General features: G+C 33.6%; 1 protein-coding gene across 1 annotated transcript; it reads right to left on the reverse strand.

The window, feature by feature from the left end:
• Positions 1 to 4,116: 4,116 nt before the first annotated feature.
• LOC129219939 (alkaline phosphatase-like) lies at positions 4,117 to 115,346 on the reverse strand. Its single transcript, XM_054854254.1, has 9 exons — positions 115,218 to 115,346; positions 46,154 to 46,374; positions 39,097 to 39,271; positions 22,313 to 22,506; positions 19,644 to 19,860; positions 18,418 to 18,558; positions 11,016 to 11,207; positions 5,034 to 5,156; positions 4,117 to 4,466 (listed from the first exon to the last, which is right to left on the reverse strand). Exons 1-9 carry the CDS (start codon positions 115,291 to 115,293, stop codon positions 4,117 to 4,119), a joined length of 1,689 nt encoding a protein of 562 aa, XP_054710229.1. The 5' UTR covers positions 115,294 to 115,346.
• Positions 115,347 to 134,240: the final 18,894 nt, after the last annotated feature.

Genomic DNA, 134,240 nt, shown 5'->3' on the forward strand with positions numbered 1-134,240 from the left:
CCGTTTTACAGCCGGAAATGGACAAGTCTATGATTTTTTACCGATTTCAGCTTTTGCAGAAGCAGAGTCTCATTCAAATGAGCGGAATACGCGCATCAAATTTTTACTTTTCCCTCTTATTCACATAGATTCGTCTTATCTGGACGCTTGAAAATTCCATGCAATCCGTGGTTGGACAGTAAGCAGACCTATGATTTATTGCAGCAAAAGCAATGGTTTTTAACTAAATTGCATATACACCCAAACCTGTTTTTGTGCGGTGAAAAGGGACCACATAAAAAATCGCATTAAAAAAAACGTTCGTTTTAAACATAACTTCGTCCCCAAGATAACTTTGTCCGTTTCATAAAAATTACGTCAATTGAGTCCCAATCAAATTGCAATGTTCATATACCTCACAAAAAAAAATCGCACAAAAAAAAAGAAAAAAAAAATCACACAGAAACAGGTTTGGGTGTAATCATTTCTAACAAACACTTTATCATTTATGGCTCAGCTGCAGTGGTGTCGGACTGACGTTCCAACTACGCTATGTTGTTTGTTTAATAACTATAATTTATTTTACGACCTAAGCGGGAGTTGTTCATTTAATCAAAATGAAAAGTTTTTGATATCATAATTAAAAAGTATTATTTAAGTGAATAAACTTTATTTTTACAATCTAGAAATATGTATCCGAACAAACAGAAAATCCGGATAAGCGACAGCCGGATAGACGAGGTTCTGCTTCATATACATATATACAGAGATCGGCAAAAATAGTAAAATCTTGGGAGTCAGTAATAAATCTTAAGCTCCGGAGAACTTATTGATCATAGTTTATAGGATAATTCAGTGTGGCTTCACTTCTGAACGATTTTTGTTTTGAAAGTCGCCAAGGCCTTTAGTTTAGTTTCCCGGGAGAATATAGCAATGGTAAATGTATGCGTGATGAATTTTGCGACTTTGAACCTTAAAGCACCCAAATAGTTATAGATGCCGTAAATTTAATTTTTTTAAATATCAAATTAAAAATTCAATAATAAGAAAAAAAAAGATTTTATTTTCTGAATAATATAACATGCAATATTTAACAACATCAACAGTGAAATGTAAAATGTACATTGTGCAATGAAAAGTAGAACACAATCAAATTTTAAAAACTTAACAATGAAATTTACATAAACTAATAAAAAACAAGACATTAATACAAAATTGAATGTTGAAATATTTACACGATAAAAAGTAACAGTAAAAACTGGTTCGCTTCATTATCCGAGTGTTCCGAAAGCCATCGATCGAAGAAATGAAAGATTCACTAATTCCAGGTGTTAACATATCTATGATGAATCAATTACATTTTTTTCTTTTCAAGGTTGTTCCATGCAATATGAGAAAAAAAAGTTACAATTTATTTTTTTTATTAGCTTTTATTATACTTGCCTCGTCATTGGTTGGTGGGGTAAGCCTTTTTAATCGTTACCAAAAACGAAGGATGAACAATAAGTTAATTGTTAATATAGGTAACAAATTAAGTTCTAAGCGGAACTTCAGCAAGCGTAGATTAATGGATTTTTGAGATTTTTAAACTTTTCAAATAATACAGGTTTTCGAAGGTTTTCTTGATCACGTCTTCAACTAAAAAGTGTTTTTAAAACCATATACTTGTCTTACCCTATACTTGTTCAAAAACAGGTAACTTGTACTTTTGAAACTTGATTTAACTTCAGATTGCCCAGTAATAAGTAATAATGCAACTTGTGTAATAATTACACAGCTGTGAAGAGTATTGTAATTTGAAGTATAACAGTCCTTACAATTTTGAATGATATTTTTTGCCTTAATAAAATTAACTTTGTTCTGTCTTATATAATTAAAAACTGAGCGTATGTATCTATGTATGTCCAAGTAACTTCTCCCGAAAGCCAATGACCATCGAGTCAGGTATCGATGGATTCGTAATCTTCCCGTCTTCATGTTTGGCTATTTAACATAATCCTCCGATAATAATTAGCGGAGATATCATTTAAAAACTATTAATTATGACTCTTAGATTTCAAAATCAAATCCCTATTTTTCGAAGGCTTTCCTCCATTCAAATTATTATTCAGTGGTTTATCTCAACTTTCCGTAACAATGCTTTTATTAAAATTTGTAGTTGTAGGTGAAGAAAATCGTTAAATGAAGGATTAGTTGCCATTTGTTTTCTCGAATATAAACAAAAAAAAATTTTTATTTTTGTTTTGAGGCTTTTCCTGCAATCGGGGGTTTTAAATGTTTACTTTTTGGTTATTTTCTCGCAATCTACCGCAAAATTTTTCTGATTTTTTTTTTTTTGCTTCAAGCCTGATTGTTGAACACGCGTCACTAGACATAACTATTATTTTCGAGGTGCACCGTGCAAAGCCGGGCAACGCAGCTAGTTTGTGATATAATATTTGATTTTGTAGAGAAACATTTTGCGATGGATATTGCAGATTGGTCTTTTCGTTACAAAAGAAATCCACCTCTGGAAAAGGATTATTTGATACTAAAAAAAAAACTAACTTGTGTTCATGATGAAATTAAGACATTATTAAACTCTATATTTAAGGAATAAACATAATATCAAGTTCTAGATACTCCTGAGTTGAAAAGATATTAAATGTGTCCAAAAGTGAGAATTATCCTATCTTGAAAATGAAACTTTTGTACATTGAAAAGTTTACGATTTGCTGTTTTACTTTTTCTGTTATTATTTTGGGTTGGAAACTTCGAAAAGTTTTGAATATTTCATAACGCACCATTCAAAAAGCAGCTATATTTTCGACAGCTACTTTTGCGTTCTAACAAAAGTAATTCTCTGGACGGGACAGCTTTTTCAGAACGAACCTGATACGATAGCTTGGACGCTATGTTTCTTTCATAAAACAAGTGGTGCATTTAAAAAGAAGCATAATATATCACAATTTTTGTCATTCACTTCTTAATTACGGAATAAAAACTTGCATAGATGATTCTAAGAGTAGAAAATATAATAGAAAATATAAACTTCAATACCCCCAAGATTGCAAAAGAAAAAGAAATGAAATAAATGTACATGACTTTAAAAAATTGAAATCACTCCTAAACATTTTTTAAAATACTAAACTAGTTTCTCGTGAAATGTTCTTATCCTATTGACATAATCTGCACAGATTGTTGTGGACAGCCTTGGATATGTAGTTCAACATAGCTTTAATTTTATAAGGATATTCTTCAGTTTGTAAAGATTGTCTTTACTGTATTAACAAAAGTATGTTAAGTGATAGATAATTTAAAATTGATTTAATTGAGTGTTTTTATTCAATCATTATGTATTTTTCACAATTTCTTTTAAATCCCCGAAAGTGCTTCCGTTTGTGATATTTAGCATCGAGTTTCTAAAAGTTTTGAACCATAAAGTTTAATGCCAAATCCACAGCGTATAGGCTTGAGAACACAAGTTTTAGACCTTAATTAAGTCGAACTCGAGTCCCTTACAGGACATGTATGTTGTTGATCAGTATAGCACTTCTTCTGATTGTACCTTAATGGTTCGACATCCACTTTAAGATTCTCACAACAATTCTTAGAGACTTCATAATTAACCAAAAAACTAACTTGAAGTTACATTAAACATACTTAAAATCGTAAGCTAATTTCATACCAATTTCCCTGCATTTTGTGATTAGTGTACACTTAAATTCAAGAAATTTTTCGTAGAAAAAACCACTACTGCATCGTCTTTTAGGAAAATCTTTGAAAAGTTCAACACTGTTTCGAAAATAGAGCTCGTTTTGATCTAATAGATTTCTGAGTTATCGATATGATCTAACTACATTATTTTTTTGAATTGCTTTTCCATTAAGATGTCCAGTTCAACAATTAACATCACACATCTATTTCGTCTGCCAGACAGTTTCCCATCCGACAAGCTTTTCCCCGAAACGCATATTTTAATCTTCAGTCTTTTTATTTACAGATGAAACCGCTTTCAGATGTTTTTACACATCTGTGCAATTGAGCTGTCTTACTGAAAAATGAGACAAGTTTGATTTACGGCAACATGCCCATAATGTATAAAAGATTCCTTGATATCAACGACATCTCGCCGTTTTCTAGAGAACTGTCTTAATGTCATGTCGTCCTGAGACAAAACACTAGAGAGAACCAAGTCCATGACCACCAGAAGAAAAATGGCCAAGAGCTTCTTAAATGAAGAACATCTGAACTGCTTTTTTCTGTACGAGGTGAAGGACATTCTACCAGTTGTCTGTGATATGTGGACAGTTGTCTCCTCCTGTCGCAACCGTCTCTTGTGGGTCCGATGCAGGCAGCGAATGCAAGAGCATGGGGTACATAAGTTTGTTCGAAGACTCCACGAAATAGGTGAGCCATTGGACCTTGGGCATACACGGGTACGTCCTCACCTCCATGGGAAGCCCAGCGACGGGGAATCGCTGCCTGTTGAATGTAGTTCTTGTCGGCTGTCCAGAAGAAAAAAAATTAGAGAATATAAGAATTATACCTAGTACAGTGAAACCTGTGTAAGTTGATCACTTACGGTGCACCACTTTAGTGGTCAACTTAAACAGGTGGTCAACTTATAGAGGTTGAATTATATGCTATAGATCTAGTTCTGTGCCTGAAAACGGTGGTCAACTTAGACAGGTGGTCAACCAACAAGGGTGGTCAACTTTACAGGTTTCACTGTATACAGTTCAACTTGACTATAGTAGTATACACTTCAACTTGACTATAGTGCCATCGTTTATAGGGAAAACTCTCTACATATAAACTTAATGCAACTTTGTTACTCCGTTACTATATGTTTTAACGTCAAAAACTTTCAGTAACCTTCATTCACACATAAACAGTTATGATTATTTTCTACAACAAGATTACTAAAAACTAATCAGGGAAAAAAGTTTTTTATTTATTTTTTTAATGTGGTTTATGGCTAGTGAACGGAAACAAAATGGCATTAGTAGAAATCAACTGTATTCGATATCGTTCGTGAATTTAATACTAATTTTTCATATTTTTCTACTTACCACTGTTAATTCCAGTAAGATTCTCCCTTCCGCCCGGGAATTGATGATTGTAACCAGGTCCATTGGTGTATAGTAGGGTTGTGTATGGCATGTTGTCCACATCTGATGGCTTTTCGTCCACACCTACATTTAAATATAAACATCAAAAATATCCATGTATCAAAGGTCTTCAGCCTCTACCAAAACAAAAAAAGAAAAGAACCTATAGCTCCTAGCCTACTCCTGGAAAATTAAGAAAACCTTAAATCTGAAAAGGACTCCTTTTACATTCATAAAAATTTAAATAATCTTTGCAATGAGTCTTTTGCTGTTCCGCATTTTTCTCCAATCTTATTCAATCTTACATGTTAGAATACGTCATATTTTGCCTCAGCACTCGCTGATAGCTGATTGGTCAATGTTTTTCCGGTTACGCAATTTAAACTTTCCCACTGACCTTGATTCATCCATTTGTACATTTCGCACTGAGGAAGGAGGCTATTGCCTCCGAAACATGTCTGCGTTTTTATAAAGTTTTTATCTTTTCTGTGCTTTTAAACGTTGTTTCATTTTTATCCAAATATATAGACTATTGATAAATAATACTATTCATGTTGAAGTTTAATATAAGTACTAAAATGTCATTACCATTCACTGTGTTTAATCAGAATTTCTGTATTTACTTGTCTGTCTAGACAGTGAAGTAACTAAAATGTATCTCTACAGTAGATTCAAATAATGCTGTAAGTAACCTGATTTGAAATCAGGTTCCTTTTTTGCTTGATCTCTACTAATAATAAAGCTGAAAGTCTGTCAGTATTTCTATCCGGATTTCTGTCTGGATCTCTGTGACGCGCATAGCACCTAGACTGTTCGGCCGATTTTCATGAAATTTGGTACAAAGTTAGTTTGTAGCATGGGAGTGTGCACCTCGAAGCGATTTTTCGAAAATTCGATTTTGTTCTTTTTATATTCCATTTTTCAGAACATTTTCCGGAGCAAAATTGTTTTAAGATGGATGAGTAAATTACGAAATTATCATGACGTGGAATCTTAACATGGGAAGAGCGAATGAATATAGCCAATTGGCGAGAAATTCATCATCCATTATTTGTAACTATAAAGGCAAACTAAATGATCTTTTGATTTTATACTACGGGCAAAGTCGTGCGGGTACCACAAGTTGCATACATAAATATGTTTCTTACATAGTTAAAACTTGTCCCCCAGCATTTTGCGTCATCGCCAGCCAACACTTATTACAGGCTCACGATCAGATTTGCGACTGGAAGCTCAAATCACCTTCAGTTTTAGAAGCAGCTATCATAACTTTGTTAGTAAAATACGAATTGGGTGTGTAGAAATTTCTATGCTTCCTGATTAGGTGTATGTAATATCAAAGTAAATAGTAAAAAATAAAATTGTCATTACCATTCTTACTCATAATGAGTTACTTTCAACACTATCGTGCTTTTTTCCCCCTTTTTATGCTTATAACAAGCGGACCGTTGTTCAAAATGTGTAAAATTTGAACGAAGCAAGTATTTTATTTTGGATTAAAGCGATATTTTATGTCTCGTTAGGCGAAATACGTTAAAATGTCATTACTAATTTATAGAAAATGTCATTACTAATTTATGGAAGGCAACATTTATAAACATGTGGATGGGGAAGATAGACTGAGGATAAATTCATATATAAGTGCATTATTTATTATTTTTAAGGTGCTTTTTCTTTTGGAAGTCAATTTTTTAAACCACGGGTGTTTTACTCCATAAAATTTATCGAAACTCATTTAAAAGATAAGTTGATTAGTAATTTTAAAATGTTTCAATACTATGGCAATTTTTATCTATTTCTTTTGATTTTGGATAATAAATTCAATGAAGTATTGGTTGTTGTATTGAATCATTAACCTATTATATATAGGAACTTTATTGACTCGGAAACTTTTCTGACGTTAATCCAATAGAAGTATGAGAGCCAAATTTAAAGCTCGCCATAGATTTATGGATTGTTTGGCAATAGAAAAGCTAATGCTTTAGCTTATACTCGGATTCACCAAATAATTCAACTCTCGATCAGACACCTGAACTACACACTGAAAAATAATATGTGTAACCGAAATCCATAAAATCGGTGGCAGCTTACTGCTCTGGAATAACTTAATTGATATAACTGGTGTAAATTTATACATCGCTGTTGGAAGGTTACACCATGGTAATGTAACTATAGCGTTAAGTCACACTTATTTCTGAGTAACGTTACACCAGAATTTTTTGTATGCTTAGAGAAAAATTGCTTAAAATGTTGCACATTATAGCAAAAATTAAGCTTTTATCTGACTTTCTTTGAACGAGTATTCATTTTAATTGTAAACTTATACTTCATGTTAACTATTCGACGGTTTAAATTATCAAGATATTCTAAATGATTAAGTAATTTTTTCTATACGTTTTAAATTTCATTCAATACTTATCAATTTCATGCTTTTGTACAACCAATACATACCACTTATTACTTCCTTTTACAAAAAAGGAAGTATTGTATTCGCAAAAAAAATTTCACTCAAAAATCGACCTTAATTTCCATTTTACTCACCCCAGAATGAATATTGAGTTTTTTTTTTCGACTCGACCACACGTGATAAGCGCCTAAGAACGTATAGACACGCGAAATATCCATAATGACGATTCCCGAGTTAATTACAACGAATTTTCTCGTGACGTCTGTATGTACGTATGTGCGTATGTATGTCGCATAACTCAAGAACGGTAAGACCTAAAAAGTTGAAATTTGGTACTTAGACTCCTAGTAAGGTCTACTTATGCACCTCCGCTTTTGGTTGCATTCGAGGGCTTCTAAAGGGGTCTTTTGCTCCTTTTTGGGGGGAAATCACTGTTAATTTCGATGTAAACTCAAGTGGTGTTATAATTTAGCGGACACTTGGCGATATATCGCCAGTCTTTTGGTCGCCAAGTTTTGTCGCCTACTTGGCGACAAATTTGGCGTTTTGTTTTTAAATCTGTTTCAATTTGGCCACTGTTGGTGATATTTAGAAAGTAAAGTATTGAATCACATTAAAATTGCCAGCAATGGGAAAATGACATTAAATTGGAGTAAAAAGAAGTCATATGATTCACACATCAGCTCGTTTTCTTAAATTTAATGCAAAAACAAGACATTTATATTGCACTGAAAGAGAAAATATCACCTTCTGTCCGAAACCACAACGCACGTCTCACAGAGAATTCGCAGAGCAACCGTTTTCAGTTTGGCCAGTTTTCGTTTCGCTAATGAGAGTTTACCAGCTCAGTGGCGATGATGGTCTTTATGCATAAGCTTGAAATTCTACACAAACTATAGTTCCTTCAACAATTTGAGTCTTTAAAACAATGATTCTACACACTTCAGAATTCATGAAACGTTACACCCGTTAATACTGGTACCCTGACAAAAAAAATTTTACTGTGCAGATAGAAGACATCTTGTTGGCTTCAACCGGTGGTTTAGCTAGCTGACTGCAGATGGAATCGTTTCACTAATACGGGTGTTAAGCGCGGGATTAATGGGCACATTCAATTCTAACAGAATTCTATCGAATCAAATACGTTTAATTGTATCTACCAATAGCGGAGCCAGAAATTTCTACTGCCTCACCCAGAAGGAAATTTCTCGCTACGCTTCTGATAAATAGAATTCGATCGAATGGGACAAATCGAGTTGTATGAGCGTCTAAGTATGGTACAGGGATCTGAGTATCATCAGTGTCTGCCCAAAAAACTGACACATTTTATGCCAAGCCCTGTGTAAAAGTTGCTAAAAATTATGCAAGGTTGAATCTGTATCTAATGAGTTTATATGTGGGTGTTACTGTTGCTAATTAATATTAAAAAAACCTTTTGAAAACTTTTTCTCTTAAAAAACTACGAACTTTTCATTCATTGATCGAATTATCCTAATATTGAATATTTTGTGAAAAAACATTTGAACTTAACTTGCGGATATCTTTACTTTACTACGCATATTTTAAATCCAATCAATTTAGTATTGTTAAGAGTATCAAAAGTACTTTTTGTAAGTTCATAAAACATTTAAAAATGGTGCATTTCTTGTAAGCAAGGAACATTCAGAACGTTATCGGTAAAATTATCCTTTTAACCTTTTGAGCTATAAAATGGTCTTGGATACATACATACATGTTGACTATACTTCATAAAAAAATACTCTTATTCCCAAATTTATGTTCACTCTGAGCATGAAGAGCAACTACTTCGATTTTTCGAAGAAATTATGTAAATGCAGAGTGACGGAAATGAGAAAATGAATGTAAGAAAAAAACCCCACTTTTATAGGTACAGAAATACGTTCGTTGCCCTTTTCAAATTAGGCAAATCATTTTTGACTTTAAGAACATTCATTTCTGCTTCAATTTCAGTTTTAGCTTTTATTCTCTTTTTTATTCATTAAGTTGGAAAATTGTTGCATATTTTCAAAAAATCGACTTGGCACGAGTTTAAAATAAATAATGCATATTTCTTAAAGTTGTAAATACGATGCGAGGCTTTTGTTCAATGGAAAAACACTTAGCATATTTCTAGAGGAGACTCAAACTTGCAAGAAGAAACAAAATTTCACTTTGAAAACTCTTAGTTATATTTTAGTCATATTTTAAAGTTAATACTTAACAAGCGTATACAGTGCTTCCTCTCAACGAAAATAAAAGTAAGAATTATTACAAAATTACAAATAAACACTTAGGTTTGTATATCTTTTGTTTTTACTTAACCATAATCTATACGAAAGATAATTTGACTGTAATGTTTTTTTTTTTTTTTTTTGTCTACGTTACTGTCTAAGGCTGATATTGTTAGTTACGTTACTGCTGTATGGTTCATGTCATTATTACGATGCCTAAATTATACTTAAGTGATTTTTTGAAGCATTTTCCCTATTATTAAACTATTGTTACCTAACCCATGGCCCAAAGGTCATATTTGGCCCATAAAGTTGACTTTCCGTTGTTGTGTCCAATGCTACGAATCAAAAACTATTTTCTGAAAATTTCTAAAACAACCGATCATTTGCATTAGGTATTGACAACTAGTGTAGCAAATGTGAAGCCAAACAGTCGGAAACTAGAACCTATAGAAACTTTGCGCTAATAAAATAAGCATGTAGTAAATTAACAACAATTCTTGATCTATAAATTTCCTTTACTTGTTTTCTCCTATTATTCAATAAAAACGTACATATTTGCAAATTTTGCGTGTGTCCCGGCAAGAAAGATTCTTCATCGAGTAAGGTATGCTCCTCATATACGAGTAAACGAAAAAAAGGTAAGGCACCACTGATTTAAACGAGATTTTTTTTTCTTCAACAGTTCATTTAATTGTTGGGTCAAGTTTAACCACTTTACGGATTTGCACGTAACGTACACGGGCGTTCTTGTATCTCGCGTTATTTTATTTCTAATGCACGTCTAAGTTCTGATCGAGTAAAAATAGATCAGGTAGATTTTGATTGAATTTTTTTACCATAGATTTAACAACTATTCACCGTTTTTCTTGTGTAAATCACGGTTTGTGTGTGTGTGTGTAAGTATATAAGTAAGTAAGAGTAAGTAAGTACGTAAGTAAAGAAATTCTTTTGTGGGAAAAGTTATTTATCCATGTTGCACGCCAGACGTAATTTTGGCCATTTTAAGCTTCTAAATATGAAAATTCGATTTAATTTAATTTTAATATTTTAAAATTCAGAAGAAACATGCTTGAAGTTATTTTTACTTTGTTTGTACAATATTTTTTCTCTTTTTTTGATGCTTCCTCTCCTCCCCCCCCCCCCTCCCCACAACTGAAATCAGAAAACTAACTTAGACTATACCTCGAAATTCATTTTTTGTCCAAAAAAAATCGATTGAAGTTTGCCAGTTTTTCCGAAAACATCTTCATTGCTTTATTCATAGCACTTCTTAATATTTCTTTACAGAAAAACAGTATTTACCTAGTATAGGATTTCCCCTTTTAGGATATCCTCCAAATGCAAATACGTGAGAGTGATCAGCAGTGACTACCACTAGGGTATCATCACGACGAGTCATTTCAAGGGCACTGACCACAGCTTCTTCTAAAGCAAGGGTGTCTACGAGAGCTCGATGTGCATTATTGAAGTGATGTGAATGATCAATTCTCCCACCTGTAAAAAAAATGCATTTGGTTTAAAACAGAGTATAGCAATTAAATATGCAATTGTTCATTTTTCTAAATAATAATAATAACAATAATAAATAACTTGATTTTTGACACCTTGAATTCAAATTTAAGGTTCATGGGTGCAAAGGGACACTATTTACTTGTGGATATTAACCGTCACAGAGGGTAAAGTAGCGGCCTTAAATCCAGCTCAATAACACATGCATTTTTTCGGCGTAAGAACTCTTATTTCGACTTTTAAAAAAATTATAAGTCTTCTGAAATTTTTTACTTAGAAATGTAAAAGACTGATGGACGATGCATTTGATTCGAAATACTTTCTTTCTAATGGTATTTTTCTGGTTTTAAACTTCTTGGATCTCATCAGAAAATAGGTGAAAACTAGCATTCTCGTTTTATTTCTCTCTCATTTACTTGACTGTGCGGGTGCGACGCAAAGGAGGGTAATGTGTTTATAAGTCTATGTATATATGTCTGTTCCAATGTGGCGTTCTGCAGGCTGAACGCCTTGGCCAATTTTGGTAATTCTTACGTCAATCGATTTGTCCAAACCATGAGAGTGTCATTAAACACATGACAGTAATCAAAATTCACCATATCGAACAGAATTATAAACAGTCGGGGCCCATTAAAATTTTACGGGGTTCTTTGAATCAGAAAGGAATGGGCCTCGACTGTTGATCCTTCTATTCTGCTTTTGAATTTATGATGTCTTATCTGTGTACGGTTATAAAACTATTTCAACGGTGTAGTTATTCAGTAGCACTTAATAACATTCTAAACTACTGGGCTTATACATTTTTCTTTTTAGTTTTTTTGGTTTTTACGCAGTCGGGTTTTTTTTTTTCATTTAATATTTTTTTTATTTTTAGCATTACTCACCTAATCCTAAGTCTGCGTAAGTCCTACTCATGTTCATCATGTGTATAAAGTCTAGTGATCAATAAATGAAACATATTTCTATAGCACTTCCAGCACAAAATACAAAATCAAAATATCCACAAACGAAAGGTTAAATGGACCGTTGCCATACCGTGGGAAATGTGTATTTTCGACTCCACTTCTGATTGCATTGTGTTTTATGTTGGAATTATTTCTTACTGAAATTCAAACAGTAAAAATTGTTTCTTTTCGCATTTTCATCATGGCATATGTATCTTGAAACCGTATAAAACGGAAATAAGAGAGAGAAATAAAAAAAAAAACAGCCCAACAAACTTATAGTTTAAGGGGTTTTCCCTCCACCCTCCCCCTTTTTTTAAGAAACAAGAAGTATCAAAGACTTTCGAAAGCTGTTGATTGCAAAAAATGTAGTAAAGAAAGCTATTTTATAAAGCAGTGTATGTTTTAACGTGACACATGAAGTTATTCTTCTGGCACACAAAAAAAGAAAACTTTCCTTGAAAAATGTTATACATCAAAGATTTCAAATTGATTTTTCTTTTACCAGAAAAAAATTTAATTAAAGTTCTGAATTATTTCTAGCAAAAAATAAAGCGTGGATGATATTCAGTTCTAATTCTTTGTAAAAACCAACGTTCAAATTTTTTGGCTTTTTTTTTTTTTTTTTGCTTGAAAGAAATTCAAATTTAATTAGATATTTTTTTTGAATTTCGTCGGTGTTTCTATGGTTAAATCCTAATAGTTAAATAGTTAATTTTTTTATTACTTTACCCTTTTTCATCCCTAACTTCAGTAGCAATTAAAATTCAGGCATTACTTTTTAAATAGTAATGCTTTGAATTAGGTTTCAGTGATATTTCCATTGAATTTTTTAAACATTTCCATTTTTTTTTTTTTTTTTTTTGTGTTCACACAAACGAAAAACATTTTTTTGTGACATTTCACTAAGATGTTTCTGTGAAACGTTTTTATGGTCTGCTTGCGGCATTAACAGCTGCTAATGTCTTTAGTACAGTTCGAAAATTAAAGCCTGCTTGCGATTACAAAACTTATGAATACAAATTGAACGTCAAAATCCGAACGCCAAAAAACCAAAACATAAAAAAATTCCGAACGCATTCCACTTAAGTTTTGATAAACTGTTCGACAGTAACTATGGAATAGAAACATTTCGTGTGCTTTATTTGTGTGAAGTCTGTGTAATTTTCAGAAGTTAATTCTTTTTTTTTTTAAAGATATTTGTTTAACTTTTTCGAAGCCCTTTATTAAGAAAAACTACATTTAGGAACGTTGTAATCATATTTTTCTATGTAGTTTTATTAAAAATTAATATTGAACGAGCATTCATAAAAATACATTTGCATATATATCTATATATATAAAAATGGAGTTTGGTAAATTTGTTCCCTAAGATCTCAGAAACTACCCTGCAGATTTGGCTGAAACTTTCACCGTTTGTTCAGTTTGGTACTGGGAAGGTTTATAGACCAGTTCGAAAAAAATCCGATTGATAGTTCCCTTTTTATTCCAATTTTAGTCCCAATTTTCGCATTAATGCCCCAATATGGGGTGGAAAAAGACGTGCACATATTAACATTATATGTCCATCGAAAGTGCCAATTTTTCTGCTGAAGATAGCATCTGTTCGAAGTTTCTAAGTCGTATAAAAAACGAGTTATGAGCTTTTTTGTTCCCTGTTCGAAGGCTTTCATCAACCCAAGTCATTATTTAGTGTGTCATCTCAACTCCCAGTTCACAGCTAGAATTGTTGAATATTTTTGTGTTTCGTCTGACTGTTTGAGGCTTTTCTCAAGCCAAATCTTAAAGTAACGTTTTTTCTTCAAGATTGGCTATTAACAACTAGATTTGACTAATTATTTTCCATTTAAACGGAACTTTAGTGCATTATTATTATTATTTTTTTTTTTTTTTGTTTTTTTTTTTTTTTTTTTTTTTTTTTTTTTTTTTGTGCTGATTGGACACTTAATCATTATCCAATCTAACAGCAGAAACCTCGCCAAAATTTATGCAGAAAGATTTCAGTAGCGGATGCATTTGGCAGTTTTTTCAACTGTCGCGGTTTTTGAAGCCAAAGACTACGTAATAATGTTTGTCAGCTTTCACCATGTAAACAAAATATCGCCAATCAAAGAATCTTTAAAAACTTTTTTTACTCTAAATTAATCCAGCACACAACTAAATTAGGCAAATCCATAAACAGCACAAAAACTCCCATTATTGTAGCTTTGTGCACAAAGTCAAACCATCGCCAAATTTTACTACTTATTTTGAAAACATTACGGTGAAATTGGTTAGCGCCATTTTATGGTGACCAAAAGTATCTTAGCATATGGCGACAATATCTCTTTAACAAAAATTAGTAACATACCGTTTTACAAAGTTAGGAGGGGGAGCATTATCCAAGGTATCCCAAAACGATTCCCGCAAATTCGGTAATATTTTAAATAGCACCAAGAACCCACAATAATTAAGATTTTCCAAAATAACTAAAGCAAGTTTAAGGGGATCACGTGCGCGCGGCTACATTTTTTTAAACATTCCGTTCTTCAATAGACATACAGAGAAGTTAAGACTCAATGTAAAAAAAAAAAAAAATAAGTATTAACTGATAAATCTTTTTAAACATTTGAAGTTTAATTTCATATTTTGGAAATTCTTCAAATTTGTATATGCTTAAATTTCGTGTTTTCGTTTCTAAATGAATACTATTTTGCTCTTTTTACTTACTGCTATTTTAGTTTTATCAGCAAGGAAGAAGCTAGATTTTTAATAACGTCAAAAATGTGTGTTTTAAATTCTTCTGCTTAAAACAGAAAACAAATGCAGGTAACAATTGTTTTTCATAATTATTACTAACCCAGGCAACGCCGGGTATTTTTGCTAGTATATATATATATTTTAATTTTGCTATCACTTGTCTAATTCGCAAAACCATATTTAAAATCTTCAAAAACGCTATAAAGTACTATTTTTAAACTGAATGAGAATAAAAATAATCACCAAATCAACGTCCTGACTTTCGTGTAGGGCATACACCACCAATTTTGTGGGCATGTTGAAAATCAAAGTTTTTATCGCTCATCCCAGCCTCATTTGTAAAATTTTTGGCAATTTAGTTCATAGATATTTGAAAAAAAAAATCGTAAATAATAAAGAACTGCTGCTTGAATTAACATTTTGACACACGCCCTAGATAACAAAATAGAGACAAATTCTTTAAGTTTCATAACAGTAAATAATAATATTGAAGTGAGAAAATTTGACGCAAAAACTCATTTCGAGAACAATGCAATAAAAGTTTAAACTGCAAAAAAAAAAAAAAATAAATAAATAAATAAAAATAAATAACGTTAATTATTCATATTAAAAGATCAATCTCTCCGTTTCTAATGAACGCAGAGACAAAAATTGGCCAAACATGTTAAGCTACGCAATTGATTAGTCTAATAAATTAATTTAACAAAAACAGCCATTTTAACTTGTTTACACGTAATACACCTAGTACATTTCAGTAGAACCTCGTTTATCTGTCCTTCGTTTATCCGCATATCCGGATCAAATTTGTAGATGTTAAAAACAAAATTATGTTCACACAGATATGAACATAAGACAGTAAGAATATAACTATAAGTACGTTAAACATTCGCTTTTTATTTTGATTAAAAGGGAAGCTTCTACATAGCTTGTGCTATAAATTATAGTATCTTACTACCGCTGAAACACTTCTGATGTTAAGAACGGAAAATAAAGCAATCAAGGGGGGGGGGGGGGGCAATACGTCGTTGAAACAGAAGATCGGAGACCAATTTTTTGGTAAGAAATGATGTGAGAATGTATTTTGTAATTTCTCGTCAGTAGTTCTATAGAATTGCTGATACGACATCACATATACATGCATGTATGTATAGAGCTGCAAATAACTGCCCCATAGCCTGAGGGCAGAATTGCAAACAAAAATACTGAACAACTCTAACTGAATTTTCTTGCAGTTCTACGCTGTTTTGTTACAAAATAATTTTATCCCATTAACGATAATTCTGCTTATTTAAGAATTTGCTTTGTTAATTACCCATACAACACGGATTATCCGGATTTTTAACGATCTGGATTACCATTGGTCCTCGTTAATCCGGATAAACGAGGTTGTACACGAGCTCTTTACGGAATGCAGACAATTCTAAATGTAAATATTTTTCGTTTTTTTCTTTGTGTTCTGCAAACGACAAAACTTAATTTTTGTTAAATTTTGTTAAGAAACGTAATGACATATTTTATCTTTATGTACTGTATTACTGTATTGTATGTTATGTGCAGATAGATTGCATATGGTTTTTTTTCGCCCACTACTTTTTGCAGACACTAAATCCCCCCCCCCCCAACCAACCTCTTATTTTTATTTTTTAATCTTACCTTTTAAGACATTTAGGGATTTCATGTTGGCGAAACGACGAGAACTGGGGGAAAATGAAATTTTGCAACGGAAAAATGATGAAAACTATTTTTACTTATTTAAATCGTGTGTGTCTTTCACTTTAATTTTTATTCTTTCTTTTAGTGACTAAAAATATCATATTTTCAGACGGCAAGTAAATATTACGAAAGGTTTAAATACATGCATCGTTAACTGTCTTATTTAGGGAACTTTTTATAACGGGGACGTTGATGAGAAATCGGTGGCAGGATTGTCAGATTTTGAAACAGAAAAATACTAAACTTCCTTTGAAAAAATGCTACAAAATACTACATAAACAAAATACTATAAAATACTGCGCCATCTAGTGGAAACAAGAAGAGCGAAAAATATCAGTACACTGGCATCTTAATAACGATTTGTTTTCGTATTTACATTATATATATATATATATATATATATATATATATATATATATATATATATATATATATATATATATATATATATATATATATATATATATATATATATATATATATAATATATATAATATAAATAATATATATCTAGGGTGCTCGGGCAAAAGAGTATAAGTCAAAAATACTGAATTTTAAGGGGAGCTGTTTTTCCACAGCTTTCCTTCTAGATTTCAGAAGTAGACCACTCCATCAGGTGTTTGTTTATTTTCACAATGTTTACTACACATTTACTATCTGAACCGCAATGAAAGATAAGGTCCATATAGTATAAATATGAAATAACCTGATTTTACTCAATTTTTGACTTATACTCTTTTTCCCGAGCACTCTAGATATATATATATATATATATTTAATCATTCGTTTCATTTTTGTAAAAATAGTGTTGGCGAACTGGGAGATTAACCCAATACAATTTTCCATAATTTGAGGAATTTCTCAGTGGGAAGGAACTTTTAGTGTCGGCGAAACAGGAGGTAAATCGTATTATCGAATGACTAAATATTTTCCTAAACGGCATTTTCTGGGTGATTTTCGAACGACCAAACATTTTTAAATTCTAAACTTCCATTGGTCCCCTTTATTTTAGTTTGTGAACTCCCCATCAGTTGTTCTAAATCGCTAAATGTTTTCGCCTCTAGCCGGAGTTCCTGTGAACTACAAACTAAAAAAAAATGCTCTTTATGGCATCTAAAACATGCAGTTTCACCCATAATAAAATTATCAGTTTAAAATAGTTGCAGCAGAGATAGAGGCAGGGACCTTCCGGGAGAAGGTGAATTACCATTACACTGGTAGCTAACTTTAAATTTAGCTTGCAGCGAACAGTCCGGAAACATAGGTTGGCTTGATAACGGGAAGGAAATGTAAAAACATGGTTTAAATTAGCTTAAAGTTACCGTGCTATGGCCGAAGTGTCGACAGTGAACTTCTAAAAGAAGCTGAGATTACCTTTACGCTGGTAGCTACATTAAGACTAAGCAAATGTTTTAGTAAGGCGATTACTTACATTGTAGTTAAGCAGTTATAATTTCATTATTATCCTGATTAAAAAAATCCGGAACCTGCAATATGAATAACTCGAAAATTTCAAATTTATTATTTTTAGTTAAATATAACGAGTTGAGTGATGTAACAAGTGAATCCATGTGCTAAAAAACAACACGAGTAAATGTTCAATAAATGACATTTTTTCTTTTAATGTGAAAATATGACATGCTTCAAGTCAGCAAATATTGGGTATAATTTTCTCAAAAAAGAACATGTCTCCTATAAGTTTATCTATTTTAATTATTTTCCAACCTAAAATCTGTGTCCATAATTTACATCAGCAACGAGTTTATATCGTGATTTTTGGTATTTCGTGCAATTCCTACCTTCTACCATAAGGAAATATCCTCTGGGATTTTTCTTCAGTATTTGAATAGCTTTTCTGGTCATCTCCGACAGAGAGGGCTCGCCTTCCGGTCCCTTCTCTCGATCAGACTCATAAGCCATGTGACCGGCGCTAAACAGTCCTGCAATAAATCATTATATGAGGGTTGTAAAATATGTAATGACAACATAGGTATCAAATAATTGTTAATGAACTTACGAGTTTAATAACATTACATTTTTTCTGAATATTCTTTTCAACACATCTTAAATGAGCATATGTCTAGTACCTCATCCGGCAATGAACAATTACTGAAGTTTTAACAACTACTAAATTCATATCGTTTTTCCATCATTTGTTTGCCGCATATACTCGTTTTTCTTTAAATAGAAATTAGAACTAAAATTCTCCCCAAAAAAAAGCATCTACTTGCCCTACACCCCCTTAAGGTATTCAAATTTATATGAGTTAGCCTTCAAGGCGGCTAGATTAGCCGTCTGCAGCACCGATCTAAACTTCGCCGCCTATGGCGAATAGGTGTACAACTTCAGCAGCCTCAAGTTCGCCGCCTAATGGCGAGTTGGTGTACAACTTCGGCGGCTTCGTCCCCTACTTTCCTCCTGAAGCATCTTAAGTTAGTAAAAGAAATAAAATTGACATTTTTGGAACTTTAATTGTATTTCTCCAAAGAAAATAATAAAATCGCATCAAAAATTTACCTAACCCACTTTCGCACAAACCAGGTACTATTGGTAAGCGTCCAGATTTACTTACTCCATTTTAACTCGAAACCGGCATTGGCTAGCAGCCAGGTGCACATGAACAGTTGAAACGTTGCTGAAGATTGACGTTTTTATCAATATCTCCGAATAAAGTTGTATAAAGATGCAACCTGACTATAAATAATCGTCTTAAAATTTTGAATCCTTTTGTACCTCTTTCAATTGACCATTTGGGGCGAGGCCTCCTAAGTACACCGCCGTAGGCGAAACGCACGTTGATGTACCCAGTTTTTTGAAGGAACGGAGTTGTAAACCAATCCGTCACAGACGGCAAGGCCGAGGCTGGTGCCGCTGGTGGCTTATCTATTCGCCTTGGTGGTTAGTAACGCCATTAAAATGTGAAAGAAGCAGTTAAAAATCGAGAAATTGTGTATCAAAAGTTACTCTGAATGACTAGTCAAAAACAAAATAAAAAGGTATAAAGAACAGAAAAGAGCTTTTCTACCTAATAAATAGTCCACTTTAGCCGAATCGAGCTTGTCCATTTCTTTCTTTTTAGAAACGTGTTTGTAAGAAAGTCCCCGATTTTTCTTGTCTCTTTGCCACTCAGCAATGAGGTTGCGGCCATCCTCTCGCCTACCTCCTCCTCCACCCTCTCCGCCCTTAGAATCTTCCTCTGCAGATCGAGGTAGGAAATGCCTCCAGCCACCACCAAGGATAACCTAACACGAGAGGGCAAAAATAAAAGAATATATTTAAGCCCCTCAATATGTAGTAAATAAACGAAATTTTAATTACTGGAAACAAATAAAGTGTAGCAGTTAAAACATTTTGATTTATGTTTTGCTTAAAGTGTTCAAACTGACTGAACTTGCATGCACCAGGCCAGGGGCGGCATTTCAGCATTTCGTTTGGGGGGTCGAGTTTCTTGAACATGAATTTCCTCAGAACGGTATGAAATACATATTGGTTAACAAGAACTGATAATTAAATGGTTTTAATGTTACGAATAATTAGGTTTGAAAGAACAATTAAAATTTTTTCGACCGAAGCTTTAAATTTATTTTGTTATAAAGTTATCTCACAAAATATCTCGGTACTAGTTTTTATTTTTTAGTAAAGTTTTAATCTGCTATTTTTGGAGTCAGGAAGAACAGAAAATTTTGTAACTATAGTTAATCAATATCCAATGACTTAATTTATTGCCAGTATAGCTAAAGAGGAAGGTCTTGCTTTGCTTCATTGCGCTTCGAAGGCAATTCTGAGACACGAAAGTCAAAATTGGTTGACGTTCAGTTCTCCTACAACTTTCTGGTTGTGTGCGTAGTTTTTTACACCGCTGAAGAGGCTCTATTATTGTAGCCTTAAAATAGCTATATGCTGTATTTTCGTGTAAATTTGTGCTTTATTTACGTCGGTTTTTCAATTTAACCACGAAAGTCATCTTTCAAATGACTGACCTGATTGAAACAGTCAAAAAACAATGGAAGCAAGAAAGTTATGTCAAAAAAAGACATTTCCTTTAGATTACTCTCTTTAAAATAACCAAGAAAGCTTTTTAAATAGGCTAGTATTTATTTTGTGTCATTAAAAAGTATAATCACAATTCACAAAACAATTCCTCTTTCCTCATGCTATTATTTATATGTGTAATATTTTCTTTTTCGCTTTCTATAACCGACCTACATAATATTGAAGTTAAGACCAATAATAAATATGTCTCATTAAATCCTGTCTCAATTTCTTGAGAAACTGAATTGATCAGTTTATTCAAAATATTGGTTTAATATTTTGACTAAAACTTCATCTGGGTTTTGTCACCTCTTCCACATTGGCATACATTAAAAACTGTTACGAAAAGTTCTGTCACAAAGTTCCACATCTGGTTCAAGTGTGCATTAATGCGAAAATTACTAAGAGTTTCAATTGTCAATCCAAGAATTAAGATTAGCGAATTAAAATTTTTATGATAGAGTGTAGCATTTATCAAAAAAACGCTCCGCAGTATAAATAAAGTAAACAAAAAATTCAGACAAAGGCATACATATTAAAATGACATCAAATTTTTTATCAATGAAAAGGTCGCTTTCCAGTAATTCTTCCATGGGGCTTTTATAACTCTTGAAGACCATCTTGTGTCACTCAGAGATTGTCAAGTAAAGAGCCTCAAGATACATTTGTTGATGTGAAAGTATTTTTTGATGTGAGATGTTTTTCAAAAATAGCATATCTTTACAAAAAGTTTCCATGAAAGCATATGATACACCGGGTTGCTAAAATGTGTTTCTAGTACATGGCATCAATGAACACTTACTAGCTGAACATTAAGTTATAATATGAGCATAAAAATTTATGTAAAATGACATGGAATTAACGCGTAAAAATTGCACAGTCTCTACACTGTACGGGCATCTCATACGAGATGTACCATCATAACATGATTACTCAATTTTGAAATATTTAACCCATATGAAGAGATTACTTCTTTAGTTAAGGCAAACACTTATCCTCCATCAGTTTTTTCTGTTCTGAAAATTCAGGCAAATGATTTTCTAAGTTATCTAAATTGAATTTTACCATTTTATATTATTCTTAGTGAAAAATTTGGGGGTGAAACCGCCCCCTCTCGCACCCGCTATTTGCCGCCCCTGCACCAGGCTCAACTACAACTACTTTACTAACTCCAAATATACGCCTGCAGAAATGGATGTTCCGCCCGACGGTTTTTTTTTTTAATTTAATTTTTTTTTACCAATAGTAAACATAATAGCAGAAAATAATGTACCTTGTAGAAAAAAACCCAATAACCTCGTTAATTACTTCTCTACGTGAATTTAAGAGTTGAAGCCAGCACAAAATGTAAAAGGTAGGAAAACTTTTAGAACATTATATGTTAAAAAATCAGTATTTTCAACAAGCTTTTCACTGTCGTATAAAAAGCTTGAGGCGAGAAAGAGGTAACCCCACTCCAAAGTCACTGGTTTAGGGCAAAACATGGCGAAAAGACGTTTTTCGGGCTTCGTGCAGTAGTCATCTGGTTCTTTGTAACCAACAAATCAACATATGCGTAATATTGATTTTTTATTTTACTTTTTACATTGAATGTTATTCCACATAAAATTTTCATGACTGGATATCAGACACAATAAATATATAGCGAATTTATAATCTTACGTTCAAATTCTTTCCCGGATTGTCTTCAACTAATTGTCTGGCGATGTCTTTGCAGTCCTCTTTGTTGCTCTCTGCCTGAAGATCCTTGGGGAGTTTATCATCACTCTCCCAATACCTGTTGGGTGTGTGGGCGTAAAGGGCGGCTGGGGTCGCGTGCGTCACACGTGTCGTCGTCACGAGGCCTGTAGATTTACCTGAAGAAAGAATTTTTTGTGCTTTCTTCATTGTACATACACTTGTTTTTTTTTATGTTAAGTTCTGTTGTGTTTGAAAAAGGTATTATGCATTAATACAGTTTTTGAGGAAGGGCAATTTTTACCTTATTTGTCCTTAATTTTAGTCTTTTTGAGGTTTATCCGCATTTTTTGCTATCCGCGGCACTTGTCCTATCCATTGCCGCAGATAATAGGGAGCTTACTGTATAAAAAGAAATGCTGTCACGTAGAAATACCCAAGAAGTTTCGATTCCAATTGTTTTTTCAGTTGTAAGTTTTTGCAAACATAATAAAACTACATCTGAACATTCTGCGCATAGATAAAGGGTGTTTTTTTACAGCTATAGAACTTTAAGTTGGCAACACTTTCTGATATGTGTGCCATTTTGATAGCTGTCACTTATTTTGTGTTCAGTTCGGTTTGCCATGTCATCATGAATAGACAACCAGGCGGTGCAACATGCCACACAGCGCGTGTCACAATTGATTTATTGAAAGAATTGGTCTTCACCGATAAACCACAGACGATTGACGCCTTGAAAGAGAACATTCGCCACCTTATTACTGACATACGGCCTCTATTGCTGCAAAAAGTGAGAAAATTGGACTTTCCAATTGGACTTTCTCCGAGCCAGCCGATCTGGCTATATGCCAGAAACCATATTTAAATAAAAATGGCAAAGAATCATCTTTCAAATAAAGCAACATTCATGGCAATTAACAACATTAATCTGTGTTTTATTTGAACCTAAAGTTCTCTACTTCTAAAAAAAACTTCCTTTATATAATTTCAAGTCAGGTGATGATGACCTGACATTTTTTTCATTCAAATACTGGAATATCAATTGGTCTTAAAATACGATGTTGTTAAATCGAATAAAAAGTTATGAACTTTTATAAGAAATATTTTTTATGTATTTATGAAAATATTACAAGGTAAAATAGCGATACTTATTGGAGAAAAAATCACATATGATCCGTAATTTTATGTGCAGAGGCCTAATTTTTTTTCACCCAGACAAGAAGTAATGGATGCTTTGAAGACATCAGTTTAACAGCAACTTTCGTCTAGAGATATTTATTCTCCCTCTTATGAATTATGGAAGAAACTCAGAAAAAAATGTATTCTTATGTGAAAAGATTGGCATTATAGAGAAAAAAATAAGCAAAATGACAGTGTAAATTGCTTTTCTGAAGCGATAAAAAGTTCATATTTTAAAGTAACATGTCGTCCATAATATTGATTTCGCAAAAGTGGAACTCCAAGTGCTTGAAAAAAAGGGTAAAAGAATGAAAAATAAAGCCGATGTTCTTATCGTGATGTTCCATTTCCATTTCTTTCGAATGCTTTTCCATGTCCAATTGGATATTTATTTGAATATTTTAACAGTTGCCATCATTATTTTTATAGAAATTCTTCATTAAAAAATGGTACATTGCAATGATTTGTTCCGGTTTATCTTTTGCTGAAGATTTTTACCGTAAATATGCAGTGCGAAAGATGCCAGTGAAAGTTGAAATATCTTGAAGTTTATTTTTTTTATAAGGTGAACATCGTTACTTTTTAGAAACACAAAAATCTGTCAGCTTTCGCGCTCTTTACATTTTAAACAGAAATGCATCAAAAGAAATAGTAGATAAAAATTCATACAAATCCTATTACTATGCATTTTTACAAAATTGTCAACGAATAGTTTGTCTTTACTGCTTACTTATACATATTTATTTGATATTTCTTCAGCATTCACGTTAGTTATAACGCTCCGTCACGAAAAAAAAAACACAGCCACTGATTAAAAGGCTCCAACAACGCGTTGGCATCTGTCAATCAAGTGTGACGTAGAAGAAACCATTTCATTACCTCTAAAATGTTTAAGAAAGAAAGGACATTTGCTTTACTTATAAGTTCTGCGACATTTTGGCGATATGAATGAATCCCCCCCCCCTGCAAGTTTTATGAAAGAAAAAATTGTACATGTGTTATATTGTACGATAAAAAGTTTATCGTCTGCATCAGATATTTTGTTACGTTGTTGTATTCTTTTCATTGAGATTGCAGCAAATATCTTGAGCGGCAAAACTTAATTTTAATTTAGAGTTTATCGATAGTTATTATTAATATAATAAAAAGCAATATTTTGATGATTAATGTATAATACAACAAGTTGAATTTATAACTCGTAACATGTTTTCATTTTGTAGTTGATTATGAGTGAAATGATCATCTTGCGGCAATAACTGCTCTCAATTGGTAAAATAATAATAATAATAATAAATAAATAAACTATTGCCTTAGAGATATTTCAAGACACCCTATTTTTTCCATCCATTTCATTTTTCGCTATCTAATGTTCTGTCATGAGTTTACATTCTTCTAACAGGGCACATCATGGTCGAATTATATTTGACTGAGCACAAGTAACTATATCATAACGTGATCATTGGTGGTTGGCATACCATTCAATTAACAATCGATTCTTGTCCCGATCAAACTTTTTCCCCGCCATTTTCTTCCAGTCACGTTAACTAAATCATATCCGATTCATCAATCTGATACCAAATTCGTCATGCGATTGAGTCGAAACGGATTATGAAGTTGTTTCGAGCCGAAATAAATTCGTTCTGATCACAAGCCAGCAACATTTTTTGACTTTGTGACAGCGGGGGTTAGATTGTGCATTATAGATTGTAGCACAAATATAAATCATAGGACTGTGTTTTTAAGCCAATGGTTGGTTTGAAATGTGCTACAGCTCTACCTTATCTTTCGCTTCCCGTAGTTTAATTTCTTTACAATGGTGTTGGCGCATATGATGTTGCATCATCTAACTCCGGGATTGCATAAAGTCACCCCATTTGCAAGGTTGTGACATTTTTATGTCCAGATTTACATTTTATTGCCGGCATTTTACACTTATTGCCTTTTGATATCTGCAGGGAAATCCCGTTACAGCGAACTTCAAGGGACTGCAAATTTTGTTCGCTGTATCGGGAATTTTGTTGTAATGGAATTCCAGCAATGTAATGGAAGTTAAATCGAGGCTGAAGATTAATTTCGCTGAAGCGGATATTTCGTTGTATTGGTATTCGTTGCAACGAAATTCCACTGTACATAATATAAAGAAACATTATGTATCATAATATAAAGTATCAATTTTCCATTTGAAAAAATGCTCTTCAACAGCAATGATTTGCATATTTTGCGGGTGTAACTGTGCGGTCACACCCGGAACACGAAAAATCATTCATTTTTAAATACAAAGATTTTTTTTTTTAGAAAGTTGACACTTTATACAGTATAATACATAACAGTTCTTTTCACACAAATATGTGAAAATTAAAAACCAAAGTTTGTTTAGTTTAACGTTAGAACTTGACAATTATGAACTACATTATTTTCACATGTAATTCATGTGTTGCTTACAATAATTCAAGCATTTCATGCTTATTTTCAAGAATAGTGATGATGTTACAAGAACACTATTTGCTACTTTTATTTCAACTCAACTATAATTGAGGCAAACCTTAGCTGTCAGCATTGTGAATGCTATCTACGCAGATCATAATCACAACAATCATTACGATATTTCCAGGACAGGTTTGCCCCAACTACAGTTCTAGTAAAGCTCTAAATCGTAGAATCAATTAATGACACGTCCGCCATCTTGGGGTGGCTAAACGATGCTTTCTTCTATGTCTGCTATGGTGAAATAGTGTGTTTTGCTTCTTAATCGTGTTTTGTTTTATTATCTCCATGTTAATCCACAAGCAAGATGCACCACATTCAAGAAGCAAAACAAGCTACTTTACAATAGCAGACATTAAGACAATAGCAGGTATATATACGAGCCGACGCATCAGCCATTTTGGATCGGAGCGCGTGTTTGAGTGGTTGTCATTCTGGAGAGTTATCGCGTTTGATGATTGTTCACTGTGAGCAATTATTAGCGGCACACGTGATTAGTTTATTAAATAAAATATTATTTTCGGCAAATTTGGTGAAATCCAAAATTTGCTCTGGTAACCCTAACAGTGCAACAATGAAAAATCCGATCCAAAATGGCTAAACTTATGCTGATGCGTCGGCCTATCTATATAGCGGTTCTAGCAGACATAAAGCAAAAAAGAATAAACTATTGCATTTAGAGTTATTTCAAGAAACCCTATTTTTCCGCCGATCTTCATTTTTCCGATGCTACCTGATCTTCGATCTTCCTTTTTCTATGTTTTCACGACAGGTTTGACTCTATTATAGTTCTAGAGCAGCTCTAAATTTGTAGAATAAAGTAGCGACATGTTCACCACACTGGGGCTAAACGATGCTTTCTTTTATGTCTGCTGTGGTGAAGTTGTGCGCATCGTTTCTTGATTGTGGTTTCTTATTGACTTCATGTAATGGAGTCAATAAGAAGCCCCAAGCAAGAAGCACAACATTTAAGAAGCAAAAACGCTACTTCATCATAGCAGACGTAAAAGAAAGCAAAACAATTGGCAAAAAAGAATAAACTATTGCCTTAGAGTTATTTTAAGAAACCTTGTTTTTCTCATCCGATCTTAATTTTCGCTACCTGATTCTCGATCTTCATTTTTCAAAGTTTCCAGGACAGGTTTGCCCCTACTGTAGTTCTAGTAAAACCCTAAATCGTAGAATAAAGTAGGGACACGTCTGCCATCTTGGGGCTAAACGATTTTTTCTATTACTGCTATGGTGAAGTAGCTTGTTTTGCTTTTTAATTTGGTTTCTTATTATCTACATGTTTGTCCACAAACAAGAAGCACATTCAAGAAGCTAAACATGCTACCTCGTCATAGCAGACATAAAAGAAAGCAAACAGAAGAATAAACTATTGCCTTAAAGTTATTTGAAGAAATCCTGTTTTTCCCATCAGTAATTTTTCATTATTCAAAACCAGGACGCAAGAATGGAACTCTAGAAGTGCGTATGTAACAGTGAAATTTTCTAGTTACTGGTCCATTGGACCAGTAACTTATTTTTCTAAGTTTCTATCCCTATTTAGTAACTGTTTGCTCTTGTAATGAATGTAGTCAAGAAAACTAGGGTTTACTTAAAAGTATTATATTTAACTTAGCGTATGTACAGTAAATTAAATTAAAATAACATTATAAATAAAATTGAAACCGTTCTTGGTTTTATGAAAGTACTGCAACATGCAGTGTAATGGACGAGTGTCCAATGTGGTTAAGATACATCAGGTAGGAATTTTTTCTTCTCATGGAGCTTAGCCGTTTTATGTCTACAGGCACCTGTGCTGCCCTCTGCGGACAGCGCATTTGCATATTGGCGCAGACATACTCCCACCCTATCAGGAATTGAGTCCTGATAGGGACTTGAGTCCTGATACATAGGAATAGGAGATAGTTTGCAGATCGGTCTCTGGAAGATCCCTTTAGCTGTCTTTACTGTTGCAACGCGGACCAGGTCGTCCGCTCCCGGGTGAACTTCAAGAACCCTAGCCAAGGGCCACAAACCAGGTGATGAGGCTTCTTTCACTAACACAATATCGTTGACTTGAATGTTGGCATGAGGGGTGGTCCACTTTTGACGACTCTGCAGTGATGAGAAGTACTCCTTTGACCACTGCTTCCAGAAGCCTTTGCGGAGATTCTGGATAAGTTCCCACTTTCCTTTGAAGCTATGTTCGTTCAGGTTTGCTGGATCCGGAATTGAACTTATCACATCACCTGTAAGGAAATGCGAAGGAGTCAAAGCATTTATAGAGTCGGTATCATTGACGTCAACACATATGATTGGACGTGAATTCAGAAGTGCTTCAATTTGAGTAGTTAATGTAGTTAGCTCTTCGAAGGTTAGAGCTGTTTCTCCTATAACTCGTTTGAGGTGAAACTTTACAGATCGAATTCCTACTTCCCAAATTCCTCCAAAATGAGGGGCAGAAGGAGGAATGAAATGCCATTCAATTGAGAACTGTGTCAAGAAATCAACGACAGGATCCGAGCTAAGAGCGTTGAGCCAGGATTGTTCTATCTCATTCAATTTTCGATGAGCTCCATGAAAATTAGTGGCGTTGTCGCTGTATATGTGGCGAGGGGTGCCACGGCGAGCACTAAAGCGTCGCAAAGCAGCGATGAAAGCTTCTGTTGTCAGATCGCTTACTACTTCGATGTGTACTGCCTTAGTGGACAGGCAAATGAAAAGTGCAATGTAACCTTTCGTAACTTTAGCACCTCGACCTTTACTAAATTTTATAGAAACAGGTCCGGCGTAATCTATTCCAGAATGAAAGAAAGCTCTTTCTAAAGTCACTCGTGGTTTAGGCAGATTGCCCATGAGTTGTGAACTGTTACTAGTTTTGAATCTATGACATTTTATGCATTGATTAACACATTTGTTGATCAATCTTTTTCCTCCTATTATCCAATATGATTGCCTTAATATATGAGATAATAAGGTAGGACCAGCATGCAAATAAGCTACGTGTTTTTCGCGAATTAACAGTTCACTAAATCTGTGTTGTGATGGGTTAATGATAGGATGTTTCCTGTTCATGGGTAAGTCGGCGTTCTGTAACCGACCTCCCACCCGTAAGAGACCGTTTCCGTCTATGAATGGGAAAAGGGACCGCAAAGGACTGCGTCTTTTCAGTGGCTTTTGAAGCCGAATGCATTTTTTCTCTTCAGAAAAATGTGTGTCTTGAACCCAGTGAATGAGTTTTTCTTCTGCAGCCCTTGTTTCTGCAGAAGTGAGTGAACCGAGGGTATTGCAAGAAGCAATATTGAATACGATTCTTTTTTTACAAAGATTAATAAATCTGTAGCAATATGCCAAGATGCGAATAATTTTCGATAATGATGAATATTTTTCTAGACGAACGAATAGGTCATTTGTTGAACTAGCATGAAAGTTAAACATTGGATTTGATTTTTCCTCAGCTTTAACTGCGCTAACAACGTCTGTAGAATGTAATTCAGCCGTAGGCCAATGCATTTGATTTGAATGTAGCCACTGCGGGCCATGCCACCACAGATCGCAATTTGGTAGACATTTAGGGTCGATACCACGTGAAGCGATGTCTGAAGGGTTCTCTCTGGAGGATACGAAATTCCAGTGAGCTGGGGGTAGAACTTCTATTATTTCAGAAATTCTATTTGCGACAAAAGTCTTCCACTTACGTGGATGAGAAGATAGCCATGAAAGAACTACCTTTGAATCTGTCCATGCGAAAACGCGAAGATTGAAATTCTTCAACGAGTTAAGAACAGTGATAAATAATTTTGATAACAAGTGCGCGGCACATAATTCCAGTCTAGGAATGGAGATTTGCTTGAGTGGAGCAACCTTAGTTTTAGCAACCAACAGTGAAACTGTTGTGGACCCGTCGACAGTTTGACGACAGTAAATCACAGCCGCGTATGCTAGTGATGACGCGTCTGCAAAACCATGTAATTCAATTTCGCATTCTGAATCAATGGTGACACTTCTAGGAATAGTGATATCATTTATTTCGTTGAATGATGCCTGAAACTTTAACCATTCGGTTTCCATTAACTTCGGAATGGGTGAATCCCAATCCCCCTTTATAAGCCACAACTTTTGATAGAATATTTTGATTGTAACTACACAAGGTGCAAGTAATCCCAAAGGATCGAAAATACGTGCAGACTCCGATAGAATCCGTCTTTTAGTGTAGGGTGGTGAAAGTGATAAATTAACCTTGAATGCAAATGTATCATTTGTTGAATTCCAAAATAAACCTAACACTTTAGAACTAACGTGTGCATCACGATTGATTTCAAAGCTTGTTTCCGAGGAACATTGCTCGGGAAATTCTTCAAGGAATTTGGAAGAATTTGAATTCCATTTTCTCAAGTTAAATCGGTAGGATTGTAAAATTGACGCAATATTTTTGCAAATTGAAATTGCGTCTGAAAAATTACTCGAACCTGACAAAAGATCATCCATATATACGTCTTCTTGTAAAATGCGTGATATTTTAGGATTAGGTGTATCAAGAGCAATTTGTTTGATACATCTGGTAGCTAGGAATGAGGCGGAAGCTAAACCGTACGTTACAGTTTTTAACCTGTACGTTTGTATTTTATCTTCGGCATTGTATCGCCAAACAATTTGTTGATAAGGTTGATCTTCGTCCGATACTAAAATTTGACGGTACATTTTCTCAATGTCCGCAGTGAAAACTATTTTTGGAAATCTGAAGTTTAGCAATATTTCAAAAATATCTCGTTGTAATTTGGGACCCACTCCTAAAATTGAATTTAGCGAAGTTCCGTTTGAAGTTTTACAAGATGCGTCAAAAACTACGCGTAATTTTGTAGTGGTACTAGATGGCTTGAAAACAGCGTGATGAGGCAAAAAACACTGTTCATTTTTTAGAAGAATATCTGAATTCTTTGTTAAAGGCGACATGTGACCTGAATCTTCGTAGTTGAGCATAAATTCTTTATAATGTTTTTCGAATTCCGGATTGAATTTGAATTTTCGTTCCATGGCATAAAGTCGTGAAATAGCCGCGGGTTTTGAATCACCTAACTCGGCTTTCGACTTCAAAAACGGTAACTTCACAACAGGGTTGAATCTGGAACTTAAATTGACTTCAACACAGCCTTTAGTTAAACCAATTTTAGAACCTGAAAGACCAGTGATAGGGAAACGTGCATTTTTTCTTTTTAATCCCAAAGAATTTAAACAGGAGTTGGATAGGAGCGTAGTCATGCTTCCCGAGTCACACAAAATTCTTAAGGTTCTCGATTCCCCGCTAGCATCTTTGACAAAAACACAAGCTGTAGGTAATAACGCAAATGCAGCTCTAACGGCATTCACATATACGCTTTTTTCGTTTCGTGTTGGGATATCAGTTTGTTGTACACTAGAGTTTATTTGCGGAAAGTTTTGACTTGAACCTTTCGAATAAAATGCATTCGAGAAAACATTCTTTTGCTCATAACTTTCATGCAGAAGTGAATGATGTTTACGTTTGCAAAAATGACATGAATAAGAAGAATTGCATGATTGAATATCCGAATGCTTGTTAGATAAACAATTAAAGCACAATTTGAATTTATTCACGAATTGCTTGCGTTCTTTTACACTCATTTCTTTAAATTTCGGACATTTTGACAAATAAGAGAAGTGTCCTTACATTTTATACATCTATTAGATGCACTATTTTTATTACTTTTGGATGAATTTCTAATTTCATTGCATTCGATTGAATTGCATAATTCTAAAGATACACATTTATTATTTAGAAACTCCAGAAACATTTCAAATGTAGGAAATTCTTCCTTAGTTGTATGTTTCGCCCATTCTTCCCGTGTCTTGCTATCCAATTTTTGTAATAAAATATAAATTAGCCAAATATCTCTAGAATCTGCTTTAGAATCTATAGATTTTAGACCTCTGATATCTTCGTCAGAAGTATCAGTGAGATTGCGCAAATTAGCACAGTTAGCGTTAACAATATCTGGTTGATCCATGAAAGTTTTAATTAAAGAAGAAATTATTTGTTTCTTATTATCATAGCGAGCTAACAGTTTATCCCAAGCTTCAGTATAACCAGTTTCCGATATAGGAATATGCTTGATTGTACTAGCTGGTTCAAAACACAAAAGCCCTTTAAGATATTGAAATTTTTGAATGTTTGAAAGCCTATTATTTTTATGCACTAATGAAAGATATAAATCTTTGAATGAAGGCCAGTCTTGATATTGACCAGTAAAAGATTCAATGTTTAACTTGGGTAGCTTAAAATTATTACTTATTGAATTACCTATAGGCATACTATCATTATTTTCAATTTGCACTGGATTTAAATTCACAGATACATTTTCAAGAGCTTTTTGTAGCTTGACTTTGGTTGCATAATACGTTTCTTCGAACTGTTCGATTTCCGAAAGTTCTTCCGGCAATTCTGAATCAGCTTTGTTAAATTCAATGAATATAGTTTCTAATCTTTCAAGTTTGTTTCTTAAATCAAATTTATCAAATATTTGTCCTTCGTCATTAATGAAGTTGGTTATTCTAGTCAGAGCCGCTTTGGCCCGTCCACGAAGCATTTTAACGGCTTTTTCATCAGTGCCGTGTTGAATTTGTGAAGTTTTATCTTCAGCACTATTGCCGGTCATTTTGAATGACGAATGGTAACCAAAGTCAAACTATTTGATTGAAAAGATATACTTATCTTTGAATTCTTTAAATGTTGAATCCTCGTGTAGAATCCATATGATCTCGCCTGGTGCCTCCAAATGTTTGCTCTTGTAATGAATGTAGTCAAGAAAACTAGGGTTTACTTAAAAGTATTATATTTAACTTAGCGTATGTACAGTAAATTAAATTAAAATAACATCCACTATAATATTAAAATCTGTTCGCGTCTGTCTGTCTGTCTGTCTGAAGATCGATCTTCTGGAGAACCACTGCGAATCGGGAGTCAAACGAGATACCGATCAATTCCAAATTTTCCAAAGAAAACAATAGAACCAATCTTGTAATTGTACGACTTTAATTGGCGGAGATATTAATTAAAACGTTAATTAACATAACGTTATTCAGGAATTTTTATTTCTTTCCTGTTCCCATTTTGCATATGGGTAAGCAAATAAAATTCTAAAAATTGTTTTAAAAAAGATTTTTTTTGGCTGCTGTCCAAATCTTAAAACAACGTTTCCATCTAGAATTTCATTTTTAATTAGTTTAAAATTGGTTGCTCTAATCGGACATTTATCGTCTGTCCTTTCTTATTTTTTCACATTCAACGTTCTTAACTTTTTTCAGCATATGAAAAGTGTTTCTTTAGTAATGTTTATTGATTGTAGTGTAAGTTTATCATTCACCGGCCTCATATTTTGACACATTTAGGATGTGTGACTAATTATGTTTATTTTGTTGGACTTTTTACCGTCACATGGGTGAGTTTTCGAATTTCCAATAAATCTCTTTTTCCTTCCTATTTCGATTTTTGCAATACAGTTTGTATCGTGAAAAGAACACGTTAAATTAAGATTGTTTGGATTTCTTTAAGTGAAACAGAGTTGAACAAAAAAGATTGTTTTTAAGGATTTTAACTAAAGCTTAATTTGAATCTGATGGCTTGATATTAAATTAATGCTTATTGGTATTTAATAAGTCTTGGTGCTTTAGTTTCACGTAATCAACAAAAAAAGTGTGTGTCATTCTATGTAAAAAGCCGATTGTAATTGTACATAAATATTTCAGATATATTCTATCAGATTTAATTCAGTTTAAAGTGAGCACATATTATTTTTGAGAATGCATATATTTTCATCTTTTGTGCTGATTGAAAATACTCATAAGTTGTATTATTGATAAATATGATTAATGTTAAAGAGGTTTTTTCCAAAAATATGCTCTACTGGTGTTTTGCAAACCTTGCATTACGCGTAATTATTTACTCCTTAGCGCTATAGAAACTGATGTTAGAATAATACAAAAACATCAATTGAACAGCTCTTTCATTTTTTAAGTAGCCCGTGCAACGCCGGGCACGCAGGCTAGTTATAAATAAAATTGAAACCGTTCTTGGTTTTATGAAAGTACTGCAACATGCAGTGTAATGGACGAGTGTCCAATGTGGTTAAGATACATCAGGTAGGAATTTTTTCTTCTCATGGAGCTTAGCCGTTTTATGTCTACAGTCACCTGTGCTGCCCTCTGCGGACAGCGCATTTGCATATTGGCGCAGACAGTAACAAAGCAAGCTGAATTCAGGAATTTTCAAAAGAAAAAATCTTTATTTTTCGTTGTCTGATCTTCGATCTTCGTTTTTCGAAGTTTCCAGGACAGTTGTCCCAAATATAGTTCTGGTAAAACCTTAAATCGTAGAATAAAGTAGGGACACGTCCGCCATCTTGGAGCTAAACGATTCTTTATTCTATGTCTGCTATGGTGAAGTAGCGTATTTTGCTTCTTAATGGGGTAGTTTCCTTCAGTCAAAAGTACTGCTTTTAGTCATTGAAATGGATAGAATGAGCAAAAAAAAAAAAAAAAAAATTACATGGACCCAGAAAATACTTTCATTTTTCCAACAGTTATTCTTTAATTAATTTTTTAAAATGTCCGATTTTTCAAACAAGGCGTGGTCTTTATGATGTCACAAATGATGCAATTTGGCGCATCTTTCTACTACGTTTCCACGTTATGATAATCAAGCAGCGAATTAAAATTGCGCTCTACGCTTGCTATCAACCATCTCGTTGCCAATACACGTTGAGTAAAGATGCGAATAAAATATTTTGTTCTGTGAATGGCAACATTGAATGGCATTTCATCATTTGTGATGTCACACGACAGAAGTGTAAACAATGAAAGCGCAACGATTTAAGTAATTTTTTTAAAATATTAAACTTAAATAAATTATTTTAAAATGGTCAGATCCTATGTTTTTAAGCATGCTCTTTCAGAAAAAAAAATACTTTTAAAATTTCGGAAACGATCCCATTGTGGTTTTTTATTATCTTCATGTTAATCCACAAGCAAGAAGCACCATATTCAAGAAGCATTCATGCTACTTCACCATATCAGACATAAAAGAAAGCATCGTGTAGCTCCAAGATGGCGGACGTTTCGCTACTGAAGCTACGTTCTTGAGCTTTAAGTTCTAGCATCTTTGTCGCTTTTACAAACTTTTTATTTCTTTCATTCTTGGTTATTTTTGTTTGGATACAGCAGTAATACTCGAAAAAACCAATTGCGAGTTAAAGTTGCACTACATTCTTCATTATGGGAGTCTCTGAGAATAAGCAAATTAAATATACTTGTAAATTTTCTTAATTAAATTAGGCGTGCGAATAAATTATAGCACAAACAAATCTTACGCAAATTGCGGGTGGAACACCGTTAATATATGTGTAGTTCAGCTGTAATTTCAATTGTTTTCATTCAAAACGAACGACATTGAATTCAAAAGCAACAATTTAGTTTCTATCGAGCACATTTGTATACGATCCAACTCATTTATTTCTCTTTGTGTTCGGTTTTCTATTGATTTATTTCTATTATTTGAAAGATACGACAAATTAAGAAGCACTACATTGAAACAACACACATAATTTCAAAGTGTAATGTAAATTCCTCATTTTCTATACTTGCATTTTTCATCTTTGCCCTCATAAATAACAAACTCATAAGTAACTAGATTCTTTAATTGAAATATTAATTAAATGAACTGTGTTCTCTATGTTAATACATCATTCATACCGAAAATATTCATTTATGCTCTTGTTTATTAAATGGTTTTAATCATGTGGTCCACGATTAAAAAATGGTTTCGTTTAGAATATTTGATTCGAGAAACTGTTCTTATGTGTTGTTCAACTAATAAATTATCTATTCCTAGCAAAATTTCTCTCAATTTATTGTAATTTTTCATCGTGCAAAATGCTAGTAACTTAATTGGTTTTAAAACTAATTAATCTATTGTTGCAAATGGTAAAATATCACAAACTAATACTGAATGAACACAAGTTCACATTAGGGTAATTGCAATAGAAAATAAATTTAAAAGGGAAGAAATTATGAATTGTTATTTTAAAAAATGACAGAAAACGACATTGAAAAATGTAAGCATGGACTGTTGCGTCTGTTGCCGCTTAGCGTTACCATTTTCTCCAAAATAATGCATTTACGTACACATTTTTGCATTTCATGTTTTAAATCTATATTTTAAACCCGTTTAATTAAACTAAGTATTTTTAACAACTGTTTGTCTTGAAGAAAAAAAAAGTTACGATTGTTTACTGAATGTGTAGTTCTAAGAAACATTTACTAAAATGGAAGCTAGTACGAATTTAAGTAAGATATATTACACTAAACGGTTTTGTATAAATTGCTTGAAATTTCATTAGAAGGAAGGAAAAATAACGTAAACGTTCAAACAATATCAAATCAATTTAAAAGTGAGCAGGTGCTACCTATAGATAGCTTCTTCCTCAGTATTAACGCATTCACTGATCCAGAAAATGAAAAATAAATTAAATTATTTTCTTTTACAATATTCAAATGTATTTCTGTTTTGTGCTTTGAAATTATTACTTTTGTACTGCACTAGTGATGTAAAATACCCGGGTATTTATTTTTAGGGGTAAATACCCAGGGTATATACCCGGGTAAATACCCAAAATGGGTAAATACCCGGGTATTTATTTCAAAAATTTATATTCAACTAAAATACTTTTCTGTATGTATTCCATTATGTATATATACAACCAATCATATACAAAACAATAAATTTTTGCCCAAAAATTGTATTTTGATCACATATTTAAAGAATTATTGTGTGAAACAGCTTAACAATCTAATATGATATTCACATTAAATGTGTTGGATATGCCTAATCAACGTTGATAGCCAAATTTCAGATATGAAAAGCCATTCTACAAAAAGAAAAAAAGCTTAACTGGTTACAAAAAAAAAAGCAAACATCAATTTTTTAAGGTCCTAGTCTTTTATAACCCAGTAATATGTCCCTGCATGACATCAAAATGTAACGAAATGTCGCTCAATTTATTATTACTATTTATTTACCTATATCTTATGCAGAAATTTTCTCCAAACTTAGTTCAATTGTTCAGGTGTATTCTGTATCACACACACACACACACACACACACACACACACACACACACACACACACACATATATATATATATATATATATATATATATATATATATATATATATATATATATATATATATATATATATATATACACGTAATATACATAAACACTTAAAATTCATTTAAAATTTTTAATCTTTTATTTTAGGGTTTACGTTTAAAAAAGAAACTAGTCACCTTTTAATACTACCTAAAATTTTTTTGCAAAATGCGTAATTACTAGGGGATTTACCCTGCCTTCGGATAAATACCCAAAAAAATATTTACCTTCCCACCCTACAGGGGAACAAATGTAAATGAGCAAGGCAACAGAAAAAAAAAATTTGTTTTTTTTTTTTGCTTATTAATGTGAAAACTGTTTCTATATTTTCCATGTTATCACTTAAATATCAATTTAAAAAAATAACACCATAGTGTCTTAATAACTTCTCAGTTTATTCTTCCAAACATCCCTCATGCTTCCTTTTTTTCATTTTGAATATGACTAACCTAGATTGTAATTTTGAAATCCTGAAGTTCATAATGAATTGCTTATACTTCTCCAATTATGATATTGAAAAGAAAGATTCTTTGGTTCACGATACGTTTCTTTCATGATTTCATCAAGTCTTTCAATAAAAAATATTATAAACTGTGTAATACATATGTATATATCAGTTTTACCAATTATTTCATATTTAGATTTTTAAAAAAAATTCTCATTAACTTTTTTGCATTTTTTATAAAATACCCAGTTTTTGGGTATTTACCCAGGCCTTGGGTAAATACCCGGGTAAATACCCAAAAAATATTTACCTACCCGCTGGGTATTTACCCGATCCACATCACTATACTGCACTGAATTTTTAATCGCTTTTCAGCAGAAGAATAAATCTTACTTTTAAACTGGCTATGGTACTTAAGTGGCATGATACTAAAAATGCAAAAACGAAAATTTCAAAACCATGAAAATAAAACTATCAATGATATGCACATTAGCAATAAATCATTTACCAAAATTGTGCTCTTATTACAGACTAAGATTGATACAATCGTAGAGCTGGTACGGAAGTGTCATCAGTTTAACTTAACTCTTGCTTGCCACGTTAAATAACGTTAAAGTTGCCCGCAGAAAACTTACAGCTGAAAGATTTTTTTTTTTTTTTTTTTTTGTCTCACAGTATGTTTCTTTCTGAGCATTTTTACAGTGAACTGAGCCCAGAAAATCTCATAAAACACTACTGAGCGATTAATTTTTAAACAATTCTTGGATATATGGGCTGGGAACGAGCGCTAGCACAAAATAAACCGTATGATCGGAAATAGTGTAGTATTGTTGTCTCCAAAAACTTGCAATTTGGCCCAAGAGTGAAAAAGGTTGGAGACCCCTGCTTTAAACAATATCACTTTTAAAAAGAATTTTGGCGCGAAAAAACATTTGATGATATCATATCTGAGCAAAAATTAAATTCCAAACATAGATTTAAAAGCACGCAGGTTTTGAAGTTAAATAATCTAAGAACACATATTACTTTGTTGAAAATATATTATTAGTGTAACGGTAGTAACATTTCGTTCCTACTTTTGAGCGATTTGAAAAATATAAAAGCAATATAATCCTTCAAGAATAAAACTATATCTAATTACTATAAAACTCAAATTGAGTTTTGAGTGCGAATATTGAGTTTTGGGTTTTGAAAAGTTTTGTTTTAAGTTTTGAAAACTCAATTTGAGTCCTTAGAATACTACTATATATAATTACTATAAAATTCAAATTGAGTTTTAAGTGCGAATTCGTAATCAAATATTTTTTTTAAGTTTCATTTCGAAGTTTTTACTTAAGAACCACCAGATATATGTTGTCTAAATTAAATTAACAAGGGAAAAGCATCTTTCAAAAAGAATGCAAATTTCATCTAAATTTCTAATAACTACTTAGCTTATGGTTCTTACCTTCTGCTTGAGCCCATTCAGCTAAACTCGGTACTCTAGATCCAAGACTACTGTCACACCTATTGTAGACCCCACCATCGTCCAAACCAACGGTCTCGAATCGGCCTTTAACACCACACAGCAGTGCAGTTGCACATGCTCCGCTTTCTCCTACTTGGCTGTCTACATTGTAAGTCTTGATGAAAGAAAAATGTTTCAAAGTTAAGAAGAGTAGCAAATGTTCTTCCAGCATCAAAATACACAATTAAAAAATATATGTTCGTTAAAAATTTACACGATACTTAGGTTACATTTTAAACAGGAAGCATTCAGTTAATGTAAAATGGTGGTTATCAAGGATAGGACGTTTGTTTGTTGTTTGACTGAAGAATAGCCATTTCCAGTCTATACTCTTAATAGTTATTACAACTATGAGGGAATTCAACGATGTGTGGAAACATCTTGTAAGCCGGCACTTTTAAAAATTATGATTAAATCTATAACACAGTCACTTTCCAAAATGAACAACAGGAAACCAGTAAGTAAAAGAGAGCAGAAAGCAGAGGAAACTTTACAAAACTGGTAGAGATTTAATAAGTATGTAATGAAGAACTGTATTTTGAAAAAAAGTTCAATCTAAATTGAACCCTAAAAAAAAAAAAAACCTTTTTACGCAATTGTGAAAAATGTGTGTGATTAAAAAATGGTCAGCAGCAAAAGTTGGATCATCGTAAATGGGGTCGTTTCCAAAATTTTAAAAGATTTTTTTTTTCTGAAAGAACATGCTTTAAAACATAGGATCTGATCATTTTTTAAACAATTCATTCAAGTTTAATATTTTTTAAAAAAATACTTAAATCGTTGCGCTTTTATTGTTTACACTTTTATCGTGTGACATCACAAATGATGAAATGCCATTCAATGTTGCCATTCACAGAACAAAACATTTAATTCGCATATTTATTCACGTGTATTGGCAACGATATGGTTGATAGCAAGCGTAGAGCGCAATTTTAATTCGCTGCTTGATTATCATAACGTGGAAATGCAGTAGAAAGATGCGCTAAATTGCATCATTTGTGACGTCATAAAGACCACGCCTTGTTTGAAAAATCGGACATTTCAAAAAATTAATTTTAAAAAAACTGTTGGGAAAATGAAAGTATTTTCTGGGTCCATGTAATTTTTTTGCTGATTCTATGCATTTCAACAACTAAAAGTAGTACTTTTGACTGAAGGAAACCACCCCATTCTAGAAAAAGATAAGTTTTGTATTATTGCACCAAGCAGCTGGGAAAAAAAGAATTTGGATGCAACTTCAGGATAAATATCACTGTTATTTTAGAGAATGCCGTTGGTGTGAAAAGGAATTTAAGGACAAGCTAAAGGGACGCATCACACCATCAATTTAAGATAAGCCAGCGAAGATGGGACGGCACAAAGCAATAGCTGGCATAGGACTGAACATATAAGGCAACTTTGAGAGCAATGTCAGTTTTATTTCAGAAAATATTATTCGAGTTGAAGTATTTATTCTAATGAGAATTATTAGGAAATGTTTTTCGTTTTCAAATGAACTGTTTTATGGACTATTGTCCTTATGGGAAAAAGAAGTTTTAGGGACTGCTGTCTTCATTCTGATGGGGATTTTTAACTTGCCTGTCGCCATTGTTAAGGAACTGTTTTCTTCACCATGTTGAAATTATTGAGGTTCTTGTTTATTCGTAATGAATAATAACTTCCATGAATAGTAAACAAAAAAGAAAAATATTCCACTCCCAAATTATTTGCTTCAAGCATCATCAGTAATGTTTGTGTTTCTTGGTCAACTTCTAAATGATTTGTATAAACTACTATGGGTTATTCTACAATTTTTGTTCAAAGTTGTACTTATTCTTTTCCCAGGTGTCAGAGAAATTCCTAATTCAGAAATAGCTCAATTCAACAGAAAGAAATTATGTGGGAGAAAATCCTCATATAAAAATAAAATAAGCACCCACGCCCATTTTTCAGGTCACAAAATCTCAAATAATTCGACTATCTCGCTTTCAGTTACATCACCCAAAGCAAACATTGCCGTCCAATAAATCGGATTTTCATTTAAACTTAAAAACCTTTTCATACAAACAAACGCAACAAATCACTAACGTCATTAGAAACAAATACAAATGAAAAAAAAACTTTATTCCTTCACTTTATCTTCATATATAACGAAACAAGAAAGATTCAGGAAACAAACAGCCATGAGAAATAGAAGTGGGAACTACTGTTCCATTGATAAATATCACTCCACTCACGCGTTTAGAATCAGTAAATAGCCTTTAGTTTCAAATACCTCTTTTAACGTTTTAATCCAACATCGTTCCTCGGATATTCTGAAAGAGACTTAATGTATCCCCAGCGTTCCATGATCGAGGCTACGTTTGTTAAGCAGAGCATTTGTTTAGAAACTGGTTGCCAGAAAATGGCGCTTCTGCTCCAAAGGGATGCATTAAGGAGAGAGAATGCTGACGAATATAGTTGAGATGCTTGGGGCACAGCCAAGAGTTATAAATTCACACTTTTTAACGCGCCCAGTTTATTACATTTGAATTTCAGAGTGACTATGCTTTTGACTGTGGTGGTAAGGTTTGAAGTTGGTTTTTAATATCGTGGTACTCGTGAAATTCTAAAACGAGTACTCAAGAAGGTTGGATTATGTATAATACTAGTGGTACCCGCACGGCTTTGGCTGTAGTAGAAAATTAAAAGGTCATTTGGTTCGCCTGTATATTTACTAATAATGGATGATGAATTTGGCGTCAATATGTTTGCTTGCCCATGTTACGGTTTCACGTTATGATAATTTCGTAATTTATTTGTCCACGTTGTGTTAATTTGCTCAGTAAAATTTTCTTAAAATTGGAATAGAAAAAGAACAAAATCGAATTTTCAAAAAATCGCTTCGAGGGGCACACTCCCATGCTACAAACTAAATTTGTACCAAATTTCATGAAAATCGGCCGATCGGTCTAGGCTCTATGCACGTCACAGATATCCTTACAGAGAGAGATCCAGACATCCAGATAGAGAGAGATCCAGACATCCAGATAGAGAGAGATCCAGACATCCAGATAGAGAGAGATCCAGACAGAGAGAGATCCAGACATCCAGACAGAGAGAGAGATACAGACATCCAGGCAGAGAGAGAGAGATCCAGACATCCACACAGAGAGAGAGATCTAGACATCCAGACAGACAGAGAGAGAGAGATCCAGACATCCAGACAGAGAGAGATCCAGACAGACTTTCAGCTCTTTTATTTGTAAAGATGTAGAAAAATGGCTTGAGTTTTCAAATGGAGAGAATAATAAAGAATTTTCGTATGTATCTATAGTAATTTGAAGCATAAAAACAAGTAAAGGTTCAAGTTTAAGATAGAAATTACATACGAGTGTTTTCAAAGTAGATTCCCTCTTAAGGTGAAAGAAAATGAGCAAAGTTACAGATATAATAGAAATGTCTTCCTGTGATGCAGCTGTTTTTGCAGATTCGATTAATAAGACTTTAAAGTTTTAAATACTAGAGTCAATTCAATAGTCCAGTGCCCATGCTTGGGATAATACCCTAACTTGGGACTTTATGACCAATTTTGTTTAGAGGGCTAGTACACCTGTCAGTACGCCACCAGTAAGATATAAACGGTGTTATGGGATAAATGAATCGTTATCTTACCCCTAGCTGCAGTACTGTAGCTGGGGTGGTGTCTGACTGACACTTCAAATATTCCATGTTGATTGTTAGATGACTAAATTTATTGCACGCCCCATGCAGGTGTTGTACATTTAGTCAAAATCAAGAGAGAATATTTTGCGCATTTATCGTTCCATTCTGGGAATTTAATTTTGAATTATTATTTAAGTGAATATACATTTTTACAAATTAAACCTGGATAAGCGAGGTTCTACACTGCATTAATAATTAGCGGTACCCGCCCGGTCTTGCCCGTGGTAGAAAATTAAGTCATTTAGTTCGCTTGTATTATATATTTACAGGTAACTTCTCTTATGCGTTCAATAATATTTTTTTAAAGCTCTCTACATATATTCGGTAGATTTGAAAATTTAACTTTAGTTGATTAGGCTCTATTTCGTCAGCAACTTAATTTTATCGAGAAAAATGCGAACGAGGACAGAATTATGATTGCATATACTTATTATACTCATTTACGATTGTCACTGAATTTTCCTCATCACTGTGGGCATCAAATTTTCCGAAATATCCCTGAGTTGTCGTCAAACGCTCACCATTCACGACATCGCTTCTGTCTTAGTACACTGCTCAAAACAATTAAAGGATATTGTAAGTCTTACACAAAAAATGTATTAGCAAATATTTTTTGCATAGAATCGAAGAAGGGAGTCACAAATACAAAATTTTCTAAATTTCAAACATCGCAGTATGTAAATTTTGAGTTTGACGTCGAAGACGACGTTTTAGTGGCAGCGAATGAGATTTCGCTCTTAACTTATTGAAAGACAATGCAGAAAAGATTGATCGACATTCAGTAGGGGCGTTGTTACGATGAGTGCGATGCCTCAACGAACTCATTTAACGGAATCAGAAGCTTCTAATGTGGTTGACAATCTAGACGGGAGCCAAACACAAGCCGAAGCAGCAGAAGCTATTGGAGTATTGCGAAATATGATTTCTAGGGTATGGAAACATTTTTTAAGGACTGGGGCATTCCAAGGTATTTTTGACATTTATGTAGAGTCCGTAACGTGACCTTTTTTGCCATAACTTTTTAATTTACCGTTTGATTTGCAAATTATTTTAATTTGAGCTGGTGTGTTGGTAGGAAAACATCAAAATAAAATAATATGCTAATCAAACAGTAAATTAAGAAGTTATGGCAAAAAAGGTCACATTACGGACTCTACATAAATGTCAAAAATACTGTGGAATGCCCCGACTGGAAATGCTCGTCGAAGATCAGGGCAAGGTCGCTGACGGTCAATAACACTCAATGAAGGCCATTATCTAGCTTTAACGGCTCGAAGGCACCGAAGTATGAATGCCACTTCACTACGACAACACCTTCATTCGAGCACTGGCACTACAATTTCGATAAAAACTGTCCGAAATTGCCTTCACGCTGTACGTCTGTAATGCTCGTCTACCAATGGTGTGTGTCACATTAGCTGCGAGTCAATCGTCGCGCTGCAGGGAGTGGGTAACAGAGCATCTGAGTTGGAGAAGAAATGAATGGAGCAATATTCTTTTCTCTGACAACTCCCGTTCTTGTCTTCATCCTGATAATGGCGTATTTTTATCTGGAGGGAGTGTGTCACTAGAAGCAATCCAGCGTTCGTGCACGAAAGTGTCAGATTTGGTGGTGGTGGTGCGATGGTATGTGCTAACATCTCCATTGATGGGCGCACCGATCTGTATGTCATTCCGAAAGGAACTCTGACCGATCGTCAATGTAGGTATGAGATCCTCAGACCTAGTGTAGTCCCTTACCCTGCAGCAATTCAAGGTGACTTCATGTTAATGGACGACAATTGCAGACCACATCGTTCTAACTTGATAAATGATATCCTTTTGGAGGAAGGAATCATACGAATGGATTAGCCAGCATGTTATCCAGATATGAACCCAATAGAGCATGTTTGGGACATTCTAGGCAAAGAGTTTCTGGACGCCTACCACCTTCACAAACTCTCCAAGAACTGGAAAGCGCTCTTCAGGAGGAGTGGGGCAGAATACCCCACCCCCTCATAATTAGCCTTATTGATTTGATGCATTAGAGGTGTTTTACATTGCTGGCCGTCCGGGGTTACCATACCCCTACTAAAAGCGATTTTTTTTAAGGAAACCCCCCTTTTTATTTGTTTTTCTCATTTGCAAAAAGTGCGTTTTTTTTTTTTTTTACTTTTTTACCCAAAAGTTTAAAAGAAAGTATTTTTTTTCTGCCAAACAAATGTAATTTCTGTCTCACATAGTTTACTACAACTGTCGATAATGTATCAATTATCCAAAAAGTTCTCCAGGCTCAAGATCAACCGAAAACCTTATAATATCCTTTAATTGTTTTGAGCAGTGTACTTCTGCGATCATACTAAGAATGAAAGCAGAAATTTTACTTTCGTCGAGCCATAATTAGCATACTTTTTAGATTTAGGAATTTCAAAAACGTTTGTTTTGCTTATTGAACTTTAATTTATTTGAATTGTTTGGTTATATGTAAATACAATGTTTGATATTAATACATTCAATTAGTAATACATCAAACATAAACCGTAAACTATATTAAATTTAAACTGAAACTAACTTAGATTAAAAATGGTTTCATTATTTGAAAAGAAATATTAAAGCTATGAATAAAAATCAGCAGTAATAAACCGATGCCAACCAATGAAAAAAATTCCAAGTTTATAAATAATTAAACTACACACATTTCATTAAATGCATCAAAGTAAGACAAAGGACTTTTTTTCTTTAAAGGAAAAAAAAAACAAATTAAAACAAGTTTTGCTGCTTATAGAACTCACCAGAAGACTTGCTAAAGTTTTAACACTTTATTGTTCAAAAGGCAAAATGAAGCACTTTTCCGAAATTTATCATTTCAAAATGATCATTGCAAATTGGTTTATTAGGCATAATTTATTTTAATGATTTACAGAACATATTTAAAACATTACAGTTGAGAAAAAAAAAGCAGACGACTTTTATTAATCAGTGATTTATAAAGACTTGGAACTTGCCGAAATTTTAAGATACTTGCCAAATTTAGAGTCTTGGAGGGAAATTGAAAGCGCCATGGGATTTCACCGTGTGCATCTGTCAAAACATCCATCTGCAAAGCATGTGAAGGAAGTCTTCATTACTCACCGAAACTCGCTAAATTTGGCGACTTTCCTCAAAATTTTGGCGTACTTTAAGAACATAAATTTTGATAACGGGGACACGAGGGCAAATAATCCATGCATCCAGAAACATGTTTAACTATGTTCTTGCAAACGCTACTAACCATGTTTTTTTCTTATTATTACACTATCGTACGGTTTCCTGGTAAGGCTCATGTCTATCTTACCTTCGCAAGGGCCACATGTTGGAAAGCTTCAAAGGCCAATCGGTTTTCCTCTCCAGTCTTCCCGTCCATCTGACCACGTAGAATGCGTGCGGTCGTGACGGTGGTTAGGCCCATCCCATCGCCGATGAAGAGTATTATGTTACGGGCCACTGCTGTGTTCTCAGAGTCTCGTAGGTTTCGCATCAGATGGGCCTTCGCCTGCTCGTACCAATATTTCCGATCTGTAACGAAAGGAAACAGCTAACGACAAATCATCTTTCGGAATATGGGGAAAACAGGATTTCTTTTGTTAAAGTTTGATGATCAAATATTTTAATTGAACAAATCCAATGCTGAAAGGCACCAATTAACAAAGAAACCCTTACTACGTTGGATTTGTTCCGATGAATTCATCGTCTCTGTTAAGAAGAGCTCTGTCTTTGAGACTCCATTAACTCCTTGAGAAAGGGAATTAATATTTTGGCGCAGTTGAGTCGGAAGCGACTGTTACCAAAATGCTGACTAATTATCTTGGTAGTGTGTAGACTCTTTATCACGTATAGAATTGTACTTTAAGCACTTGTTTTGGTGTATATATATAATCTATAGATATCTAGGGGAGACTGGGGAAACTTGATGCCTAGGGATACATGATACCATAGCCAAAAATGTACCAAAATCTTTAAGTCGAGATTTAAAACCTGACAATTATATTAAAGTTTTCTTGTACATAAAAACTGGAAACATTTTTTTTTTCAGCCATTTTGTTTTAGCTTAAAAACTGATCGTGTGAATGTGTCAATGGAAACTTTTTTTTAAGAAAGCATTCCGAAGTTTACGTTATCCGTTAAATACAACTTTTAAATTCCGAAGTGTAATGTGAAAGTATAGACAGTCTTTAATAATTGAGACATTTTTAGTAAATTGACACTGATTGTTAATAATAGAACAAATATGTTTGTAAAAATCGCATATTAGGGATACTTGATCCCTTCGTTTAGAGGGATACATGATCCTAGGGGTCAAGTATCAATATGACAATATAAACACAATAAAAACTGATGTTTACTTCGTTGACATTAACTTTAAACATTCAAAACCACGTTAACATAATAAAATTTTTCATAGTTTGAGTAATAGATTTAGCATATTTATTAGGGTCTGGTGGGGTAAAGTGGTCATAAAATCGTAGGTTTTCAACTTATGTGAATAATAGATACAATAAATTCTTTAAACATTTAAACTTTTTTTTGTTTTTATTTTACATTGCATTATTAAAGAACACAGTACATTGAGTTTTAGGAAAATAAATATTGATTTAAGTAGTTTTACAACACTCTCTTTTCCCTTTGTATTTATGACCACTTTACCCCATGGGTTGGGAGAAAGTGGTCATAGCATGGGGTAAAGTGGTCAAAGTTAAAAATAGATGCAAATCCATCATAAACAAATCTAATATTTGTATATGTCGGATATTTTTATAGTTACAAGTACATGCACAAGCATATGTGTTTATACACGAGTATATACGTAACGTGTAAACATTAGTAAACAGTTTCATATATAAGTAGATACATGTATGCATCAGATACATGCATGCACGTGCCTAAAGTAAATACGTGTATACACGAGTATATAAGCATGCATACGTGATTACCTACAGGAGTGTATACGTGTCTACACGAGTATTTACGTGTCGCATGTATATACGTGTCACGTGTACGTACGGGTACATACGCGTGTAAACGAATATCATATGAGTGAATGCACTTGTACCTCGAGTACATACGTGCTTACCTGAGTATATACATGTACAGTAGACGTATACACGCGTATATAAGTGTACATATACACATATATGGGTATCACGAGTTAATTCGTGGATATATATATACACAATACAATATATATATATACTTCACTATATATATATATATATATATATATATATATATATATATATATATATATATTGTGAAGCACGAGTATATAGGTATGTATACGTGCAAACACAATTATATACCTGTATAGACGTCTAAGGAGTGTGAAAGGGTAGGATAAGAAGCAAAGAATTATAAGGAATTTACGTTCGCTGACGCGCTACATGCACACAAAGCCAGAAACTGATGGATGCAAACAAAACACAATTTTGTTACACAAAGATGATTTTACCCAACATTTTAGTTTTTAAGAAATATTTAGGGCAGTTGTTAAAAGTTACGGCCTTGTAGTAGCTCTAATACAAGCATCACAACAAAGGCGCAGCGACAGTTGAAACTTTATCAAAAGTCTCGTTATTGCAACAGAGTGCTTTGTGATTGCGATGCACATGTATTACAGCTGCTGGCCGCAAATTTCATCAATCGCTTTAAAACTTTCTTGAGACCTAAAATGTTGTGTAAAATTTTCTTTGTGTAATATATAAATTTGTGACTTGTTTTGCATCCATCAGTTTATGGCTTTGTGTGCATGTAGTGCGTCAGCATTGTGTTTGTGACCATATGTTCCTTATGATTCTTGCTTCTCATCATTCCCTCTTATACATTTTAATAATTTGCCCAAAAGTTTAAACTCATCCTGTTTACTTGTATATCATATATTTGTATGTGTCTACTCGAGTACGTATGCGTATATTCGTGTCTACCTGAGCATATAAGTGTTTATACATATACGAGTATAAGTAAGTATATGTGTGTATAGTCGAATGTATACCTGTATAGATTAAAAATACTTTCAGATACTCATATACGTATTTATTGGTGCATTTATGTAAATACGTCTACTTATATACGTGCCTACACGAGTATATGTGTATGCATAAATACACTCATAAATTTAACCCCGTTTACTGTAAAAACAATACATATAAAGTGACATTACTATTTAATTTATATCTGCCTTATATTTAACAATTAAGTGGCATTAGAAGAACAATATTGTTAAGCCTAATATTATGACCACTTTACCCCATCTTACTTAAATTGTTCTAAAAAATTATCTAAAAGAGATTCAGATAACTGCTAATGAGTAAGAGTTCTTGAAACATGTAGGAAGCTTCCTATGCAGTCAATATGCTCATAATTCTAGAAAACAAAATTTCCCAAGGAAGTTAAATGAGGTGTTTAGATTTAAAAACTTTTGATATTCACACAAAATATTTTTTTTTCACGAAATAAATTTTGCCAATTGTAAAATTTTGTATTCAAAATTTAGTTCATAACTGTCCTACTCTATAATAAAATTTTCACATTCATTCGAACATTTATTTATAAGCTATAGTAATTTATTTGACGAATGACTACTTTACCCCATTGACCATTTCCCCCCCCCCAGACCCTACTACAGTAAATATGCTAAATAATTAAAATATCAGTTCGCACTTGTAACCCACATAACACCTCAAACATCTAAAATTAAACTAACTCCACTGATAAATTATGTTCTGATCTGCCCGATAAGCTTGAACAAGTTGAAATAGATGTCAAATCTTTGTATGAAAAAAAAAATGATTTTGTTATAGTTAAATTTACAACATCAAAGTGAGTTTCCCATTATGTAGACCCATTAACGGATATGATGCAAAGTTTGATTTATAGAGTTTAAAAAAAGTTTTCTCTGAAGAGAAAATGTAATATGCTTAATCAATCTATTTTTCCTGAAAAATTGACAAAATATGTTAAGTTGCACACATCCAGTTGGGTTGAGCGGAACTTTAAGAACTACAACAAACGAATTGTTTGCATTTGACTTTTCAGGTTCTGAACACATATAAGCTAAGCTTTCTTTTTTATAAGTACACTGATACTTACATTTTTCTTCCCTCTTTTAAATATTAATTAAATTGATGACACTCTTAATTTTATTATTGCAGTACAAGAAGCAAATAAGATGATTTTCGGGCTTGTCATCCTATTTTTTTTTTTTTTTTTTTTGTAATTTTACATTTATTACGCTACTTTAAAAAAATTTTTAGTTTTATTTATAAAATATAGTATTTTGTTCACAATGTATTTGATAATAAGTAACTGATCAAAAACATCATAAGTTCATGAAAGTTGTGTACATTTTTTTTTATAAATTTCTAGTGAGGTTTCAAACCATGTTATTTTGTGTTCACATTATTATAACCTTAAAAAAAAGTTAGAAATTGTGTTATTTTTTAGAAACATTAAGTAGAAAACTAAAATCCATAAAAAAAATTGCCGATCTAATGAAAAGTCTATGTCTTTTCTCAGTGGGATCAAGTATCCCACATGAAGAGATCATGTATCCCTTGATGTGGGAATACATGATTCTTTTATGAAATTTTTTAAAAAAAAAAGCTTTTACCAAAACTATCTGCTTAATTTCAACTAAAAAAATACTGTCAGATAGAGGAAAATATTACCTTTGTTCACGTACTTTAAAAAAAAAAAAAACTGATAATTTGCAGCAGAGAAAGAAAATTGAAAGTTGGGATCAAGTATCTCCAGTTTCCCCTATACCATTATTTTTCCTCGTATCTGAAACATCACAAAACTGTTACATTTATGTAAAAAATGTCTCAAATGTTTACGTTTTACCTTCATAACTGATGTGAAAAGCAGTAGTATGACCAAAAGTTTTGGGACACTTTCAAAAATTCACATTTTACGGATTTTTCGAGAAATAAAAGATCAATTGCTGTGTAGTTTTTTCACATTAAAAGTATACTATAGCTATCATTTTCCAATAACAATTAAGTCTGCTATTCATTTAGGGGACCAAAAAAAATTGAGGAAATAAAAAAGTTTTTTGATCCTTTTTCATTGTAAATAGCTAGGAATGAGCTATCAAGTTCAGAAATAAGTTCAAAACCTATCTGGAATTTATTTATATATTTTCGTGAAAGTATCTCTTATACCAACGGAAAAATAAGCATTTCTTTCAAAAATGTAAATTTATTTTAAAGGTTTTCGGCTCATATCACGCAGAGTTTTCCGTCAAATGTTACTTAACATTTAGAATATTTGACAGTATATTAGAGAAACATAATAATAAAATTTAAGTTCAAATATTGAAAATTTAATGAAATATGAGTGTTTAAAGCAAATGATTTTTCACTGCGCATGAGGGAAAGATAGCAATTTATAACCTTCATAATCGAAAGCCCAGTTATATCCTACATCTCATTAAAAAAATCCACCCTGATATCTTTAAAAGTTATCAGCGACCTAATGAGCTGAATTTTAATAATTCTTGGATAGGCGACGAATGATAAAGGGTCGTTCGCAACGTTGCAGAGTTATTCATGATAAGAACGGATTATTTGCGAACGATCCCTCACGATTTGTCGTCTAGCCAAGAATTATTAAAATTCTGCTCATTAGATCGCTGATAACTTTTTAGATTTTAAAGATACTAGGTGGAATTTTTTATGAGATGTAGGATATGTCTGGGCTTCTGATTATGAAAGTTATAAATTGCTATCTTTCGTGCGTGCGTAGTGAAAAACTAATTGCTTTAAACATTCATTTTTCATTAAATTTTCAGTATTTTAACTTTTAAATTTAATTATTATGTTTTTCTAATATGCTGTCAAATATTCTGAAAGTTTAGTAACGTTTAACGGAAAACTCTGCGTGATATGAGCCGAAATCCTTCAAAAAAATTGCATGTTTGAAAGAAATGCTTAGATATTCGTCGGTATAAGAGATACTTTCACGAAAATATTAAAATAAATCCTAGATAGGTTTTTAACTTATTTCTGAAATTTATAGTTTATTCCTAGCTATTCACAATGAAAAATGATCAAAAATCTTTTTTGTTTAATCAATTTGTTTTTCGTCCCCTAAATGAATAGTAGACTTAATTTTTGTCGGAAAATGGCGGCTGGAGTATACCTTTTATGTGAAAAAAATTACAGAGCAATTGGTCTTTTATTTCTCAAGAAATCCGTAAAAATGTGAATTTTTGAAAGTATCCCAATATTTTTGGTCATATAGTGTATCATGTATATAAATATCTCAACAAAAACAACCCTGTCGTAAAAATTTCCCGCCAAGAAAACCTTTTACATTTCCGCACAAAAAGAAGGCCTTCATCCTAAACCCCAAAACAGTCAGCCTTAAAAGTTATGATATCTTGTTTGCCCGCCAAGTATCTGCCAAACTATCTTCCTCCTTGTTCTCCTCCTTCATCACATCTACTTCCGTAAAAAACCTCCTCCCACTAGTGATGGGCATAATCGAGATCTTTTGATAATCGAGATCTCGGGAATCGAGTACTTCTGATAATCGAGTGATTGATAATCGAGATCTTTTCAAGTCGATCACTCGAGTGATTGATAATCGAGATCTTTTGAATTCGAGAACTCGAGCAATTGACTTCTCGAGATCTTTGGAATCGAGTACTCGAGCGATTGACTTCTCGAGATCTTTGGAATCGAGTACTCGAGCGATTGACTTCTCGAGATCTTTTGAATCGAGTACTCGAGCAATGGACTTCTCGAGATCTTTTAAATCGAGATCTCGAGATTGTTTTAAATCGAGATCTCGAGATGTTTTAAATCGAGCTCTCGAGATGTTTTTAATCGAGATCTCGAGATGTTTCAAATCGAGATCTCGAGACGTTTAAATCGAGTACTCAAGTAGTTCATTTTCTGAGCTTTTCCAGAATTGAGTAGACTGCTACAGGGGCGCCCCACTATAAGGGGGAGGGGGCATGATGCGGCCTGCGCCATTGGCCGATTTTTTCAGAGTGTTTTTTATCTCATTTTCGGGTGGGGTGGGGGCATGGCGCAGCCTGTGCCATTAAAATTTTTAGGGCTGGGTTTTTGAGAGGGTTCTTTAAATCTTATTTTCAGGAGGGGTCAGGGGGTCCATGGCGCTGCCTGCGAAACCGAAATTTCTATAAAAGTGGTTTTTTGAGAGGGTTTTTTAAATCGCATTTTGGGAGGGGGGGAGCTCTTTCTAGACGGATGCTCCGTAACATTTGAGAGGGTGCACCATCGCCTTGCAAAGGGGGGGGGGGATACCTTTGATTTTTGGAACAGTTGAATTCCCGAGTTGGTATTGGCAGGGGTGCGCTCGAAATAGGAATGTGCCATCAAGCCTATCATTTAGGGGTATAATAAGGGGCGATCCCTCCTGGCTTTTAGAAGTTATTGTACTCATATAAATGAAATTCTTACTCTTATTCGGCATAATATGCAACTCGTAGGATACTCTTTAATCCCTCCTCCTCTCTTGTAAAGTTCGAAATAACGGGCCTGCCCCCCTCCCCCAATTCCTTGAAAAAATCTAGTTTTTACGTTTCAGTGGGTCTAGTTTTTTTTTTTTTTTTTTTTTTTTTTTTTGTTGTTTTCCGATAAAATGAACAGATACACACTTGCCCCCCTACCCTCCGGAAAAGTTCGAAACGCAAGACTGTTTTAGGGGGGTCAATTTGATAGATTTTAGTCTTCATTTAGGGGTCGCAATCCTTGGGGGATGCTGGTTCGACGAGATTCCCTGTTAGCTTGTCAGAAACTAGGAGTTCGGCATTTGGGCGACTCGGCTCGGACTAGTATAAACTTTTATAGGTTTATTGGTAGCGGCTAGAAAACTGGCAATGTGCCCTTGACTGTTGATAGCCCTCAGGGGACGCTCCGTAGCGATTGAAATGGTATCACCCCCCCCCCCCTCCCCCTTTCATTTCAATTTCTGTAACGGATTGATTTCTCGATTTTTTTTTTACATTCATTTTGAGTGATTTATTCGAACGGTCATGTATTTAAACTAATGATTCTCCAGATATCACGTGGTTATTTCAGATGGTTTCGGGCACTCAAACACAAAGTTAATAATGTAAACAAGTGGGGGAATCGTTGCTCTCTCTGAGCAAAAGGACTCATTTATTCTTATTTATTGCTTTGCTTTTTTTATGTTCTTGTTATTAGTGGAATTATATTTATCTGACTGATACATGTGGAGGGCGGGTAAAATATTTCTGGCTGCGTTTTCAGCAGATTGGGATTCCCGGCGCATTGAAAGTTATAAGTGTGGCTTGAATTGCATTGAAGTTCATGATTATTTTTTTTCTTTCTTGATTCGCTCTTTGTTATTTTTCTTTTTCATTCGCTGACTTGGGAAATATGTAATAACAGTATAAAAGTGTAGGGAGTAAAGTTGAAATATTTCTGAGTGCATTAAAAAGAAATATGGAAGTTTGTCGTGTGGAATTAATATTAGCTTCCACTCTTTGGCCCATTTTTTTAAAAATAAAAATAACATTTTATACAGATTTTTTTTTCTTTCAAATTCCATACGTAAGATATTTATGACTTTTGTGCGTAGCATTTATTTTCGCGTGCGTAGTTGAATTTAAATGTTTTTCTTGTTTTACTCGCTTCTGTTTAAGTCATATTCCTTATATTTTCAATGTGATATTCCTTATATTTTCATAAATGTTGATTAGTATATTATTCACTCAACTTAAAAATTTGGAGTCAATTGATGTGCTGATTTTATGAGATTGAATAGTATCAATCGATATTGGTATTGAATAGTATCAATCGATTGAATAGTATCAACTTTACAATTGAATGATTATTGTAAAGTTGAGGCAAAACTGCTGAAAATGCTTTGGCTCGCGACGGTCCATTTCGGAACTTAGTTTCATAGCTGCGCTTGGATTTTCCGTGCGTTGGTCCTCAAAAAGGTTTAAATTGATTACCAACTTTCTCTAAAAAGCAGATTACGTATCCGGTTTTCAAATCATCCGAGACGCTCGATAACCGAACATTCGACAACAAGCAATATATTAAAGAAGGATCCCCCACGATTGAGAGGGCAGAGGGGGAGGGGGGGTTCATGGCGCAGTCCATGCCATTGAAGTTTTGAAGAGGGGGGTTCTCCGTAGCATTTGAGACATGAATGTCATCGCCAGGGGGGGGGGGGGGGCACCACTGCATTTTAAACACATTGCGTTTAAACGTTTCACGAACGTTTTAACATGACTGTCACAGCGTTAACAATCATTTTAAAACCTTTATCTCAACAAAGTGTGCTCTCTGAGTAACCCCATTCGGAAAAAAGCACTTGAGAAGCTATTATTTGATTCTGAAACTTTAGAGAATGACAGGGGTGTCCGTCCGTCTCTGTGAGCAATGGCACGCATCTTATGAAAATTTCTCCCTCCCCCCTCCCCCTAAGAAACAATAATCCGAAAAAGACCTAAGACCACCTTAAATTTTCAATTACACTACTGGTTACTTACTGGTTCAATATATTTTTAAGTTTAACAATTCTCAAGTTTAAACCTGCTAGTGTCGCCCAAAGACCCACCCATATTATCATTATCCCTCACTTTTTAATAAAAATTGTGCATATTTGATCTTAATAATTGTCAAGTTCAAAACAGTATGGAAAGTGTTTCTCTACCCTTTGTTTCAAGATTTCACTACCGGATCACTAAAGGGCCGGATACAGAAAACCATTTTGGGGGAGGGGAGAGGGAGCTCATGTTGAAGAAAGCCCCCACCCTCACGCCCATGAACGAAATTCCCGTTTTTGGTACGAAAAATGTCTGAATCTATTTGGGAGTCAATAAAAAGCACCAAATCGGTCAGGAATAAGGCACCTGATTGGCAATGAAACGAAGTAGTAGTTCAAATATTTACTTTGAAAAATAATTAATGAGCTGAAAAGATACTGTCATCGTTGACATTTTATGCATGAAGTGTTTGAACACAATATGTACGGATACTGTTGTCGACGGTTTAGGGTGGAGGGACATGACCCCCATGATTTTCCCGTTGTATCCGCCACTCACACAACACATACCCCACCATAAATCCGCTCATATGATAATTAACAATTTTCGTTCGAAAAATATCGTTTAATTATTAAGGAATCTCTCAATTATCGAAAATTCGACGCCAAACATTCAACTATAACCCCATTCGAATAAAGCAAGCGAAAAGCATTCATTGTATTTTAAAATCATTCCAAATCTATCCATCTCAAGAGCGAAGGCGCACCACCTATGAAGCTCTTCCCCAAGAGCAATACCCCCAAATGAGACAAAATCCCCTATAAATTACAATCCCGCAGTTTGCATCAAAACTCCCCCCTCCCACCCCCTTCCCTCTTATTTGCACCCATAGGAAGGAATTACACAAGAAGTAAACCACTTGTTTTATTAAGGAATAAGTAAATACCTTAGTGCCGAGAAGTAACATGAAATAACAAACGTTTTGTATCCCAAATATACAGAGTACTGCTGAAACGTGCTTTGGAGTTTTTAAGGTACCCTTTTTTGAACAAAATAGTAAGCTTTTGCGTGCAAGGAGCCATTCATTAGTTACGTAAGGATGATTTTGGCATTTTTTGACCCCCCTCCCACCATGTAAAAGTATGTAAGATTTTTCAAACTGCTCCCCCTATTCTTAGGTAAGATTGATTCCATTCCGTTTTTCAAAACAATAAAATAACGAATCTAACATCACTGGGAATCGAAATTAAATTCACTATTATTAAATTAATCCTTTTTGTGTTATGAAATATTTACTAAAAAATTGGAATCTAGACTGAATGTTTTTTTCGACATTTTTTTTTTTTTTTTTTTTTTGTGTATGATGCGATAATTATTAAAAATAAAACATGCTATGCATAGTGCGATTCTTTTATCATGTTTTACACGGTTAATTCTTCGTAAAACAAATAAAAAACAGCTCATCCTAATAAGTTTTTTATTTTCCAAACGCAAATAAAATATATAATTCCCGTCAAACCACTTGACTGCACAATTTCAAATGTAAAACATCAACTTGGAAAATATTGCGTGAGAATGGGTTTGAAGTCCCCCTCCCTCTCGGGACCCTTACGTAATTAATGAATGGTACCTAAAGACATCCAGTAATGTCCTTACATCCACAATCTCACTATTTTGCGTTGAAAAAGGGTTCCTTGAAACCCCGAAACACGTGTCTGCAGTAATCTGTATAGTTGGGCTCTAAAACGTTTGTTGTTGCCTGTTACACCTGTATCATTACCTAATGGTATAGTCGAAGGTGGACGTAAGGGGAAAGACTTCCCTCAGGTTTTCAACTTAAGTATTCCACCTTTTTACCTGAAATATAATTTTAATTTTAATGCCTCTCAAGTTGGAACCTTATTAGCGCACCCACTTCCACCAAACATATCATTACACTACCAAAGCATCCCAAATAATCATTTGATAATCAAGCATTCGACAGCATACATTCAATTATAACACTATTCGAATGAAACATCATTAACTTTTCAAAGCTAGCCCTCTGACCCCCCTAAATGACGGATCCGCCCCTGCAACTGAAACTCTTCAGAAGCAGAGGTGCTGACCCGCCCTGAGGACAAGGGCACCCCCCTCAATATCGCATAGACCACCCCACCGCCAAAAAAAGCGAAAAATATCCCTCAAACTCCCCCCCCCCCTCAAAAAGGACATTCCCTAAAAAAGATTAACGTCCATTGAGAATTTCAATGGCGCAGTCTGCGCTATGACCCACCTCCCCTGTGGGCACCTCAGCTCAACCCGTCACTCCAAATTTTTCTGGGGAAAGGGTTAAAGGGTCTCAATGCATATCTTTTCGGAAGGCAACAAAAACCATGACCATTCATAAATAAAATCATTAACTTTTCAAAGCCAGCCCTCTGACCCCCTAAATGACGGATCCACCCCTGCAATTGAATCACTTCAGAAGCAGGGGTGCCCCCTGAGGTCAAGGGCGCACCCCCTCAATATCACAGAGCACCCCCGAAAAATAAGAAAAATACCCCTTAAAACACCCCTTCCCCCTAAAAATGTCAATGGCGCAGTCTGCGCCACGATCCCCACCTTCCAAGGTGGGCACCCCTGTCAGAAGTCAACTATATTGAAAGGTTCATTCGATTCTCAAATCGATCAAAAATTACACTGCTCGAGTGATTGAGATCTCGAGAACTCAATATCTCGAGAACTCAACATCTCGAGAACTCAACATCTCGAGAACTCAACATCTCGAGAAGTTCAAAGCGAGAACTCGAGCAGTTGATCGCTCGAGCACTCGGAAAGGACAAACGAGAACTCGAGCAGTTGATCGCTCGAGTGATAATCGAGAACTCGAGAAGTTCATCGCTCGAGAACTCGAAAAGTGATAATCGAGAACTCGAGAAGTTCATCGCTCGAGAACTCGAAAAGTGATAATCGAGTACTCGAGAAGTTCATCGCTCGAGAACTCGAGAAGTGATAATCGAGAACTCGAGATACGATAATCGAGAACTCGTGGTAATCGAGTTCTCGAATGATCTTGAATAATCGAGTGATTCGATTATGAGAACTCGATTATGCTCATCACTACCTCCCACCTTCAACTCTACAGAAATATGGATAGATCCTTTAAATTGTTTATCCTATTTGGCGAAAAGCTTTTCAAAGTGAAGTGGTTGCTTGGTGAGCAAAAAGCTTCCTGCCTGTGCGAAATTTCAGCTTGATTCGTCTTTTCGTCTGGGCTGTAGCCCTGTCAAAGAAAGCGAAAATTCTTTTGAACAGCGATTTCCTAACTTGAATTCTACCTCCCTTCTGATTGTGCTGGGGTTTGTATTTTGGTTTATGTCGTCCGAGGCCACTAGAGACTGATTATACAAAAAATCAACTCCGGTGGTCTTCATGGGGCTTAGATATACAGGCGTGAAAAATCCAAAAACCCCAACTTCTTCTGTCGTGTAAACTGTTCCTTAGTCGCTTTTTTCTTTCATCTTTCTTGACGGTGAATTTGCTTTTGTTGGCTGCTGACGTTTAGTTCTCTTGGCGGCCGGGACGCTCCCGCGTCCCGTGATCTAAATTCATTGTTTAAAACTCTTATTGCTCCTTCTTGCATGCTGCATATCAAATTAAAACATTGTTTTCTTTCTTTTTTTTTTTGAAAACACTATTTTAATATTTATTTATTTATGTATTTTTTTTTTTTGACTATACCGACGCACTTTCTTTTTGTTCTTTATTCGTCAAAAGCACAAAATAACTCACAAATGTATTTTAATTATTGAACTATGAACTTATTGTTTTACCCTTCCGTAGCAGATTCCTTCTTTTTATTCACTTTGTGACTATAAATGGATCGCGACTCGCATAATTTATTGCCAGTGTTTGAAACGAATCTCAAAAGGCTTTACTGGAGCTTCTGAGAACAAGTTTCATCATTTGTGAGAAATGAAATTAATGAAATCTAAATTATTGTGGGAAAGAATCGGGTCCCTGCTAATAAATAGTATTGTCTGGCTTTTTTCTCATGTAAAACTAGTTTTACCTTTTCATTTATTTTTTTTTTCTTTCTTTCTTTTTTTTTTTTTTTTTTTTGTCAGTTTCTTTTGATTGGATATTCTTTGTACTTGCGTACATAGACTTCTCTTTCAAATCTATCTCAAGTAATTCAACTAACAACGCTCCATACTCTTCTACTCTACACTCACACAAAAAAAAAAAAAGAAGGAAGAAGAAACTTGGCAAAAAATACAGTATCTCTCAAATGGTTCAGAAAAATTCCTTGATAAAAATGGCGTTCCAAAGAAAGCCCTTAAAGTACACAAGAATTCCAAAGCACGGTTCTGAAACTGGTCTTTTCTTATATCCCCATAATCGGATGAAATAAATCAAACGTGGGTGACAAAAATAGTTTCAACTTTACGGCTGAGTCTAAGAATATTGCTTCGCTATTTTTCAACATTACTTGGGGCAAATTTTCTTTTCAGGACTTGACACATGGCTGTGAATTCTTTTTCAGATAAAATGCCCATAACCACCAACGTATGAAACTTCAGACGGACCTCGGGAAACGGGTTACATAAAATGTTTTGAAAATCATCATATGTTTTATTTTATAAAACTAAGCAGTTATTATATACGTTTGGAAAAGCACTAATATTTACCTTAATTTTCGTTTACGGTATTCAAACATTTACTTTGAAATGGAACTGGGAATATGTTTGCTGGCGTTAAATTCATATTTCAACGCTTATGTATGAATGAAGCAAAAAGGAAAATACATTTTTTTCTCTCTCTTTTTTCATATGTGCGACAAGCAAAAGAAAGTATTGGATTTTAACAATTTTTTGTACTTCAAATTTCGACGAGTTCACAAATCTTGAGATGTACTGAATCCGTTTTGAAAATTTTTGAAAAATGTCTGTTTACGTGCATGCATGTACTATGTGAACGATATACGTAAAAAAACTGCATTTTCTTAGGATTTTTCTTTCAATAGTGGCATTTTCTCCCTAGCCATTAGAATTTTACCTTCAACCATAACAAAATATTTTTCTTACTTCCTAAAATATTTCTCTTGTTTACTAACTTTTTTATGTTAGTTATAAGAAACTCTCTCAAAAGGATTTTTTCCTTTTAGTTTAGGATTTTTCCCTTGTTCATTACATTCTTTTTCTTATATCATTAGACTGTTTTTCTTAGTTTTGCGATTGATCTCTCTTAGTTTAACAGAATTCTCATTTAATTCAAAGCATTTCCCCCTCTCATTAATTTCGTTTCCTCTCGCTATCCATTAGAATTTTCCCTGATAATCGAAGGAATTACATCTACCTTTTATTATTATTGATTTTGATTTTTTTTTTTTTTTTTGAAAATTTACACATACAAACAATACAAACATATGCGAACATATACAAACTATGAGAAATAATTATAAGCATTTCTATCTTTAAACTTAAGAGAAAGAAGTTAGCCCCTTTCAATGGCGGATACAAACTACAAATTCCCATAAGGGGGACGAAAAAAGATCATTAAATTGGCCAGCAATTAGGCAACTGAGAGGGCATAAACGTTGCACATACTAATCCGGTGAGAAGTTTTAAAAAAGCAGCATTTCAAAAAATGACTTTTAAAAATATTTAGTGGAATAAAAATATTACTGAAATCGTTCACATTTTCTTCATATAGTGTTTGAACAGAATGTGGAAGGATAATATAATCGACATTTTAGTGGGGAGGGGGGGCATGACTCCCATAACCCTCCCCTAGTATCCGCCCTTAGCCTCCTTAATAGCTTCAATGATCCCTTCCAATGCAACTAAGCAACCTTTTCCTTTTCATTTTAGTTCATCTTTCTTTTTAATAGGTGATAAAACTGCACCATACGTCACGAAGGTAAGTTTCGACGAGCTTCTGTCACAAATGTATGGCAACATCGTGAGCCAAAAAAAAAAAAAAAAAACGAGCTGATGTGTGCATCACATGACTTCCTTTTACTCCTATTTTAATGTCATTTTTCCATTACTGGCAATTTTAATGTGATTCAATAGTTTACTCTCTAAATAATACCACCAGTGGCCAAATTTAAACAAGATTTAAAAAAAAAAAAAATTAATCACAAAACTTGTCACTAACTTGGCGACAAAACTTGGCGACCAAAACACTGGCGATATATCGCCGAGTGTCCGACAAATTATAACACCATTTGAGTATAAATCGAAATTAACAATGATTTCCCCCCAAAAGGGGCAAAAGACTCCTTTAAAAACACCCGAATGCAACCAAAAGGGGAGGTGCACAACTAGGCTCCACTAGGAGTCTACGTACCAAATTGCAACTTTCTAGGACTTACTGTTCTTGAGTTATGCAACATACATACGCACATCCGCACATACATACATACATACATACGTACATACGGACGTCACGAGAAAAGTCGTTGTAATTCACTCGGGGAATAGCAAAATGGATATTTCGGGTGTTTATACGTTCTTAGGCACTTATCCGCGTGTGGTCAGGTTGAAAAAAAACTCAACATTAGTTCGGGGGTGAGCAAAATGGAAATTAAGACCGAATTTTGAGTGAAAATGTTTTCGCGAATACAATAATTCTTTTTTTTGTGAAAGGAAGTAAAAAAAGAAAAAAGAATAGGTATCGGTAGATATAAAACCAAGTTAAGGAATTATATGATTTGGTACTTATTTTGGATTCAAAACGTTAATTCAAACTGAAAAACCTACTAGCGAGAAAATCCAAATATCTCTGCTTCTCTTCCATCCAATGTGAAATATTGTACACTCAACTATTAAAAATGTAGCTGGAAAAATGAATAAATTAAATGAGTAAAAGAATATTTTTCTGAAACTCTATTTTACGATGGTGCTTTCATCTAACAAAACACTCCTCAGAAACTAGCCCCGAGCAAACCGTTCCCCACTTCTAATCTAAATTGCATGTCTTCATCATTTTTAAACATTGCTCCCGGATGGAGGAACATATTTAATGGATTTTCTAAGTTCTGCGGTTTGAATTTGAAAACGCTGCGAACACCCAATCGAAGAGCACGATAGTTAAAATACTACAGTTGCAGTTAACAGTAACTCACTTAAAAAATTAGATTCTTTTTTCCCCGAGATCTACGAGTTTAGCGAAAGATAACGAAGGTAATTTGCAGAATTTTTCGTCTAGGAGTAATACATGAAAAAGAATTTCGCGTGAATAGGAAACGAAATTATCAACTTCGAGTGAAATGCTCAGTTTCGTGACTTCAACGGAAAAGCACAATAATGTCAGTTTTAAGTGATTGAACAAAATTACTTTGAACTAAAGTGCATTTATCAGAAATAGAAATCTTGTTTTATGCTGGGGACCTGTGTTTTGAGATAAAATTGCCAAGGAAATAATAATTCTGAAACATAAGCGAATTTTGAATCTAAAAGCAAGTATGCAACATAAATTTTATATTTTAAAAAAGGTGGATTTTTTGTGTAAAAGTTATGCGTTTGCAGTGAAACCAGAATGTGAATATAGAATAAAAATCTTAACGGTAATAAAAATAAATTTAATGGATTTTGTCTTAAAAAAAGAAAGAAAACTATATAAATTAACGTTGCTGTACAACTAAACTGTTCCTTTTATTTTTTTTACAATAATTTTGCTATTGTTTATGCTTATAGTGTGCTTGTTATAAGGCACTTAAACTTGGGTAAACCATCTATGACTAACCTAAAATTCTTAAACTTATATTATTTAAATGTAGGGGAAGCAAGGGCACATAGGAACACGATTAAACTCTAGGAACACATAGGGGCACCGGCGCATGGGAACATTTTTTAAACTCTACAAACGGATAAACCGGGACCGGATAAACGAGGATCTACTGTACTGACATAGCCTGTGACGTGAAATATTAAGGCTTCTTCTGCGAAGAACACGAAATCAACTTTTTCAAATCCATTTGCATCAATGAATGTCTTTACCTTTGCCATCGACACTAACTTAATCATTTAATTTGGTAGGAAGCCTTTAGTTATTGAAAAATATGAATACAATAAGAGTAAAACTGAAATTTCTTGAGAGCTCTGTGAGAAATTTCACATAATAAATCTATCTGTGACGTCAGTTTTCTGAGACCCTTTGAATTCGGGCTCAGCATTTTGTTTTTCTCCTCGTCTGTTTTGTGCTGTCCCAATAGAAATGGCCATCCTTCTGTCTCCAATATTACAGTTCTCCGAAAACTAGATATTTATACAATCGAGTCCGCTTAGTGGAAGAACCTATTTTCCACGAAAAGTATTTTAATAAGCGGGGTATTCCATTAAACGGGGTTAAAAGAATAGACATCAACGGTTTGGTACACTAAAAAGGTATCACATTAAGCGGGATATTCTCTTAACCGATATTCTAATAAGCGGACTTGACTGTAGAAAGGTTTTCGTCTTGTTGGGTGTAGAAATACTCGGAAATTATTATTGAAAGCCTCAACAGGGCCTTTAAGCGAATGAGTTGGAATCTCTGGGTCTGATAACCGGGTTGGATGTGATATAGTAGTTCTGCCTTGGCTCTGCCTTGGGTGGTAACACTGCTTAATTTGGTTCAATATTAAAACTTCTATGACAAAAAAAGAAGTCAACAACAAGACAAACTAAAAGCTACGTAAAGTGTCAATGAACAGAGAATAGCAAAATAGAAATGGTGTGTCATACCGAAAAGCGTAGTGCTGCCAGAAAAAAAACCTTACTGTTAAGATTAATAATATTTTAAAATGAAATATTAATAACCGGTTGCGTTACCTTCTGGATCACTCTGCTTACGTTCGACAACCTCGACCGGTTGCTACTGGTTGGTTGATCACGTGACAGCTAATGATCATGTGCTTCAATCAACCAATCAACAGCTTAAAACGATAACTGGTGCATTAACCGGTAGATCATAGAACGCTGCGGTTACTAACCGGTTAGTCAAAGATTGACCGATTAAGTTCGTCGAACGCAGCCTCTGTATACCCCTCCCCTTTTGGGTACAGGACTTACAACCCTAAGTGGAATCCGAACAACTTAGACGTAATCAAAAAAAAAAAAAAAATGCTATACCGATGGTCTTGCTAGAAGATTCCTGTTCTTGACGTGGAAGTCTAATATTGGAATAATAGGTGGTTTATATTATTGTATTTTTTTACTAAGAAAAGTGTTACTTTAAATAAATAGTTTTTTATCTAGCAATAAGAACTGGCAGAACTAAAAACATTAGCACTACTTACGTAAGTGATGAAAGGAAATATACAGTGGCTCCCAAAAGTGTTCGTACACCTACGACTTTCACAGAAATAGGACCCTCTCCATTGGTTAGAATTAATATTTTGGAATAGGTATTTAATTATTTGATCTTTGATCAATTTTCAACAAAACTACATGACAATTTTTTAAAAAATATTAAAACTTAATTTTTAAAAAATCAAAAACCAAAAAGTGCCGGAAATTTTATGTCACAAAAGTCTTCGTACACTTTAAAAAAATCTATATATTATTGAATAATCTAACTTTTTATTAAGTTACTGTTTAGTAGAATATCATGCAATATCAACAACACCTTTTAAACGTCTTGGAATAGATTTCATTCTTTTTTCATTCCTTTTTTTTTTTTTTTTTTGCGTAATTTCAGAGTAAGTGTTCAACCACACTTTCAGTCTTACTTTTTCTCGCTCTATTTTCGTTTCAAAGCCTAATTTTCGTAATGAAGCCTCCAGATATCTCTAAATATGTTACATTAAGTTCAAATCTGGAGATTGAAGGGGTATTTTCTAAACTTAAGGATAATTTTTGAGGCACTAGACGCAAACGTTGAAAACCGTGTGCTTCATATCGTTATCTTGATAAAAAACAAAGTTGTTTCCCGTAACCACATTTTTGGCTAAGTGTTTAAAATTGGTTTTTAAAACATTTAAACAAACAGTATGATTCATTATTTCATCAACAAATTCCAAACTGCCAAGTCCTAATGCTGATATGCACCCTCACACAAAAACACCTTCACCGTCCTGAGTAACTGGTCCAACTAACTTCTTAAGATTAAGTTCCTAATTTTTCCTTCTGCTTACAATTATACAACAATTTAGCCAAAAATGTTGAATTTATTTTTATCTGAAAGTAAGTTGTAATTCTCAAACGTTTTGAGCTTATTTATCATTGATTTTGCGACGGAAAACGTAAGCTTTCTGTTTTTCGCACGGCCAAGAAAATTTCTGCGGAAAGAGGTCCCATTTAATTCAGCTAATCAGAGAACTTGGCGAACAATTTTAGGGGAAAATTAAATGTAAAAATTTTTATTAAACTGTGCAGAAACTTTTACAGCACTCAAATGTGTATTTCTCATAAATTTTTAATTGTAAATCTCCGATCACGCTTTGTCAACTTTGCCGGTTGACCTTTTCTTACCCTATTTTCGGTCTGATTCTTTTCTTTAAAGCATTTTATCATGCACTTTACTATAGAATGGAGTAAAATAACTAATTTAGAGACATTTCAAACCAAATTAGCGCTACTGTGAGGAAAAAAATTCAAATTTCGAATGGTGTTTGTGGTTTTTTACGAATACCAGCCATTTAAAAATAATAAGCACAATATTAAGGAATAAATAAACAAAAAATTCAAGCCAAATGGTTTTTAAGGGTCAACACAATGCAAAAAAATTTAAAAAAACGACATATGATAATTTTAACAACGAATTTATTCAAAAATATTTGAGTGTACGATGACTTTTGTGGCGTATTATTTCTCTGTCTTTTCGTTTTTTGACTCATTTCAGAAAGAAGATCCGTCAATATTTTTTTAAAAACTGCAAGGTTTTATTTAGAATGACATAGGAATGATGTAAAAAAATATTGGACTTCATATTCGAATTCAGTTTTGCGTTATTTTGGTTTTACTAAAAAATTTCTAAGTGTACGAACACTTTTGGGAGCCACTGTAACTCAGCAATTTGTACAAATACTTATAATAGAGCACGCATAATTTGTCAGTAGGTAGTTTTTCATTTGCAACATAATCTTTTAAGATTACGATGTGTGTTCCTGTGTGTGTAAAACATCTCACAACAAATATGAAGTCCGCTAACGATCACGAAAAACGTAAGCATCTAACCCGCATTACAAAACCATGCTTGAAACACATGAAGTTTGAATGCATCCATCGAAAATTTAAATTTAATGCTGTAAGCTCACTAACTAAGTGTATGTTCAAAGTAAATTGTCAAGAACTAGGGTAACTGACAAAAGTAAAAAGTCATTTCAACAGATTTACTTTAATGTGACTGTTTCGAATTAGTTAATACATTACTCATTTTTTGTACGAAAAATGGTGTTTTGAATTCGTACATTTTTTTTCGTTTTGAAAGCTATAATAAATCGTACATTTACTTGTATAGATTTTTAGAACCAAACATCTATTTTTTTCTGATTAATAGACCACAGTTATATCTTAATGTAGCCTTTAACTTTTGCATTATTTTAATAACATTCCATTTTTAAAAATTTTTTATTTAAATTCAAACAATAATGTAATTTAGCCCTTATATACTTATAGGGCTAAATTAGTACGTACTTCTAAAAGTTTAAACTTATAGAAGGAATCCGTAAATTTACATACACTAGAAAATCGCCCGTCAAGGTATGAAGAGTGAAAATTGCTTCTACATTTGAACGAAGTCATTGCTTGTTTAGTGATATTTTGATAATTGAAATTGTAACCCTAACTCCAGTGAAGGAACCCTAAACTACAGTAGGTAGCGTTCATTGTTGACCAATTTTCCGTTCATTCACTCACCTGAAATGACAGAGTCTTACCAGTAAAACTGTTAAGTTACCGGATCCAGTTCAGTCTTCTCACAATAAAGCCTTTCCCTGCATGTTAAACATTACCAAAACATGTTATCAAATTATCGTACCGTGGCGCGAGTTTCATTGCTGATGACATCAGCAGTGTTACTCGATCAGTGGCTATTATATATGAGAATGTCAAATAAGAGTTTAAACGTATGCAGTTACTTCATTCCATTCTATTCATTTTTTTTTTCTAAAATGTTCTACGCCATAACTATCCTGCACGACAATGCAAAATCACAGTGAAGATAAACCGCTTTCCAGCAATGAATTGAGTTATTCGGGTCTTAATAGAATTTTTGCAATGGGGTTGTTTCATTCAGTCAAAAGTAGTACTTTTTGTCACGGAAATTGATAGAATAAGCAAAAAAATAACATGGACCCAGAAAATACTTTCATTTTCCAACAGTTATTTTTTAATTAATTTTTTAAAATGTCCGATTCTTCAAACAAGGCGTGGTCTTTTTGACGTCACAAATGATGCACTGTGACGCATCTTTCTACTGCATTTCCACGTTATGATAATCAAGAAGAGAATTACAATTGCGTTCTACGCTTGCTATCAACCATATCGTAGTCAATACACGTGAGTAAAGATGCGAATTAAATATTTTGGACCGTGAATGGCAACACTGAAAGGCATTTCATCATTTGTGATGTCATCGGCAAAAGCGTTAAACGATGAAAGAGCACCGATTTAAGTAATTGTTTTAAAATATTAAACTGAAAGAAATTATTTAAAAAATGGTCAGATTCTATGTTTTTAAGCATGCTCTTTCAGAAAAAAATACTTTTAAAATTTTGGAAACGACCCCATTCTTTAAAACTAACATAAGATTAACACAAGAAAAACGGCAAAATCGTGTTTGAATGTGTTTTTATTCCACCTGAAACAAAAGAACTTTAATACAGATGGAATAAATGTGCGTGATTTACAGTAAGAAAATAATAGAAATTGGAAAAGCAAAATAGTCTTTTATTTTAAGAGCCCCTTAGTGCATTTCTTTATTTACTTTTTGAGCCCACTCAAGACATTTTATCTTAAACTGAGCAATGAGATTTTTTATTTATCTCAAACGTTATTATTATAACTTAAGAAAAATGAAAGCATAAATTTATTTTACAAAAGTGCGTATGTTGAATATAGAAAGTAGTTCTTAGGACGAGGGCAAAATGAAGGAGATAGATATATGGATTGCTTTTTGCAATCGAAGACGAGAAAGTTTTAACTTTGTTTTGTTTATTTATTTATCAGATTAATCGTTTTGATAATGTGACGTATGCATATCCATCAACTAGTGTTCAGTAGTAAAAATATCATTTAAGTAACTTTTTGTTGAAACTCGGTGGCGTAGCTAGGGTGGGGAGGAGTTGGAGATCCGCCCCACGCGGCACTTTTTTGGGCGGCAATTTCACACTTTTGATTGAAAAAATTCCATGCATTTTCCTAATAAAGAAATCAAACGTTTCATCTGAAAACTGGAGGCAAAAAAAAGGCCTTTGAATTGTTAAGTTTTAGTTCGACTATGATAATAAAATTTTTCTAATACAAAACATAAGTTTTTCTTGCGGACATCTCCGCATTATTCTTTGTTTTTTCTTTTCCTTCCTCTGAATCTACAAACTGAGGGAGGCTGCAGTGTAAACTCAACGGACCTAAGGTTTTTTTTTTTCACTGTTTAAGTTTACTGTAGGGGAGGAAACAATAAATTTCATAACCTTTCTTTATATGATTAATCTACCACTTAATATTGAGAAAGTGCTTGGAAACCACCTTATTAAAAATAAATATGATTTTTTAAAAGGAAAGTGATCAAACAAAAGTAAGACAAGAAAAGTCTCAAATGGAAAGCAAATTCTTGCTCAATTTTGGACTAACAATATCTATTTAAACAATTAATTTGATTGTTCCTTGATTAATAAATTTTTGTTAAAACAAAATGCATTTTATGAACATTTTATAAAAGCACTTATTCACATCTCAAATAATATTTTCTGTTAATATTACTGTTTAATATCAACAAAATTCCTTTAAACAATGAATTTCACATTTAGTTATTCATTTTAATGGAAAATTTTGAATCACTAAAATGTTTAGGCAAAGCCTTTTACATTCACATCAAAAGTAATAATTTTCGATGCACAACATTTCCTTCTCATAAATCACAGTATGGTTAATCGAATGTATACTGCCTCTTTATCTCATCGTCCTCTGTCAGTAAAGAAGAGAATCATCCAAATCTGGTAATATAGCAGCACCGGATCTTAGTACGTTTTGCTTGTAACCTGGGCGGCAACTTCTGAGTTTGTCAACATTAAGTGATTCGAAGTAGGGATCGAAAGAGAGTCATAACTCCCTCTGAGAAACCAAAAAGGCCCTATAATTGTGTTTCTAAAACTTCAAATTTTGAAAATTTTCGTGGCAAAGACCCGACCTTTACCCTCCTTCCAATGGTCACAAAGCTTAAAATATATAATCAAGACTTCAGTTTTGAAAACTTTCCGGGGGAAAGCTACTTACTAGCTCTTTATCACTTATCTTGGGCCGAACATAGCATAAAATAGTATTTTTTTGGGACTCCCTTTTCAAGTCCCCTCCCCCTTCGCAGCCAATGTTTACAAAGAAATCTTTAAAATGTGCTTTCAGGCCGGTGAATTCTGACACCTTCCCATACAATAAAAATGAAGACAGTTGCGTTGTTAAAGCCTCAAATGTCACATTTTTCGGGTGAAGCAACCGAATCTTCCTATCCCTTAACGTCACCAAACAGCCCCAAAATGCAGTTTTAGGCCTTCAATCTCAAAGCATTTCCATTTAAAACTTCAGTGTCAACAAAATCTTTAGGGCAGTACAATTTTGACCGGTTTGACCCTTCTTGTAACGTGATTAAAGATGGTGCAAAATGTGTGTTTAGGACATCAAGTTCAAACTTTAAAATTCCCATCTCATCTAATATCTTCAAAAATCGCATAAATATGGATTGTTGAAACTTCAACTACAGAAAAATTCAAAGAAAGAGGCTCCAAATGTCCACGCAGTCATCCAATGTTAAGAGCTGGCTCAAAATTTCGTTTTCAGAAAGTTCTGAAGGAAGTCTGTGAAGCCTTTTTTTCCCCTCAATGATGAAGAGCCTAAAATGAAAAAATTCGAGAAAGATTTCGGGCGGGAAACCCCCCATCTGACCTCTTTCTCTTTCACTACGTTTTCTGTCAGACAACAGTTAAAATCGTGTTTCTAGAACGTCATTTTCGAATGGTTTCCAGGGGACAAGGAAGAACCATCTGGCTTCCCAACATTTTTAGAAACATTCAGCCACTATCTAACACCCACCAAAGATAGCCGATTGAGTTTTTAAAACTTCGGCATCGAAAAATGTCCAGAGAACTCCCCAAAAATTCCCAATTTTCTTTTTACGTCATTAAAGATAGACAAAAAGAACATAAAAAAGAAAACATTAATGGCATTTGGATTAACAACTAAAATTAAAAATTTTAAAAAACCTCGACTGGGTCACAAATGTAGAATCAAGATGGAAAATTGAAAATCCTTTCAAAAGCCTTATACTATTAATATCAATTACAATTATTTTATCTGTTAACAATTAGAAATTGGCAACAGATGAAAACTTAAAACCACTGCTTTTAATTTCCTTTTCGGCCAACAATGAATTCGGTTACTAATTGCTGAAAAAAGGCATAGCCGTAATTAAAATCAGCTTTAAAAAGCGTTATAACTCAAATCCTATGTAACATGGAAGTTCTAAACACATTCTAGCAAACGCAGAAAAAAATACTCTTTATTTTGGTAGCAAATTAAAAAAAAATTAAATATATTTTCTCTACCAAAATCGTGGAAAACCTTTCAGAGATTTTTAATTAATATCTTCTTTAACTAGGGTCAACCAAAGACACAACCTAGCTAAGAATACTCTCGATCAACTAACTCTCCTTTCGAACAAAAAAAAGTTTTTCAAAATCAGTCCATCCGTTTAGGCGCTAGAGCGCCACTGACAGATACACACACACACACACACAGACACACAGAGAGAGAGAGAGAGAGAGAGACGTCAAACTTATAACCCCTTCCTTTGTGTGTCGGGGGTTAAAAGTAGATTTTAATATGGAAAATATTTCGAGAGGAAAATCCAATGGGAAGCCCTCACACCACTAAATACAGCCTACACATTTGAGTTTTTCACAATCTAGTCAAAAAACTTTCCGAACAGCGTCCCCGAACCTTCCAAAATCTCTTCACGCATCCAAAGATATACTAAATTCCTTTTTTAACACTCAATTTCAAAAAAATTACTTGAAAAATCCCCACTCCTAACGGCACCAAAGGAAGCCTAAGACTGCTTTTTTTCCTCAAAATTAATCTAGAGGGAGCTTTAAGCCTCTTTTCTATTAGCGTTACTGAAATTTCGAACTTTGACTTAACTTTTGGAATTTTTCGGTGGGGAAAAAGAAACTTTTTTTTCCCTGCAAGAAAAATATGAGGGGGAAAAAATAGAAGCTTCCTTTCTGCTTAACTAAGTTCTTATTTTTACTTTAAATACTTTTTACCCTTTAATGTATAAGCTATTTCTCATCAAAAGGGCGTGTCAAATTGAGGAGCCGTCCCGGGCGACAGAAAGTGTAGTTACGCCATTGTTCAAACTATGTTTTATTGAATCTAACATATGGTGTCATTTTGAAAAAATACAGTTAAAAATTTAACTATTTACTCGTAAAATATTATTGCAAACTTAAATATTTAATGTAAAAATCTTCATACTCTAAAATCATAAGATTTTCAAACATTTGCTGTAAAACAGTTTTCACGGCACATGTACTAGATATGCGCAAAACCAACTTTCAGTTGATTTAAAGACGCGAAAAAAAAGAAAAAAATTGATTAAAAGGCAGTTAATTAATATTTAACAAGACTACGACGATTTAAACGATTTAACGACGATTTAAACGAATCTACTTTCTAGTATCTGATCAATATTTTCAAAATTAGCTAAAATCCCAAGTTATTTCAAACATTATTTCTTAATATTTTAAGCTAATTTCTGGAAATCAAATAATGGGTCTCGCTCATCTAAAGAATTAAATGCGTAAAAAATAAATAAATAAACAAACTAAGTAGCAGCACTTTTTATACAAAGCAGATTTTTTTTCATAAAAAAACCTTTAACCGCTTTTAAAAATAAAAGAATTAATATTAAATGCTCATTCAAATAAATACATCATAGTAAAAAAAATCGTTTGTTTTTTACTCTGCTGCCAAAAAATAATTTTGAAAATGACTTAATGTACTTTCAAAAATAAATAAAAACAATAAAATGTCAACTTTTAGAAATAAGTTTCATTGTCAAAAAAAAAAAAAAAAAAATTCTGTGAATATCTTTTTATCTTTTTTTAGAAACATTAAGTACTCCAAATTTCTCCGCCAAAAACTTTAGAGTAAAAATACAATTAAATCATATTTTTAAAAAAATAAGTGTTTCACAGTAAAACCTAATGGCTGCGGAGTCGGAGTCAATCTGATTTTGGAACAAAAGGGTCCAGGTTCGAGAATCGAAAGTATTTAATTCAGACTCGGAGTTGGAATCCGTCATTTTCCCTTAAAGTCCGCAACTCTGCCAATGTTTACGGATTCGGAGTTGGACTAATTTTTGGATACAGGAGTCGGAGTCAAATTCCCAAGAGTCGGAGTCAGTTATTTTTTCTCAGTGTATAAATATTTGCCAAAGCTACGAAATCAAAGTCAAAGTCAGGGAGTCGGAGCCCCGACTAATTTTCAGGCAGAGCAGTCGGTGTCGGAGTGAATGCCTCAAATTTCTCGGAGTCGGAGTCAGGAGTAGGTCATCAAGAGCTTTTTCCAACAAAGTTTCTTTGAAGTAAATCTGCCTTTAAGTTCGGAATCTGTATTGACTTTCAGTTTCCCCGTAGGCGCTAATGTTAAGAGATTTTAATCTTTTTTCAAATCAAAAAGATATTTTCGAGACATGTTCTTCATCAAGAGCTTTTTCCTACGAAATTTGTAAGAAGCCACTCAAAGTTTAAGATTTATTTTTGCCTTGAATTTCCCCGTAGGTGCTTTTGTTAAGTCCTTTTGAACTGTTCAAAACCAAACGAAAAACATTTTCAAATCTAAAAGTGAAATATGGGAATGAGGCGTCCTTGCCGAAATCTTTCGAACAAAAAATAATTTGCTCAAATCGGACTTTTCACTCAAAAGTTATTAGGGGAGGGGGGCAGACAGACAGACCGACAGACATTTTCCCCATCTCAATACCCTACTTTACAATTTTTTATTTTTTCGGTATTTATTTCATTTTTTTATTTATTTTTGACTATTTTTTGCTTTTCGCAATATGTTTAAGACGCATTAAGCCTTCTTTCATGCTTTTATCTGCCTTTTTCTGAGAAAGTAGGAAATAAGTTTTGACTCATTGGTGGAAACACAGTTTATAAAAATTTGATTAATAAATTCTATCAAAGGTTTTTTGTTTTTTTCCTTAAATATTTTTTAAATTATATTTAAATTTCAACCATGACAATAAAAAATGCATTCCATATGTTATTTCAAACCCATGCATGTGTATTTTCAACTTTTTGCCCCCCAAAAAAAAACCTTTGATCAGCTTTTCCGACAACAGATGGTCTTATTGTTTTCTCAAAAATTAGTCTTTCTTTTTTATTTATTTATTTTTTATTTTTTTAATTTAATTTTTGTAAATTTATTTTTTCATTTTTATTTTTTTTTTGAGCAATTACGATTTCTTATTGTTCCCATTTGACTGTTTTGAATTCCTATGATTTTATTTTCCCACCAGCACCCTCTGCCAGCACCACCGTCGACCGGCTCCTCACGATGCTGCTCCTCTTGCGAAAACCGTCTCCAGGTTGCGTCCATATCCTACACACACACGCATGCACATACACATACACACACTCATGACTGCGCACAGACACAAACACACACTCCTACACACACACATACACATACATACACTCATGCCTGCACACAGACACTAACACATATGCCTACATACACACACACACGAACGCCTACACACACGCGTAAACACACAGCACTGCATACACAACACGCACACACATGCATACATACACCCACACGCACCCACACACATGCGCCTACACAAACACACACGCGCATTCATACACACTCACGCTCGTGATTGCGAAAAACATAATTTGAATTCAAGATGCCAAAAATTCAAATTAATATGTATTTTTCATTTATTTGAAGTTAACTGTTGCTTTTGGGTATTGTATTTTCATTTATAATTTTCATGTAGTTGAATACCGCTAGAACAGGGACGCGAAAGACGTTAAGAAGTGAGAAAATGATTTGAACCTTTATAGCATTGAGACCATACATCAACGATGGAAGTAGAGCAATCTCTAGGATTATTAGTGTGAGAATGGTGGTTAATATAGAATCCCCCCCCCCTCTATCTTGTCATTAATTCCTTCTCATGTTGGCAGTTAGATTCCGCCTTGTGGAAAAAGCAGCACGCTCTCCGGTGTTTATAACATCGCTATGATTTGGAGCTGTTTTTTTTGGTTCTCTTAAATGGGGTCGTTTCCGAAATTTTAAAAGTTTTTTTTTTTTTTTGAAAGAGCATGCTTAAAAACATAGGATCTGACCATTTTTTAAATAATTTGTTTAAGTTTGATATTTTTAAAAAAAAATATTTAAATCGGCGTCTTTTGTATTTTACGCTTCCGCCGATGACATCGCAAATGATGAAATGCCATTCAATGTTGCCATTCACCGTGCGAAATATTTAATTTGCATTTTTAATCACGTGTATTGGCAACGATATGGTTGATAGAAAAGCGTAGAGCGCAATTTTAAATCGCTTCTTGATTTACCATAACGTGGAAACGCGGAAGAAAGATGCGTCAAATAGAATCATTTATGGGGTCATCAAGACCACGCCTTGCTTGAAAAAATTGACGTTTTAAAAAAATAATTGAAAAATAACTGTTGAGAAAATAAAAGAATTTTCTGGGTCCTTTTTTTTTTTTTTTTTTGCTTATTCTATCAATTTTAGTGACTAAAAGTACTACCTTTGACTGAAGGAAACAACCCCATTTGTGCTCCTTTACGTTTACACGTAAATTTGGTAATGCTTCGTACGTAATGTTTTAATAAATTTTGCGAAGTTTACATCTGGTAATTTGCCTTGGCTACTCAACTATGACCCCGAGCATTTACAAGATTAGTATCAGTTGAAAGTCATACTACATTAAAATTGACCAAGCTAAAAAGGAACCCCCGAACAAAAATTGCAGCCTTCAAAGTCCGTTATCAGCCATCAAATAGCAGATCGATCCCGTGCTAATCTGTTTAAAATTCTTATTATAAATCTTGCAGTTTTCTTGTTGATTTAGCATAGCTGGGAAAGGAAAATGACGAATCCAAAAAGCAATATATGTTTCAGAAATAACGAAGTTTATAAATTACTTAAATACATTTTAAGGAATACATCAAAATTTCATTCTCAATCATAGAACATGAACTACATGAAACAAAGAAATTTCACTACGGTAAAGTTTTCGGCTCTAAAAATATATTTGCGTTTTCAAACAACTTTCTCTAAATTTATTTAAATTGATTTTTCTCCATTTCATCAGTTTCCTAACTTTCACGATTCATTTCAATATGCTTTTGCAGTTTTTATTTATACTTATTTTTTTATCCATTTTTTAATTTTCTTTATTTATTTACTAGAAAGTCAAGGTATGACGGGTGAAAATTGTTTCTGCATTTGAACGAAGCCATTTCCTGTTTGGTGATATTTTGATAGTTGAAATTGTAACCCTAACTCCAGTGGATGAACCCTAAACTCCAGTAGGTAACGATCATTATTGACCGTTTTTTCGTTTCTTGATTCCCCTGAAATGAGAGTTTTACCAGTAAAACAGTTAAGTTACCGGATCGAGTTCAGCCTTGTCACAATAAATCCTTTCCCCGCATGTTAAACATAACTAAAACATATTATCAAATTATCATTCCCTGGCTCGAGTTTCATTGTTGAAACACGCGGGTTACTCGATCATCGGCTATTATTTATATAAGGATTTATTATTTATTTAATAATTTTTTAAGTTGACTGTTGCTTCCGGGTACTATACTTTTATTCATTCATTTCTTTTTTTTTTTTCATTTATTTTGTATCAATAGCAAATAACTATAAACATTTAATTTGGAGTAAGATTTTATTTATAACTTTAGCTATGGCAGATAATATGTTTAAGCTTGTATGTTAAAGTAGTTAAAAGTTTTAAAACATCTGAGTTTTTTCAACACAACTACTAATTAATTTGCAATAAGTCAACACTAATGATATTTTATACGTTTTCATTATGTTCAGAACAAAGTTCGTTACATTTAGAATTTTACACATTTCTTATTTTTTTTTACAAATTAAACTCTTAGTTCAATGTTTTGAAAAAAATCCTATCATTTGAATTTTTCCATTCATTTTAAAAAAAGGAATTATAAATCAGATCTTAAGAAAGTTACAGAAACAGAACCATAGAACTTTAGCCAGAGCCATTTTTCAACCTTTGTGGGGTATGATAACGTTCATTCGCAGTAGTAAATTGAAGAAAGCATAGACCACTGTCGTGCGTATCGCTTCAAGTGTTTTATTCGAACACATAACCTCATTCTGTCTTTTTATGCTCAAATGATTAAGAGTGGGTACAAGCAAAAACTCATGTGGCACCTTGCGAGAATTTGCTGGAGCCGATTTTTCATTTCTTTTTTTACTCTAAATACTTCTTTTGCCCCTTTTTTTATCGAAATTATTTTTTCTTCTACTTCGTTTTTTTTTTTTTTTTTTCTTTTAATGAATTATTTTTTGTGCGAAGATTTTCAACATAAATATAACTTGTGAAAGTTTCGAGGTACAGAAAGGTATATAACTATTGTTCTAATACTTTGATCGTCAAAATGCGCATTATGTGCAGTTGATTTTAAATCGACTGCACATGTACTCTGCGTTAAACAATAAAATACTGTAAAATAGGGTGGTTAGAAAAAATCGATTTCTTGATTTCAGAATCGCGTTACCTCTCAAAAATTTTAGTCTATTGCCCTCAATTGGGAAAAAATAATAAAAAAATTCTAAGTTGACATCTTCAGTTCGCGTACGCTGAAAATTTGAAAAAAATATGCTAAAGATTGAATTTTTTAAAAAATAATAATATTAGTTTGTTCATGTTTTTTACGAAACAAGCCATAAAATGTCAATATATAGCGTAGTTTGAACCTAAAAAAATATTTTATAGCTTTTACATAGAATCTTTCTTTTGCGCATACGCCTTAAATTGGGCTAAAATCTACTGCCCAATCTAAGGTGAGTGCGCAAACTAAAGATCTTATGTAAAAGGTATAAAATATTTTTTAGGTTCAAATAACGCTATATACTGACAATTTATGGCTGTTGCATTATGAAAAAAAATTACTATTTTCTAAAAATTTCAATTTTTAACATATTTTTCAAATTTTCAGCCTTATGTGCGAATTGAAGATGACAACTTGGATTTTTTTTAATATTTTTCCCCAATGGAGGATACCAAACTACAACTTTTGAGAGCTAACGCGATTCTAGAAAAAAGAAATCGGTTTTTTCGAACCACCCTACTGTAAAAGCACTAATTTTTGAGAGCTGTAGTTTTCACGAAAATGGTAATATCGGTGATTTTGCGAATTATATCTGAACACAACCAAAAGTTGAAGAAAAAAAACATTTCACGAGGCTCAAATTTTCTCGATAGCGATGGGCTCGCAACAATTATTGCCTTCCGAAAATAAGTGCTTCTAGGGTAGTTCATTTTTATCTGCGTAACTCGGTGTTTGCGCACTATAGAAAATAAGAAGTCCTCTTAACTTCGTAACGTGGGCCAAATTGACCAAAGATGTTATTTTTGGTTAGTTTAATAGGGTAAAAACAGCGTAATAAGTAAAATATTTGCGTGAATGTGTCTCTGAAAAAATATTTACGGAAATGAAGTATGCATTTTGAAGCGGAACAGAAAGCTTTGTTTAGTTTAACACAAGGCTTTATGTTGTTTAATTATGCTTCTAAGAGATTTAAACTTTGTTTTGGAGAAGAGATTAGAAATTTACCTGTATTTAATCTCTTTAGAGGTTTTAGTAGCATATTTTAAGATCCCGTGCTCTGGATACATCTCACATATTCTCTGGGTCTTGGCAAATACATAAACTAGGATTTGTTTAATTGTTTACGGAGACATATATTTGCTTTAGGTAACAAATAACCAAACTTAAGATATAAAATTAAATTTTTAGGCTTGGGGTTGAAGAAGGTATTTCTTAATAGTTTCTTACTCTAATCTTTACGGCAGATAAAGACAAAAAGCCGTGGAGTTAAACAAAGATTTAGAGGAACAGAGATTTTCGAAAATCAATGTACTAATATTTTCTCGTTTGTTGCCAGAAAAAAGCTTGGTAAATAATGAATGTTCCCAGCAAACGTTCGAAGGGTTAGTAAAGGTTCAAATTTTGTTGATTACACTTCTTTGAGAACGTATTTAATTAAGATTAGTTAGAGCGGTTTTAAATGTTTATTTCAATATGCCAAGTGGATACAAGGAAAAGTGAAATAGTTAATTTTGTTCACTTATTTATCCATGTATTAAATCATTTATGTATTCATTCACTAATTCATTAGATTAAGTTCTTTCATTTATTTATTTACTTTTTTATTCATTTATTCACTTAGTTTCTTATTTATTCAGTTTCTCATTCATTTATTCACTTATTTTCTTATTTATTCACTTTCTTATTCATTTATTCATTTATTTTTTTTAATTTATTCACTTTTTTTCACTTATTCACTTATTTTCTTATTAATTTACTTTATTCTTATCTAATCACTCATTCATTATTTCTCATTAATTAATTTACTTATTCGTTTATTGTTTCATTATTTATTCATTTTTACATTCATAGTCTTATTTACTCATTCACATGGACAAGAATAACTTTAATAATCAAGTAGAAGGTATTTCATAAGGTACTTTGTTTCATGAAAAGGAAACGAAATTTTGGCACTTTTAAGGTAAAAATTTACTGCCATAAACGAAAAATATAATTTCATTTCTAGTTTTATTATAAAATACATTGTTCTTTCAGTACGTACGGCATTTTTAAAAGCAAATTTCCATTTTTTTATTTTAAAAAAGGTAAGGTATCTGAACTATTTTATTAATTTTAATTTTAACAACAATCTTACTAACACACCTTGCCCGAGTGTTGATTAACACCACATTTCTCCCAGACAAGAAAAACTCTCTGCATAGACATAAAAAAGCGCATCATCCCCCTCCGAAGTACAAACAGGCAATAGTTTTTTAACAGGACTAAAACTGACTAGTTCATTTTTACCTACTAGCTTTCCTGACACTGTTTGCAATAAGAGTTTAACATTATCGACTTTTATATTAATTAAATCAAATAATAAAATAGTAATTTAATTACACTATAAGTTCTTTGCAAAATGAGTGTAATAAATAAAACATAATACATTTATTGGAGCGTTTTTTAAAATATGAATATGATTAATGAACAAGTATTGAAAATGCCCAATGATTACAATGGAAATCTTCCCTACGAGTCGTTTGTTGAATTGCCCAGTGATTCGTAATGGCCTCTCAAATGCATTTCATCGGAAAACTTCGCATTCAATTTAAGCTTTCGTTAATGAACTCTTAATCCTGGAAGCCCTTTCGAGCGTAAAATAGAGAGAGAGATGTTTATAAAAATATTTCACAACTCGAAGTTTGTTAACGAATTGATTTGTTTTGCGCCATTTCCATCAGGAGGAAGCTTATTGAGATATGCACTTCGTTCACCGATGTGTTAAATTTATCTCGACTCGCCGATTTCATAATAAAAAGTAATTCCATAATAATATGTTATCATTTTGTAAGTACAGTTCGTGAGAATTTGTAAGTGTAAAAAACGCTTATGATTTGTTTCTATTTTTAACAACGCTAAGAGAAGTAAGAATGATTTATTTTGCGATGACTGTACAATTCAAGACAAAGCTTCTTGGCGAATTTGCCTTATCGCGAAGGAATTATTGATTTGTAAATCACTTTTGATTGCTTCGTTTTAGCTGCAAATGTTCGTTGGCCTAACACAAAGATTGCACCTACTTGCCGTACACACACACACACACACACACACACACACACACACACACATATATATATATATATATATATATATATATATATATATATATATATATATATTTATTTATTTATTTATTTATTTATTTATTTATTTAATAGCAATATAAGGATTGAACGAAAAAATGAAAAAAATCCCAAAATACCCTGGGGCCTCAACAGGGGGTACTCCTCAAGGGTAGGGAAAAGGGTTTTCTTTCGGGAGTACCCCCTGATGAGGCCCCAGGGTATTTTGGGATTTTTTCATTTTTTCGTTCAATCCTTATATTGCTATCAAATTTGTTGTCTACCAGTATCATAGAGCCGCCTACGGCGCCTATTGAACTGAGTAGTGAAGTTCATTTTGGTTGACTTGCCCAGATTATAAATACAGTATATGATAGTGTTTCTCTCTCTCTCTCTATCTGTCTGTCTGTCTATATATATATATATATATATATATATATATATATATATATATAATCGTTTGTTATTTAACCTCACTATTCAAAAGATTTTCATTGGACAAAATATTTCTACATAAAAAAATACAATCGAATTTTTTGAGAAGAAAGCAGATAAAACCTTCAAAAATAGGTATTTCAAATTTTATTAGTCTGTTTGTCGTTGTGATTCAATAATCCATCTTTTACTCAGAAAACTTCAAGGTTTTCAGATCATTGAACCACATTGCTAACTGTAGTGGTATTTAACCCATCCGTCTTAAATAAGTACGTAAACAGGCCCGACGAAAGGTCATGCCTGCCTAGTCGGAAACTATCGGCACGACCCTTGAGTGGGCCCACCCCTTAATCGGAGTCGTATAAGTTTTATTAGTTTTAAGTGGGAGGGGGTTCCGGCGATGAAACTGACAAGGAGCCCCCTTTGACTCTCGGCGGCCCTGTAAGTAACGCAATGAAAAATACTATTACATAGTTTCTGATTTGCTATAAATTATTTGATTCTCTTTTGGTTACGATTAGAGAGCTTGTTCAGTTTTATTAATGGCAACTTCAATTTGTTTATGTTTCGTTGACTCAGATTTATTTAAATTCCAATTGTTATCTTTCTCTTTAAGTTACCAAGTCATCTGCGAACAAGCACTATTGGATATCTACCAACATTTTTTTTAAAGTTGGTACAAATAAAATTGTGCGTATGGATGTGGATTTGTGATATTCAGGCGAATCTACAGTACTTCCATACTTTAAATTTGGTGTAATATTATTTTGGACCCTGTGGACCAGCACCCCAAATCGATTTTTTTTAACTTTTGAATTTTTTTTTCTAACTCCTATTTTTCAGCCAAAACTTTGTATATATTGGGATGGGGGGGGGGGGGCAGAACAAATTCTTTAAGAATATACAATATATATATATATATATATATATATATATATATATATGTGTGTGTGTGTGTGTGTGTGTGTGTGTGTGTGTGTGTGTGTGTGTGTGTGTGTGTGTGTGTGTGTGTGTGTGTGTGCGTGTGTGTGTGTGTGTGTGTATGTGGTGCCCAACTTTTTCTTTGACTTTCTTATTAAAAAAATCCTCACGGGCAAGAGCGCATATAAAGTTTCAAAATATTTTTTAAATATTAAAATAAGAGAATTGCATGGGTTTTACAGAATTCAGTTTCTAAATATTTGGCTTCAAATTTGTAACGTTGTGACTAATCTTGGTTTCCGATTCTTAACATTGAACAAAGCAACGTGCCAAATGGATCATATTCGAGGGACGCATACGAGGGCGGATTCAGACATGTTTCAAGAAGGGGGTGGTTGATTTAATCTTTTTAATCTTGGTAATATTGTTCAGTTTGTACTTAGTATTAATATTTTACATCATGTTTTGATAGAATTATGCTAATTGTTTAATTACTTAACATTAAAGATTGAATGTGTTCTTTTTTGCTTGAACTAGGTGGATATGTGTTTTTTTTTTTGCATGCATCAACTCGGTTGGAATATGTTCTTTTTCGCCTGGACAATGTTTGCTCAATTTATTTAATAACCCCGCTCCCAATTGACAACATAACATACAGCCTAGTAGTTTCAAAATCAAACCTAATCTCTTGCAATAGCTTCAAATATCACTAGCTGGTGATTTAAAGCCGATGTTGAAACACTCTACAAAACATAAACTTTTTTACTTGATGTTACATCAACAAGTTGTTATACAAGTTGTTGTACAAGTTGATGAATGTTACATCAACAAAGTTGTTGTAAAACTTGAAATGTTTTGTAATATTGAAATTAGAATGCAAATAAATTCTCTTCGATTTTTTGCAATTATAATGACTTTCTCGTCCTTTCAGCTTTGTCAAAAACTCTCGAACAGAAATTTTTTCCATAGAAATTTTCTACTAGTTCGATCACAACCACGACTCACCTCAGACTTTGATTTGTAATCAACTTTTTAGCTATATTAACTTCAACTTAGAGGTTTCAATTGAGTAAGATGCATAAGACACTTTTTACACACTAGAATTACTTTTCCGTTATTGTTGAAAGCGCCATAGTTAAAATTGAATTCATGTAGCATTGTATGAGTCACGTGACCAAACTACAGCTTCCCATTGGCTGAAGTCGATCTTTTCTTGTTTGCTTGAGACACATGTACGTACGAGTATGTGTTCTTTAATGCACAGAACGTCAATTTTCAAAGCTCTAAAGTAATAGGATATGATTTTTTGAGATGAAACCAACTACACTGACGTATAGGAATGAAACTGACAAATAAAAATCAGTCTTTAACTCAATTTCATTTTTTTGTGGATCTGTTTGCTTTTGCATGACAGCTCCTCAAATAATAATAATAGCAATAATAAAAATTTATACCACATTCATAATTTATGCACCTTATCATTTAAGTTTGTGTTATGCAAATGTTCGTGAAAAATTTGTTTTTATGAAAATTTCTCTGGTGTAAAAGTATTGTATTCACCTGCGTTCTCGACTCTAAATTTCTCAGGTTCAATAAATTTTAAGTAATGAAGGCTTTTTTTTTTTTTCATTGCATATATAAAGTGAATAAATAACTTTTGAGAATGTCAATAATTTCAAAAAGGGATTGGGGCAACAGTTATTTATGCTTAAGTCTTTTGATTTGGATTAACTTTAAAATTGCAATGATTATTCAAGACAAGGAATTAGTTTTACACTGCGAGAATTAAAAAGAAAATCAACCCCCTTCATCGATGAGAATTAATGAGCCGTTTAAATTATCGAGTTTTCTTTTGCTAAGATAAAACTACTAAAGATACATTTATATTCAGCCTCCAGTACCTATAAATATTAATAAGTATACTTATAGAAGTTTTATTTATCTGTTACGGGAATTATCGTTTGCTTAAGGCTTGAAACAGAAAGTAAAAATGGTTTAGTAATAGGCTCAATAGTTTAGAATATGTGAGTATAAGATACTGCTCAAGAATATGAAGAGTAGAATATGAGAGCTAAGATACTGCTCAAAGAGACCGAATAGACTCGACAAATGCAAAAAATCTTAACAATTGCGTAAATCTTACCTAATAGGTGCATAATTTTACCTAATATGTGTCTTCATGATGGATTTGTTCCAGTTGCGTATTTGATATTAAAGGGTTCTATATGTAAAATTTATATTAGGATTGTCTAATCCTTTGAAGTTTTCTTTGAACAGTTCAATTTTAAAACTAAAACTTTAACCGATCAGTTAAAACTAGGGAAAATCGTCCTGCTTTTCATAAAGCAATATAAGAAAATATTTCACTTAATGTTCAATATCCAATTAACATGAAGCACGTGTTATCATATCCAAAACCATCAGTAAAAGCTACAACACTGCAATTAGGTAAATAATTAAAAATGGCATGAAGTGCTGAAAACAACATCCGTAGTGCATAGAATTGGAACTATGTAAAAAAAAATTTATAATGATTAAATGAAGAAATTAAGCAATTTAAGGGTCGTCCACAAAGGATATGCCGCTTTGAAGGGGGAGGGCGGTTCGCAAAATTGTGCCAGTTAGTGAAAAGAGGGAAGAAAGAGGTAACAAGAACAATAACATCACATTTTTTTTACAACAATATGCTCATAAAAACAGCGTGACACGTGAAAAAGGGAGGGAAGGGGTAGTAAGTGAAGTGTGTCATCATTTATAGAAAACCACTTAACAAAAACCTAGGATTATTTTCCCCACACTTCTTCAATGTTTGCATTGGAGAATGGATAACTTTCTTAGAGCTGGAATAAGTAAATGGAGGGACTAGTCCAATCATTGGCTTAGCAAAATCTGAGGCAAAGATCCCAAGTCATGTGACTCAACAACGACGAGGTTGGCATGTTTTTCGAGAAGCTAGCGAAAGAAACCGGATTTCTTCCAATGCTTTTCTTTAAAATCTACCACGTGACTTGAGGTATCTGCTTCACGAATGAAAGTCTTCACTCTCTCCATTTTATCTCTTCTCAATGGTAACTTTTATCCAAGAACCAAACATCTGAATCCTTAACGTCAAAATCGTAGCTATGTCCTGTTGCTTTAGAAGTCATTGCTCGTTATTGTATTTAAACGAATGTACTGTTAAAATTACAGGTTGCATTTGGCACCTTTCAAGGGTGAAAAGCTTGTTCACCAGCAGCACCTTATACCGTGCTGAAATTGCACCCTTAACACGGGTGATAAACTGGCACCCTTCACCCAGCGTGCACCGCTGTGAAAAATGGAAACCTATGGCCGACCATTGGCACCCTGTTTCCCGTTGCTGATGGGTGCATATTTTGATACAATTGTGTACATTATTATTTATTGTTTTGAGTTATAAAAAAACTAAGTCTAAGTTTCCACATTGAATAGTTCTGAAAATGATTAAAAGTTGTATTTTAAGGTATTTGATCACATTTTAACTTTCCAACATGGTTTAGAAGTGTTCATAACTTTAATTTGTCTGTTCGTGCACTAATTTTCGTACATCAACTTGGATTACTCAATAATTTTAATACGTTATTCACATTTACTGGAGCACGATCGTACGGAAAATGAAGATCGTAGATATTTTTTAATTATTTACCGGAACAACCAGAAATATTCAATTATATTGCTATCATGGAAAAAGAAAATCGTTTCATAAACATTCAAAATTTTAATCAAGAGTAAATAACATATTAACACGTACGTTTTTCTGCTTCGACATTTGAATATCAGTATAGAGGATAAATAAGCACTTTTTTTCAATTGAAGTCTTTCGACAAATTAAAAGCTAAAACAAATTCTAACGATCTATTCATTCTTACTCTTACTAGAGTGACGAAAAAAGCTCAGTCATTCGCTTCAAGCAATAACGCTGACTTGAGATAATAAATAAAAAAATCGAGACGGAGAAGGAATTTCTTTTTCGTGCTCTTCTGTTTTATTTATACGCAGCACAGTTAGAATTTTTGTTCACTTACTTCTTGCATCACATTGTTAAAATTAAATATCTTTGTTAAAAACCCACAAGATCCCTGACAATATACAGGCAAGTAAAACCACATATTTAAAATTAAGAGTTGAGTTAACTTTTCAAATATCCTCTAATTTAAGCGTTTTGATTATTAAATGTTACTTATCCAGTACTGATAGCTATTTTTAAGTAAAATTTATGCATGATAGAAATAGCAAATGTGCATAACGGCAAACTGAAGAATCAAAGTACTTTGAAACACTTTTAAATATGTTCGGAAGACTTCAAAGCTACACTATGATGAAATGCCTGTACTTACGCAAAATTTTGAAGAGTAATCGCAGAAGTGTTTAGTTTGAATCCAAATTCTTACTTCATTCAATGCGGAAGTGTATCTCGTAGATACTTGCTTCGTCCGCCATTGATTGTGGTTATACTATGTCAGAGCGCATGCGCCAATGTGTCACCCTTGCATTTAGGAGGTACTCTTCACATTTACTAGCTCCATTCACCTTTATCACATTTCCTAGCCTCAATTGCACCCTATGGCACCGTGTTTTCACCTCAGGGAGCCAAATGGGTTTCCAAAAGCACCTGTAGTTTTGACAGTGTGGATATGAAGGGAAACTTTTCCTAAACGTGTAAATAAATATCTGAATTTTCCTTGCAGATACATTATGCTAAAAAATATAGTCATAATACAAATATTGGTGAATGTCGGATCTAATGTTTGAAGAAAATATCCAACTTTCTTCAGTTTTTATAATTATAATCTGTTAATATTATTTAAAATGTTATATATTAATATTATAAATATTTATAATCCCAGAAAAAGTTCAAAGAAATGATAACAAAAGTCAAATTGCACATAATGTTTTGTTCAGTTTTCAATAATTTACTTTAAGTGCCTAAAATGAGAGTAATTTTCCGTTTAACCACTGACCATTAATAAAAATATTGCATCATCAACATTTTAGATTTCCAAGGATGTTCAAGTTTGTGATAATGTTATTGTTACAAAGGTTCCATTAATGGTGAAAAGGTTGCGGAATGCTTAAGGGCACTATGCTATGGAGGGGGGGGGGACCTAAACAGTTTTTTAATGCCTCAAAAAAAAGTCTTATTCAATGAATAGAAATATAGCTGCATAAAACGAATAGCAACAGTTTTTAATTTTTCATCAACTTTTTTGCATTAATGTTTAATTTTTCATTAACTAAATAACACATGTCTGATGCTTCATGATAAATATTGGTTAGATTTATCTAAAAAAAATTCATTAATTAAGCAGAATTTCATTTCACAAAGTAAACAGATGAAAATATAACTTTTTAATTTAAATGAAAGTTTTTTAGCTCCGTTGTAACGTAGCTATTAAAAGACTAATTACTAATTCGATAGAATTGCTGATCCGTAAATTAAATGATTCTAAATGTATCGCTTTTTTTAACTGAGGATATTTTTAATTATGGAAAATGTCTATATATAAAACTATATTTTAAACTCTTTTCACAAATTTTACCTTGTTCTTTTAAAAATTGATGAATACATACTCGCGTATTTTTGTTAATTTTAAAGCAAAAACTGTATTTTAGTAAAATACCAAAAAAACCTTACAAGGTATTTGCAAAACAAAATGCTCCTTGCTAATTTAGCAGTCTTGTTTCTTACACATTATTCTTATAAATAATAAAAAAAATTTCTATGCTAAGTTTCCCATTTAATACCTCTAAAAGAAAAAAAAAATTTTTTTTTTAAAGAATTTCAAAAAAAAAAAAAAAAATATATATATATATATATATATATATATATATATATATATATATATATATATATATATATATTAAAACGAAGTAAATGGTCTGGAACATTTTTTTTTCCTCAAAGCTAAAAATTTTTTTTTTTCTGCATTCGATAGTTTTGTTTGCCTTTCCAGTCAAGAGCACCCTCATACGGAAAAATGTTCCAATCGGCAGTCATGTGGGGAGGAGAATGGGAGCCATTCTGCTCTTTTAATGCCCCGATTAACAAAAAGGAATCGATTCCAAGAGTATCGGCTTAGTGATTTTGTTTTTACCTCGCTTCGTCGCTTGACAGTTCGAAATTTTTACGATACTTATAAGTTATTTTGTTTACTTTTATTTGTCTTCGCTCGTTCTTGCTTATTTATCTTTTGGTTTCCAGAGTTTGTATTTTTTTTCATGCCCTATCTCATTCCTTTTATCTTTAACGCAAGCAATTGTAAGAAGAATACAGTTATAAAACTGGATTTAAAGTAGTATAAATAACAGAATTTTTTAAAAAATACTAAGCACTTTTCATAATGCACTCAAAATAACTTTTCTGGATCAGAAAGGACAATTTAAGTATTCCTGTAGTTTTCAGTTATTTCAAGAAAAAGACTTCACAAACGAAGAAAATTGCTGCTCAAGTCACGTAGAGAATGTTTTGTCATTATCTAGTTTTCAATCATAAATTTGAGTGTTGAAACATGCATTTTTTTCTTAATGGGAAAGTTTGGTTTGAAATGACTTGAGCGCACTTTACTTCGTCTGTGAAGTCTTTTTCTTGAAATAATTGAAAACTACAGGAATATTTAAATTGTCCTTTCTGACCCCGAAAAGTTATTTTGAGTGCATTATGAAAAGTGCTTAGTATATTTTAAAAAAAATCTGTTATTTTAAGTTTTCCGTTTTCAAAAAAAAATTTTTAGCGCTATTAATTTTTTAGCGTTAAGTTGTACCTTAAGATTAAACAAATCATTTAATGAAATTCTGAAGTCTGTAAGTGGTTTAGTTGCTGAGATATAAGCAAAAGAATGATTTACAACATATAAGTAATTTGGGATAAAGATCCTAATACGTCTCTTTACTTAGCCCGTTATCGATTATTGGCATAGATGCATAGATGAGGATAAAAACCCTAAGAAAACAACGACAGTGAATAAATTTCGTTCTTGGCTCCAGAGAAGCTTTGATTCAAAATTTTTCATTATGATTACTATTAACATTACACTTGCAAGACAACAAAATTTGTAACAATGGGTTTTTATGCTTAAACATTTAATGGGGAAATTACATGAAATTTGCTGTTTTCCATTCTAACTGAAATTATAATTTTATTTTAGAATTTTAATTTTTCAGCGGTAAGTTTTACCTTAAGATTAAACAAATTATTTAGTGAAATCCCGAAGTCTCTAAGTGGTCTAGTTGCTGAAATATAAGCAAAAGCAGACCTCAGATTACTCCGTGACAATCAGGCCATGTATAATAAAAGTGCTTAAAAAGAGACCAGTTAACCGTACTAATGAAAAAAGCTTGCAGCACACACACATATTACATGTGTAAATACACAGGGTGTTCCGTTTTAACCTGCTAGACCTTTATTTTCGCAACCGTTAGTCCTAGATGTATACTTTCAATTGCAAAATTGTTCAAAATCAGATGCAGAGTTAAGATATTGAAAGTTTGAAGCAACAATAAAATCGAGTAAAAAAATACAAAATTTAACTTTTTATACGGGCCCTAGGTCTTCTAAGTAACATTTAGAGAAATAATCTCCATTGAAAACTCTTACTGCCACAGAAAAAAAAAATGACATTTGTGGGACCAAAACTCAAGGACATATTGCAGTTCAAAGTTTTAAGGGACCATACAGAAGATGAGATTGAAACTCATCGCCCTTTCAGATGAATGATAGGTCGTTAAAGTAAGAAAAACAAGGTATTTATATTTTTCATTGCTATTCAAAAATAAATGCAAATCGGAAGCCTAGATGTATCCTACATCTAATAAAAAAAATTCACCTTGATATCTTTAAAATCTAAAACGTTATCAGTGATATAATGAGCCGAATTTTAATAATTTTTGGCGAGACGACGAATCGTGAGGGGTCGTTGGCAAATAATCCGTTATTTTCATGAATCACTCTGCAACGATAGTAGGATAGTGTTGTCAGTTTGCGAACGACCCATTAGCATTCGTCACCTATCCAAGAATTATAGAAATTCGGCTCATTAAATCGCTGAAAACTTTTTTCATTTTAAAGATGTTAAGGTGGAATATTTTTTATGAGTTGAAGGATATATCTGAGCTTTGGATTATAAGCATTATAAATTGCTATCGTTCGCGCATGCGCAAGTAAAAATTAATTGCTTTAAACTTTCATATTTCATTAAATTTTCAATATTTTAACTTCAAATTTTATTATTATGTTTCTCTAATTTGCTGTCAAATATTCTGAAAGTTTTGTAACGTTTGACGGAACATTTACATTTTTGAAAGAAAGGCTTATATCTCCGTGAGTATAAGACATACTTTCATGAAAATATAAAAATAAATGTTTGAGAGATTTTTAACTTATTTCTGAAATTTATAGTTTATTTCCAGCTATTTACAATGAAAAATGATCAAAAACCTTTTTTTGTTTCCTGAATTTATTGCTGGTCCCCTAAGTGAATAGCAGAGTTAATGGTTATTGGAAAATGACAGCTATAGTATACTTTTTATTTGAAAAAAAATACAGAGCAATTGATCTTTCATCTCTCGCGAAATCTGTAAAAGTGTGAATTTTTGTAAGTGTCCCGATACTTTTGGTCAAATGGGGGACAGGGTGTTCCGTTTTAACCTGCAAGACCTTTATTTTCGCAACCGTTAGTCCTAGGTGCATACTTCCAATGGCAAAAATGTTCAAAATCAGATGCAGAGTTAAGATATTGAAAGTTTGAAGCAAAAATAAAAACGAGTCAAAAAAATACGAAATTTAACTTTTTATACGGGCCCTAGGTCTCCTAACTAATATTTAGAGAAATAATCTCCATTGAAAACCATTACTGACACAAAAAACTTGACGTGTGTGCGACCAAAACTGAAGGAGATATTCGAGTTTAAAGTTTTAAGGGACCATACAGAAGATGAGATAGGAACTTATCGCCCTTTCAGAGGAATGTCAGATTGTCGAAGTAAAATAAATATTTATATTTTTCATTGCTATTCCAAAATAAATGCAAATGTTATGCCATGATACGCAAAAGCACACAACAAAACCTCGAACAATTTGAAAAATCACACTTTATGCACACACATAATTTTAAACCCTTGTTGACCGCTATATTTTCCGTGAGTATAAGTTGATCGCGAGTGTAAAGTGGTCTAAGTCACAAAACGCTGCGTTTCATAGCTCGGTGAATATTGGTCGTATTAATGTCAAACTTTTTCTTTTGGAATGATTTTTCAAGAGATTATTTCCCTACGCATAAGTTAGGGGACCTGGGGCCCGTATAAAAAGTTAAATTTTGTATTTTTTGACTAATTTTTATCTTTACTTCAAACTTTCAATATTTAAACTCTGCATCCAATTTTGAACGTTTTTGCAACTGGAAGTATGCATCTATGACTAACGGTTGCGAAAAAAGGTCTTGCAGGTTAAAACGGAACACCCTGTATATACATATGTGTGTGTGTGTGTGTGTGTGTGTGTGTGTGCGCGCGCGCGCGCACGTGCACTACGGAGAGTCTCGTCAATGTCACCAAGTTGACTTATCGGTTTGGCATCTCATTTTGAAATGCCAGACAAATTTTTATGATCTCTGTAAGTTGACGTCAAATAATTATTAGTTTATGACGTTACTTCCTCTGCATTATTTCTGTTTTAGGCTAAATTTTACCATCATCTCAACAAAACAAGGTGAACTTCAAAATCTGGAAATATATTCAGAGTATCAGCAATTATCGATACTCTTTTGTGTGAGTGGTTTTTTAAAATAAAATATCTGATTTGTTATTGTTTAGGGGTTAAGCATAAAAACATCAGGGAGGACCAAATTCATAACTAAGTGTTTATAGTAATCTTCTACATGACAAATAAAACAAGTTGAAACCTGTAGCTTTGAATTTGTAACCCTGTTGGAGAGAAATTTGTAAGACAAAAAATAAGAGCACTTTTCTCCGAGTAATATCATCTAACAATGATGATTTCCTACGGAATTCAGTCATTAGCTATGTGAACATGTTGAACTATACATGAAAATTACCATTATTTCGTTTATGCATTAAGAAAAATAAAACTATCTCTCATTTTCAGTTTCTAGTTGTCATGGGTTATGGCATTATAAACTTTTTCCCCGCGTTGCTTCTGTAACACATAAGATTTGCAGAAGCAACGTGAAGGAAAAGCTCATAGTGCCGTAACCATGACAACCAGACAACTAGAAGGGGGGAAAGAGTGGAGGAAAGTGGGAAAGATATCAGGCCTTGACAAGCCGATTCTCGTTACATAGACTGCAGTCTTCACTCACAAATAGCTTAGTTTGAAAAATCACCATAAAAGTGAAGATGCAGTTTTTTTACCATTCACCCCTCACTGTAGCTAATCCTAAATCTTTTTCTACGTAGTGTTTGATAATTACTTACCGTTTTCAAAAAAACTGAAATAATTGAAAAAACTCCTTACTTTCTATAAACTGCTATTACGAACCTATGATCACATCAATTTTACTATTCTTAATGCTCCCCGAAAATTAGAACATAAAATAATTTAGGAACTTATGCGTCTAAATTTTATTTTGTCATTAGCTATGTGGTCATTATGTACAATATACAAGAAAAAGTTACCATTCTTTCGTTTATTCATTAAGGAAGACAAAATTATCGCTCGAGGACGGCTATTCATCCAATGGAAAATCGATACTTAATCTAGCTGGACGCAAATAAGTTTCTAGACAAATGGAGTCGCCGGTACTCTCTTTTTTATTTTTAGAGATCAAACCCTACCTAAGGGACTTTAAGGATTACTTAAACTATTCCCATTGTCTTCCATTTGCATTTGTAGCAAAATCATTCAATCCAACTTTGATACCCCATTTCTCTATTTTTCACTGCCTTGCTCGTAGTTTTACTGTTACATTATTTATTAACAAAACAAAAAAAAACCTCCTTTTGTACTTTCAGTGGCGTTCCCAGCAAGGGTGTCACACGGGATGGAAATCTGTGCTGACACCCCCTCCCCCTCCCAAAAAGAAAATAATAAAACACTTTTAATTATTTATGTAAACATGTACCGTGTACGGGAACTTACATTTAAAAGATAAGAATAAATCAGGAGCGCAGCGAAAGTGGTCCTAGATGCATGTGTAATTGACCCCTTCCCGTCCGATTGTGTTCCATTTTCATTGAAATTTTATAGGATAGAGATAAATTTTATATATATTTAGGAGAAAAGTTCAAAATTATAATATTCAAATTTTCATTAACTCTAATATCCGAATTTGGTGTCATCTCCCAGAAGGTGGCAACCGGGATCACCCTTCTAGGTTGACGCCTCTGAGTACGACTGTATAGTTGTCCATATTTACGAAATAATAATCGTAAAAACCAGTGGCGAATCCAGGGGGCGGCTATGAGGCTGCAGCCGCCCCCAGACCAGAACTAAATTTGTTCTTAATGTAAAATATTAATAAACAAGATATGCTTTCTTATATTTATCATTTTATTAGTTTTCACTTAAGTTGAAGCACGAATTTGCTATAGGAACGGAGATGTTAGTTTTCCGACATTTTCCTTTCGAATTTCGGAAATTTTGTCCTACCTGCGCCAAGAATTTATTTGTTTAATCTTAGGAGAAGAAAGACACAAACTGCAGATCTTATTACTACTTGTTTTTTTTCCTCTCCCTCTCTCTCTCACTTTAACTGTTTCTTACTTTTTTTTACTTCTTAGCTCACGATTTTTCAGGTTTTCTTTCTTATATTTATATTTTACACTACCTGCTTCTCGGATGCGCCTTTTTTCTTCCTTTTTTTTTTTTTTTTTGCATAATTAACGAAAATTGAAATTTTTGCCTTCAAATTGCTTAGCCATGGTGTCTAAAATGCACAACCTATTTCTTTCTTTCTTTCTTTCTTTCTTTTTTTTTTTTTTTTTTTTTTTGATACTGACACTTAAATTTTAAAACTTTACACCACTGAATATCAAATTTTAGATACTTTCAAGTGTGACTCAGAGAATATCATTAGCCATTAATACCTCTTGATAAGCAAATAATTATGACATAGATTTTTTAAAAAATGCCTTCGTTTACATCACTGATCTTTGGTCAAAGAGACATAAATTTTTAATGATCTCAGTCGCCCCCAAAACAAAATCCTGGATTCGCCACTGGTAAACACTGTTCGAAACAAACTAGCTACCTGGTTCAAATTTATCCATCGACTTACAGTAACTTTGAAATTTTTTAACGGAGTGTGAAATAAATTGTTTTAATGATATCAGTACAAACATAGAATTTCTAACTGTTTTAAAATTTCCCATTTTTACTTCAAAGTATCATTTTATTTCTGTAAATTGAAATTTGAATAGATTGTTACGATACAGGGGACGAAAGATTTCAGTAACTTCAAATTAACAGTCGAAATTCGTTTCCAAACAATTACAGTAAAACTTCGTTTATCAGGATCTCCAGTTATCCGGATTAAATTTGTCGAATTAAAAAAAAAGTTTGCATTTACTTTGATAATTTTAAATCAAGAACGGTACTGCAAAAAACGCCAAATATTCGGTTTTTCATTTTGGTTATACGTACAATTCCAGCATTGGACGTTCAATAAAGTATAGTACTAATCTGACAAACTACATGGCATCAGAGTCCGACACCACTGCAGCTGAACTTTAAATGACAAAATATTTGTTAGAAATGATACTGCGTCCTTTTATTACAAAGCACTGGTTTTTGCTGTAATAAAAGATGAATTGGCTCATTTTAGATTTTTTTTTGCTTAGTACCTATTTTATCCGGATTTTCGCTTATAACTTTTGCGTTACATTTACTAGTTTTTGTAATCTTAGTGTACAATAGTTCAAGTTTGAAATTTGATTTTATTAATTATGAAATTTTCATGATACGTCAGTATTGGTAATAATTTTTACGTGCGACCATTTACTAGTTGTGTAAATTATCATGTTCAAGTTTTGGAGCAAGAAAGAGCATTAAATTCAGACTTTAAATCGATCACCATTACATTTTCCCACGTTTATACATGTGCCGCTATTGTTGCCAATGAGCGATATTTTCCCTTTATGAAAAAATAACTTGTAACCGTTTCAGGAATATTTTAAGGTAAATTGTGCAAATTTACCGTTACCAAAATTAATCGAAAGTTAAAATTTAAACTTCCTAAGCCCAAAAGGAGGAAGTCGTAACACCAGACGACAACCCACAAAAAGCGCCTCCAGGGCCCTTTCTAAATTTCCTGAAATCCTGACTTTTTTTTTTTTTTTTTTTCTTTTCGTATTTGAGCCAACATCGTCGTTGAGGGGAAGAAATGGAGCACCAATCTCTGCAGGCAAGTTGAAGATGTTCCAGAAAATGAGTCTGTCAACGGGGAGAATGGAGTGAAGGAACTGTTCACCCCTTGGACTATATTTAAAGCGAAATGGGAATCGGTCTCCGCGCTCTTCAAAGCAATCAATACGTTCCCGGAGGCCTCGCAAATTTTACGGCTTGTTCACTCAAAAACTTGAAGATAAAGTTCCCCTTTTTAAATTCAGTTTAACATTTTCATATAATTCCAAAATGTAAGTACAGTGAAACCCCGATTTTACGTCCCCCGAATCTACGTTTTCCCCACATTTCGCATTTTTTTCATCATGTCTCAGTTTTTCCGTATACTAATAATGTTAATTTTACCCGGATGGAAAGGTTTTTTTTTTTTTTTTTTTGGAATTTCCCGCATTTTACATTTTTACTAGAACGTAAACAAAGAAAAAAAGCATTTTTGAATTTTCAAAATTAATTTGAATTTTGAAATTTTGAATTTAAACTATGTTTTTCGCAATCACAAGTTGCGATAGGACCCTACTCATTGGTTACTACCCCGCTCACTTGTTTCTAGAAAGGGCTCCTGTTCTTCCAAGCCTGACGACACGAATATTGCCCATTCTGCAAGTTCCTTATATCTTACTTCATGTGCGCCGGAGAGCTGCGCATTTCACATCATTTACATAACTCAGTGATGTACGTCTACTCTAAAATTTGCATAAATTTCTGAACACTCCTTCTTGATGTTTCATTTTCAATGTCGAGCAGTGTATATTAAAATAGCATCATAATAGCACGGCAAAGTAACGCAATTGCATAAATTAAAAGATCTTACGTAAGTCCTTAAAAGTTCACTCAACAGATGGAGAATCCTTCTAAAGAAAGCATAAATTACAAAATATCCAAATGCCGTAAAAAGGAACCAATACGAGGAATCGCCTTGCTTCACACCTCTAGAGTGGACGGAACGTTTTGAGAATCCGCCAGCAGTACCAAATTCCAAATCCCACTACAGTGTTCACGGGTCACACAGGCTCAACCTTCTAACCATTCATTTCGCTGTCTGGCCCAATTCAACTTGCGCATAAGACCTCTACTTCCGCCATAGAAGAATTCCGGCAGAAGACACAGGGCTTATTAGCTTAAGCAATATCGGGACCTCACACTTTTAGCTACCAGCTCACCAAAGGATCATCTTTTCATCCACCGCTGGCCGTTATCAAACGTTATATGAGCAGAACGTGGAGTGGCAGTTTCGTGCTACGCACGCAAGGCGATGTCTTGTGCGTATAATTCCCCTTCAAACTCCTTCGTACTGCCTTATATTATTTTTCTTCATTTCCAACTGTTGCCATTACGCCTTTGGGCAGCACATTTTAAGTTTGCATCAAACAACCCACAAATAGTGAAAGACTATTTTCTCTCTCATTAAGAGCGGGGTAAAAAATTTGCAAAGTATTGCAATCGTACAAGATGCTGCATTTACTTTCAATTCAATGACCAAAAACTAATCTACTATAACGGACTATTTTCAACCTTAACTCTCGGATTCGCTCTTAAATCTGTTAAAATGATCCAAAATGATACGTAATGTTCATTTCGTAAAATTTGTATTTTATACCTTTTAAAAAAGTCATCTTTACTTTAATGTTTCATTTGAATTTTGCTTTCCATGGTGTTGGATTTGGGTTTTTTCTATGGTTATGGTTTGGGTTTTGCTTTCCGATTTATCGCAAGTTTCGCCAACATTTCGAATCCCCCCACCCCTTTGCATGTACTACATCAAAAGGTATGACTGAAACTGAAAAACAGGGAGTAAAATTTTTTGTCGGTGAAACTGGAGACCCATCGTATTTCCCGCATTTTACGTGATCCCGTATTTTACGTATTTTTAACCCAGTCCCTTGAAAAACAAAATTCGGGTTTTCACTGCATTATGAGACAGTAAATAAATTTTTAATTTTTAATTGGGGTTGTAAATACCTTACTTATTCGCATTTAATCATCGTTTAATAAGCAAATTTTCAAATGGGGGTTCATAAAAATCATGTGTGGTTTTGCGTCATTGAGGAAAATTGAGCATTAAAGATACACATAAATTCAGGCTATTCTAAACAACGGCACCTCTTCTAACTACTACAAAATTCAAACAGACATTTAGCATGTCATTTTCAATTGTTTGATTCATAAATTAGTTTTTAAAAAACTTACAGATATTTTAAATTAAAATTCCTTTTTTCTTCCAGAATCTGTAAAGTAGGCATTTTGCCCATAAATTTTAACTTATTTTGTGAAAAATCTTTATGTTATTGAGAAAAATTCATGCCATATTTGAAACTGACGCAACAAGTTTTATAAAAGTTAGTACTCATTGCCATACCCAGGATTGCCCAGGCGTAGCCAGGATTCCCGTTAGGGGGGGGGGGGGGGCAAGCATAGGTGCAACAATATAGTGGTTTTTATTTGCCATTATATTTTTGCACCTTAGTGCACACTTCGGAAGTTGCTTGAAATTCTAGTCCTCCTCTGCTCCTAAAGAAACATTTTATGCTTTTTGTGTTCAGATGAGGAACGAAAATGCGGTTGCGTGACTCTCTCCCGGAATTTTTTGAAATTGACGTCTTTTAATTGCAATTTCAAATTATCTTGGGTGACATTTGGAAAGAGAGTGGAAGTCAGAGGTTCTCTTCTGGAGAGGGGTAGTTGTCTCACTCCCATTGCCATACAATCACTTTTTTATGACCCGAATTTTGCAGACCTGTGTTATCAACTCGCACAGAAGTAGAAGTTTCTTATAGTTGTTGAACACAGGAATACAATTTGAATTTCTAACATACAAATTGTTGTGCAATTGTTTAAACCAACTGGCCATTGAAAAGTATTTACTGTCAATGCTTACATTTATAAAAAATCAATTGTGGATTTTTTTTCTTGAATCATTTGGGAGCATATTTATTTTTAAACAACCTAGCTTTATTATGCACGAGTATTAAAAATGGAAAACTTACAGAAAAGCATAAAAGGTTTGGATAAACAACGCCAGAGAAAACTCCTTCATCCATACATCTATTGTGAATGATACAAAATATGTAGCACGATCGCGAATGTCATCTAATGGATGACAGTGATGAATAACTTCCGGGGATCACGTTTCTGACAACGTAACACCAGACACAATCATCTCGATGTGTACAAGAAGTTTTCTTTTTCTATATCCTTTTTCATCTCTACTGCTCTTCATTTCTTGTTTCTTTTTCTTTCTTTTTTTTTTTATGGTACCGAAAAGAGACATTTCGTTCAATAACATTTCTTTCTTATTATTTTATTTCCGCATCTATTCTGTATAACTTGTTCTTTTACTTGAAAATGCGGATGCATGTATTTTGTAACAAATGCAATATATAGTATAACAAATACTCGTTTTCTCTGCTCCAAAGCCAATATGTTTTCTTATCTTTATTGGTACAAGTATTTTAGTACTACCTTTTATTTCTTCAACCCACAATTGCGGACATTTTTTACTGTAAAAATTTTTGATCTTTGATGATTGCTTTGTGTATCTTAATTAAAAAATATTTCGATTCATTAATGCATTTTTCGTATGATTTTTAGAAAGAATAAAAAAAATCTGAAAAGAGGGATTAAAATGTATGTAACATTATAACTTTTAAAAGCATGGAATACTCAACTATAGTCGAGACCAACCTAACCTAGAATCTTCGTAAATAAAAAAAACATACGTTTCAAAAAGATTAAAAACACTATTTTAAAACTTTGCTGCAGTTTTAATTAATAATTTTAATGGCTGAAAATTTAATTTATTAGAAGATTTTATTTATTTTTTGTAATTAATTTGTATACCTTTTTCACAGATTTTTTAGATGCTTCTAGCATTTCTTTTCATTTTTAGCCATGTTTTCTCTTTATATTAAAAAAAAAAAGTAAGATCAAAGAAAATTTTGAAAGGAAGTATGTGGCGGGCCTGCGTCCAGGAGACCCCATAGCACCTACAGTCTTGAAATTTTGTACAAAATTACTTCGAGTCCCGTTGGTTGGCACCTGGGTTTTTTTTTTTTTAATTCGAATTAGTTTTTTTTTTTTTTTTTTTGTAATTGATTTTTTATGCTTAAATTTCGCGTAAGTTGCCTATTATTGCCTATTAAAGGGGTGAAAAATTACTTGCACATATTAATACTATATATATCGTTGTAAAGAGTAGAATTTTCTGCGTTTTGCGCAATTTGATTCAATGCTCTAACTTAAATACGGTGGGAGTTTTTTGCGGTTTTAGCTCCAACTTTTTTAGGCTTAGCTAAAATTTAGGCACTGTTTTCTTCATTAAATCTATCAGTAAAAAGTGAAGGATTTGTCGCACTGTTTTCTTTTTTACACCACTGGAAAGAGCGGCTTTTTTTATTTCAGATCCAACTCGACCTGTGGTCGAAAAACTTAACTTCTCTCTCCAAAGAAAAAAAGCTACAAACAGTTTTAATCAAGTTCGAACAATCTCATTTTCATTCAAATTATTGATGTTTCCTTTCGCGTTGCCATAGTTACGTCTTTTCGATTCGTTTGTTTCTTCTTTCTTATTCACAAATTTTAAGGGTTTCGATTTTAACGGAAAATATTAGGCTCAACTCAATTCAAGCCCCGAGCTAAGGAGCAAAATATATTACTAGAGACAACGAATATGAAGGCGACTTTTCAAACATACACAGCTGCAGTTTTGCAATGCTCAGGAGCTTTTTAGCCTTTATCGCTCTTCAAGTTGCTATAAATTATTATGAAACCCGGGGAAGGAGTGCTTTTTGTTCTAAAGGGAACATAATGCGTTTCTTAAACTGTTTCCTTCTAATTGACGATTTAAATTTTTTGGAATCAAATAAGTTTGTGAAGCAATCTTCGGGGGTTGGTGAGCGTAAGCGAGCAGCAGGCAGAGCCCCCTAAGTATTTAAAATGAAGCATATTTTCATAAATACATGCAATACACCAACAGTTATTTCGTCTAGAGACAGCAGTTTCGTCCCTGTTCTAGACTCATCAGTCTGGAATAATGAATAACTGAGCAAGAGGATGATGTTATCTCATTAAAACTGAGAGCGTCAACAAACTGGTAGATAAAGTAATTGCATCTCTCTAGTGAGAGTCCGCAGATATGGTGCGGTTTAATTTCATAATTGAAAGCAAGTCTTGGGTATTAAGCAGTAAATTACCGCCTCTAAGATAGGGCTAAGGCCCAAAACTACGTTCAATATACCAGACAGCCCGGTTGTCCCATCCAAAGTTTAATCTTTGTTTTGGACTCATCAGTCTAAAATAGTGAATAACCAAGCTGGAGGCAGATGTCTTCTCATAAAAGCTGATAGTGCCAACAAACTAAATTATTTTTGTCTCACCAGTGAGAGCTCGCAGCTATGAATGTAAAAGCCGGGCTATCTGTATACTGCATGTCTACCTTAGGCTCTGTTTTCTTAATATACTTTTTACGTTATTTCATATGACTTTGATTATTCAAGCACGGTAAAGTAAAAGTGTTTCGAGATTGCTTCCACTTTCTAGGCATCAAATTGGCTCTTCACTAAAGTCCACAATTATGAATATACTGATATGCTGTACAAAAGGCATTTAGAGACTTATGTTTATTTTTGAAAAAGCGCAAAACTTCTCAAAAACCCTGAAACTCATTTTCTAAAATGGGAGTTTTAATTCGCACCGTTGTTTCTCTCATCGCAAAAAAAACCTCAAATAATTTTGGCTGTTTGAATTTTTTGTCAAATTAAATTGAAAATTAAATTAAACGGAAAAAAATAATGTAAAAACAAAGCCTGTTTTAAATGACAACCGCCACTGCCAGTACTGTAGGAAATAATCCTTAACGAAGGCAAAAATATATTTTTCTTCATCACTCAAGAAAAATATTAAATATTCATTGTCATAAAAAATGACACAAGCATGCAAAAGGGAATTTTGACACAATGGCAGACTTCTGTCTGTTCAATGTCAACAATCACCACTTTCAGCCAAATTAAAAGTATTCAATTGTTTCATTTGAAACAAAAGACCGAAGATTACTTATAAAATAGCAGCGGCGAATAAAAATAACGTGTGGTATAAAAAGGTGAATGTTAAAACAAAAGATTGCGCTTTGTTTTAAAAATTTATACTTCTTTCACTCCAAATCACGGAGTCATCCTCTTTGTATTAACTTCTTTTGTTTCAACTATGAATGAAAAAAAGATATTTAAGTATGCTTTTTGTTAGAAATCTTTTTTTTTAATTTTCGACGCTAGATTTTAAATGAAACAATAGTATTTTGACAGTGTAACGATCAAGTTTTTTTAAAGAAACATTAGATTTTTCTTTAGAAAGATGACATGACTAGTTAAAGTAATTTTAAAATGCGAAAAAAAATAAAATCCAATCCTTTGTAACAGTTTTGCAGTTGTTAAATAAATTTAACTTTTTCATTAAAAAAACCCTTTTTTCATTTATTTATTGCTTAGTGTGGTGAGGGATAAACTATTTTATAGTTATTTGTAGGTTTGAGCATCATTCAAACAAAGATAAGAATATGTTAAAGTGTAACATCCGTGTAATAATGATTTAAAGTTTTAAAAAATGCACAAAAACGCTTAAAGATTTATGGTAATTAAAGCAAAAGTGAAAGAGGTAATTAATTTGTAACTTTTAATGTAAGAAAAAATAGTTAATTTCTCTTTTTAAATTTAAGATCAAATAAGAAAAAACGTTTCTACATTATATTACTTATGATATGATATAAAAAATTTATAACGTATATATCTCTGTCAAAAAAATGTATCGTAAATATATTTTTTATAAGAGTGTGTATTTTAAAACGTAAAACTTACAAAGTTAAACGTAAACGTAATTGAAAAACTGTCGACTATATAAAAAATTGATCAATCCAATGGAACATTTTTATTTCTTTCTTTCTTTCTTTCTTTCTTTTTTTTTTTTTTTTTTTTTTGTCGTTTCTATCTTTCGTGTGTAAAAGTAAATTTTAGGAGTTTTGATTTTGATTAATCTTGTTAAATAGAAAAAAACTAAAGATAATATTAGGTAACTTCACAACGAATTTTTTTTTTAGTTTAATCGAAATTATATAAAAGTTTGATCATTAATTTGCCGCCTCAATCGTCTTAGTAACATAAGTTTCAAGTAGTTTCCTGTGTCCTACTGGCCGGATGCGGCCTCTCGAAATTTCATGCGTAGACAGGTAAAGACAAGCAAAAAACTTGGCAAGCCATGGTATAAATTTTGATGCAATGTTTTTGATATTTCCGTTTAGGACTTGACAGAGTTTTCGTTACTATTTTCGAAATCAATATCAGTTCAGTTTTGACCTGAAAAGGAAAGTTGTTGTTTTTTTTTTTTCTTTTTTTTTTATACTTTACTCAGTTTTACTTTGCGTCTCATGATATATGGTTTTCAATTTTCTTGTAATGGAACCAAAGAGGGGGGAAAAGCTCGAGTATTGTCCGTTTTTCACGAGAAGCCCCTTGACTTCTCCCTTGTCACGTGGTATCCGATGATTCTATTTAGCTGTTTTCGGCAGCAGGTATTTTCGGATCATAGCATTTTGTTGTAAAAGCAGCAGTTTTTAAAATGTAAGAATAACTTAAATGACAACAGACAAGTGAAGCAAGTGATGTAAAGGACACTAAAACTTTTTGCACATTAAAATGCACGCCCAAGTTAAAGCTGTCTGGATGTCTCCTTTAGAAGCGCGTGGACTGCTTACCGATCACCCCCGCGTAAAATGGAACTCTGCGTTCGAGGAGGCGTGGCGAAGTTCCTTCTCGTGAAAAACGGACAATACCGTTTGTTTCTAGTAACTTACGTTTTTTATTATCCGGTTAGCTACAAAAACACCTAACGCAACACGTTGCAGTTCTTGAATTGAACTAGTCTAAGTGCGGGAAATACATAGCTGGAACATGCTTGCAAAAAGTTCTAGGTACCATTGAACATTACTTTAAGGATTAGCGGTAAGCTACATTTTCGATAGTATTATTTAATACCTGAGCAAATCATCAAAACTGTTTTTTGGACTTCTCATTTTTATACTGCCCACGCTGAAATTGCTACTAAATTTTTATGTTTTCACGTGTAGCATTTCTTTTCATGCGTTATGAGGTGAAATATTCAAGGGGTGAATGTATGGGGTGAAATATTTCAAGTTTTCAGATTTTTACAAAAATCAAATTTACTATACATGCTTAAGGTGGAAGGATTACCACAGCATTTTTATCTTAAGCAACTGAAATGTATAGATTTAGCCAAGGAATTCCCCAGATTTGTTCCTTCCACTTTTTAGTTCAAAGAGGCATTCAAAATTCGTTTTAGAACTTCAATTTCGTAATAACTCCGGGGGAATGCTTCGAAACTTCCTTCTCGTAACATCATCGAATGTCGTCAAAAATTGCGCTTTTTGAAACTTCAGCTTCGAATAATTGGTAACAGAAAGTCACTGACCTCCATTCTTTCCCCTCACACTACCTGAGATGTCTACAATCGTGTCTTTAAGTCTTAAATTTTACGAAATTCTTGAGGGAGAGGAAGACTTCCAAATTTATCTTCTTTCCATTACCAAAGATCGTCTAAAATTACTTTCTTGAAACTTGAATTCCAAAAAGTTTCCATGAAGAAGATTTGGGCCCCATTTCTTCCCTTAATGATGGCCACCAGTTGTGTTTTAAAACTTCGGAATACTTAACTGTGTGGAGTACCTCAAGGGAGTGGTGATCGCCACAATCGCCCCTCCCTTATATCCCTCCTTGTAACTCAGCAAAAATGTTTGAGATTCTATTCGGTCAAAACTTAAGAAAAAGAATGAGATTTTTTCTTTTATTTTTTTTTTCGATTGTTTTTTACCTGGCAGTGCAAAGCTCTAGTAAGAAACGGGCAACCATGAGTGTATGAGTGGCATTCAAATTACATCTAACGCGTACGTTTCTTCCAAAAACGTCAAAGAAAAAGTCTTTCACAAAAAGTCAAAACAAAAGTCGAAATTTCCCCTACCTGACAACGTTATTAGTTTTTTTAAACGGCAATTGAATTTTTGTTTAATATTCCTAAGAATTTGTTAACCTTAGGTTGTTTCGACCTTTGAGTAAGAGAAAAAGCTTTTTTAGTTACCGTTTGGCAGGAAATTCAGATGGAAAAACATTGCAATATTATGGATTTACATATTTAGCAATAGGATATCTTAGTTTAACGATTAACTGAGTTATAGTCGTCAGTACACTTTTCTTTTTCTATTTTAAGCGACGTGTTACACAAAATTCATGGGTCGGCTTTTTGGAAAAATTCAGTGCGCAGAGTTTATGAGTTGAGATGTTTTTTGTCTATCCTGTAAAACTTTAAAAAAATAATAATAATAACTTGAATTTTGACATTTTGAATTCAAAATATGTTTTTCGCAATCACGAGTGTGTGGGGGGTGTGTGTGTTTATGTGTAGGGGGTACGAAACGGGGAACCCCGCTCTGCTATGCCATCTAGGGCTTCCAGAGAACGGACCTTTCGGCCGGGGCCCCCCTACCCGTAAGGGAACGAGAACTAAACCACTTACGACTCTAGACACCGTGGACCCAGGTACGGACCTGACTCCGGTGGTGCCCATTGCCTACTCACTGTCCCACTCGATAGCCGTTGGGCAGATACAAATCTGCTCACACGCAAGGCATGTGTGTTTGTGTCTGCGTGTAGGTATGAGTGTTTGTGTGGGGGGGGGGGATGTTTATGTGTGTAGGCATATGTATTTGTGTCTGTGTGCAGGCATGAGTGTGTCGGTAGTTGTGTATAGGTGTGTGTGTGTAGGTGTCTGTATGTGTGTGTATGGGTTTGAGTGTGTGTATGTGTTTGTGTATGTGTGTGTAGGTGTGTACGTGTATGTGTGTATGCATGTAAGTGTAGGATATTGACGCAACCTGGAGACTTTGCTCGCTAGAGAAGCAGCATCGTGAGGCAGCCAGTCGACGGTGGTGCTGCAGAGGGTGCTGGTGGGAAAATAAAAGGATAGCACATCAAAACAGTCAAATGAAAGCAATAAGCAATCGTGATTGCTAAAAAAAAAGAATTAAGTTCTTTTTGATTCTAAACGCCTCACTTGCTCTTTTTAAGTATTTGGCAGTTGGCAGTTTTAGGTTTTAAGCACCAATAAACATATGATGCAAAAAACTGCTTAACTTTTCCGAAAAAGCATTTGAAGAACATAAATATCGGAGCTCTTTTTATTCTTTGATGAACAAATATTCAAGAATAATTAACTTACATTCATTTCTTCAAAATGGTCACAAATACCCAATTCCAGACCCATTCGCAACCTTTTTAATTATTGATAGAAGCAATCAAGATACATATTTTTGACGCGACATAAAAACAAAGAAATTATAACTTACTTTTTTATTGCATAATTAAAAGTTTTTTTTTTCCCGGCAGTCATTAATTTCCATAATCTTTTCAACTTAAAACTATTTGGGTCTACCTGAACATAATCTCCCCTAGAGCTCTCATTTCCCTCATTTAATTCTTTTTGGTGTTTTTGTTCCTATTTTACGCACACAAAAACTGTTCTCATTAAAATTTTGTTACTTCAAAACATTAGCTTTTAAAAAAAAAGTAACAGAGCGGGGGCTTTTTTTATTAGCGTTGCTCATCAGCTTAATAGGCAGTAAAAAAATGCTTTCAGAGAAAAAAAAAAATAAGTGTCTGCAAGATATATGAGTTCAGGCGAAAAAACTGAAGAGGAAGAGAAAATTTAGATTTTTACCTGGGAAAATTCATTAGTTTCCGAATACTTTGAGGTAATTAATGTATTTAAAGCAAAGAAAACTTACAATCACTAAAAAATGCAGCTTCCAATTTTTTTGTTCTTTTTATTGAATGCAAATTTCAATCAAGAAGGCTCAATTTCTTGCGCTTGGGATTTTAACTTATTTTATGCATCGATTCCGTGGAATACAAAGTCTCGTTTTATTCAGTAGAATTACGGTTACAGCATAACTAAATTCGGTTATTTTTGAAGCTAATTAATGAATAAGATGTATAAGTTTTTAAAACTGCCAAATATTCCATTAAAAAGAAGCTCTTAATTTCTCGTATTTTTTGCAGTTTTTAAAATAATTCAGTTGAGCTGTTGAGGAACTTTCGAAACTAGATCTCTTTTTCGGAAATACAGCGAGAATTTCTTTGATCTTCATAACATTTTCGGTCCTTTTTATAAAATCCAGGTTTTTGAAGATGAAACTGGCAACAAAATATAACATTTCACTGTTTTAAACAAAGCAAGGGAAGGTTTAGCAAGAATTCATTTAGATTTTTTTAACTTTTCCTTTTCAAACCGGCCAAAAAGCATCCTTAGATATTAATCTTGAAACGTGAGCTGATTATAACATGTTACACTTATCTTTAAGGGTAATAAATATTTACTATGTTATATGTACAGTAGAACTCCAATTATCCGAATCAATTGGAACCGGATCCCGTTCGGATAATCAAAAAATCGGATAATTAGCTTTTGTCCGAAAAAAGGTTGGGTATAACTTTGATATACACCCCCAAAAATTACGCGCCAAATCTGGCATTTCCTACGGACTTTTTAGGGTTGCTGTTTCTTATTTTGGTGTTGCCAATTTAGGTTTTTTCAGCTTTTAGGTTTTTGCTGTTGCCAAATTTAGTATTTTCTTGTATTTTGAACCATTTTTTGAGTTTCTTTTAAAGTTTTGTGGCAACAATTTTTGTGGGGCAACAAAGTTTTGTGTCAACAAAAACAAAAAAAGTCGCCAAATTTTCGATTTGGGGGGGTATATCAAAGTAGTTCCAAAGGTTGTATTTTTTATTAATTATAGTGGTACCCGCACGGCTTTGCCCGTAATAGAAAAATTAAAAGGTTTTTTGGTTCGTCTGTGTATTTATTTAAAAATAATGTATGGTGAATTTTCTCGGCAATAGGCTTGTATCCATGTTACGGTTCCACGTTATGATAATTTCGTATTTCGCCAATTGGCTTGTGCCCATGTTACGGTTCCATGTTATGATAATTTCGTAATTTACTTGTCCATCTTATATTTTTTTTCTTAAAATTGGAATAGAAAAAGAACCGCGTCGAATTTTCTAAAAATCGCTTCGAGGTGCACACCCGCATGCTACAAATTAACTTTGTGCCAAATTTCATGAAAATCGGCTGAACGGTCTAGGCGCTAAGCGCGTCACAGAGATCCAGACATCCTCTGGACAGAGATACTTTCAGCTTTATTATTAGTAAAGATTGAATTTATGCTCAAAATGGGAGAAAAACTAAAGAGAGCTTTCAATTAAACAAATGATAAGTGCTATACAGTACATACACACCGAGCTTTAAATGTAAGCCATTGCTTGCTGAATATCTCTGACAAAGTAAACTGTTGACTAGCTTCTCGATGGAAATAGCGATTTTTTTTTTTTTCCAGAATTTTGGAGATTTTTCCCCAGTTTACTAACACAAATTAAGTACCATACCGCTCGTGTAATACACCGCTTTACACGAGGTGTGCTCAGAGTAACCTTTAAACATTGTACGTACCACTTCGGAATAGTGAGAAAAGTTCTGAAAAAAGCTATCACGTAACAATGAAAGAACTCTGTACTTCATTTAGTAGTTCCTCGGCGATCGTTTAAAAAAGGTTTATTGGGGAATTTAATTTGGCGAATTTTTTTTGCAATACACTTACAACAAGTTATTTGCAAGTTAAATGTAAAAAGTTCGTTTAATTTTAAAGCACAGCATTTGCTGCAGGCATACTATGAACGGCCAAATGGGACAATAGAATGCTTTGTTCCGACTCAGTTTGTAAAAACGTGCTTGTATGTATTTCTATCATGTTAGGCTCATGAACAGCTGAGCGTCTGGCTGTGAGAACGGCACAGCCGATCTCGAAAACTCTGAGGAATAGATTTTGCTCGAGCTTACACTTGTTGAGTGTTAATTAGCGCAGATATTAATCAAAAAGACAAAAGGACATATAGTCAAGCCCGCTTATTAGAATATCGGTTAAAAGAATATCCCGCTTAATGCAATACATTTTCAATGTACCAAACCGTTGATGTTTATTATTTTAATCCCATTTAATGGAATATCTGGCCTTTTAGAATAATCTTTCGTGGAAAATTGGCTATTCCATTAAGCGGGATCGACTGTACTATTCATCATTTATTGGGGAATTTAAGGAATTGGTAGGAATACAGGCGACGTCCCCCCCCCCCCACCTTTTTTTTTTAGCAATCACAATTGTTTATTGTTTTCACTTGACCGTAAGTAATGTAATGTTCTTTTTGAAGTCCACGGGCCTCCACGCGCCAGTGATCCTCCTGGGCTGTCGTGAGAGCAATTCTCTTTGGACAAAAACAGCATCCAGCAAACAACTTGCAACCAGCACAGATCGCATCCAGCCCCTGGCATTAATTTGAATTTTGGCTTCAAATTATGTTTCCCCCTAATTATGATAGCGATAGGAAGTCATTTGTAGAAACAAGAAACCCAACTAGTAGGAAAGTAAGAAATAACAACGTGAAAAAAGCACAAATCGCAGATTACTGCAGACACGTGTTTCGGCGTTTCAGCAAACGCCTTTTTCAATGCAAAAAGTAATGAACTTATGGATGAAAAGACATCCGACAAAAGCCAAGAGCTAGATAAGCATGCAGCTTAAAAGATAAAAATAGCGGATTAGCCAAACACCAATGAGGAAATTATTAACCGGTAAGGAACCAATAGGAATGCAAACGAAGGCCAAGAAAGGCGTTCCCTATAACGCCGAAACACATGTCTGCATTAATCTGCAATTTGTGCTTTTTTTGACGTTGTTTTTTCTTACTTTACTGTTCAGCAAAAAGGTATTTATTTATCCAATTAGTAGGGTCCGATCGCAATTCGGGATTGCGAAAAACATAATTCGAATCCGAAGTGCAAAATTCAAATTAATGCCAGGGTCTAGATGTTGAATATTGTATCCTTGATGTTTTTTCAGCAATCACGATTGCTTATTGCTTTCATTTGACTGTCCTTGATGTTGTGGTTCCTTTTTCAGCTTGGACCAAGGATACCAGCACCACCGGCCTCACATACATACACACGCACAAACACATACATACACACGCAGAAACACATACATACACACGCACAAACACATACATACATACACACGCACAAACACATACATACACACGCACAAACACATACATACACACGCACAAACACATACATACACACGCACAAACACATACATACACACATACTCTCATACACAAGTCTACACCTGCATGCACGCGCGCCTACACATACACACGCCTGCACACACACACAACTATACACACGTAAACACCCAGGAGGAGGAGTAGGCTTGGGGAGACAGGAGCTGTTTCTAGAAACAATAGCCCCCAATGAGTAGGGCCCTGTCGCAACTCGTGATTGCGAAAAACATAATTTGAATTCAAAATTAAAATTAATTTTGATTTTTTTTCCTTTGACTTTATACGGCCGACGATTAATAAAGGCGCAATTTTTATTCGACTTTCCAAGCCCTAATTTGCCACCTTCCCCTTATTTCAGAAGAATAAAATAATATCCTGTTCTCAAAACTAACATTTCGTTATAAAATTAATGCTAAGTTAATTAACAAGCTAAATTAATTTCTATTTAAGTCATAATTTTTAAGCTAATAGCAACTTGAAATCTAATTTCTTGTTCGGTTACGTTTTCTGTTTGCAAAATAAACATAGTAGTCTAGAAAAAAAATGTATTGACCACTAATAAATTTGCATCTACATGCCACTGACGAACAGAAAAACTTCCCGATTTCGTTCTTCACTTTTTAGCAATTTGTTTTCCAAATTTTAGTGAGATTTTACGGATTTACTGTAATTAATAGCATGGATATCCCTAACCTAATGGAGGTTTTTATAAACTGTTCTTCTTATTCTTATGGGGATTTTTAAAGACCGTCGTTATTCTTCTAATGACTTTCATCATTGTTTATTTAAGAAAGAATATTGTCCGTTTGTCACGGGAGCTGACTTATCTCGGCCAGAGCAACGCAGACAGTTAATTTCTAATTAGAATTTTTTGGATCTTATGTTATGAATAGAACATCAATTCATTGTCAGAAACAAAGAAATGAAAATTGTAACGAAAATGAACATTCAAACTCGTCCTTAAACGTATTTATGAGCTATGTCTGATTAAAAAATCCATCATTCACCTCTATTCGAAGTTTCAAAACGACTGAATTCTAATTTGATCCAATTCACATTCCGCGAAACGAGAAATGTTTCATTAGATTTCATATTTAGAATCATATTTCATATTATTGTGGCCATCACGAAACTTTCTTCTATATCTTTCTTATAATTCTGATCGCTCCCCATGCTTGACGAAGAAACAATATTCCCAACAAAAACAAAATTACACACGGCAAAACTTGACGACCATCCCAATTCCCGATTTAACTCAAAAGCAAAAAAAAGAAAGAAAGTTGAAAGCTATTTTAAAAGCCTTTCTTAAAATAATTACAAACATTTATTTGTTAACAAACATAAGATGGCAACAGTTAAAAAGTTTAAATCATCGCGATTTTTTGGTTATCTTCCGACAATGGGGTCGTTTCCAAAATTTTAAAAGTTTTTTTTTTTTGAAAAAGCATGCTTAAAAATATAGGATCTGACGATTTTTTAAAAAATTTGTTCAAGTTTAATATTTTTAAAAATTACTTAAATCGGTGCGCTTTTATTGTTTAGGTTTCTGTCTTGTGATATCACAAATGATGAAATGCCATTCACGGAAAAAATATTTAATTCGCATCTTTACTCACGTGTTTCGGCAACGATATGGTTGATAGCAAGCGTAGAGCGCAATTGTAATTCGCTTCTTGATTATCATAACGTGGAAATGCGGTAGAAAGATGCCCCATAATGCATCATTTGTGGCGTCATAAAGACCACACCTTGTTTGAATAATCGGACATTTTAAAAAATTAATTAAGAAATAACTGTTGGGAAAATGAAGGTATTTTCTGAGGCCATGTTAGTTTTTTTGCTTATTCTATCAATTTCAGGGACAAAAAGTACTACTTTTGACTGAAGGAAACAACAATATTATAAAGCTATTTTTATTCACAAAAAAAAAAGCCTTCCACGGAGCAATTGGCACCAAAATTGAACTAACGCCTGTTTACATATGGATTCACATTTACTCCAAATTTCATCCAGAACGTAGCATTACTTCTGGAGATATGGCACTCACAATGGAAAAGAAAAGAACGTTCGATTGCGCCATCCTCTTTTCAGCTGTGGACGCCAAAATAGAGTTAGCTCTTATACCCTCTAAGGGCTACTTGTCGATAAATTTTTGTTTGATTCCGTTCATTATTTTTTGAGATACAACAGTCACAATTGACGACAAAAAGTTCTATAGCTCAACCCCCGTTCGAGCTATTGACACCAAATTTGAATCAGCACCTGTTCTTGTTAAGGGCAACATATGAACCAAAATTTGTTTGATTCCGCCTGTTAATTTCCTTAGGAATACCAGGCACGCATAACTCATAAACGTCCCATTGCTCCATCCCCCTTGGAGGAATTCGCGCCAAAAACCAATGGGCACAAGTTCACATAGGGGCAGATATGTACCAAATTTCGTTCGATTTCATGTGGTAGTTTTTGCTGTAGAGCGGCCACAAAAAAACTGGTCACACACATACGTGACACACACACGGACACACACACAGAGAGACAGACATTTTCCAAAAATGGTCGAAATGGACTCAGCACACCTCAAAACGTTCAAATCCGTTAAAATTCGAAATTCGAAAATTTGCACGAATCTAATACTTTCTTCTATACATTAGATACAGAAAAAAGGAAAAATCTGAGAAAAATAAATGATATAACACACATTTAAACAGCCCAATTTTATTATGGAAAGGAATCATAATAAAATTTACTTTTTTTCTCAATTTCGAAAAAAAGCACGTTACAGTATACACTTTCTCTTACTGTACAATACTTTTATAACTTCCATAGTATTTTTAAAGTACCACCATTTCATTTTTAATTTTACTTTTTGAAATTTAAACTTACTAGTAAATATTACAGTTTACCCAAATTTTGGGAGAAAATATTTAAAAAAAAAATTAACTTTGTATTTTAACTAAAATTCAGGTTCAGGTCATAAAGATAGGACAAATACCCGCAACAAGTTCAATGAAAATATTTTTGAACTTTCTGAGATGTTAGGCGCGCCAAACGAAAAGCAGACTTCTGAGAAAAGTAGTTTAAACAACTGCTGTTGACAGATATTTCAATAAGGAGAGTTTATATTTTTAAGAAAAGTTTTTGCGTATGGTGATAAATAAAGTATGAAAATTGTTCAGAATTGAATTATGTATGGCATATATGTTTCCAGAAAATTGAAAATTTTGAAGGTTAAAGGTTCTTAGACCCCATAAAAAGAAAGAAAAAAAAAAAGCCCTACCGGAACAATGTATCACAATTTGTGAAAAATAATTAATTTCATATGCAACTCGCGCTATGTGTGACATTACCCGTGTGTAACCTTTCACAAGCGATGTGTAACTTTACACCAGTTATATCAGTTAAGTTACTCCAGAGGTAGCAGAAGCAGCATGACGCTGCTACGTGCGTCGCAGATTCTTGAGAAATTCTGCAGACTATTTCATAGTTGAGAGAGAAAAATATAAATTTATAAAAAAAAAAGTTTTGCATTTCAGTTAATCAAGATTTGTGCCGTAAATCAACTTGTATTAAAATCCTTTTTTACTTCCTTTTACAAAAAAGGAAGTACTGTATTCGCAAAAAAAATTTCACTCAACAATCGACCTTAATTTCCATTTTGCTCACCCCCGAATGGGTCTTGAGGTTTTTTTTTTTTTTTTCGACTCGACCACACGTGGATAAATGCCTAAGAACGTATAGACACGCGAAATAACCATTTTAACCATTCCCGAGTTAGTTACAACGAGTTTTCTTGTGACGTCTGTATGTACGTATGCATGTATGTGAGTATGTGCGTATGTATGTTGCATAACTCAAGAACGGTATGTACTAGAAAGTTGAAATTTTGTACGTACACTCTTAGTAGGGTCTAGTTGTGCACCTCCCCTTTTGATTGCATTCGGGTGTTTCTAAGGGGGTCTTTTGTCCCTTTTTGGGGGGGAAATCATTTTAATCACTGTTGGTGATATTTAGAGAGTAAACTATTGGATCACATTAAAATTACCAATAATGGTAAAATTACATTAAACTGGAGTAAAAGGAAGTCATGTGAGGCATACATCAGTTCGTTTAAGCACTTCGCGGAGCTGGTGTAGAATTTATAACTTTTCTAATGTCGGTTTATTTTGCAAACTATACTTCGATTTCGGATTTGCGTCGCAACCTCTTGAAAAAATTCTGCTACCAGCGGTATGAGATCGGCTGACAACGTTTATATCAAAACGATCCTTGTAAGGGAGGCATTTATTTTATGGCTCATTTATTTATTTTATTTTCTAATATAGGAACCAAAAGTAAAAATTGTAAAAAAAAAAGCAGAAATGTCAAAATTTTCAGATCATAATTATGTGTTTTACTTTGTAAATCTGTTCACAAAATATTATTTATCGCAAGCAGTAACTTTGAGTTATGGATTGATTGTTTAGATATTAGTAAATCAATAGTTTAACTTAAACAAGTCATATTTGCTTAACTAAATTATTCCGAAGTGTTTGAAATCTCAAAATAATTTTGGGTAAGTAATTGAAGTCTAATTCATGTCTAAGTGTTTCTTCAGGGAAATTTATTGTATACATAATCCATCAAAATCTTAAGAAAAACGTGAGTTAAGGTGTCAGATTTACATCGATTACCACTCATGTACTCTCAAAGCCAACCTTAGCAAAAGTTTGTCCCCTTTTTTTTGAGCAATCACGATCGCTTATTGCTTTCATTTGACTGTTTTGATGGGCTATCATTTTATTTTCCCGCCAGCACCCTCTGCAGCATCACCGTCGACAGACTACACACACACACAAACACATACACACACTCAAACACATACATACACGCACACGCATACATACAGACACCTACACATACACACACAACTACCCACACACTCATGCCTGCACACAGACACAAATACATATGCCTACACACATACACGTCCCCCTCCTTACACACACAAACACTTATACACACAACTACCCACACACTCATACCTGCACACAGACATAAACACACATACACATACCCCTACACACAAACGCACATACCCCCCCCCCCCCCCCCCACCACACGCCTACATACACATACACACACTCGTGATTGCGAAAAACATAATTTAAATTCAAGAAGCCAAAATTCAAATTAATTTAGCTTTTTTTTTTTTTTTTTTTGCTGCCGCTAAAAATCCTGTGCTGTCGTTTTTTTCTTTTCTTTTTTTTTTTTGGTACCTCCCTCCCCTCTCCCCTTCATTTTTCAGTCTCAATCAGGGCTGAGGAGTTGGAGTCAGATCAGTTTTGGGGTAAAAAAAATCGGAGTCGGGAGTCGAAGGTTTAAAATGTCAAGAGTCGGAGTCGGTCATTTTTCCTCATAGTCCTAAACTCTGCCAGTGCTTGCGGAGTCGGTTTCGGACTGATCTTGGGAAAAGATGTCGGAGTCGGAATCGAAGATTCGAAAATTCCCGGAGTTGGAGTCGGTCACTTTTTCTCCGACTCCGCAGCTCTGCTTAAAATGGAATGTGATGCGTGTCAACTATCTGATCTTAAGAAATGAAAACTCTCGATATGCGTAGGTAATTTTCCTGAGAAATTTCAAGTGTTACTGAAAAACGAAACTTCTCTCCGCATCAACAGAAAAAAAATATGAAGTAATATGAATCAGTTATACTCAGTTAAAAAAATAATTCTTATCTCTTTCGCTTTCTGAAATATTCTTTTGTTTTTTTGGCTATGAAAGGCTGAGGCATTTATTTACCTTGCGTCTCACAGGAAACAATGAAGCAGGCAATGATTGTCATCCACCCCCACGTGCTCTTGTATCGTCCGGCCATCCTCTCTCATAGCGACTTCACCTGAAGATGAGCACTATCGGTATTCCACTCGCAACACACCACCTGCTGTCAAAAGGAAGAGATCCTCCGTTTCTCCTCACTACCTCCGACTTTTCTTGATATTGAAACCGGTTAACTACTGGCGACATCTATGGACAGATCCTTTAGTTCCTCGGATGAATACTTGGAGTTTGAGTGCATTAATGAAATTAGAGGTACATTAATGATGTCTCGCTTTTTTTTTTTTTTTTTCCAACATTGTTGACCTTCTCCCTTTTGGCAGGAGGGTCCCATTTCACTTATCCCCTCCTCCCTTTGCCACTTGTCACTCTATTTCAGCGATTCGCTACTGGTGGTCTTGCGAACCTGCACCGGTGTGCCGAATTTTCTTTTTATCAGTCCTTACAGATTTTAGTCATTCAAAAGATTTCCTTACCAAAGAACCATAATAATAATAATAATAATAATATTAATAATAAAATTTTCCCATGCGACATTTTTATTTTGTAAGTGAATTTCGTGAATTATTTTCGTAATTTTCTTATTTCCCACAAATGCTTATTTACTTATTTATAATTAATGCAATAATTATTACTTATGCTTCATTTCATTTAAATATTTTTAAGACAGTTCAGAAATAACTAATAATGGTTTTTTCTGAATTATTATTTGAATTATTTTGTAAAAAAATAAATAGAAGAAGAACCCACACATGTTCGCAAAATATTTCGCTAGTTTTTAACGGCTTTGAAGTCTTCTTTATTTTCTCTTTTTAAATTCTTTTTGAGAAAAAAAAGCAAGGCGAAAACTTCACTGGTCAGAAAATTTTTTGTAGATCAAAAACGGTTGAGAAACACTGCTTTATTTGTTATAAACATATTGTTATAAACATTTTGTTAAAATTCTGTGAAGTCACAATTCTTGTTATCCCTTCACCCTTTGTCACAAAATGTCACACTTCAGCTCACTCTCCTCCCCCCTTCTTTGTCAAATGTCACGCTATTTTTCTTTGATATGTTGTTATTTTTAAAAATGTTATGTCACGAATCACACTTCTTGTTACCTCCTCCTTTCCTCTTGTCACAAACTGTCACAATTTCACGAACACTCCTCCCCCCCTCATTTCGTGACAAAAGATTCACATGGCCATTCTTACAAAAATGTATTTAGCAGTTTTATCTAAAATTACTTACCGTCTTGCTACTTGCTAAAATTGCTCATTAACTTCAAGAGAAACTAAGAATTAATTATTATTTCATCTATTATTAATAATTGAGTCGTTTATTTCTGAAACCAAACTAATATCAAGTATTTTATAATAGAATTGAGTTTACAACACTTTTTACTAAAGAAAAAGTACTTAAATGTACTTAACTTTAAGTAAAAAATATTATAATCCCTATCGAAAAATTTATAATATGATGCCATTTTCTTTCATTTATTATTATTTTTTAATACATTTATTTTAAAACAGATCATGATTTTTTTTAAAGTAAACTAATACAATTATGGAGAACATCACATAGTTTGAAGAATGAATTTTCTTTTTTAAAAATAACGAAACATAATTTTTTAAAAAAGATCTTGCTTTTAAATTATTGGAGAGCTTATTTACTAACAAGTGCAGTTTTTATTGGTTTTGCAGAAGGCAATTTTTAATCGCCAAACCGTCAACCAGCGAAATCAATTACCAACTAATTTTTCCCAATCATTTGCTTCTTCAACAACTGCTGCAACGTGACTGGGGCGATCTAAATGGGACTTGGTACCTTTAAATCAGGGGTACCACCATTTTCCTATTTAAAAGCGCATTCTAGAATACAGGTAGGACGGTGGGCACCACTTATTTCTTCAAGGGGAATTAATAGTTGGACAATATGATTTCACCAATGAAAATTGTTGTTAATATACATATGCAAGATGAATAATTAATAAACAATTCATACAATATATACAAAGTATAAATTTTTTTATTAAAAATATTAATCTCAAACTTAATACGATTTTCGCCATTGCATTGACGATTGCTTCGTAATTAGAAGGAATGGTATGAATTCCTGCTAGTAAACTAGAATTTCTTCTAGGGGAATTCAATGAGAAAGAAAGGTGCTATTGCAAAAATTTAAATTGAAATACTTTCTCAGTACCGCTGCAAAGGTAACCCAACTCCTCCCAGAAACAATTACCTTTCTACCTTTCAGTGAACATTCGAACAATTCAGCAATCTCAGGCTTCATTTTATCACATCACATAACATACCACTCCAGAGCTACCCGTACTATGCGTGGTTTAAGCGTTTGGTTTCCAATCCCGCGCCGATTTCATTCCCGCGGGATTTCGGGATTGTAAGGATCTAGTCCCGCGGGATTGACTTTATTCGCTTAAATTTAGAAAAAGGTGTGCTTTTTAGGAAGGACTGCTTTTGTTACTCGAATTAGTAGCTTTTTTTTAATTCCATGCACGAATTGAAGAGCACTACAAAGATAAATTCCAGTTAGTAATTACTGTTTTGTACGCAAAAGTGTGCCCTAAAAATGTTCAATGCATCTTAATAAAGCATCGCTAGTACAGGTTGAGAAAGGATTTTTGCTCAAAAAAAAAAAAAAAAATGCGCTTGACAAAAACTAGTACATGCTGGGACTCCACTGTGGCTCCACTTTTGCAAAAGATCCCCATTATCTTCATCATCTTCTGAAATAAAATTTTCTACTCTTATGCTTGATTTTTCCCCAAGAACTGCAAATTTTTGATAAAAACGATGGCTATGTATTTTTTGCTGTATCCAGTTTAACTTGCGTTAAGAATAATATTGTTGTTTCATAAACGCTGGTTATTGAAGCGGTGAATTTGGTTCATTACTACAAGGGTCGAGTGCTACTTGGTTTCACCAAGTCGTAGGCTCAGTAAAACTTTTTGGATAATTTCACCAATTTTACCTCTCATTTTAAAGAGACATTCAAACACTTGAGCAGCTTAACTTACTGCACTGCCATGCGAGTCATCCTATGTTTCATCCAAGTTTCTGTCGCCTCTTTTAGTGTCGTGCCGAGTTTTTAAGTAATGGCAGGTTTTACATTCTTCTTTGTAGAGAAATATTGTGCACTTTAAGTTAAAGGTTTTGAGTGCATTCCTTACGCTTACAGAAGTTAGCCAATATTGCATTGAAGCTGCGCCAGCGGATTTTTTACTCTCTATTTTTTCTAAAGCGTAATTATCAGGAATTTAAATTTTAGTGATGGTTTTCGAAACTGTTTTTAAATTATACGCATTTTCTCAATTGCTGAACGTATGAAAACTAAATCCTCGAATGAGAATACCAATTTAATCTCAGAGTAATAAATTCAATTTTTATTGTGTTCTTAAATGGTAAATCCACCGCTCATCATATGAGACACAAAGTTTTTCTTGATCTTGTTGCAGATATTAGAGGAAAATTCTTCAAACTTCAGATGATGCTAGTGAAAGTAGTCATTTTATGAGCGGCAAAAGTTGGAAAACGTTTACATGGAAAAAATTGCGCGATTGAAAATCCCGCGGGATTTGGCTCTCAATCCCGTGGGATTAATCCCGCTAAATATCATGCGGGATCTCGCTGGATTCGGGATCGGGATTTCTGGATTGAAAACCCTAGTTTAGATGGGGCCCAGGAGACAGCTCCGTTTTTTTTTTTTTTTTTGAACCGGACCAGGAACCGAGCAATCCCCGATTCAGCACCTCCAGTTCATCTTATCACAGCTGTAGTGCATAAGAAAGCAAGTTACCTAAGATTTGGCACGAAAAAAAAAGAGATCCATCGTATTTCGCTCTATACTTTACTAAATGTTGGACGCTATGTCTACTTTTTTATTGCAAATAATTAAAAATGAGAACTTTCACGTGTTATTTTCCTTTTTTTTTTTCTGAAATATTTTATGGCCGTCATACAGCGTTGGACACATATAGAACGATCGATGAAAGCAATGGTGCTCACAGCCATAGAGTAAAGACCCTTAGTTAGACCTATTTTTAGCCTACTTTCCCAGTAAAAGTCAGAGAAAGAAGAAAAACCCATAAAAGAAGGCTTAATGCATCTTGAAAATATCGCGAAAAACAAAAAAAAAAAGTCAAAAATAATTAAACAAAATCGAAAAACTAAAAATTGGGAAGTAGGGTTTGAAATGGGGGAAAATGTCTGTCGGTCTGTCTGTCTGTCACCCCCTAATAACTTTTGAGTGAATAGTCCGATTTGAACTTTTTTTTTTCTTGTTCGAAAGGTCTCGGCGAGGACACATCATTTCTATATTTCACTTCTTAATTTAAACAATTTTTCGTTCAATTTTGAACAGTTCAAAAAACTTAACATTAGCGCCTACAGGGAAATTCACGTCAATCCCGAAGTTAAAGGCGGGTTTGCTTCAAACCCCTTTGTAAGAAAAAGGTCTTGATGAATAACATGCATAGAAAATATCTTTTTGATTTGAACAATTTTCCGTTCACTTTTGAACAGTTAAAATTCCTTAACAATAGCGCCTACGGGAAAAATGGAAGCCAATATAGAATCCGAACTTAAAAGTGGATTTTCTTCAAACAAATTTTGTTGGAAATAGCTCTTGACGAACAATTCCCGACTCCGACTCCGAGAATTTTTAGGGACCTGACTCCGACTCCTGTACCCGAAAACTAGTCGAGCTCCGACTCCCCAACTTCGACTCAGACTTCATTCGCGACTCCAATAAACTATAGGGGGCACTGCAGCCACTGTCTAATGGCGGATGAAAAGCGTAAAACAAACAGATGTCGTAACTTATAACTTGCTTTGAAGCTTAATGAATGACAGTCATTTTTTATCGTGTTTGTGGGAAACTTTCTTTTCTATTCCTCTGAAATTACATTACACCATAAACTGTCCTGAGCCTGTAATTTTCCCCAAGGAAAACACGTGGTGCGGAATGTTTTACCTTTTTTTTTTTAGTATTGTTAATCACCGCAATTTAGCGTAGGTATTCGTGCTATGGAGTTGCAAATAGCTTTAAGAAAAATCTACATAAGATGTTTCTACATAAAAATATGCGCAGACGATTTTTTTTTTTTTTTTCTTTTTGACAAGGAAAATTATTGCTTCAAGTTGACATTTTATTCGCAACTCCAATAAACATAGGGGGAGCTGCAGCCACTGTCTAATGACGGATGAAAAAGGTAAAACAAACAAATGCCGTAACTTATAACTTGATTTGACGCTTAGTGAATGACAGTCATTTTCATCGTGTTTGTGGGAAGCTTTCTTTTCTATTCTTCTGAAATTACTTTACATCACAAACTGTCTGAAGCCTGTAATTTACCCCCAAGAAAACACGTGAAATGGAATATTTTACCTTTTTCTTTAGTATTGTTAATCACCGCAAGGTAGCGTATTCGAACTCTGGAGTTGCGAATTGTTTTTATTTATTTTTGAAAGCACATTAATTCATTTCAAAAATTGTTTTTTGGAAACAAGGGAAAAACAAACGATCTGCTTTGTTTAAAAGGTGCTGCTTTTTTTTTATGTTGTTTAGTTATTTTTTTACGCATCAAATTCTTTAGATGAATAAGGCATATTTTATTCCTTGAAATAAGCTAAAAATATTTAAAAAATTTGTTTGAAACAATTAGCGATTGTATCTTTTTTCGAGAACATTTATTAGATACTTGAAAGTAGATATTGGTATGCGGGAAAGTAGGCTCATCTAGTTCTGGACGGAACTTCTTGTTACATTTAAAGATTATTACTCATTTTATTTCATGTTCATAAAATTGAAGTTTACTAGCTGACTCTTGTGAAGCATTCGCGCTCGAAATTTATAGCCTCAGGTAAAAATATCGTATAAAATCACATCAATAAAGCACCGTTTATAGGCTTCTCTTTTATACGTTTTTATCAATTATACGATTTTTAAATTGGTCTCGGCAGAGTCTAATACATAAAAAAGTGTACCTATTATACGCTTTTCTCATTAAACATTTTTCATCTGATGCTCTACAAACTGAGCTATCCGGCTCTCCTTTTTGATGATGCAAACATTTTAATCGAACGAAACCATCTATTAGAAAAAAAAATAGGCGAAATGTGAGGGGGTTTTTTTCGCCGAAAGCGGGAGGAAAACCTGTAAAATGCTACCTTATTAATGAAGTCTTGACGTTCCCACCAAAAAACACCTTTGATAAATAATATGTATGATTATTAAGCAACAAATGTTTTGGATGACATATTTTTAAACCCTGGAAAAGGAGACAGCGTGCATCAGTTGAACGAAACATTCGGAAGATTTAACAAAACATCTGTCTCAGAAGTAGATTCAATGCAAATTAGTTAAACCATCCACCCACCAATCCTGATATCACTCCCAGCGACTTCAATTCGCTTTCGTCCCCGAAGAAATTCCTGTACGAACATCCCTTTTCCACAGACGAATGCATGCAGACAGTTATGACACGCCGCCTCCCATTCACAGGTTTTAAATGCCTCTGATACCGGAGCACAAAAAATAACCCCACGGTGAGACAGGTGTTACACTGTTGGTAGTTTTTATGTCAAGAAGTAGCTTAAACAGTGCTGCTATAATTTGCAATAAGATCTTCCATGTCAAAAAGTTTGGTTTTTCTTATTGACCGAATTTCACGTATTTTACGGATGACATTATTTCCCATTAATTTTACAATTAAAATATATATTTCAACAAATCTAAGATTTCACATAATTTTTGAGCAATCACGATTGCTCATTGTTCTCACTTGACTGTTGTTGGCGTTACGCTGATTTTATTTTCCCACCAGCACCCCCTGCAGCATCACCGTCGACCGGCCTCCTCACGATGCTGCTTCTCTAGCGAAAACCGTCTTCAGGTTGCGTCAATATCCTACACACCCACGCATGCATACACCCACACACACTCACACACACCCACACCCACCCACACACAATCACACACACATACACACATACCCACATATCCACACACACATACACACCACATACATACACACATACATACACACATACACACAGACACATATACACACACATACACAGACACTCACACTCACACATACACATACCCACACACAAACACATATATACACACACACATACCCACATACACACACACATGCCTGCACACAGACACAAACACACACGCCGACATACACGCATACCCCCCCCCCCACACACACACACACACACATGCCTACACACACGCAAAAAAACACGTGATTGCGAAAAACATAATTTGAATTCAAGATGTCAAAATTCAAATTAATTTTTTCTTTATTTATTTCATTTTCTTTTGACTGTTTTACTGCATTCTAATTATTATTAGTTGTAGTAGCAACTGCTGCCGCAATAGTGATAGTAGTCGTATTGTTTCCCCTAGAACGGGTATATTTCAGCAGTTCATACAAAGTCCCCCCCCCCTCCCTCATTTTATGCATCGATTAAATCAGTATTTACGTCACATTCGCTTAACATTATGAGCAACAAGCTGCTATTTATAAGAAAGTTACCCGTAACCCCGAAGTTAATGATCTTTTAAGTACACTTCAACAGCTGTTCCAGAAGCACCGAAAGAATATTTTAGTCTATCAGAGAAAAAAATATCATATTTTGTTTCAATTTTTCTTCTTGTCATTGATGAATACTGCTCGCAGTTTTTCCAAGATTTTTATGCCCTACGTTACGTTTCTTGATGACTTTTAGAAAAGATAATTAATTAAGCAAAATGAACTGGAAGAACCGAAGGATATGTGTACCTTATTATTTTTTACTTCCTTGTTCGAAGAAAATAAAGTATTACTGGGCTCGGCAGGGATGTGTTACGTTTTACAGTCCACCATAACTTACGTCAGTGATTCCCAACCTATGGTCCGCGGACTACAGCCAACCCTTGAATCTGGTAACTGGGGCCCGTCTTTTTGTTCCATGTTACAAATCGAAATACACGATTAGTGAAAATGTCACAAATTTGGAGAAAATTTTTTTCAGAAATTGGTTTCTGAAAAACAGATACACGGTAATAAAATAAGCATCAAGTAGAGATTAAAAAAATCATTGGCTTGTAATTTTCTTTAATATTTCTTCTAAAATTTGAGCAATTACCCAGTTATTTGGTAGTTAAAATTGTTTTAAAGAAAATACTAAACTGTAAAGTAATTAGTATTTATTTTTTAAACTTTCATTTATTTTTAATATAAAATATTACTGCAGAGGTTTTTGTCTCCTCCGTACTTATACTTAGTTTTGATGTGGACTCAAGTTTATACTGCAGTAACATGGGGTACAAATCGGAGTAGGGGAGCACGTTTTTACATGTAAATTTCAACAGGAATGTTTGTAATACAAATTTTGGTTGCATAGTTTTGTCGCAGTTGCATATCACATCTTTTATTTGCGTCGGGGAGGACACCTTTATACATGTTAATACACACAGGAATGTCTGAAATACAAAAAGTTATTTAAAAGAAAAGCATTTTTTTTTCAGTTGCATATCACATCTTCTTTTTGAGTCAGATTGGTAATATGGCTCTCAAATGTCACCGACTTTTTTCATTTAGAAAACTGCTTTGGTATCTTTTCAATGCTAATTTAATTTTTGTTTTCAAATAAAAAACAAACTTGATTACAGCATGTTATCATGCTGTACAAAGCCATGTGCATAGTCAAAAACTCTTAACATGTCTTTGGAAAAAAAATATTTAATTCTTCACAGTAATTAAGCACAAGACAATGCTAGCGGTATATGGGTTTGGTATTTTTTATATTTTTCTTGCTTCGATCAGTCGATAATTACTATTTCCTCTTAATTGAAATTTCGAGTTCCTGAATTAATTTGCAGCAATAGCATGTCTCACAACACCTTATTTTGCGTTGAATGAAAGCATTATTTATAAAAAAAAAAAAATTGAGCTTGGTAGCTGTTAATAGATGTGTGTTTTTTATAACTTCTTTTTTTACCTCTATCGTTACTTTTTAGCTGAATTTGAAATATTATAGGACTGAGAGATGATGATGCTATAAATTGCTACAGAAGGAGTATTTTGCTCAGTAAAGTGCAATCAATTCCTATCAAGTTTTCAGGAAAGTTTAGGATCAGGTTTTTTTTTTTTTTTTTTTTCTTATTGTACTCTCTTTTATATTTTCTTTGGTTTATTGAGCAATCACAATTGCTTATTGTTCTCATTTGACTGTTTTTGGCGTTACGCTGATTTTATTTTCCCGCCAGAACCCTCTGCAGCATCACCGTCGACCGGCCGCCTCACGATGCTGCTCCTCTTGCGAAAACCGTCTCCAGGTTGCGATCATATCCTACACACACACGCATACATACACACACCTACAAACTCACACACCTACACACACACACACCTGCACATACACACACTCCTACACACACACACACGAATGCCTACACGCACAGCACTGCATACACAACACGCATGCCTACACGCACAGCACTGCATACACAACACGCACACACATGCATACATGCACTCACACACACACGCACCCACACACATGCGCCAACCCAACACACACACACATGCGCCTACACAAACACACACGCGCGTACATACACACACGCGCTCGTGATTGCGAAAATAATAATTTGAATTCAATATGTTAAAAATTCAAATTAATATTTTTTTTTCTTTTTTAACCGAGATAGTTAAACCGTAAATGGATAGTATTAAAAGGATTATTTTACTTCCTAGAATAATTAATATTGCCTTATGGCTTTTCCAATGTGTAGCATTTCCAACACCTTTTTTTTTCTCTCTCAAAGAGCTATTAAATTGATTAAAACAGTGTTAAGACAGTTTATTAATCTATGGAGATTATTAAAATCGGATATATATATATATATATATATATATATATATATATATTGTTAAGTTCCGATCCAGCTTCAACTTTCTTGCAAGGACGACACAGTTCTTGAGAAAAACACAGGAGCTTTATTTACACTATGTACAGGAAAGATCGTTAACAACTGCTAAGTTAATCATCAGCAATTAAGCAAATATCAATCAACACCGTAAACTCAACGGTTACACACGTATTTGCATCGAAATACGAAAAACAACACAGCGAAATGCCTCGCAATAAACAGAGCTAATACACTTTCAGCACAAATTCTCAGTCGAAACTGACTTTTTATCATGCGTAACGGCTTTTTATACATACCGAAAGAGACCTCTCATCTATTCCAGAAAATGCTAGACCGTTCTACACTTTCTTATTTCTTTCCATTCACAAATTTTTATCGTTCAGAAATGAGGGGACCGTATACTTCGGCCGAATGTACGAGGGGCTGTATATTCATTACAAGAAACTTTTTCCAGGTTACGTTGCTACAATAATTTTAGATGAAAGATAATTTAGTAAACGCCTAATTTAGCTAGATTACGACAAATTAATCACAAAAATAATTACAATTAACAGAATTTGTAACAATATTTATATATATATATATATATATATATATATATATATATATGCGACACACGTTAAAGAATTTTAAAACTTTGATTTTTGTCCTGATTTTTTCGTAATATTGTGTCATGATTTGCTTTCAAAGCCAGTACAGGGTCTGCAAGAAACAGCTTAAAATGGTGGATTTTAGGACTAAAATTTTAAACAACTTCCAAAGTAGAGAACTCTCTTCTCCTTCTTTGTGAAACGTCGCCAAATAAAACAACAAAAAAAAAAAGCTTTTTAATGTTATTGGAGCTTTGAATCTCTGAATGTTTACCCAAATATCATGTCACCGAAACTACATTGCATTTTTTTTATAATTAATCTCTGCCAGAATAGAATACTCGACCCCTAGAGAGTGATTTTAATATGAGGTGCAGCCTTCGGGGGGAGGGGAGATTGGGAACTATTTGGCTACTGAAATCGATGGGTTTTCCTCCACATATAAAATGAATACATTCATTAAACAATTTCTGTTTCATGTGCACTTTCAGTTTTTAATTATCTTTACTTGCGTGCGATACTTTTAAAAACCAATATTGCGCATCAAGTTTCTTTGAGTTCCTCCATTCGTCGAAGTTCATTCATCAAGCATTTGTTGCTACAACTCCCAATTCCCGACCGTCGCTCCGCCACTCCACAAAAAAAAAAAAACTCCCCAAAAAAACACAGAACAAGCGGTAACTTTCTAAAACTTTCATATTGAATTTCCACTCACGCAGTGAATGATATAGAGGCGGAAAGTTCTTCAACTAATAAAAAGGAAAAAGTGGAAATGCGAATCCATTCAAACTGGGGAACGCTTTGAAGAATTTTCCCTTTCATCAGGCATGAAAGAAAAGGTGGGAAAATTTTTTTTGTGCTTTATGCGGTTAGGTGAAAACTTTCACACCACTTTATTGATTTGAGTTTTTCTGAACGCCTTCCATATCTCATATATAGAGCTTATGATGGGTTAAATTCGCATTTTTTTTTCTTTTTTTGGAAAAACTAAATAGATAACTGAACAAAAAATATATATCAAACGATGGAGGAGTTTTTCTCAAGTCTTAATGATTTTTTAGCCGTTAAAACGGTCTGCGGCATCTTTTTGGTAAAAACTGCCGCCATATGGCAACAGCTTAAGAAATTCCACAGAAAAGGTTTTTACGCATTACCTCAGTTTCCTTTTTACACAAGAAATGCAGAATGTTTAAACTAAACTAAAACCACTGCAGGTAAGAAATATATACATTTTTTAAATCAATACAGTATGAATAAACCTAAACATAATGACCTTCAGTTTTGATAATATAAAATTTGTTCTAACTCATTCCTACAGACGCATCTCAACAGGAAACCATACGGTTGTGTGAAAATAAATTAATAAGAATCAATAGAAAAACCATAGTAAAACATTTTCAGTAAGTTACCGCCATATAGCCAGGGCTAAGGCAGAAATAACGCAAAAATACATAGTATTTCATAGTAAAACATGTTTCTGACCGCATAAATCATTTGCCCTCGTCTCCCCGTTATCGAAATATAAGGTCCCAAAGTCTGCCGAAATTTTTAGAAAAGTCACCAAATTTAGCGTTGTTTCAATGAGTAACGGAAGACATCTTTCACACGCATTGGAGATGGACGTCTTGCCAGAAGCAGACGGTGAAATCGCGTGGTTTATTTCAACACAATACAGGACCAGAATTATCCACTTTCAAGGACGGATCCAGAAAATTTTCAAGGAGGGAACGATTTTTTTCCTTCTCTCAAATAACGTATCTGATTTACACCTGCTTTGGGGAGGGGGGGTCGCATAATTTTTATTTAAAACAACTAAATTATAGCAATTTAGCCAAAAAGGTTATCGAACCTATTCTTTTCTTTTTCAATTGATAGAGATTTTAAAAATTGTGCTTTAGAAAATCAATTTCATAATAATTCCAGTGTAATGTTTTGAAACCCACTCCCCGTAACATCATAGAAAGTCGTCTAAAATTGCGTTTTTTTTTTTTTTTTTTTTGGAATTCAGTCCCGAAAAATTACCGGAGGAAAGTCACTGAACCCATTCCTGCCAACACAAAAGCGTCTTACATTTTGAGAAATGACCGGGGCTCCAAACTACTCCTTCTAAACTCACTAAAGATCGTTTAAAATTGCCGTGTCGAAACTTCAATTCCGAAAAGTTTCAAAGAGGGAGAATCGAACCCATCAAAGATGGCCTACACTTTCGTTTTAGGACCTCAATTCGGAAAAAATGAAAAATGGGCGTGAAAGGTCCCTCAAGGGAGGGGCGATCGCTCCTCCCTTGTCTCTGTCCTTGCGCCACTTTGATTTAAATAATTTTTTCATGAAATAACGTGCTGACGTACGAGAAAATTGTTCTTAGAATCTCAATGTCAATGTACTTTTTCTCAATATTTTATGTGAACCCTTTTTTTTTTCTTTTCTAACTGTGCAACTACCCAATTCCGCCAATGTAGCCTCCCATGATCCCCAGCCCTCAACGGGCTGCATACAACAAAGGAAAAAAATACTGCATGAACAACGTAATAGCTGAAGTAGTTTTGAAAAAAGATTTTCTCTACCCGACTGTAGGTTGAAAGAAAATACCAGATAAGTCACAATAATCAGTCTTAAAATTGCATCACATGCAGACCAGCTATTTCGCATCATCATATACATTACTCATCATATGCAGACGTCCCATTCCCCTCCGGACTTTGAAAAATTAATGTATTTACACTCTGGTAGGCGTAGTTTTTGCTGTTTTTCGGTGTACATTGAGTTTTTACCCCTTCCTCCTTGAAGGATTCGAAATGACGGGCCTGATCATAAGTGTCTCGGATTTGCAAAAGTGAGTCACATTTTCCGTAAAAGGGAGCAATTAGAGAAAATATCTATTTGATAAAGTTAAATACAGAAGCAAATGAATCTAATGCCTAATGATATAACGAACAAACGAACTATACTCTGATGAAGAAAATCGAAATCGATTATTACTCTTATCAAGTCTCGAAAACGTGAAGAATTAACAGATTTATATTTTTGAAAAAAATTAAAAGAACCTTTATACATAAATTTCGTGTAGTAAAAGAGCAAAAGATTGAGATACATATTTTCATAAAATTTATGTTCTCAAACTCAAATCATCATAGTGTGCTGCTTTGTTATTTTTTGATTTTAAATCTAATAAGTTCTCGAAATCCATTTATTTTCTAGCTGTTCTCATAGATGGCAATACTGTATTATAAATGGTCGGAAGAAATTCAGTTATCACGAAATATTATCACCGGTTTAAAAAAAAAACCCCTGAAAAAAGTGTCAAAGAATTTCTGAAAGGCATTTGCTCTTTTATAATTTTCTCAACGATAAGCTACGGGAAGAAAAGAAAGGATAAACCTGAAGCATATACGATAAAACAAAACATTTTAAATAGAGTTACATGGCGCCACCTATGTGATAAATTTTAAGTGAGAGATAATATTTAGTTTGAATTAAAAAGTGAAGCAAATGAGTTTCAGCTTCATTTTGTCAAAACAAAACATTATTTCAGAGTCGATGATAGGCCATGTTAGCTAGTCGAAAATAGATGCCCGCGCTTTAGTGCTTGGAATCCAAGCAAAATTAATTTTATGGAAAGCACTTTATAGGGGAGGGGGCCTGGAAACCACAGGGACAAGGAACCCGTCTTGACTCTCGGCATCCTTACATTGCTTTAGTTTTGAAAGGAGAAAAATAATGCTTGAGAAATAATAGAGCTGAATAAAATTCTTAATTAGTAAACAAACCGTTTAGTATGTAGTAATCCGGGATTACTTATATCCGAGTTATTAATGGGACAATGGGAGTACAAAATCAAAACACAAATGCCTCATTTATTGTAAATAAATAGACTGTAGGTTGTTTTACCAGATTTTAAGGGGCTCTAAACACAGCTTTTTTTAATCCTGTCCAGTTGACCACAGCTGATTGAACGTGCACAAGTCAAACTAGCGCACATGGTGGATCTTTGACCGTGGTCAGTATCGAACCCGTCCGTGACACTTTAGCCAGGAACTCAGTGTTTTAGGGGAGAGCGGGGCTAGAAGTCGTGTTTTTCAAACAAGCTCAAAATTTGATATGGAAACTTAGTTCTAGAATTATAATTCTGAGATTAAAATAGAGTAATATATGCTCCTATGGTGTAACGACTTTTTTGAGTAGTATTTCGTAATTATAATTAATTTCGTAGTACCGAAAATCGAAAAAAAAAAAAAAAAACTTGCCCCTTCTTGGGGCAAGCTGTTCTGACATTATCACGACGATGTTTAACGATGATTATTTCGAGATGAACATCGTTTCGAGACGAGTAATTTGTGAAAGGCCAAATTAGTGAGAAAAAAAAATAATTTTAACTAAAAACAAATGTTTATTTAAAGATTAATAAGCAATATCGTCCGAATAATCAGATTTTTTTTCAAACTTAAAACAGACTTAACTTATTTTATATTTTAGCATTGATAATTTTGTATTTAAAGGTTCAATGATCCCTTTAAGTGCAAATACATATATTCAGGCAGAGTTAATAATTATAGTGACATTATATATTAATATAGTAAAATATAGTAGGAATAGAATAATATAGTTAAATAAAATATCCAACAGCTTATGTGACTAATTAGCTATGATAACTAGTTCAGTCCACAATCATAACAAAAAAACGTATTTGCCCATAAATGATACGATACTTCGCCGACGATCCATAAAATAGGTTATTGCAAAAGATTACAATGAACTCCCGATTACCCGTGGGCGGATTTTGTTATTAAGGATTTCTTTATTTATTGTTTATTTGTTTATTTTTGTGCATTTCAATTACTGACTATAGAAAATATTCATTTTAACTTAACAAGTGCAAGATCTATTTTTAGACATTCCAATCTCCTTCTTCCCAAAGACATCAAACTCTCCTCGGTCACCAAAACCTGACTAGTTGAAATCTGATTTTTACGTCCAAACTCTATGTGCCTGTAAACGAGTGACCGAGCCAGTTTTCCTAGAAAAAATTCTCCTGCTTTACACATTTTTAACGTAAGTTGATTTGATGTGGTTGATCTTTTCGTATGATTTTCTGTGTCCGTTTGCAGTAATGAGCGGTTTTTTTTTTTTTTTTGCATTTACGTACATTTTCTACATAATACAGTTATCACTTTTAGTGTTACTAGTTTAATCTTTAGCCTCCAGCTTCGTTAAATAAGAGTTTGAATGCATATCAGTGTTCTTGATTTTATTTTTCTCGTGTATGTTCTAGTTTTTTTTTTTTTTTTTTACCTATTGTCCGGGTTCTTACTCAATTCGGAACTCCAGCGCTCGAATACGCTACCTTACGGTGATTTACAAAACTGCCGATGAAACTAAAACATTGCCACGTTGCGTTCCACGTGTGTCTGTTGACGTAAACACAGGCAGTTTGTTCTGAGTATTTATTAACGCAATCGATGAGTCTTAGTTTGCTTTCAGCTACAGAAATTAATTCGTCCCTTAGTAGTATTCTCGAGCTTCTCAAAATAATGTTAGTTTTCCTTATTTCCTTCTAAAATATGAGTTGATTGAAAATGGTGAAAGCGAAAACTGGATTAACAAACTTGGATAACGTTATACAAGGTAAAAATTTTTATTGTTTTGTATGAATTTGTAAGAATATGAGTTTTTTTTTAATCTTAAATTAATTTAACTAACCATCTTTTACAGCAGCATTTAGTTGGAATGGACGGTATGCAAAATATTTTCTTGAATATATTATCGTAGAACAAAATGAAAAATGTTTCACCGAGAAAGAATTTACTTTATTCCTTTTATTCTCAGCTGAAAGGTTTCGCCAAATTTGTTTAGGGTTATAGTTTTAGTATTGTGCGAGCAAAGTAGCCTTGGCGAGATTTCGCGTTTTTAGTTAAACCATTTTTAATTTTTATCATGAGTGGAATAAAATGGTAGTAAGATTACAGAATTCGATAAGTAAAAAGAAATAATGGTCAATCAACTGAAAAGAAAACTACCACCATATATCCGTAAGAATTCTGTAGATGATTTGCATAACTTGACATAATTAAATCGTAACTCAGAAATTAGAAAAATCGAAACAGAAAAATTTTAAATTAACCGATTCGGGAATTCAGAAATAACTCAGCAACAAATGCAAAACAATAAGCGCTAGCCAAGCAAGGCAAAGAAGTATCATCTTCTTTCGATAATAATTTGTAATGTCATATTGAATTTTCTAGCATTAATTGTTCTTATCAGGCCACAATTATTATTTAGTTTTATCAAGAATTGATAAATATCGAATTCAACATCGTGGAAATAGCTGCTTAGAACTATGAACTACGTAGTTTGCATTAATCTTTGACGTTTAGTAATGCTTCTTGAATTCTCATTTCTTTCTACGTGGGCCAGAATATCCACAAGACTTTGAAAATTAATTTAAAAAGAATAAAGCGAAAAATATCATACATACGAACAAAAATCACAACACTTTTAGCATTTTCTTCGTTACCACATGCGTTTGTTTTAGTTTTTAAGTCGGCCATTAGACAGTGACTGAAGTGCCTCCTATAGTTCGTTGGAGTTGCGAATTTGAATAAAAAGAAATTAAGACTTTTCCAAGGCGTTTTCATAATTTCATAAACATTTTCATGACCTTGTTAGACGAAAAGAATAATACTATTTTAAGTCAAACTCGCCAATTTTCATAAATAGCCGTCAGCAAAACTTTTACGTGAGTACCACTACCTCATCGAAGCACTTACTTGGGACTGAAAAAATATCAGTGCATACTGCAGAACTAATAAACTATTCTTATTTCTTTTTATCATACAAATTTAAGAGAGGTAAAAGTATAGTGAAACAATATATTGATGTTTAAATGTCTGATAAATATTTAATAAATAGGGAAAAATAGTAATGAATAGGACAAAAATTGAATGAGTTATTACTAAGATTCTAATAATAATTTTACTTCATAAAAATATCGCCCTTAGGTGTTCACAGTGGTTCTAATCATTCATGTAACTTGACAATATTTTGGTTTATTGAAGTAATGCCAAGTTTGTCAGTAAACTCACTTTTCTAAATCAGATATTTCAGCTGGCCTGGCCACATGGATCAGTTTTGCGAGCTGTATGTTGGGCGCCACTGTTTGCTTATTAGAATCAATTGAATTACACTTCTTGAGCGGGAGTGGCAAAATCAAGAAGATGCAAGCCCGCTAATCTTCTTTTACTAATAATAAAGCTGAAAGTCTCTCTGTATGGATGTCTGGATCTCTCTCTGTCAGGATCTCTGTGACGCGCATAGCGCCAAGACCGTTCGGCCGATTTTCATGCAATTCGGCATAAAATTAGTTTGTAGCATGGAGGTGTGCATCTCGAAGCGATTTTTCAAAAATTCAATTTTGTTCTTTTACTATTCCAATTTTAAGAACATTTTACCGAGCAAATTATCACCACGCGGACGAGCAAATTACTAAATTATTATAACGTGGAACCGTAACATGGGCGAGCAAATAGCCGTAGCAAATTGCCGAGAAATTAATCATCCATTATTTGTAAATATACAGGCGAACCAAATGACTTTTTAATTTTCTACTGCGGGCAAAGCCATGCGGGTACCACTAGTACAGAATAAAACATGTAAGAAGTGCTGAAAATAATAAATAATGAATTCAGAGAGAGAATTAGTCATGTCCCAGCAGTAAAATAACATTACAAAAAAAGGCGGGTTGCTGTTACAGAAGCGGATACAGCAGAATTTCTTAATCAAATTTGTTTTTGAGATCGTTCAATTTTCGCGGTTTTTTTTTTTTTTTTTTTGCTTTTACATGCAATATTGTTAAAATCACGCAAGATTTCTAATGCTCTTTTAGCTACTGCTATTTTATTACTGCCCAAGACATTTTTTCATGACTTTAATTAAATTTCCATGACTTTTAATGAAAATATTAATTTTCCGCGACTTTTCCAGGTCTGGAATTTGTTTATATTTTTTCGTAATTTTCCAGGATTTCCATGACCCGTACGAACCCTGCGCGACATCAACAAATATTCGCGAAATTCGCTTATGCTTGATTATCGTGGCACCCTATTTCACGCTAAACCAGGAGTTTATTGTACGTGCATGATATTCTAACTACCCATTTTCAGCGACTGTTGCAACTACCTTTCTCTGGATTACGAAAAGGAAGGTTACTTGCGTTTTTGATTTACACCTCCGATAGTGAAAGTCCTACACAGATTTGACCAGGCCAAACTCACAAAGGAGAAGCTGCAGTCTCTAGCTAACGACGGCTAAACATCTAAAGTCCTAGTCAGATCCACTTGCTTAAGATATGATCTGTCCAATGAGACATCCGTCTCGTCTGAGCAACATTGAACTGTTTTACCTCTTTCGATACTTTTTCAAATCACCGCAAGGTGGCGTAATCAAGCCCTAGAACAACAAATTTCAC

Source organism: Uloborus diversus, chromosome 4 (assembly GCF_026930045.1).
Source record: "Uloborus diversus isolate 005 chromosome 4, Udiv.v.3.1, whole genome shotgun sequence".
NCBI classification, from domain to species: domain Eukaryota; kingdom Metazoa; phylum Arthropoda; class Arachnida; order Araneae; family Uloboridae; genus Uloborus; species Uloborus diversus.

What these genes read in the sequence shown, in the direction of transcription:
- LOC129219939 (XM_054854254.1), bottom strand. Translation starts at nt 115,293, where the DNA reads ATGGCCGGACGATACAAGAGCACGTGGGGGTGGATGACAATCATTGCC. An exon ending in AACATGTGGCCCTTGCGAAG is followed by an intron (nt 39,272 to 46,153) that starts GTAAGATAGACA and finishes TCTTTCATCAAG; the next exon opens with ACTTACAATGTAGACAGCCA. An exon ending in TCTTACTGGAATTAACAGTG is followed by an intron (nt 4,467 to 5,033) that starts GTAAGTAGAAAA and finishes TCTTCTGGACAG; the next exon opens with CCGACAAGAACTACATTCAA.